Source organism: Perca flavescens, chromosome 1 (assembly GCF_004354835.1).
Source record: "Perca flavescens isolate YP-PL-M2 chromosome 1, PFLA_1.0, whole genome shotgun sequence".
Lineage (NCBI taxonomy): Eukaryota > Metazoa > Chordata > Actinopteri > Perciformes > Percidae > Perca > Perca flavescens.
This window is the reverse complement of record NC_041331.1, coordinates 26676266-26820444: the sequence shown is the minus strand read 5'-3', so window position 1 is coordinate 26820444 and position 144179 is coordinate 26676266. Positions and strand designations below refer to the sequence as shown.

Sequence of the window (144179 nt, the reverse complement as noted above, 5' to 3'; positions counted from 1 at the left end):
CCACCGAACTAAATATATTACATATTCCAAAGTGTGGAAAATACACATATGGCGTGGTCTTTGAAACAGTGTTTTATTTGAAGCATAAGCGGAAAAGAAAAAAGGAGGCTGAATGGAGTGTGACTTCCAATGTACAGGTGCAGCTAACGAAGTTGTAGAAAAGGAAAGGGGAAATGTACAGTAGCAGGTCAACAGTTTTCACTTTTTTAACAAGCGTGAGAAAGAAAAAAAAAACTTCCTTGCCAAAGCTGTGCGTATTTGCCATTAAATTGGAAATGGCTGGGAAATATCTTGGTTGCATTCAACCAATGGTTTTTCGTAGTCCAGTATTTCTTGGTGGTCTAGTGGGAACCTCCATCCTGTCTGTGTCCCAGAGACTAAAATGCATGTGCAATGGGCTCCTGAATCCATCCATGAATCCATGAACTGGTAGCGGTCAGAGGTGGTAGGTGATGTGGTGGTTGGGTTAAACCAGATTTGCACATGTTGCAATGATCAGGTTTCCATCCAAAATGTAATCCAAAACAAAAAAAGTTCCATCCACTACCATTAAGTGAAAACAGTTGAGCGCATGAAGATGAACAGCTAGTGGTGGTAAGTCTCTAGCCATTTAAAAACGTACAATATGTAGGCTAACTTTCTGCTGCTAGGGGTCTCTCAACCAAAACAATGGATTGTAGCTGCACCTGTACATTGTTACTTTTGTATGCATCCTGTCCCAGAAATGCTTGTTACTAATCTAGCTCTGGGGAGTTTACTCCCCAGAGTCCTTATGTTTCTTCTTCGCAGAGCTATGCTCTGCGATTCTCTGCATTTCCCGGCCGCATCCGCAGCATCCACCCGTGCTCTGCAGCGCCACGTTACAACCCGCAACGCCCTGCTGTGATGTTCCTATGCACAGAGTAGTCAGGATCCGGTATAGGAGACTGCACTACTCAGTATGACACGATGTGCCCTGCTATGACATGAACTTCCACGATAACCTTCGAAGTCACTGTGACTTCTAATGTGACTGTTATCACCACTGTTCATCACGCCCCCAACCGGCCCGTCAGACACCGCCTACCAAGAGTCTGGGTCTGCCGAGGTTTCTTCCTAAAAGGGAGTTTTTTCTTGCCACTGTCGCAATAGCCACTGCTAATGCTTGCTCTTGAGGGAATTACTGTAATTGTTGGGGTTTTGGAATTTATAGAGTGTGGTCTAGACCTACTCTATCTGTAAAGTGTCTCGAGATAACTTTTGTTATGATTTGATACTATAAATAATATTGAATTAAATTGAATAGAGAGAGATGCACCGATTGACCGGCTGGTGACTGGAATTGGCCGATTTTCATGTGATCGGCCATGACTGGTGACCGGACGGTCAGTCTGAGATATGCCGATTTTATGCCGTTCAAATGCTGTGAATAAATAACATTGTTAAGGCTACCATACACAATGCATAGAAATGATATATAGGCTTGCAAATAATAACAATAAACCCACTATTAATTACATTATCTTAATGCAGTGCAACTACTGTAGCATGTAAATAATGCACATAAAATACAAACGTGAGCAAGGGCGTTCAACAATCGCCAATTTACCAAATCAACAGCCACGTGCAAACTAGCTACCAGGTGAAGAACACAACGAGATCACCAGCTAACAATGAACTGACAACATAAGTTATACGACTTACATTTGTCAAGGACGCACACACACAATCTCCAGTGGCTAGTTATCCACAGCGAGTCGCTTTTTCCTTTCTCTACCTTTTCCGCCGGGTGGCGCGCGTTCCCCCTCGCGGTGTGAAGCACGTGTCCGCGCTATTCTCAGACATGCACTCTATCACAGAAGTTTAGTTTGCTAATTATATCAAATTGTTTTGGTTGGATATTGGATGTGAAAAGAAGGAAATGGTTGTTACATAACATTGTACTTTAAATGTGTGTGAATTTCCCCCACCAGGAGTAATTTATATAGTTCCATTTTATAGCGATCGATTATCTGTTCAAAAAATGTTTCTATGCAAAATGTCAAATGTTCTATTAAAAGAAAACATAGAAAATTAATATTTGTGTATGCTGTAAGGCGGGTTGAAAAAATTAAATCGGAATCGGCTAAAATCGGTGTCGGTAGGTCAAACTCAATGAGAAATCAGCCTAGAAAATTGTAATCTGTGCATCTCTAATGGATTGGAAACAGACTTTTGATGACGTTAGGAAGTTGCTTGGAATTATGGGAGTTGTAGTTTTTATTGTTAAACACCATCGCTGGTTAGAATGCATTCAAGTTTATTCACATTACGTTTAGTAACGTTTATTCATGTCATTAAAAGAAAAGCTGCAGTTTCCCCCAACATAATTACGTTTTCTTGATTCAATCTGTATTGGTAGTTGACCGGTTAGCTAGTGAGCCAGCAAGCTAACATTAGCCAACAGCTAAAACCACACTATCACAATATACTATTTCACGTCAATTTCACCTTATGGATGGATTCAACACCAGGCAGACGGGGTTTGTTGTAACGCTAGTTAGCTACTCAACAAGGCTGAGAGACGGGTGTGGGTGGGGATTGCCGGGGGGAACCTCCGGGACGGCGAGGGCGTTCGATGGCCGTTGTGCAGCAGCAGAACATCTCCAACCTGAATGATCTCCCCCTTCACTTTTCTGTAATCTTCTTCTGTAAAGTTTTTGGTGCTTAACCCACCTTTTGTTAGGTTGATTTAGCTAAATGCGAAGGGGGGAGAAATTAGGCAGGGAGGAGATTTTCGGCGCGAACACCTGTAGCGCTAATGGAGCCATAACTAACATTATGGATGGCCGCTGTTCCCGATGCTTCATTAAACTGCCGTTAGAGTCATTAGCACCCGGCACTGGTGCTGGCCGGGTAGGATTGCTGTAATGGTAGTGGCTGACTGCTAGCTGGCTGGGGGCTAACGGTAACTAGGTATTGCTACATGCCCCGGGGGCTGTTGTCAGCTCTCATCCCGAATGAAGTCTCTTTGCGCCGAGGGAGTAAGGCAGACAGAATCATTTGTGGGTTAGACCAGTGCTGCTTTTATCCGTGGTCAAAACAATCATACTACTACTACTAACTTTATGAGCGTGTTGAACGATGATGTTACCCTATGTTATCCACCAAGCATTAGCATTAACATTAGCTACTTGTCAACCAGCATATTATAGTAACGTAAAGCTGGATCAATATTGATATGTATCAATAAATAAAATATCTGCTGTATTACTGTGTTGCAAAGTGGCATGTAATTAATCACAAAATGATGCCTTGTGGCAGAAAAAGCAGTATTATGGTTACAAGTATTTTTTTCAGTGACATTGTATGATTTACAATTATTCGAATTTGCCACTTTTCTTGATTCTATGTTATATTATATTGAATATTTATGTGTTTTGGAATGATGTCAAACAAAACAAGACATTTTCTGATGTGCCCTTGTGCTCGAGGATATCGTGAGGGGAACTTTCCACAGTTTTCTGATGTTTTGTAGACCAAGCAATAAATCGATTTATCAAAACAATAATCGGCACATTAGGCTTATCGATGATACAGTAGGTAGTAGCAGCCATTTTGCCAAATTTACAAAAATGAATGTAGCTACTGTATCACTTAGTCGAATATCACCGTAGGTAGGATCAGTGTTTTGAAAAGTCCATCAGCCTATTATTACACATACACTGACAGTTGCACACACACTATAAACATTAACCTTTTGTGCGCATTGCATGAGTATGTTTACAGAGGACAGTAAATGTCATGAGATGAGAGGATGACACCAGAGGTTTACCATTAAACCTCGAGGGCTGGTTCCTTTCATAGGATAGTAACAGCTTCCACAGCAGATTGTATGACATGCACGCACAGGTGCAGACACATGGCTCCTTCTCAATGATACGCACATACTTTGCATATAAGTTCCTGTATCTAACAATACCACCATAATTCTTTTGTTTCAACGAGCATGCTTGTGGAGAAGAGTGGATCTAAATCAAGCTTCTAAAAGCTGCATACGAGTCTGAGATGTTTCCTGGGTTATCTGACAAAAACAGAGGACATAATGAGAGACAGATCGGTTTCCCTTTAATCTACTTCTCCTCTTCCTCCTCCCCTTGCTAAGTCTTCCCATCTCTCTGCTCTGCCATTCTGAGATACAGGACCTATTCCCAGACCTATCTTGGTGCACAACCGGATTGTACCAGGCCACTCCTCTCTTTCCCTCTAGAAATAGAGGAGCGCCGGAAAAAAGACTCCCGTTTGCGGACGTCATCCTATCAACAGCAGGGGACACAAGGGAGAGGTAGCGCGTAGATTACAGGTCTCTAAAAATAAAATTGAAATATGGCTTCTGTTCTGCAACCTCTCTCTCTCTCTCTCTCTCTCTCTCTCTCTCTGTATGTTTTCTTGTAGACTGTTTATCTTCATAGTGTGATATACAGTATACACACTGTTAAATGTGTGTTGACTTTATGATAAAGTCTAGAAGTGTTGACCATGATCCTTGTTTAATAATATACTTACATACGCACATTATATAGGTGTGGCCTGGTTGCACATTATTGTTTTAAGCCTCGGCCTCTTGCTCCGTTTTACTGGTCTCAGAGGACAGCAGGCATTGAGTACTAATTGGTTCCAGAGCGAACCATAACACAGATTTCACCAACGACCGTCCGCCTTCATCACCACAGGACCGTAACGAGTGTTTTGCAAACAACACAGTGGGGCTGATAAGAGGCCAGGTGGGTAATTGATGTGGTTACTAAGTGGCTAATTTGCATTCTTTACGCATATAAACTAAGCAGAGGGAGAGATAGGGGTAAATTGGACAGGGTTGGGGGGGAATTACAGTCATAAATGGCAACATGAACTCAAAATGTAGTCTAAAGTGCCGCAAATTCTTGGAGAACGCTCAATAATAAGGTGCTTCAGGACTTTAATAGGTTAAGTGATAAGGCTGGGCAGTATGGCAAAAAAAAAAAACGTTTCCCCTGTCAAGAGATATTTCACAATATAAATTCTGTGCTGCACCGATTACAATTTTCTAGGCCAATTCCGATTTCTGATTTTGCATAGAGCACAGAATATTTTGAACAGATAATCAACCGCTATAAAATAGAACTATATAAATTACCCCTGGTGTGGGAAATTCACACACATCAAAAGTGCAATGTTATGGAAGAACCATTTCCTTCTTTTCACATCCAATATCCAACTAAAAAAAATCTGATATATTTAGCAAACTAAACTTCTTTGATTGTTAGAGTGCATGTTGGAGAATAGCGCGGACACGTGCTTCACACCGCAAGGGGGCACGCGTGCCAGCCGGGGGAAAAGGTAGATAAAGGAAAGAAGAAGAAGGAAAAAAAAAAAAAAAAAAAAAAAAAAAAGAGACTCGCAAGATTTTGAATATTAGCCATAATGTCTTAACCATCCAAAGGTAGACTTGCCAGAGCTACGAGATTGTAGAACAATGGTATATGCTCCTGTAGAAGCCACATATGAAATCAAACTTGATCTAAGAAAAACATGTTTTATTTGCGATGTCATGTAGAAGTTCTACACAACCCATAATTCTAAGCGCAACTGCAATGTTTTTGATTTGTGGAGCTCGCTGGTACCATGGAAATGTTAGCCAAACCCGTCAGCCGCTAGTGACTGAAGTCTATGATCGTTATACATACAGTTTTATACCTTTGCCTTGTTTTCTGTTTTCCAAGTTTTATGTTGTGCCAAACTAAAAGTTGTATGGTCACAATTCATCTTGTAGTTGGTTGGCTTGGTTCCAGGTGTGGAAATCTTTATATTAAAAGGGTTAGGTTGTTTTTTTTGTTTGTTTTTTAAACGTCAATGGAGTAAATTAATGAGAAAAAATCCCTTACGGAAACAGAGCCATTCAAAAAGTGGACAATCACTGTTTAGCTCTATTAGCCGATTATGTACTGTGAAGAAAGTTTTTTTTTTTCTTCATAATAACAATTAAAACTCAGACTGCCGTGGCCGGTTAGCACAGTTGGTAGAGCAGGTGCACATGTGCAGAGGTTTATTCCTCGACGCAGAAGGTCTAGGGTTCAAGTCCGACCTGTGACAGTTTTCCTGCATGTCTTCCCCCCTCTCTCTCCTCTTTTCATATCTCTCAGCTTTCCTAGTTAGTATTAGTTTTATAGGGATTATCCTATAAAACTAATTTACATGCTATTACTATTATCTCACACAGCTCAGTGTAAACTGTGAGCAAGAATAACTCAAGAATCCTGAAGCATCTTTCCTGACAGGCGGTAGGGGACCCCATTAATGGATTCTTAAATCTGTGGGTGATATAACAGGCATTTGGACACAGGATTGAATGGTCTATGATCCCTAAAGTAGTGTGTGGGAATTTTGTTTTAGGCACTAATAAACATGTTTATCATTCTGTTAAGGTTCTCTTGTTTCACGAAAGACAGCTAAATATATTGTGGCATCCTAATCTATCCAACTCTGACCTTCCCTGAGGAAAGGAGGGGTTAATTTGTGACTATTTGCAGACTGCACCACAATGGTATGCTACTGATACCCCAGCCGGTCCCACCTCTTATTATATTTTATTATATGTGCATTCTTGTCAACCTGTTCCCTGGCACGGCTCCGAGCTGCCTTGTTCTCCCTTAGGAGCACATCTGCTGCTTTAATGCTCCATCAGAGTTTATGGAGGTCTCAGTATAGGCCAAAGCTGCACCTGCAGACCCATCTGAACAAGTGGAACAGCACTTGTATTGTTAAGGAACTCATGACGTAAATATCTCCTCTGTTTTAACCCTAAAATCACATAATGTGGCTGGCAAAACTCAGCCATGTGTGTTAAAGTGGTGTTCAAGGTTAGCGACAGACAGTGAGGTGAAAACACATGGGGTAGGAAAGAAGGCACTGAGATGGGGGAGTGTGACAGATAGCAGGAAATGCAACAAAAAAAGCACAAAAACGTGACAGTGACCGTAAAAAAAAGGAGTAAAACAAAAAGGACATAAAAGCAGCAGTGTCTTGCTGTCAATTTCTCTTCCAGTATAAAAAATCACTGAGGCCACCTGCGCCAGATGCTGGCTAGGATCATTAGGCGTGTGGCTAAAGGAGAGGTGCTTACCCAAAGAGGAAAGCTGTGTACAAAGCCCACCTGCCCAGGGATAAGACTCTCCCTGGGACTCTTAAGCTAAAAGGATGAGAGTGCTGAGCCTCAAACATATGAAGCTAAATAAAACCAAGGCTATTTATCAGTGTAGCAGCCACTCGACTTTTACCTCCTTACCCTGCCTCCTCTCTATTCAACTATTCATTCACGCCAGCGCTATCAGACACAAAGCAAATCAGATGCATAAATCAGGACAGGCAGTATGGCTGAAATAAGACAATTACTTCTCCAGCTGGCCGAGAGGAAAAAATTAATATATAGAGTTGGGCACCACTTGAAAGTTGCCATTTGACTTTCATGCACTTTGGATTATGTTGCACCACATACAACTTTAAAAGCTATGCCTGGTTGTTGCTGTTTGGTAAAGGGCATTTCCATTGTGGAGAACATTTGTGTCATTGAAGGCCCACACCATTATCCAATCACTACCGCTTCCTAGGAAAGTCCCTTGGTTTTACTCCGGATTAAATGGACCATCAAAAATCACAAATACAATCTTAAAACCCATCATTCTTTGGTCAACGGTAACCACCGGTGGTTTCCCTGCCCCTGTCCATCTCCATGCCTCATCCTTCCAATAGTGAGGTGATTTCTACATACAGTGGGGGAAATAAGTATTTGACCCCTTGCTGATTTTGCAGGTTTGCCCACTTACAAAGAATGCAAAAATCTACAAGTGTAATCATATGTACATTCTAACAGGGAAAGACAGAATCCCAAAGAAAATTCCAGAAAATCACATCATATGAATTTATTAAAATTGATAACCATCTGATGAGGAAAAACAAGTATTTGACCCCCTGGACAAACAGCAAGTATTCTGGCTCCTACAAGCCAGTTAGTCTTTCTTTAAGACACAGCCCCAATCCGAACCAATTATCTACATCAAATACACCTGCCTCACCTCGTTACCTGTATAAAAGACACCTGTCAACACCCAAACAACCAGCATCCAACATCACCACCATGGGCAAGACCAAAGAGCTTTCTACGGACATCAGGGACAAGATTGTTGATCTGCACAAGGCTGGGATGGGCTACAAGAGAATCGGAAAACAACTTGAGAGAAAATCAACTGTCGGTGCAGTTATCAGGAAATGGAAGAAGCACCACACCACCGCCAACCTCCTCGGTCTGGGCCTCCACACAAGATCTTGCCTCGTGGGGTGTCCCTGATCATGCGAACGGTGAGGAATCATCCCAAAACCACAAGGGGGGAACTGATGAATCAACTGAAGGCAGCTGGGACCACAGTTACAAAAGAAACGGTTGGTAACACACTACGCCGTCATGGATTGAAATCCTGCAGCGCACGCAAGGTCCCCCTGCTCAAGAAGAAACATGTACAGGCCCGCATGAAGTTCGCCATTCACCACCTGGACGACTCAGAAGAGGCCTGGAAGAAGGTGATGTGGTCAGATGAGACCAAAATAGAACTTTCTGGCTTCAACTCAACTCGTCGTGTTTGGAGGGCAAAGAACACAGAGTACAACCCAAAGAACACCATCCCCACCGTCAAGCATGGTGGTGGCAACATCATGCTTTGGGGGTGCTTTTCAGCCAAGGGGACGGGACAACTCCATCGTATTGAGGGGAGGATGGACGGGGCCATGTATTGTGGAATTCTGGACCGACATCTCCTTCCCTCAGTGAGAGAGCTGAAGATGGGTCGAGGATGGGTGTTTCAGCACGACAACGACCCTAAGCACACCGCCAAAGCAACAAAAGAGTGGCTGAAGAAGAAGCACATCAAGGTTCTGGAGTGGCCTAGCCAGTCTTCAGACCTGAATCCGATTGAAAATCTTTGGAGGGAGCTTAAAATTCGAGTTGCCAGGCGACAACCTCGGAACCTGAATGATTTGGAGGCTGTCTGCAAGGAGGAGTGGGCCAACATCCCTGCCGAAATGTGCACAAACCTTGTCACCAACTATAAAAACCGTTTGACATCTGTGCTGGCCAATAATGGCTTTTCTACAAAATATTAACATGCTGTTTGTCCAGGGGGTCAAATACTTGTTTTTCCTCATCAGATGGTTATCAATTTTAATAAATTCATATGATGTGATTTTCTGGAATTTTCTTTGGGATTCTGTCTTTCACTGTTAGAATGTACATATGATTAAAATTGTAGATTTTTGCATTCTTTGTAAGTGGGCAAACCTGCAAAATCAGCAAGGGGTCAAATACTTATTTCCCCCACTGTACTATTCATCATGTTAGGAGCCAACAGCTAAATCCTTGTCAGAGCTGAAAGAGTGATTCCTGCTGCTACTGTGTATCATTGACGCTGCTCCCCTGTGGCAGATTTTCACACACACACACACACACACAAAGTGGGAGACAGATTTTTTTTCACCAGACTTAGCCTCTCCTGGGGGCAATCTGTCTGTGTTATAGTGGTGTTAGTCACAGGGATAAAGGTACTGTGCTCCACCACAGTCTGCAGAATTTCTCCACTTTTCCAAAGTGGTATTAAAACAAAAGTAATTGTGCATGATATGTTAAAAGTAAATGAATGATTGCGATGTGTACAAGTAATTGCCTCCCTTCTTTACCATTACCACCGTATCTTAATGAAAAGAGAATATAGGGAAAAGTTACAAACCAGCATAATGGGACATTTTGAAACAGAAAAATGGTCTCATTATGATACATGATACAGACTCCTCACAGCTGCAGCCTCAGAGGTTTAGTAATTTTGGACCCACGTGTGTATTGTTTAATCAGCATTGTTATCATTACCACTCTTCCACCTCCACTTCTCTACACTAAAGTGCTGAAGCAGGTGAATTACACCGTGGAACTTCACGATACTCAAGTGCATTTGTCCATTGTGCTAGTAGGCTGTATCTAAAGCACTAACCCCTCACAAACCTTTAATGATCAGGTAATGCACTTAAAAATAGATGTACCTTGCAATGCCAGCTCTACTGTACGTTTTTGTTTTTTGAGGCATAATATAATGAGCTCTAATCCTAGAAATTGACACTTCTCCTTGCTTTTGCACAGCCTTAATAAGAAACGGCATCAGTGGTAGGCAAACCATTCAGTGTGCTAGCCGTGTCTAATGGGGCTATAATGCAGGGTTGAATAGCTCTATCTGCTGGGGGGAGGCAGCCCTCTCAGCAGCCCCTCAGGCCATCGCCTCAGGTCCATTTCAGAGGAAATTCTCAAGTGTTTCATAATTTCCACTCATAAATGGCTTGCTTTGATCACCGAGCTATATCATCATGTCTTTTTAGCAGTTATGTGGCTGTTTGACAACTTAGACCATCAGCTTTGTTCATCTTTAAAATTACTCCTGCTTATAATCAGTTATCATGCAATTTATATAATTGTGTCACTTCTACAGTACATAACTAAGCAAAGATAGTGTAGGCAGACAAGATCAGGGTAAGAGATAGAAAAACTCCCTGTAAAGTGATGTGACAGTGGACTTCAAACCCAAACACTCTAGATAAACATGGGAAATGGCTACTTTATTTAATTTTATTTTATTCTTTTATTCCTGTGCGCTGGTCTCAGGAGTGCTGGCATTGATTGCTAATTTAATGAAAGCGTCTGTTCCTCTCCCCCATTCCTCACTCCTCCTCTAGGTCACTCTGGTTAAAATGCCTCCGTTAATCAGATTTTAGTTAAAAGCCGTAAATAGAATCAGAGGTCCGGTGCCAAGACAATCTGCTTTACTCTAGTCTTCACTTTGTCTCTCCCTTTGACAATTTTCCCAACTAGTGTAGTGAATTCAGTGGGCATCCCTTCTATGATACAAGTTACGTACAAGGAACAGCTCCTCATATTCACAACATCAACTTCTTTCACAACAAAACAGGTTAACTAAAAGGGCACTCGGAGAGCCAATGCCCTTTCTCACAATGTTAATGCAATGTGAATTCTCCCAGTCAGGAACACATTTTTACAAATATGCCAACACCACATAAATGCAGCATAAACGCCCTATGTCGCCCATGCTACACCCTTCCACAAAGTTTCATGAAAATCGGGCCAGTAGTTTTTCTGTAATCCTGCTGACAGACAAACAAACGAAAACATTTCCTCCTTGGCTGAGGTTATAACCGAACACAGAGACTTAATAAGTAGCCTCTTCTGTAACTTAGGCTAACACATTGTTGGTATTAGAAACAATTAAATGATTTAAAGCAACTCTTTTGACAACCAATTTATCATTTGAGTAACCTTACGAGCACAAATGGCAAACAATTTAAAGTTCCAGCTTCTAAAATGTGAGGATTTGCTGCTTTTCGTCTTTGTCATATAATTAGGGATGGGTATCGTTAGGATTTTATCGATACTGATATCGATACTGCTTATTAATAACTGATACTATCTTTAATTTGGTGCAAAAAATAAAGACTAGAAAAGATTCAACAGTTATTTTATTTTTATATATATTTGTTTCCTGAGTTTCCTGTATATTGAGGGAGGAGTAATTGCTACAAATATCTGGTCTAACAACTATAAGCAATACAAAATGAGTTTAGTTTAGCAAAACTTGGAGAAAAAGCTTGTCACTAAAATGAGAACCGCTTTAGCTTGTTGCTAACATTGGTACTAACCCTCTTCACTTAAGGCAGCAGGTGGAAATTAGCTTGGGTCTTAAGGAGTTGTTGCATTTATTCACTGACAAATGGCCTAAACTGTACAAACGCTGCACTGCTACATTTAGGGCTGTCCCAAACAATTATTTTTTAAACGATTTTTTCGATTAGTCGATTAATCTAACGATTAATTTTTCAATTAGCGATTATTTTCCCATTGCTCAATTATTAACAATTTACACAAAACAAATTTCCTTAAGGTTCAAATCTCTATTTATTAAAATTGTTTAACACTGCACTGTTTAAGTAAAATGAATTTGTAGTGCAAGCTGAAGCCAGATGTAGGCTATCAATCCAACCACAAAATAAAGTCACTTTCAGGAGGAATACAAAAATACAAGCTTTAAGTAAACAGAGCAAGTGCAAAAAGTAGCCTGTATTTGCTTTAACAGTAGTTGTTTAACATCCATGCTCTTATTCCTTTAATTTAACTTTAATTATTTGTATCTAAAGGCTGGGTAAGCACTGTAGGGAGGAGAAGTTGGACGTTTTTTTTATGTCTCATTCCAGTGATTGGCACATCTGGGTGATGGCGTCGGATATGCGTTAGCATGTTAGACGTATTTCCACTCACACACCCAACAACTGCTGAACAACGCCGACACACAGTCCTCGTATTATCCACCACTCTCTCGCCTTTAGCCTACTACTGTAACTGACCAGAAGACCGAAGTTTTCGAGGCGAGGACGGCGTGAGACGAGAAGGCATGACACGGGAGGCTCCAGGCTACAGACGTACAGTCTCGAAGTTTTGCCAAACTTGCGATCTTAAAGAGGCCGGCGGGGAACTTTTGTGGGTCGCCATACTCGTCCTTTCGTGCTGCTATCTCTGACTCACTCACTGGACCGACCGTCGACTGGACAAAAAACTGCATGTCGGCGGAGGAGCTCGGCTAGCTTCAGAGCTAAGGCGGGGCTACAGTTTAGGTGTCCCTAGAACCCGCGTATCAATCAGTAGTTCCGCATTACATTAGTATACTGCACTGTAACTTTTATTCTTATACTGCACTATCAATTTTATTCTTGTCTTTTAATGTTTTTAATTTGTTTATTATTGTTTTTTAATTGTTTTCTAAATGCTCTTTAATGTTTTATGTAAAGCACTTTGAATTGCCCTGTTGCTGAAATGTGCTATATAAATAAAGCTGCCTTGCCTAGTTCCGCATTACATTAATTAATTTGCAAGCAAGTTTTATTTATTTATTTTATTTAGCGATGCGTCAACGCAAATTATATTATATAAAATTTGTCTTCTTTTTTCCTCTTTCATGACAATAACCACTGTGTTGGGGACCAAGAAGCTGGTTAAACAGTGATTTGGCTCAGATTGAGCTGACGGCAGAGACACAGGGAAGGCAAGACAAAGGATCTTGGTGTGAATGTGAATCCCAAAGCCAGTTTCACCAAACTCCTACAGGCAGAGTCGCCAAGATGGAGAACCTACCTTCACCACATGCTAGGCAAGGCAGACTGGTGGTGAGACAAAGAACTGCTTCACACCTGTGACAAAGTTGCAGTTTTCCCATTGGCTGTCGGGCCTTTGAATGCACCACCCCGCCACTAGGAGGCGGAGGAAGGATAAAAGCTGTCCGCGTTTGTGTTTCTTTGCTTTCACAGTAAACCAGTTTACTGACAGGAAGGACTAGTCCGGACTAGCTAGCCAGCATCACCTCGCTGGGATAATTTTATATCTGTCTGATAAACAAAGGGGATCCGAGGAAATACTGGCCAAGTATTCCCTCATCTGCAGCGGGTTTAATCAGCCTGGATTCTAGAAAAGGACGGCGTTCTGTTTCTTGCTTGTCGACCTGGATCACGTCTCGTCCCCTGCTCTGGACGAAACGGATCGTTAACCTCTGGCGAGGGATTAACTGACAAACAACGCACACAGTAAGGCTGTACACCGTTCTGGGCAGACGTTAGAACTAGTGCGTTTTGGTTTGTTTATTAATGAGCAAAGGGTTCGCTACCGCTTGTACCATTAATGTGATCGGATTGTAATCATGTAATGGTCCATATATGATTATTAATCTGTTTTCTGTGAATGTATAATCGATCATTATACCGTTGGTTATGTTGTGTTAAGTAGCTGGTTAAAACCATAAGCGCTACCTGCTAAACCACTCCTTTAACAGAGTTTAGTTACTGTCCGCGAGATAATCGCGGTGAATCAGCTGTTAGCCACTGGAGTGGTTATAATGACCAAAGTTTCCCTCGGTAAATCAAAAGTCTCAGTCTGTCCTAACTACACGTGGGGTCCAGACCTGGGTGGCTGAGGGAGCTGGCCATTATCAATAACTAAGATCAGAGTGTTTTCCTCCTTTATTCTGTTCCTTTTACTAACACACACACACACACACGGACACAAGCTAGCCACGTAGCTCCTGAGCTAACGCTGCTAGTTTAACCCCCCCTTGACCTGTTCAACCCCTCCTCGTGCACCCAGCACCACTATCTCCCTCTGGAGGCTAAGTAGTTTTGTGCAGCTCACAGGTGTAGCCATTTTTGGAGTTGTTTTTGTGTTAGAACTACACTTCGACACCGCCCCTCCTCTTTCTCACTCACACACACACACACAAACACACACACACACATCCATGCAGCTTTGTTTTTGGTTGTGATATTGTAAAAAGGTATAGAAGATTATTATTGAAGGATTATTGATTAGCTACTGATAATTGTGATGTTAATAAATCTTATTATACTTAATTAGCAGTTGCTTGTGATTATTTGTGTACTTGTTGTAATAATTGCTGGCTAAAAAGGTCCGTGCTCGAAATCACCCCTTCCTTTGTTTCCTTTTAAAGGATTTTCACAGAAATGAGACCGTTCCACAGTTTGATTTGCTCCTGAGTTGCAGGGTGGTGCCCCGTTTTGATTGTTTGTCGATTTGATAAAGTTATTAATAACCATATTCCTAACTTTATATACCTCTATAATTTGCCAATGTTCAAATCTGTACCCTATGGGAATCCAACAACTGTTAACCTGTAAGTTGTCTCTTTTCAACTCAAAATAAAAACATATATAGCTTATTTTATCACTTACAAATAAAACATAGCTTATGTCATCACTTACATATGGTTCCTAAAAGCATTTTCCATTTCCAGTTAAAGTAATTTACTCTTCCCAAAATGCATGAGCTGACAGATTTTTTTTTTTTTTTTTTAACCATTACATAAACCCAGTTTTTAACATTAGCTTTATATTTCAAAACGATAAACTTTACAAAAATGTTCAGCGAGCCAAAAACAAAACTCTGTCCGACGTGACCCTGATATCAACCCGTGACGTCACCAGGCGCGAAAACGCGACCACTGCATACATGTACATACATATATTATGCCCATATATTCATAAAACAGCCTTATTAACGGACATCAAAACATTCAATGACATAACAAATTACACTTCAGGTATTTAGCTCAATTTACTTTTCCACCAACCTGCAAACAGTAGAAACAAATGAGACAGGGCAAACTCTGCGTCCGTTTCTGATCTCGCTCAGCAGAAAGAGGAAAACCGCAAAGTGGACAAGACTGACGTAAAGCCCCCCGGAGCACAACAAACGCCACGCTGCCTCCTACTGGCGAACCCCACAATTACTTCTGACCTCTATATAAAATATTTTAGTGTAAGGATGGTGGAACCAGGTTCATTACTCTAGGGCTGTCCTCGACTAAAGAAATTCTTAGTCGACTAACACTTATAGGATTTTGTCGACTAATCGATTAGTTGATTTAATTGACAGAGCTGTGCGCTTTGAGAAGTGGTTAAGACTAGAAAAGCACAATATAAATGTAGTTAATTAACCATCTGTAAAACTGAGTTTCTCCACAATTAATCCTGCAAAAGCACCACTTTAAATCTTGTGTTTACCATAAATGTGCTCAGAAGTTTCTTGGAAATAAGTAATTAAGCATGAATAAGCATAAAAAATGACTAATCGACTAAAGAAATCTTAGTCGACTAAGACCAAAACGACCGATTAGTCGACTAATCGACTAAGAGGTGGCAGCCCTACATTACTCCTAAACAAATATTCACAAACATTAATTATAAAATTACAAAAACTACCACAACTGTGATAACACTCCAGTGGGCATCACAGATACAACACAGCCGTTACGAGAGCCTTCCAGGCGGCTCCTAACATCCCGGAGGAAATAGCCAGACCAGGCGCTCCGTGGATTGTTTTCGGCAGCTAGCAGGCCGAGCTAGCTACCGGCAGGATCGAGACAAGAACTCCGGCAAGACCAGAGACGGAGGACTGCATTTTTGTGCATAATGAATGGAGTACCAACCGCAGGATAGTTGCCCAGCACTGCTCACCTGAGTTTGGCTCTCTGCTAACCATAGTGAACAAACTGTAGCGCAATCACCTGGAGGGGATACATATTGTAGCAGGGGACTTTAACAAGGCGTCCTTAAAGTCTGTACTCCCCAGCATTTTCCAGCATGTAGATTGTGCTACTAGAGGGAAGAACACACTAGACCATGTATACTCTAACATCAAGAAAGCATACAGAACTGCTCCTCTCCCTCACCTGGGCCAGTCAGATCACATCCAACTACTCCTGATCCCAGCATGCATCCCGGTCAGAAGGACTATCAAAACCTGGCCTGACACTACCCTATCCCAGCTGCAGGACTGCTTTCAATAAGGATATGGTTGTGTAATATGTTACAGAACAGAGCCCTTTGTTTATTGTTATGATTTCCTCTTGCTTGTATGCTGCACAATTTACATTACAGCGGAGGCGTACAACTGAATGTTTACTCAGAGTACAATGTTCCTACTAGGGGTGGTACGGTTCATGAAAAAACACCCGAACTGCTCGGTTCGCTAGTCTCGGTTCGGAGCATGTGTGTACCGCACGGTTCGTCAGTACACTGTTAATGTGCACTAACCTCTTACTGCCGTAGTGCCCACTTTAGACACCTATGTTAAAACACTTACTGGAAATGACGAGCGGGATGGGCGTGACAAACGCAATCCATGGCAGCTGATTGGACGATTGTGTCACATGGGTCTGGCTGGTCCCTAATTTCAAAACAGACTGTCATGGCGGCTCGTTCAGAATACGATCTCATATTGTACTAAAATAGTTCACCGAAACGTGTTTCTGAAAACATTTTAAGAGAGAAATAGGCCGTGCAGTTGCTGAATCTGTTTTCATTTCAGATCAACAAAGGTCAGTTTAAAAGATTTTGTCAGATTTTGAGAGACACCGAGCCGACCGCTGCAGGTCACGTCACGTCACCTGCAGAAATGTAAAGTGGGAGAGAGGCTGCCCGGAGCTGGAGGATGCGCCAGCGTTGTTTATAGTCTGGTGTGTGGGAACATTTTGGATTTCATGTTACCTATGATGAAATAAAACAATATAGAACTGCCACTGTGTGCATGTTTTGTGCAACATGCATATTCAATATGCTAATTTTAGCTATATGGTGAAGTATATTCTGGAGTGTTAAAGATTAAAAGAAAAAATAACAAGAACCGTACACAACCGAAAACAGTGACCCTAAAACCGTGATACAAACCGAACCGTGGGTTTTGTGAACCGTTCCACCCCTATTTCCTACATTAGTAAAATTAGTATTTTGTATGTCTTTGAATTGTTTTTACTTGAATACTTACATTTTAAAGAAAATAAATAAGAACTAACCCTAACCCATTGTGCCCATTATTATCATCAGTGATTAAGTAACTCTGACTTTTAAAAACACATTTTTAAAGGATATCATCTAATTATCGTTATCGTCAAAATCGCCAAAAATAGATAAATAAATAGATAGAGATAGAGAATAGAGATATTTTTTGTCCATATCACCCACCCTTATTTCTCCATGCCCCGCACTATGTTATGTTTATTTTCTCTTCAGGTTGCTGCCTACACAATGAAACTATCCCCACCTTTTTCTGTTTAGTTTTCACCCCGGGACAGCCCCCAACATCAAGAAAGCGCTCCCATTTTGGAGCGTCAATACGCTGCGTCATCTCTCTGAGCAGCTATCTTAGAAAAAGCTGTCACTGGCTATTAACATGTCAATCATGGCAATTCTAGCCAATCACATTCCCTTTCTAATGATATATAGCATGACTGGAACATCCAATGGGAGCCAGTCCAAATGAATATGCAACATGGATGTATTAAGAGAACTGGATACAGTGTTTGGCGGGAAGCCCCGTACCTTCCAATAAAGCCCGTTTTACAGTAACTGCAGCCGATGTATATGTGACGTCATGAAATCTCCGTGACTATTTATACCTGCGCGTGGTGGTCGTGACAGTAGTCTTCTACTGAACAGCGGTGGCGCTCATGAGCAAAGGCTACCGACGCTGCCCTTTCTACGGACTAGAAGAAGAAGAAAAAAGTAAACAACGGCAGAACTGGCAGCAGCATTGCCGTCAATGCTTTGATTTGATTCACTGACCTACTTCGTCGGATCGAGCCTTTCATTCACCATAAAAGAACTCATCTTAACCCAGTAAGTTTACCAGAGAGACTTGCAGTCACTCTGAGGGTCCTGGCATCCGGTTGTCGGCGAACTCATTCGGGCCTCCTGTTTCCACTTTGTCGCGCACCACTGAAAAGAAAAAAGAAAAGCCGTGCGCAACCTCGGCTCGCGCACCATAAATTGGACGCGCCGGCCGGATATTACAACATTTTGACGTCACGATGTCGCGCGCCACCTTGGTCTAGTATATAACGGCTTTGAGTGAACGTTAAACATTGTGTTTTAGAGGTTCCTGATCGTTTACATGCTTATCTAAATAAACGATTGATGTATTTAGACAACCAAGGAGATGTAATCATTATGTCGTGCTACTAGCTAGCTACTAGCTAGCGCTAGCTACTAAGGTTAGCCTGCAGATTTGAGAACAGAGCTTCCCTTGGATAAGTGTTAAAGGAACACGCCGACTTATTGGGAATTTAGCTTATTCACCGTAACCCCCAGAGTTAGACAAGTCCATACATACCCTTCTCATCTCCATGCGTGCTGTAATGCTGTCTGACGGCTCCAGCGGCATCAGGCCAGCACAGAACATGCAGGTGAATGGTTCCAGTAATCCTACTGCTCCGAATAAGTGACAAAATAACGCCAACATGTTCCTATTTACATGTTGTGATTTATAGAGTCACAGGGTGTACAAAAAACAACGTAACATGAGACACAGCCGTCTTCTAACTGTAAACAAACCGGGAACTATATTCTCAGGCGGAAGAATATAGTACTTGGGCGGAGTGATATGCTCGCAGCAAGCCCATCTGAGAATATAGTTCCCGGTTTGTTTACGGTTAGAAGATGGCTGTGTCTCATGTTACGTTGTTTTTTGTACACGCTGTGACTCTACAAATCACAACATGTAAATAGGAACATGTTGGCGTTATTTTGTCACTGTTTTGTCGGAGCAGTAGGCTAGTTGGAACCAGTTACCTGCAGGATCTGTGCTGGGCTAAGCTAATGCTGGAGCCGTCAGGCAGCGTTACAGCACGCACAGAGATGAGAAGGGTATGTATCGACTTGTCTTACTCTGGGGGTTACAGTGAATAAGCTAAATTCCCAATAAGTCGGTGTGTTCCTTTAAACCCTAAACCCACATCGGCTCTTAGGGACACATAAGATAACGTTAGCTACCTAACTAGCTCCATTGTTTAGCTTGAACAGTCATATGAGCATGCGCAGTGCAGGGCAACATGTGCGGGGGCACAGTCCCACGGGTCTGCTCGCGTCCATTATACGCGTTCATCATGCCTAGTTTAATAACACTGGATTTGGCTACTCGTAAATGTTAAAAACATGACCCTTTTTAAACAAGGACCCTTGATGGACCCAAAAAAAATGATCAGCTGAAATATAGAAGTTTCTTTCGCCATGCAAAGTCTATGGGAAAAGTCTTTCTGGGCCAGAGGGGTGCAGTTCCACCGTTATCCGCTAAGCCCATGGTTGCTTTAAGACATGGCACTGTTCCTAGGGGCTTGATGCGCAACCGAGCTAAGTCCCGCCTCCCAGAGCCAGCAGGCACATGTATGGGATTTCTGAGAAAAAAATATGTTCAACAGTGTTTGAATGAATGTAAAAAGGTTTTGTAAGTCATTTTAAGTCTTTATTATGTTTTGTCTAATAGCAAAACACAAATGTGTTGTGTTCTGCATAGTGTGGTACAAAGTATGTTTGTATGTTGTAAAAAAAAATCCTAAAAGGAAAAACTGAACTAGAAGAATTTAGGTTTCAAATGAAGCCTCATACATGCATTTTGGCCTTGCAGTTCTTATGTTATAAGCTTTTCCCTTTGGGAAAGGTAAATAGACGAAAATCAAGCAACAGAGGTGGATTTGAACAGGTTAACCGACTGACAGGCTGGTGATTGTAGGCCCAACAGTGTACTCTATGCCCTTTTGACAACTGACAGGCTGGAGTTTGTAAGGCAAGACAACTTCATTTGTATAGCACATTTCAGCAACAAGGCAATTCAAAGTAAAAATAAATAAAACAAAAAAGAGCCGTTTAAAAAAAAAGATAGAAAATAAAAACAGGCTAACAGGATACAAATACAAGAATAAAAGTAATCAGTGCAGTGTGAGAAATTAATAATTATTTGATTTGATAGGTTGTAGGAGGGGAGAAGGAGGGGTTATATTTTGTGTGTTGTGCAAAATGTTCTAAATAAATAACAAGATGGTCTAAGTAAATAGGATAAATAAGTTTGGAATTATTTTTTTCAACTGAAATTAATTTTTGTTATTGCAAAGGGAAAAAAAGTACCGTTGGGTACTGGAACAGAATTTGAGGTACCGTATCAGTACCAAATAAAAAAGTGAACGGGACCCAACCCTAGCTACATTCACAGCTAACTGCTAACTTCATACTCACCGTCAAACGCGCTCTCTCTTTCCCACTCTATACCGCTCACTGGCTTACATTATACACACATATGCACTTTTAGTTTTGAGTTCTTCCTCAAAAGGATTTTGCTACTTGTTGTACGGCAAAACAAATTCCAAAATGCTAAGACTTAGGTGTAAAGCCCAATTTATGGTCCTGCGTTAAATTCACGCCGTAGGTACGTATGTAGGTATGTGTAGATGCAGACCCTCCGCCTAAAATATAGCATGACTTGCACCTCAAAACATTTAACTACACGTTGCGGCAACACAGACCACAACCACTGTGATTGGTCTGCTTGGTCGTGGCTTGGTAGCGTTGCATTTCTCATTCTCTGGTTAACTTTTCCTTGTACAGATTTCCCACCATGGTCAGAAAGCACAGGGGAGACACTGTTTCTCCCTCTATGCCTCCAGAGTCTGTACTCTCCAAAGCTATTTCCGTCACTCTCTCACTCACTCTACCATACAATCCCCAGCACACAAACATGCCAGCTCTGCGATTCTCTTAAAGAAATACGCTAGAATGACGCAGACACCAGCACACAAGTATAAACCTCACGCCACTTATGTAGGCTACAGCGTAAGCTCTGCGTAGAGCACCCGCAGGACCATAAATCCCGCTTTACATAAAAAACGATTTGTCCATATCACAATTTGTTTTGGGCCTATCCAAAATAGAGGAACTACCGTGAAATTAAAACACAAACTGACAAAGTGAAAAACAACCTATATTGTCCCAACTTATATCACTGTGAGCCCTGAACTCTGTTGATTCTTTAAATATTTACCTATGAAAGGCAATATGAGAGGGGATCAGAGTCCTGGTTGGATAAGGATTCAGGGTGGTGGGTCCTGGGGCCTCCCTCACTAATCTGCCTTGCAGATATTTAAAGGGTAAATCTACATTGAATCACATAGGGAGGAAAACTTCTGCTGCACTCTTTGGTTAGAACATAGACATGTTGCAGTGAACATAAAAATTGGCCACGCTAGCTAGTTAGAGTATTAAATAACTTGATCCCTGAGGGTCTTATTACGAGAGTGTGGGAGTTTACGTCTAAGTTAAGTTGCCCATTTCCATAATGTCTAGTACTAACCTTTCTAAACCACCTGAAGGCCCTTATAGAATTAAACACTTTATACACAACACTACATGAAAAATAAATCAGTTACCATGACTGAAATTATGTAGTACCTAATGCAATTGTCTGTTGCAGCTCGTATCCAGGTTAAGACTCTGGTGGTGGTCTACAGGGTAGTGAAAATAATCACTTCTTCCTACCTCCAAGCAATGGCCAAACCCTACATGCTGGTCCAACCACTGCGCTCCGGAACACTGGGGCTACCCACTGAATAAATCTCTCTCTCTCTCTCTCTCTCTCTCTCTCTCTCTCTCTCTCTCTCTCTCTCTCTCTCTCTCTCTCTCTCTCTCTCTCTCTCTCTCTCTCTCTCTCTCTCTCTCTCTCTCCACAGTTTCGTCCATGGCTATGTTTTTCAGCTGTGTTTTGTTTGACTTAATAATCTGCGTTGTATATGTTACAAAATTCACCAGTTTCTCAGTGAAGTGCTTGGCGTCTTTCTGGGCTACAGTTGTGCGTCTTCTGACTGAAAAGTCGTTGCGCTTCAGGAATTTGTCCAGCCAGCCAGCGCTCGCAGTAAATCTCTCCTCATCCCTGCAGTCACTCACTGTTGCATACACTTCTTTTGCCTTGGCCCTGATCATTTTACGTGAGACTCTGAGATGCTTTGCCTGCATGCTGTGGATCCACTCACACACGCTCACCTCCAGCTCTTCACTGACATTCTTCCTCCCTCCACCTCGCAGTCTGGCCCTTTTGTCGTCTTCCTCTGACAGACGTTGCAGTTCTGCTTCATGTTTACGCCATTCTCGCACTCTTAGGATCAATCGAGAAATGTCTTGCCGCTGCTTTTCCCAAATTTTGTTCGGCAAATTTGACAACTGTCAGCTTAAATGTCAAATCATACTTTTTTCTTTTTGTCTCCATGGTGGTATTGAGAGAATTAAGAAAAACTGACGACTAAAAGAAAGTTTGTTAACCTGTTTGTTATGTTGCCATAGTGATGAGTCGTTTATGAACGGTTGCATCTGTCACGTGAAATCAAATCAGAACATAGAACCAACGATCTGACGGGTTTTAAAAGATCAAATACAACGAGACACGGGAAAAAAAAAAAAAAAAAGACCAGGCCTCTATTTGAGACCGGCCTTTATTGACCCAAATCTGTTGTCACACCAGGCGTTTAAAAGAGACAGGGATCTATTTGGGACTCGGCTATTATTTGAAGTTTTACGGTAGTTGTCTACCATGCTTTTAGCTATTTAATTGGGAGGGTTGAACTTCTTGACATCTCTCTCTTGAGATTGAATGGACTTATTCTACAAAAGCATCTGCCAAATGAATACATACCTCAGTGCTCACTTCAGAGAATTTGAGGCAAGTGGGCTGAGCATGCACCACCTCTTCAAATGACAAGGTCTACATGGTATTCACCATAATATTATTGCAAGTCCCCACTCTGGCTTTACAGAGATTATAAAAGTACAGTCGCCATATCACATTCAGCTCACTCTAGAACATGCTTATGCATATGTACGTACAGTAACACCAATGCATGTGTGGGCATGGTGTATGCATGGTTTTTGTGCAAATAAATCATTTATACATCTGGTCCTTGGTGTTTGGAAGAGCCATATGTTCAATTAAATGTACTGTGTAAGTTATGTTTTTGATACGATTTGATTATACAGCTCGCCTAAAAAAAAAGCCCGCTCCTTGGGCTTACAAACCCCGATTAGTTATTGTATATGCTAAAGGATCACTTAAGATGAGACTTTACTTTTCTTTCCAGCAGATAAGCAGCACTTAAGACTGCCACAAGGGCTAATCATCACATTGTTCCTGATGAATAGCCAGCCAAAATGATTATGCACTCTACAAAAACTCTTAATTAGCAAAATCTCTTCCTCAATCAAGTATCTAAATTACATTTGTACAGTTCAGTGATTACTGACCAAAAGGAGGATTCTTGAGCTGTGAAGAATACACTGGCCCATAAATGGTCCCATCGAATGGGTGGCCACTCACTGAATGAATCACGTCCTAATAATTAAATTGTATGGCATACCGAGAGTGTTAACTTTAGTGGATGCACATTGAGCGGTTCTGACTTTTCAATAGGCTTTTAAAGAAATTAAGTGATGGGCTTGGACAATAATTTCTCTTTTCTGGGTCATTGATTGTTCTCTTTTTTGGCTCCTCCAGACACATCTCGCTCCTCTACTTAAGATTTGCAATCAAAGTCTCTTGCCTTTTCCCTATAACCTCAAGACAAGTCAAGGCAGTAAAGAGAATCATGAGACTGAGCTGTCACAGTTTTTACTTTTGAAATGTGGTAGTTCAAATATTTACCTTGAACTTTAACCTCTTAATATCTTTGAAAGTTACTCACTCAACCACTATAATTGTTCAAGAAAAACAATAGATAACTGTAAAAAGACATTTCTTTGGGGACATTTGGCCATTTAGCATTATTTATATGCCAAAGAGATAGTCGCTAAACAAAAGGGCGATCAACACCATCTAGAGCACAGGTGTAGATGTGTATTCGCTATGTCCCGTTGCTCACTAAATAACAAATATTAAGTGTATTAAGTATCTCTGTGCAATGTACAGAGATATAACAAAACTTAATATCAGACAATTCTATTAAAGGTCCCATGGCATGAAAATTTCACTTTGAGGTTTTTTAACATTATTATGCATTCCCCAAGCCTGCCTATGGTCCCCCAGTGGCTAGAAATGGTGATAGGTGTAAACCGAGCCCTGGGTATCCTGCTCTGCCTTTGAGAAAATGAAAGCTCAGTAGGGCCGATCTGGAATCTTCTCCTTATGAGGTCATAAGGAGCAAGGTTACCTCCCCTTTCTCTGCTTTGCCCGCCCAGAGAATTGGCCCACCTATGAGAGAGAGACATCATGGCTTTCAAACGAGCAAAGTGGCAGTTGGTCAAGGCCACACCCCCACCCTCCAGCTTACCCCCCTCTTTCTCCTCCTCAATAGCTAAAGACACACAAATGGCACATCCTAAGGAAAGCCCATTGTGGGACTGGCTCTAGTGGCTGTAATTCTGCACCAAGGCTGAATTTCAAGAAAGAGACTTCAGATACAGTATTAGGGGACCACTAAGGCCTATATAAAAGCACCCAAAGAGCACCATGTCATGGGACCTTTAAATAACAGTTAAAAGCATTTTATGCATGTTATAAATGTTCAATAATATGCACTGTCCCTATTTTAAATTAATTAAATGTCTGAATACATTTACGGTCACACCTATCAGGATAACAATGTTTAACACCAATCACATTAAATCACAATCTTAATGGATATATCCAGTCATCAAATTCTGGAGGTTTTTACTCAATGTCAATAATATATATTGGTCATGAGTAGCACTTGAATCTAGACTATGCCTAAGTCTAATCTTTAAAGTGATCACTTCACGCTTCCACAGGAATATACAAACCTTAACACCCTCTTCATAAAAGCAGAAAACAGAAACAATCAGCTGTTAAGGTATCTAAATGTTTGATTATTTAAGCCAGTCAAAATAGCTCAGCTAAATTTGAGAACATTTGTTTAATACATGGAGACTGTCAAAACAGGAAAATTAGTTACATTACAGAAAGCCTTTTTCTTTTTATTACGTGTTGATTTTTGACCTCAGAGAGCTAACACTTTACTGCAATCTGTTGGCATCTAGCTATTAATCTAGTGGTTGCTGAACAGCCTGCAGGTTTGTTTTGATTTAGGGGCCATAACCGCGTCTTCTCTGTTCAAGCACCTGCATTCCATTTGTTTTAGTTTTTCTGAGCCGTATAAGCAACCTGTCAGCATGTCATTATACTAGGCCAATAATCAACGTCCATTAGTGTCCGCCTTCCCTCTTTTTTTGCACCTAGTTCTTCTTATGCCTTCCCACTGCCATGCCTCTGGAACTAACAGCCCTTTCTAAGACATATTTTTTAGCTATCCAAAGAGGTTTTACTGATATCAAGCTTCTTCCTGATCAATAAATAGAACTGTAGGCTAGTGCCATTTATCACCTCCAAAACAGCCTACCTGCCTTCTGATGAGTGATAGCTCTCCCATGCAGTCTGTAATCTAAAATTACTCATAAAGACTGATTAAGGCCAAATCAGGACCTTCCTCTTCTAAATCCTGTACATATCATCAAAAAAAGGCTTCCTAGCGTCAAGCAGCCATATGATAGACGAGCATTTCCAAGCACGAGGCCAGGGTATTGTGTGTGCCATGAAGCTTATTTTATAGGGTCCATGATGGATGTTGTTTAGAGCGATTTAAGCGACCCTTATGCTGGTGTCAGCATCTGACCCCTCCGCAGTGATAAAGCTATCAGAAAGAGAGAGTAGAACCAGAAGTGAAATATGGAGGGAGGAACATGTGTGCCAGATAAACTTCTGCATACTGGGCACCCACCCAGCCCTGGGAGGGGAAAGCCTTCAGTCTTATCTGCATAAAACTTGAGTGGGGGATGAGGGGGCGCAGAAAGAGGCTTTTCAGTGAAATTGCCTGTGAAGTAGGCGTGTGCAATCATATCGCTCATGATAATACAATAATAAACAAAATTATGATATGAAGAAAATTCATATTGTGATGATGGCAATATTCCGACTTGTTGATGTAATGACGTCATACCATTACGCACAGCAACAAGCAGGGCTAAAAGCGAAATTAGTACCGGCTCCACGGTGGAGGAGTTAGTTCCAAAAAAGGGAGCGACTTCAGTAGTGTGGACGAGCGGTTGTTGTTGGCCTGCATTCATACAGAGACAAACCGAAGAGACAAAAACGCAGGTTTCCCATTGATTTTGAGTGGGGGTAGTGGGTTTAGGCTGTGGCGGTGGTGGCCGCAGGGTGCAGCCGAAAAGGGAGACCGATTCAACTTTTGGAAAAACGCAACCCGACGTCACGCTGCAGTGGCCCAACATGTAAGCGGCGATCAGACTTGGCAGACCGTTTTGAGGCGGTGTGAGAGTCCCGTACAATAAACAGGAAACATCTCTGGCTCTATTGCTGCCAAAATAAAAAAATAAAAAAAATAAAAATAAAAAGCATTTAACTGGCCAGTTTGTGTACGGTATTTGTTTGTTCAATATTTAAATATAAAATCTTAAGGGGTAAAACACTGGTATGGTAACAGCATGGCAGCTATTACTGTGGTCTACTCTTAACTGTATCACAGAGACATATTTCAGATAGTACAGAGTAGAGCCAGACCCGAATATTGTTCATTGAGGTATTCAGTGTTTAGGATTTGGATCCTTTTTTTTTTTTCTTCTTTTTCTTTAATACTGTAGAACAGAATCCTTCAAATGAAAACTTTTATTAAACCGAAAGACACCTGTTGCAGCGCAGTGTTTGTATTTCAGCTCAGTGTGAGAGTCTCAATGAGTTTCTCTCCACACACTAGTCTGGATCAACAGAAGTACATTTTCAGGCTAATTGCCTGACAGGAAGTCCCTCACCTTCTGCTCTTTGTGTGTTGCCATTCTCAAACTCTGTTTGCGAATTGCGATTTTTCTACCAGATATTGCAATTACAATTCGATTTGCGCTAATTTTTTTTTTCAAGTTTAGCTAAAGTTCAATATTCACTATGTAACAGATTAAACATGTCATAGAGCATTATAACATGAGACACCATCAAAACTTCTCTATATTCCTATGCAAGGATAGGAACATAAATATGAATTGCCAGAAATAAGTGTTTTTCTTTTAATAAGCATGGAACATTGAACAGCCAAACACAGACAATTTATCACAAAAGCTAAATTTATAATAAACAATTTATTTTTTTAAATCAGTACTTTTGTCACGGCCCACCGGCCGTGACCCTGGCCTCCTTCATGGTATGTGTGTGAATGTAGTTTTGTGTTCTTTTTCTATTTTGTGTGCCTGCTGTGTGCTTGGTGTGTTTTTGTTTCGTCTCCGTGTTTTTGCTCTTTCCCACATGCTCTGAAGACAGATGGTGGGAGTGGCCACTCAGCTCAGGCCTACACACCTGTGGCTCATCAGTCCACTCAGCACTCCTGTTCCTCATCTGCCATTTACTCCTTTCATAAGCCAGGCCAACCCTCCAGTCCCCGCCTGATCGTTTGCCTTACTTGTACGTCAGTCAGTGTGGAAGGTTTACGCCGCTTCTTAGTGTTTTTTGCCTTTTTGCTAACCTGCCTCCTGTTCATCTGTCTGTAGTTTCTGGACTCCTGGAATATTTGCTGCACCTCCGCCTAGCCGACTACTACACCAGTATACTGGATCTTCACAACCCTTCAACCGGCTCGCTTACACCCACTGCTCCACCAACTGCACTCGCCTGTTCATTTTTCCCTCGTACAATATCCAAATAAAACCTCACCTTGTTCAATCTTCTCACCTTGTCTGGGTCTGCAATTGGGTTCAGTTCATGTGAAACCTGACCGAACAATCCGGCCAGAATGGACCCAGCGGACTTGGAGCCTGTTCGTCATGCTGTCTCAACTCAGGGAGCAATCCTGGATCAGCACAGCACCGCGCTGCAGGAGATAATGGGAGGTCTCCAAAACCTATCGACCCGAATGGCGGATATCCAGGCCGCACTGCACAACGCACCTCCAGTACCAGCAGCAGCTGCACCCGTGGCAGCCAACCCCGCCAGGGAACCATGGGTCTCCCCACCAGAGAGGTATGATGGAGACCTAGGTCAGTGCAAAACGTTCCACATGCAGTGTGGTCTTGTCTTTGATCTCCAGCCCCTTACATACGCTACGGAAAAAGCCAAAATCGCCTACCTGATTGGTTTGCTTCGGGGAGCGGCCTTGGAGTGGGCTTCGGTTAACTGGAGGAAGCTGGATCAGGCCACCACCACCTATGCTGCCTTCACTACTGAGATGACCAAGGTGTTTGACCACCCGGTTCAAGGTAAAGACTCTTCCATTAGGCTGTTCTCTCTCCGCCAAGGGCTTTGGAGTGTGGCTGAATACGCCATAGAGTTCCGGACATTGGCAGCTGATAGTGGGTGGAACGAGGCGTCCCTGCAGGCAGTGTTTGTCAATGGATTAAGTGAAATACTGAATGATGAATTGGTATCACATCCTGTGCCAAAAGACTTGGATGAATTAATTTCTCTGACTATCCGCATAGACAATCGATGCCGTGAGCGGCGAAGGGAGAAGCGGCGTAATGTTGGCTGTGACGTCACGCCTCGTCGGAAGGAGCATTCCCCGGCCCTGGTTAGATCGCAACCTGTCGCCAGCTATGTACAGCCACGGGAACCGGTGCTGCGAGAGGATAACCCCGAGGGCGAACCTATGCAGCTGGGACGGAGCCAACTCAGCGCGGAGGAACGAGAACGACGAAGGGCTAACAACATGTGCCTCTATTGTGGACAACCTGGTCACTACCTCGCCGCCTGCCCTAGCCGACCGTTAAACCGGAAGGCTCGCTAGCCAGGGGGAGTATCCTAGCGAGCCGAGCAACTGTACCCCTGTCTTCCCAACCTCGTACCCAGTTACGTGCCACCATCTGCTGGAGGGACCAGACGCTGGAGCTCTTAGCACTCATTGATTCAGGAGCTAACGAGAGTTTTTTGGACACCACGTTAGTGAAACAGCTGGGATTGCCTACGAAGCTACTGGAAGAGCCGCTGGAGGCTAGCACACTCGACGGGAGACTGCTGGCTCGAGTCACCACCTGCCCAGTCCAGCTCCAGCTGTCAGGTAACCATTTTGAGAGTATTCCTTTTTTGTCATTGACTCACCGTTCATTCCTCTGGTTTTGGGGCACTCCTGGCTAACCACACATAACCCTAACATTGACTGGACAACAGCTAAAATAAGTAACTGGAACTCTGCCTGTCATGCCAAGTGTCTGCGATCTGCTCAGCCTCCCTCCGTTACCCACCAGGAACCCGAACCAGAACTGCCGGACCTGTCACAAATCCCCACAGAGTACCATGGGATTCCCGAAGTGTTTTGTAAACAGCAGGCTCTCTCACTGCCCTCGCACCGACCATACGACTGCGCCATCGACCTGCTGTCTGGTTCCACGTTTCCTCGTAGCAGTCTGTATAACATCTCCAGACCAGAGCGGGCAGCTATGGAGGAGTACATAAACAACTCGCTGGCGGCAGGAATTATCCATCCTTCTTCATGACCTCTGGGAGCTGGATTTTTCTTTGTGGGAAAGAAAGATGGAACACTCAGGCCCTGCATCGACTTCAGAGGTTTGAATGACATTACAGTAAAAAACAAATACCCACTTCCCCTCATGAACTCTGCCTTTGAAGCCCTCCAGGGGGCGACAGTCTTCACCAAGCTAGACCTACGCAATGCCTACCACCTAGTCAGAGTCCGTGAAGGGGATGAATGGAAAACTGCCTTTAACACCCCCCTTGGGCGCTTTGAGTACTTAGTTATGCCCTTCGGCCTCACCAACGCACCTGCAGTTTTTCAATGTTTGGTTAATGATGTGCTGAGGGATATGCTGGGAAGATTTGGGTTTGTTTTCCTTGACGATATACTCATTTTTTCCCAGAACCAAGCAGAGCACGTCCAGCATGTACACAAAGTTCTCCAACGGCTGCTAGAGAACCGGCTATTTGTCAAGGCGGAGAAGTGTGAATTCCACGCCTCCACTGTCACGTTTCTTGGCCACATCATCTCAGAGGGTCAGGTGAGGATGGACCCCGAGAAGATGAGAGCGGTCTTGGATTGGCCCAAGCCACAGAGTAGGAAGCAGTTTCAGAGATTCTTGGGTTTTGCTAATTTCTATAGACTCTTCATTAGAAATTACAGCTGCATTGCTGCACCATAACCGCACTTACCTCCCCTGCTAGGCCGTTTCACTGGACCTCTGAGACGGATGGGGCCATTTCGGAACTTAAGAAAAGGTTCACTTCAGCCCCTATTCTCACTCAGCCGGACTCATCCCGACAGTTTGTGGTTGAAGTAGACGCCTCGGACATGGGTGTCGGAGCCGTTCTGTCCCAGCGTTCCCCCGAGAACAACAAACTTCACCCCTGTGCTTTTTTGTCTCACCATTTATCCCCCACAGAGAGGAATTACGATGTCGGGAACCGTGAACTGCTGGCGGTCAAACTGGCTCTCGAAGAGTGGAGACACTGGCTTGAGGGAGCAGATCAGCCGTTCGTGGTTTGTACCGACCATAAGAACCTGGAATACATCTGCACAGCGAAACGCCTCCCGGATCAAGGAATGTGAAGCCAGACGCTCTAGCCCAACTGTTCGAGAGAGAGGAGACCACTGCCGGGCCGGACACCATAGTACCCAGAACCTGTATAATTTTGGCGCAGCAACCTGGGAGATTGAGAAGGAGGTGAAGACGGCTCTGCAGCATCAACCTGACCCTGGTAATGGCCTCTGCCCATACCGCGTCGCCCTTGGTCCCACCTTTCTCTGGATTTCGTCTCTGGATTGCCACCATCTAAAAAGGTATGACTGTTGTACTCGCTGTGGTGGACCGTTTTAGCAAGTTTGCCCGTTACCTGCCTTTGCCTAAACTGCCCACAGCCAAGGAAACAGCTGAGCTCCCGGTATCTGTGATATTCACGGTCCATGGTCTGCCCTTGGACATAGTCTCTGACAGGGGTCCGCAATTCACCTTGGCGGTTTGGAAGTCATTCTGTCGTGCCATCGGCGCCACTGTAAGCCTGACCTCAGGGTTCCATCCTCAAGCCAACGGTCAAGCTGAAAGAGCAAACCAGAAACTGGAGACCACCCTGTGCTGTTTGGCATCCTCCAACCCCACTTCCTGGTCATCCCAGCTTCCATGGGTGTAGTATGCCCACAACACTCTGCCCACATCAGCCACAGGTCTGTCTCCATTCCAATGTGTTTATGGTTTTCAACCCCCGCTGTTTCCCGCTCAGGAGAGGGAGTTGGCAGTTCCCTCAGTCCAGGCGTACATCTGGAGTTGTCATCGCACCTGGCACCGTGCCCGAGCCGCTTTGCTGAGGACCTCAGCCTAGTATCAGCGCCACGCAAACCATCGCCGCACCCCTGCGCCCACCTATGCTGTTGGCAACAAGGTATGGCTCTCTACAAAAGACCTCCCATTGAAAGCTGTCTCAAAGAAACTGTCACCCAAATACATTGGCCCCTTTGTTGTCAAGAAGGTCATCACTCCTGTGACTGTCCGTCTCCAGCTGCCCCGCACTCTCAGGGTTCACCCGGCTTTTCATGTTTACCAGCTCAAACCCGTCCTCATCAGCCCGTTGCTCCCTCCTCCCCCGGCCCCTCCGCCCCCCCGGCTCATTGATGGCCGGCCGGCATTTCCTGTGAGCCGGGTTTTGGACTCCCGTCGCCGGGGCCGCGGCCTGCAGTACCTTATCGACTGGGAGGGCTATGGGCCCGAGGAGCGGTGCAGGGTACCCCGGCAGCAGATTTTGGATGCCTCTCTCATCCGGGACTTTCACCGCTCCCATCCTGGCAAGCCTGGTGGACCGCTCGGGGGCGCTTGTCGGGGTGGGGGTACTGCCGGCCGTGACCCTGGCCTCTTTCACGGTATGTGTGTGAATGTAGTTTTGTGTTCTTTTTCTTCTTTTTTGTGTGCCTGCTGTGTGCTTGGTGTGTTTTTGTTCCGTCTCCGTGTTTTTGCTCTCTCCCACATGCTCTGAAGACAGATGGTGGGCGTGGCCACTCAGCTCAGGCCTACACACCTGTGGCTCATCAGTCCACTCAGCACTCCTGTTCCTCATCTGCCATTTACTCCTTTCATAAGCCTGGCCAACCCTCCAGTCCCCGCCTGATCGTTTGCCTTACTTGTACGTCAGTCAGTGTGGAAGGTTTGCGCTGCTTCTTAGTGTTTTTTGCCTTTTTGCTAACCTGCCTCCTGTTCATCTGTCTGTAGTTTTGTGGACTCCTGGAATATTTGCTGCACCTCCGCCTAGCCGACTACTACACCAGTATACTGGATCTTCACAACCCTTCAACCGGCTCGCTTACACCCACTGCTCCACCAACTGCATTCGCCTGTTCATTTTTCCCTCATACAATATCCAAATAAAACCTCACCTTGTTCAATCTTCTCACCTTGTCTGGGTCTGCAATTGGGTTCAGTTCATGTGAAACCTGACAACTTTCCTGTAAATTGAAATTTCTGATATGCCTCAGTTCAATAGCAGCATCTACATATTACACCTCCTACGATCATGTCAAATAGTCATAAAAAATAAATGAAACATCCACTGAAAATAGGACATTTCAACAATCTGTGACATGTAACATTATTCCAGCATTTATCTTATGAAAAAAAACAGTAAATTTAATAAAAAGGAGGAATAAAAAATAAATGTTAAACCAAATGTTACACCAAACATTCAACTAAATATTGCACTGACTTGCCATATAGGTAATGTGTTTTTATTTCATGTATTTCAAAGCTGCAATGGCCACAGGTGATTGCTCATCAAGTCATTTTATATGCTAGAAAGCACATCTGAAATATCATTGTTTAGCTGTGATATACCTATCCATATCTAATATAGCCTGAAGCTGGTGCACCGACAACCTATTGTAGCTAATTACTTTTAATCAGGTCCACCTTTATAGTCCATTAGCAGCAGCTAGAGCGTTATGTCCGCTTTCTCAAACTTGCAGACCTTGTGTGTTGCTGATAAACTCGACTGTTTACCACCTTCAAACCACAAACCATGTTGTCATATTGCATCAAAAGCTCTGCCAGTCAAAATGAGTCAACATTTATGTTAATTCCAGCGTATGAACTCAACTTAAATTTAGTCACCACTAGGGCTGAGCGATATAGCTGAAAACTGTATCGCGATATAAGTGTTTCATATCGGTCGATATCGATAATTATTGATATTTTTTATGACCTATTTAAAATAAGGACCAGGAGAAAAATATATATTAAATTTAAACATTTTTATTTTAAACTTAACCTTCCTCTGATTATAATCCCCTCAGTTATAAAGCAGGAATGTCAACACAACCATGGAAAACACTCAAATAATTAAAATGTAAACATAGGTCTAAAATCACAATGAACACTTAATTATCTCTTAACATTAAGGTGCAAACTTAAAGAATAAGTAAGAAATGCTTCATAAAGTGTAATAAAATAGTGCAAAATGTTAAATATAAGAAACCTGAGAAACTATTTTCTGCAGGTTTAGTGCTAGGTTGGTAACCTGGCTTCTGAACAGACATGTCTGCCTCAGTTATTTCTTTGTAGCGTTTAGTAAGGCGCTGATGCAGAGTACCTCTCCATGGCGGTCTGCTGTTGTTGTTGTTGCTGCCGTGTAGCAGCTGCAGATGTTGTTGGACGTTGCTGCCGAATACGGCTGTGCTCCAAAGTGTGAGCGCGGCTAAAGTGGTAAAACTAGTTGGTGGTAGTACCAGTGTTGGTGGGGACGACGGTCTGACGACATTGGTCTGTCTACGGTCAGACTTATAAAATCCCCAAAAACTGCCATACTGACTTTTGTTTTATCAACAATTTCCTCGCTCGCTGTGGCACTCACTTTCCACTTATCACTCCACGCCGGTTCTGTTATTGAAGAACACGAGACAGTGATGTGGCGCAACCAAACTTGATACTGTTACATGATTGGCTGTTAGAGTGTCACTCCCTACGTTGCTAGGTTATCAGAGAGCGAGTGCCTTTGTTCATGCAACCAAACTTGCTTCACAATCTCTGGTTTTTTCTGATGAAGAAAAACAAGTTATCGAACATTTTATCGACCGCATTTTCTATTGATATTGATTACGTGTCTATCGCGAGACATATCGTTATCGTTTTATCGCCCAGCCCTAGTCACCACACAATCTCATAATTAAAATAATGATTAATAATTTGCAATAGAAAAAATATATTAAAAATACTAAAATTAACCAAATCCATATGCATTCTAACCAGCTTGAAATGAGCTAAAAGACTGAGAACATAAAACAAGTAATGGATTCGGGGTTTACTGCATGTAAGGGTAGGGATGTCCTGATCGCAAGTAGAGGTTGACCGATTTTTGGCATTTTTTTTACATAATCGGCATTGGCCAATATCCCAGTATATCAAGCCGATTAATAGGCAGGCGCATCTGCAGGCAGCCTAGTGTTAAAAACATGAATAGGCGACATTTTTTACAGCGCACTCAGACCACCTGCCTCCAGCCCCTCCCCTCGTGAATTCTTGCGCTGTGTGTCTCGCACAGTCACTTCAGGCTCCGACGCTACCGTTAGTAGTAGCTAGCATATTGCTGGTGTTCTTGCCTTGGGTTTAACTGTACTAATAAAACCGTACAAAACACCACGGCCACACCGCTGTGGAAGCTGCCCGAATGTCATTTATCAAAGCCTGGTTGTTACCCCTGTGCGTGGCAGTCTCATCCACTCCTATAACGGAGCTAACTGGAGCTAACCACTAACGGAGCTAATCGTTGCTAACAGAGCCTTCAGTTCTCCGTGCCTGTATCCATTAACTGCATCTATGGACTCGAGCATGAATAAAACCCTTAATTTTATTAAATTGGCTGGACGAGTTTTAAATTACAACTCAGAGTTTTGATCCTAATGAGTGCAACAGGACATGTAACAGTAGGATCCCCAAAACACAGATACAACACTTCAACAAATGAACAATGATCTAACAAACAAGGTGAACAAGAATTGACTTTAGATAACCCTAGTCTGATTTGATTCAACAGGAGTTAGGAGGAAATAGTGTTGAGATTAATAATAACATGTCACTTTCTGTGAAGATGTGCAGATTTGTATTCTCAGAATTTAATAAATGCTGTTAAGTGCACTAAACTTTATTTTTTTATTTACAAGTTTATTTGACAGTTTATTTTCTTCTTACCTGTTTCGTTTATTTAATATATTTTTCATATATTATTTATACAATATACAGTATGTTTTTAAATTATACATTTTTAATTGAAGTATACAAGTGTAGATTGGTGAAATGTTCAATAAATGTTTTTGTTGAGAAATTCTGTGTATATTAGAGTTACATTTTATCTTATAGGTTTAAAAACAAGCACATATCAGCCAAATATCGGGCAAAAAAAAATCGGCAGCATTTATCGGCCATCGGCTGACCTTGATTTATAAAGATCGGCATCGGCCAGAGAAAACCCATATCGGTCGACCTCTAATTGCAAGTATCGGAGCTGACATGGGCATTTTCAACTGATTGGGGAACGGCATTCACCCAGATTACCTTACTCCGATAATTTACATCAGCTTGTAGTGATCGCCGCCATTAATCACACACGCCCTGCGCCACAGACACACCGCCAGACTGCCTCGATGCCAGCACTTTCAAACCAAGATGGCGGATTACTTAAATTCTCCACACTTCTTCCAGGATTCCACCAGGAAACCACACTTACAGGCAGTTATTCCCTGGAGCGGACATTGGAGGTAAACTAGAGAAGAAAATCAAAGAGGCGTCACTAAGTTTAATTGTCATTGTCCAGCTGCGAACTGGAGACTGTTTATTTTTTGGTTGGGGGTTTCCTGGGATACTAATGAGAACTGTTTTGGTGATGAGAGAAAAGACTCATTTGCTGTACCAAGTTAAATGTATTAAACTTAAGACATATTTTAGTTACTTTGTTTAGTTAGTTATTTTTGTAAACAAAAAACGGTGTGCATCACTATTATCTGAGCAAATACAAATATCGAATCGGGACTCGGTAACGGCAGATATTCAATATTTATCACTCGTGTTGTCCTTTGGATCCCGGTGACCCGAAGGACAAAACAAGGGTTGATACAGCACCTTAGTGCTTTTTTGTACAGCATTTTGGTCAGCTTAAACTGTGTTTAAATGTGCTCTAGCAATTCTCAAATTAAACTGAAGTACATAATGCATAATTCTTTTAATGAAACCAAAACTATTCAAGAAGTGGGCGGTCACTGTTGAGCTCTATAGGACATTAACCCCACCTCCTTTCTCTCCGCCATGCTCTATTATACAGACACTGCCCCAAATGAGTAGTTGGTGTTGTCATGGGAAACTGAGACGCATTGGTTGTAATCAGGAAATGCAACAGGCCTGTCGCCTCTAAAAGCAGGGCACCTCTATTCCTCCACCCTCTTCCTGTTCTGGTCTGCTCATCTTTCATGAGCCCAATGTTTTATTCCCCATCTCTGTCCACACACACTGGCCCTGTCCTTTTTCACCCCGCTGACTGATTACCCGTTACACTCTTCAGCCAAACCTCCACTTACAGCTCCTTGTCTTTTCTGGCTTTATGACATTATTACATGTCTTTATCACTACCATCAATACTCCTGGGGTCATAGTGAGATGTTTCAAAACCCAGTCCAGACGAGGCAAAAACACTATAAGCTTAGCCCACATGTTTTTAACACACACACACACACACACACACACACACAGTTAGTTGGACAGAGACCTAAATAGGGTTGGGCACCAAATCCCCGTTATCTACGGTACCGAATAGCAACGCGGTGCTTCCTTTTGGTGCCACTTAAATGCCTGCGCTGCTCTCTGGTGCTCCGAAACGGACGTTAGTGGCTTCAGAAGCATTGCTGTATGTGACGCTAACCATTACACTTGGCAGCAGGTAACGTTAGCCCATTAGCACCATTTGAAAGGTATCATTTTAGCACCGGTATCAGAAAAAAACCCAAACGGTGCCCAACCCTAAACCTAAAGCGATAGGCATTTAACTTAGTTAATTTATTATGAATTCAACATTATTACACCTCATTTATAAAGTAGTAGTTACTTATCTAGACCTACGCTGCTCTGCTTGGGATTCATTTTTTTCTGTCTGGCAGCACAAACTTGACAGTGATAACAGAAGTTCAATAGTTTGACTAACCAAGCATGTGTGAAATTTGTAATGAGATTGCTAATCCTCTAACTCAAAATGTAGTTCAGTTTTAAATCAATGAAAACAAGGCACTAGTTCCTATATCACCTAATAGACACTATATAGGAGTGGGGAAATTAAGTCACATGGGAGGGACAATGAAAAAGACGGTTATATAATATAAAATAGCAGGGAATGAGACATCTCTATACTGTACTAGGTTGTACATTATTGTACTGTGTGTATGCTTTATTAGTTTGCCCGCTTTCTCCTTTTTGTCTTCATACGCTCTTCACATTAAGACCTTAAAATGTTTTTTCTAAATCAAGACAGTTATACTAAACTTCTACTCAGCAATTACACTCACTTACATTTCAGAGCATTAAATATACTGTAGAGATGGAACACATTCAAGTGATGGAAAGGGAGAGGCTAGAGAGAGTTGAAATTAAGGGAAGAGATCTCCCAGCCAAAACTCTACTCACATCCTAAATGAATCAAACAAGTCAAACAACTTGCAATTATAAAAAGAGTAAGAGACATAAGAAAGTGGACAATCAATACGGTTTATCAATAGCATTCGTCAATAATACAGACAACTGTAGCCTATTTTGTAACCCCAAAGTCAGAGTTTACATTCAATGTATGTACATACAGAGGTGCATGTTTCAAAGCAAATTAAAATGTGACATTTTGTGGTTGCGGATTCCTGACCAGAGGTGGTAGTCACAAAGGTGTATAGTGGCAGTTTATTTCGGTTGATTTTGCTTGAACAATGGCAAACGTTAAAAGGACAACATTAATGGCCAAAAATAAAGATACCACCATATAGGTGCTGACACACATAACAGACGCTCGACCATCGGCAGAAAAGCCAGTCGAGATGATCAGTCGCATCCCCGAGGTCCAAAAAACTGATTGGACGAATGCGTCACATGGGTTTGTTTTCTCCGGAAATTCAAAGCCAGACTGTCATGGCGGCCGTTCAGAATACGATCTCATATTGTACTAAAATAGTTTCTGAAAACATTTTAAGCGAGAAATAGGTCGTGCAGTTGCTGAATCTGTCTTCACACTAGTGTGTGGATTTTGTCTGTACCTATGTATGTGTGCATTAGTGTTGGTTATTTGTGCAGTCATGCATGCCTGCCCCTGGGTAGGTGTGGGGATGTGCGTCTGTGTGCGTGTGTCTGAGTGTGTTTGCGGACAAGAGCTTACACATACAGTAACTTAATTGAAATAGGGAATTTTAACATGAGAAGCGTCATCTCAGTCTCACAACAGGGCCCCTCAATGTCAGAGGAGCACTGCACTGGTGGCAATTACTATTGACATCACGCTAATTGTAGCTGAATAATTAATCCTTCCTGTTCTGGGGTACAGGGACCTGAAAAGGTGAGCTGGATGTGGCAGAATTGAACTCTTGCACAGTAGAATGGTGACTAATTGGATTAAGGATCACTGTTTATTGGACAATCACAATATTATCTATTCCAGTTTGGGTCATGTTTAAGGAGACACAGTAGCCATAATTAGTCTCTCATGACCATAGCATACTAATTAATAACAATTAGACTACAGTATGAATTCAAATATCCACACTCTGTGTTCTTGAAGCTAAACATATATACCCAATTATTGGATACGCAAAGCTGATTTCACATCATGAAAACAATGTAGTCTGTGTCTGTATTAGTGGATGAGCCAAGTGAAGTGATTCAATTTGTGGCACTTGTCTGCCCTCTACTGGACACTATGTTTAAATATATCTTTCCTCTTTCAAGGATGCAGCGCAACGTGTTATCAGTTATATTTTAATTTGGGTAATCTTATTGAATTTAATGATTTTACAGAGAATAAAATCATGGTAGCCCCACCGATTTAGGCCAAACAAGACAATCTGCATTAGGTTTAATGAAGCCTATGTTTGTAAAATCCCTTTGTATTGTTAAACTGCGGTGATGACAACAGACATCAGGATGAGTGTGGAATGTGCAGCCCAACAAGAAAAAGGTTTTCTGTAAATCAACTAGAGCAATAAAATAATCCCTTTACACTCCAGTGTAGCGCCCCTAACCTCTGACCTGCCTGAAGGCACAAAGAACAGTTTCTCAAGAATGTCCACCAAGATCTCAGACTTTTTATATTTGTTGCAATAAAAAGTAGCTTTGATCGCAGAGGTCCAGGGTTTGAGCTCTCTCTCTCTCTCTCTCTCTCTCTCTCTCTCTCTCTCTCTCTCTCTCTCTCTCTCTCTCTCTCTCTCTCTCTCTCTCTCTCTCTCTCTCTCTCTCTCTCTCTCTCTCTCTCTCTCTCTCTCTCTCTCTCTCTCTCTCTCAAAACAGAACTAAATGTGAATACAAAATAATCACGATATGGTATATTCTCATGGACTTCTATCAGAAACTTCGGTCAATGTATGGTGACCTACATGAAGAACATGTAATCAAAGTCATCGTATACAGTTGAAAATGTTAGTGTTACATTCATAACTATTTAAGACATGTTGCAATTGCCTCATTCTTACATTAGAAAAGAAAATGACAGATTTTGAGATCAATAAAGTAAAATGTGTCGACGAACACTAATTTTCCTGCACCCTGACACAGGACATGAAGGGAGGTAAAGTGTAATGTGGTTTGAAATGACATGACACCTCTGATCATTTACCAGGGTGTAGCAGAACAAAATGTACCAGTGAAAATTATGTTTGACGTACGACAGCGGCAGGAGGTGATTCATCTTAACACAGATGTGTGATACAGATCTGAGCTCTGTTAATCTATGTACTTAATTATCTTCCATTACTAAACCAATATGGTACAACGTAAAAGTCTCACGTTTCATGGAAAGTTGACTCATCACAGCATTTCCTAATGAGTCACTATTGTAGAAGACTAACATTGTATGAAAGTGACAAGTACAAATCCATATCCTCTTTAAAGAAACAGTGAGATCTAACATTCTGAGGGGTTTTACATTCTTTCAAATGTAACACAAATGGGAGACTCATGGCTTCACCGTATAGTAAAACAATGTTGCCATCTAGTGAGTAACACGACAAAATCCTTTTTGACCCATTCGTTCATATTGTTAAAGGGCCATTTTCCAGCCCTACATAGTTTTCACCACCTCACCTTTAGTTTAACAGATTTTCCATTTCAATTTCCATTTTTGTTTTCTAAATAGTTGGTTGTAGTGCTGTGTTTTGTACTGCCTATATTAGAATCAATGCGAATAAAATAATCTAACAAGCGACTTCCCGACATTCTGTACAGAGAAACAATCAAGAGTACTAGGGGTGTGACGAGACACTCCGCTCACGAGACGATGCACAACATTGGGTTCACGAGAATGAGACGAGCCAAGATTGTAACACTATTTTAAAGAAAACGTCAATGACAAAATATTGCTGGTAAAAAAAAAAAAAAAAAAAAAAAAAAAAAAGTCTTTTATTCAATCTAGAGCCGCAAAAGATTAATCGATTGGTTGTCAACTCTTAGATTAAACGCCAACTATTTTGATAAATCGATTAGTCAAAGAATGTTGTCCAGGAATCATTGCGATAAACGATAATATTGTTGAGAGGCCATTTTCATCTAATATAATAATAATAATAGCATAATAATTCAGGTACACCTTTTCAAAGATCAATAAACTTTTATCTCTAAAAGAACATTTAACACTGGAACTGGAAGACATTTGAAATATCCACAATAAATGTACAAAACAACCTGTCACGTCCAGTTCCGCTCGTGTGTTTTCTGTTTGTTTCTTGGACTTCCTGTTTTTTTTTTACATTTACTGTTTTGTCTTCATTCCCTTCACTTGTCTTCCTGCCTTTGTTTGTTTCCCACCGTTTGTGATTACCTGTCCACACCCTAATGTGATTCACCTGTGTGTAGTTGATTTCCCATCCCCTGTGTATATATACCCCCTTGTTTCACTTGTTCCCTGCCAGACTGTTGTTACTCCTCGTGCGTCTCACTCTCCAGCGTTTCCTAGTGTTTGTTTTCCAGTGTTTCCAGATCATTTGTTTGTATTTTCGACCACGTCTTCAGCCTACTGGATTTGTACCGTTGCCTGGATTGTTTATTGATTAATAAAACAGATTTACCTGCTACTCCGAGTTGAGTCGAGCATTTGAGTCCGACATTGTACCTGTGACACAACCAAAAACAAGTAAAATGGACTCTCATTCTCTGTTAACAAAAAATGCACTGGAATAAAAAGCATCTCACATCACACTTTCAGTCACTATGACCACTACTACGGTAACGTCGCTGTCAACAGGCTTATCAGCTAATAGGGGTGTTAACGATATATCGTGGTACGATTTATCGCAATGCAAAAATGTTACGATATGTATCGTAGAGGTATGGCGATATTATTATATTTTAATTTTTTACTACCACCATATAGGTGCTGACACACATAACAGACGGTCGACCATCGGCAGAAAAGCCTGTCGAGATGATCAGTCGCGTCCCCGAGGTCCAAAAAACCATAGATATAGAACAATATGCAAAAAACTGCCTCGGGACACATCAAAAAGACAAGAGGAGACGAGACGTAATACGCCTCCATAACAGCAGGCGGCGCTAATCTGTATTGTTGCCCAAGAAATGACAACCGGCAGCTGATTGGACGAATGCGTCACATGGGTTTGTTTTCTCCGGAAATTCAAAGCCAGACTGTCATGGCGGCCGTTCAGAATACGATCTCATATTGTACTAAAATTGTTTCTGAAAACATTTTAAGCGAGAAATAGGCCGTGCAGTTGCTGAATCTGTCTTCATTTCAGCTCAACAAAGGTCAGTTTAAAAGATTTTCATCAGATTTTGAGAGACTGGCCCTGCCACCAACCGAACAGGTCAGGTCGGCGAAAATGAACGCCGACAGCCCCCCAGACCGACGACGGCACGGGACACAATGAACAGATTTGTGTCACTGACCTCGCCAGACTGTCCAACGGCCGAAAATCAGCCCCGTGTGTCCCGGCCTATGACGTCCGTTTAATCCTATTGGTTGAGCTACCGTACCCGCGTCATGTTTACATTCACTGCATTCATGCTCCAATGAATAGGATATGACGTCTGACTTTACATACAGAAGGTTAAACTAAATCTTGATTTATATTGAAGTATTGTAGCCTACATTCTTTAAGTTGTATGCATAACAAGACAGTTATTGAACACTGTTAATGTTAAATAAATCTGTTATTTGATTTTCAGTTGAATTTTAGCATTTTTTCAAAAAAAATTATGACTTTTTATAAAACAGCTGAAGGAGCAGCAGTGCGCCCTACATGTACATAGCGAAAACCCTGTTGTAAAGTTGTTCGGTCTGATACCGTAACTACTGAGGTGGTTTTAAACCCGGAGTGACCTGGCTGACGCGCTGATATTAACATGCTGTGTAGCGTTCAAGAATCGTCCGACGATGTTGTATTGCAGATTAACAATATGTTTATTTGGTAAATCGTGCAGCATGAAATGTCCATTATTTCATGTTTTCAGCGATAAATCCATAAACAATTAGACAACCTTAGAACAAAGGCTTTGGCGCCAATGCACTTCAGCATCACAGCATTCGGTGTCACAGCGTTAGCGGTCAAAAACCATTTGCCCTTTCCGGGCCAAACACCTGCCGGCAACAATTTGGAGCTCACCTTTATAACCTTGCCCCAGGTAATACCACAGCGCCACCCAATGTACATACAAAAAACACCCAAAATCTAAACACTTGAAACAACATATTTGGCTCCTACACCTGTTGTGCGTCTGCCCTATTTCGGATACCGTGGCGGCAGAGGAAAACAAACAAGCATGCAAAAGGAAATTATTGCGGCCAGAAAAATTATCAAGCTCATTTTTATTCATCATGCGATTAATTGATTTATCGACTATCGCGACAGACCTAGTGACAGTAAACTGAATATCTTTGAGTTGTGGACAAAACAAGACATTTGAGAACATCATCCTGGGCTTTTGGGGAACACTGATCCACATTTTTCACCATTTTATAGACCAAACAACTAATCTACTTGTCTAGTCTAGAGTCATAATCGAGAAAATAGATTAATCAACTATGAAAATAATAGTTAGTTGCAGCCCTAATTCAATCGAAAGTCACAAAATGAAAAAAGGAGCACTGTGAAAGGTGTTGCCACAACTCAAATGTCTGGCTTCTCTCCTGTAAAACTAACCGCGTCAGACCTAATAACTGCGGCGTCAGCTTCTAACTTCTAATTGAAGCGGTGTGTGACCTTCTAACTGAACTACTTTAGTTTCTTCACATTAAAAATAAAAACTAACTAAGAAAGATTATTGACTAAATTTTTGTATTGTTATTTTATTAAGTGTAAACCTTAATCAAAGTAGTACTCTCTCAATAATCAAAGTGCAAACAGACAATTTTTTTCTTACACTGCACAGCCTAAGATATGGTCACATTTCACAGTGATTACGTTTTTAAGCACAAATAAATAACCATCAAACACTCAGATGATTTTGTGGAGACAGGTGCGCTTTTCTCCTTCTCTGCATTTCATTTATTGCAGCAGTAAACAAGGAAGTAGCTCTTTTCATATCATTAAAAGTAAAGTTAGGCTTTGCTGTCTGCTTCCCGACTTATTTTAGAAAAAGGGGGGGGGGGACAACCAGCATTTTGTCCCCCAGTGGCTAGAAATGGCAATAGGTGTAAACCGAGCCCTGGGTATCCTGCTCTGCCTTTGAGAAAATGAAAGCTCAGATGGGCCGATCTGGAATCTTGCTCCTCCCCTTTCTCTGCTTTGCCCGCCCAGAGAATTTGGCCCACCTATGAGAGAGAGACATCATGGCTTTCAAACGGGCAAAGTGGCAGTTGGTCAAGGCCACACTCCCACCCTCCACCTTACCCCCCCCTCTCTCCTCCTCAACAGCTACAGACAGAAATGGCACATACTAGGGCTGGGCGATATGGACCGAAAGTCATATCCCGATATATTTTGGCTTAATATTGATATAAGATATATATCCCGATATGTTTTCCGCAAAGTGAGAGCAAATGTTCAGTCAAAGTCAAAGCCAAATATGACATGTCACAAGTAGTTTCATAGAAACTGGCTATTTCAGTGAACAGTTGCAAAATCAAATGAATAAATAACAGGTTTCTTCACCTGGTTCAATGCTCAGCTATTCAAATAACAATAAAATGTAAACATAAATTCTGATTAACCCTTGTGTTGTCTTCCAGTCAATATTTTTGATGCCTTTTTTTCAGTTTGTTTTAGTTTTTTCCAACGTTTTAAATTGTAAAATTTTTCTTCTACACATTTTCAGCGCTTATTTCTACGTCCCATATTTTCTAATATAGGGCTGGGCAATATAGAGAAAATCAGATAATATGATCTTCTTGACCAAATACCTCTATTGATATTGCGACGATATATTCTAGAGTTGACAGTTGGTGCTCTCGCAAAATATTTTCACACTTAGATTTTAGATAAATAATCATTAATAATAGAACAGCTAGAACATCTGGTAAGTTCAGAAAGGTACATCACTTCACTGTAATGCAGCCTTTAAAACCAGGAAAGAAGACACTTATGTCCTATCACGATATTACGATATTCAAAATCTAAGACGATATCTAGTCTCATATCACGATATCGATATTAATATCGATATATCGCCCAGCCCTAGCACATACTAAGGAAAGCTCATTGTGGGACTGGCTCTAGTGGCTGTAATTCTGCAACAAGGCTGAATTTCGGGAAAGAGACTTCAGATACAGTATTAGGGGACCACTAAGGTCTATACAAAAGCATCCAAAGAGCACCATGTCATGGGACCTTTAACTGAGTCAATTTTGGAGATATTCATATTTTTGGACCACATTTCACATTCAGTCAGCTTGAAGTTACAATATATAAATGCAAAGTCAACATGTTTTGATATACAAAGCAAGAACAATGACATTTAGTTACAGAACTGAATGCATAGCTTGTTCTGGGCTGCATTTTCTCTGGTTCCCCACTCTTAATATGAACCATAATTGAGACCAAAATTTTATGTAGGCTTAGGGCACCTTCTAGAGGCCAATCTGTGTTATGACGTACAAATCACAAAATTAGAAGGGATGAATTCAGTAACTGAAAAATGCATGTTTTAACCTAAGTTCTAATCTTATACATAAACATAATGTAAACTGAATTAAAATATAAAAAAAATAGAACCCACCCTGTAATCATTTCAGGTGGCATTGTGCTCTGAGGGGGCATTTTCCCAAACAAAAGGATGCTATTTCTGTCCAGAGAGGACACTTGTGTAGTCAGTATAGGGGATGTGTTGATAAAAGCAATTTTTTCTTCATCAGCAACAGAGATGATTGGGACTTGCAAGGAGTAAACACTACAAAATATATTAATAAATACCAGCATTTCTTTTAAGTTAATTATACACTTAGTTTTGGCTGACCTGCACCTTAGCCAGGCATCCAGTGACACTTGCACTGTCCTTGCCTGGTTTAAAGGCTTCTGACAGCAATTTAAGGCATTTGTTCTCGTTTCATTTAGTAGGCTACGATGCAGCGATTTGCCTACACCACACGTGTCAAACTGAAGGCCCGCGGGACAAATCCAGCACTTGCAGATTCAGCATATCAATTTAGGTTCACAATACATTTTGGCCCAACTACTTTTTGAAACTTTTGCCGACATTTATATTATTTTTTGACGTTTTTGTCACTTTTGCTGACATTTTTGTAATTTTTTCCAACATTTTTGTCACTTTTGCCAAACTAAACATTTCAGGCCCTTGATGCGATTCTTATTTTGCAGTGTGGCCCTCTGGGAAGTTGAGTTTGACACCCCTGGCCTACACCAAATCATTCAGTCATTTGAAGATCTGACTAAATAGACACATTCAGAAAATGTTACTCAAACAGCTGATTTCTAAAGATCTCACTTTAGAGATTAACCATATACAGCAGCAGAAACAAACCCGCATAATTCCATCACGTAAATTTGAGAAAACTGCTTTCACAAACACAATAGATTAGTGAAGATCATGCACACATGGGAAAGACACAAACTCCAGCTTCTCTAATATATGGCCACTTCAACAACAGAGTAAGAATATGGAGGCCTGTGGGCCAACACACAGACCCCCAAAACCTGTAACACTGGTAGCCAATACAGTTTGCCAAAAAGACACAAATCTCTGGTGCAGAAATAAATGTGGCAATATTACATTGCGGCATAAATAAGGCATATAAAGACAAGGCATAATCCAAGCACCAGTATGTCAATGCATGCTTTGTAAAAAAATAGATTAGCAGCAGGTGAACATCAAATGAGACACAACAACTTCCTATAATTGTGAATAACTCACAAAACATCAGCTGGAGAAATACATGAAAATGCCCTTCTCTCCATACAAATCCCTCGGTCTGCCACTCCATCAAACCTGAATTACAATAACAGACACCTTCAACTTCAACACACAGCACATATAGCCTACCTACAAGTTAGCTATAAGCATGGAGCCAAAACCTTCACTGCTCATTTAAACCAGCAATAAAAGTATCAAAGCCAGCGGTCGTACCTTACACCAGGTTTTGTTGTTCTTTGCCTTGCATCCCCCGTCATATTTGTAACGTCAATACAATACCGTCATGTAACGTTAATTCAGTTCAGTCTTTAAAACACATGTCCAAACTTGAAAAGGTAGGCTGACAGGGTGCACTTGTTAGCTAGCTAGCGAGCTTGTTGCACGTGCTCGGTGACTCTTGACCGCTGTTACTAGCAGTGCTAACTTTAGCAAACAACTTTTCTCCCACTGCCTCGCTGTTGTCATCTTCCGAGTTGTCCTCAAAATCTGTGATTTTACCATCCTCCTCAGGGCCACTGTGTTCCTTCATTTGCTTTCTTTTTCTTTCTTTTTTACGATAGGGCCTACAATGTATAAATTCTGTAGCTGGTGTGGTCCTGAGGTGTAGAAATATGTTACCCTCGAGCGGGGCCATCTGAAATCCTGTCTTGTGCGATCGTCCGTTCATTACTACGCTTGCGTGCTGCAGTGCCATCCGGTGGTGGTGAGGGTAAAAATATGCGCAAGTAGGCTAGTTGTCACACACAGTTGGACTTATCTTTTTTTTCCAGCAAACATTTAGACATATCATATAGCAGGACAATAACTGTTAGTAATTATGAACGTTTTCAAACTTGCATTGCTTACTGGGACTCTTACAAAGGGTGGGGCCCTTAATTAGTCTTTTTGCCAGACTGCGCCACATTATAGCATTCTAGATGGGAGGAAAACGTGCTCTGGTTTAATGACATTTTGTTAAACCAATCAGAATCATCATGGGTAGTGCTAAACTCCACACAGAGCCCCTGCAAAATAGTCTTGGAGAGAAATCTCAGATTGGACAGATAGTCTAGCTAGCTGTCTCAATTTACCAGAGATCTGAGGAGCAGTTAACTATAGTCCTCATCAATCCAACACAAAGAAAGTGGAAGGAAAGGGAAAATACATGCATCTGGTGGAATTTCCTGCAGCAATCCCGGAAGTGGAACCCAAAGGATATGGACTAGCCCTTAATTAACTTACATGTGCTTTTTCCAGGTATGACAAGTCAAAATGGCTGCCATGAAAAAGCTCAATTGAAACGCTATATAGCCTATAAGAAAACAAAAGCACACTATTTGGGCTTTGTGTTATTTCCCAATATTTATTGTGTAGTGAAGTAGCGTGCCGTGTAGCCTGCGAGATAGACCCTTTTCTTTTTTTTATTATTTTTTGGGTCTTTTCTGCCTTCAATTTTGACAGGACAGCTAGGTGAGAAAGGGGAGAGAGAGGGGGAAGACATGCAGGAAATCGTCACAGGTAGACTTCGAACCCTGGACCTCTGCGTCGAGGAATAAACCTCTCAGTATATGTGCGCCCGTTCTACCCACCGATACAACCCGGCCACAGATAGACCCTTCTCTGTCAGTGAACATGATATAAGCCAGAAGCTGTGAAGCCTGTCGGTCACTCCATCTACCTATGACAGTGATCAGCGGGAGGGGGGGTTCTTTCTAGTTTGGGCAGCTGGAGCCTTTCTTATAATACATTCATCATGATCCATGGAGCCTTTAAGCGAGGGTGAAAGCGAGATGCTAGGACAGGGAGCGCACAGTAAAGTTGGCAGCAGTTGCCGTTCTCAAAATCCCTTAGCTACAGGAAACAACAAACTTCAAGCTAGCAAGCTACTAGCTGAAAATGGTAACTTTTGAAGAAAATTTGAATCGTGCAATAAGGCAGGCCTGCGTTGTTTCTTTCAGTGAAGGATTTTAAAGATTTACAAAGACTGTTTATGGCATTTACTCTAACTGGGACATTTCAGGACCGATTGGCAAGATTGCTGTAGAAAAAGTAAACACAGCGAAACACTGGTAAGCACAACAAAAGCATACAGTACAGTTGTTGTTCATGCTATTTGACATCCATGGGACGGCACTGGTTCAGTTCATGTTTCTGAGTGGAAATGTTTAGTATAACATTCTCACTGTCACTGGCCTTACATGATTGTAGGTCGGTGATGATAAAATCAACATTGCATGCAAACATTTAAGCGGGCACGCCCAAGAATGAGTGTTAGGTAACTGAACAGTGTGCACAGAAAACACAGAGAACCTCTTACACCACCTAAAGAGAATGGTTAGCAACATGGGAGGTAAACCACATGAGTCCAGATGTCCTCCTTGCCAGCTATAGTGGCAAGAGAATTTAAAGAAGATAACATAAGAGACAAGCAGCTGTAGCAGTGTGAAGCACTACAGTGACAGCTAAGAGCACAGAGCTTGCAGTGTGGATTGTTTGAGTGGTGGTAGTCCATTTGGATGGAGTTATTTAAAAGGAGGATGTCAAAATAGCAATATTAGCTCTTAAATGCACTGTTTCTTTCTCATGCTTTATGGTTCTGCGGAGGCTCCACGCAGAGCTTTGTCCGTTGCCTGAAGTTTATACTTTTGCGTTGGTGTGTGCATCGATCTAATAGCAGGGCCAGCATGTGTGTGTGTGGTAGAGCGAGTGAGACAGTGACAGTGATTAGCTTCGGTGCAAGTACTGACTCTAAATCTGTAGCAGGAAAACTTAGGGGGGGGAATTGCACAAAAGTAGAATTTTATAAATCAAGCAAGGCTTGACCTAGTCTAATCTGTGCATCCTGGCTTGGTGTGTTTCACGAAGGCCAAGCCAGGCTGAGGAGGAGCGACTCGGTCGAGCCAGGCTGAAGTAATTCGGATAGATGCACGTTCACGGCTTTCTTTAACAGAACCCAGATTTACTTATGCTAAAATGGAGAATACGCATTGTGTATTCTTTACACAGAGTGAGCAGAAGCTTCATATGGAATTATGACAATGTGAAACACATTATTTGTAAAAAACGAAACACGGCCGCTGTAATAAAACAACGAGAGAAAGCGAGGCAGACGATCACGGACCGACTGAATGCGTAAGTAGCATAAAAATATACATTTACTGACCACTGCTCAAAATTGAAACCGCCATACCATTCAAGGAGTTTGGCTTATTATTTGCACAACTGAGCAGTTGTACTCTTTGCCTTAAAAGTGAGCAGAAGACCTAATGTTACGCAGGAAATTTACTATGAAGATCAACTACCACTAATCTACAATGCTAGAATGTGATGCGTAAATATCTCTCTCTCACTCTGTCTCTCCCTCTCTCTCGTATGGGCTAAAATATAAATGACCTAAGTAACATATTTACTCCCACTGCTGACTTTTCAGGCAAAGTGTACAAGAGTTTGTTTGTGGAAATAATTAGCCAAACTCCTTGAATGGTTTCATTTAAATGCAGTAGTTTGTAAATGTATATTTTTAGATATATATCATCGGTCCGCTTCTGCCACACTTTTTCCCCACTGTTTTTTTTTTTTTTTTTTACAGAGGCAGAGTTTCCTTCTTTACATATTATATGCTATATTTGGACATAGAAAAGAAAGACAGAAAGAAATTGGACTCTGTAATCTAGAAACTCTATAATTGTGCAAAACAAAGTCTGATTGATTTGTGATGCTGAAATAGTCATTAGATAGTTGCATGCAGTACGGACGACACTGTAAAGCTACTCAAGATGGGCTTCTCTCATTGGTCAATCCGTGGTTGATCACATGATGAATAAGTGTGGCCCTGATCTCGTCAGAGATGGCTCTCCTTCTTCCTCTCCTCCTGCTCCTCCTCCATGACATGAAAAGATTTTGTGTGTAAGCAGTTGGAAAAAACTGTAACTTCTACCGGAAAAGGTATGGCCTATCTAGCAGAGGACGGACCCTCCTGATTGGACAGACGATCTGTCTGTCTGTTAAAAGTAGGCGCTTTTTCGTGTTTTTCACCTCTCCTTTCTGTTAAAAGACAGTCCGTCTGTCCAATCAGGAGGGTCCGTCCTCTGCTAGATAGGCCCTACCTTTTCCAGTAGAAGTTAATGCCGTTGTGTTTTATGATTTGTTGAAGTGTTTTCAGATTTGCTGTCGTGTTTTCCTATTTGCCGTTGTGCTTTATGATTTGTTGAAGTGTTTTCCTATTTGCTGTGGTGTTTTCCTATTTGTCGTTTTGTTTTCCTATTTGCCATTGTGTTTTATGATTTGCCGTTTTGTTTTCCTATTTGCCGTTTTGTTTTCCTATTTCCCGTTGTGTTTTATGATTTGCTGTTGCGTTTTTCTATTTGCTGTTGTGATTTGCACTTCAGGGCCACTGTAGTATCAGCCTTTTCTAATTATCTCAACAACTGCCATAATATATTCACCAAACTTCTAACAACAAGCAGTTTTCATACAGCAATATAACAGTAACAATGACTGTCACATGAATAATTATAAAAATAATGGTCACAACTTTAAATAATAACATTGCTTTACTGAACAGCAACATGCACCTGTTGTATCTTATTGTAGGCTAATAAAAATAAGGTAAAACCACTGCTGATTGAACAGAATAGGCTCCAGGATTAATAAATCCTGGTCAAGAGCAGGCTAGCTGCAAAGAATAAATCCCCATGGTAACTTAGGTGTGTCTGCTTTTGTGCAACCAAGTCAAGGCTAAATTTATCCAGAATAACTGGAATATCCCGGCTTAATCCCTTAACCTGGTTTTGTACAATAGCCCTCGGGAAATGAATAGGGGGAAATGCAGCGCTTCCAAGCTACGGCCGAGCAACGTGCGTCGCCGCGACGTCTAGTTAAATTTCTTGGGAGGTGCACTTCAGACTACGGCGTAGGGTCCGGCATAGGGTCCGGCATAGGGTCCGGCATACAGTCTGTGTATCCACGTACCTACATACGTAGCCACGCCGTAGATTTAACTCAGAAGCATAAATCACGCTTAAGTGTGAGATATGCAATGATGAGCAATATTACTAAATTAAATTATTAATGCAAAATTAATCCACTCAGGGCAACATGATCCAACCTGTCAAAATAGTAATACAAAATAATAAAATTTACTGTATATTATTCCTTACGTACCACCAAGTCTACCAATGAGCTTATATTTTAATGCTAGTATGTTTGTTCATTTTTTTATTAGTTAGCAGGATAAAACTCCTTAACAGGTTTCAATTAGAATTGCCATTTTGGCTCACAACTGCTTAACCATGAAGTTATAAACACTAGTTGTGAAATTCTGTACATTTGCCATAACATTTTGCAATTTAAGACATTTAAATGAGTGATTGTACAACAGTCAACGTTGATTTCTGCTAATATAATCATGATTTCTTAACCAAGTGTTTATTATTGTAACCATGATGGTGGTCCTGTTACATGCATGTGCCGGGGCATCTTTGTCCACAAGATACAAACAAAACAGGGGACACGCTCATAAAAACTTTGCTCCATAGCGCTACCATTGGTCAAAAACTTTACAGGGTACCTTTAAATGTCTTATGTCTTGAGAAAAGGTCCTTGTAAATCAATGCAGAGGGGATAAATCAGTGCAGGAATTGACTTTTTTCTTTGAAATTGGATCTTCAGGAGAATAAACTCCCTGCACCACAACTCAAATGTTGTATAACTCACTTGAAAATTATGATACAAACAAGTGTTCTCTTGTTTCATTATCATAAAGTTCAATTTATATATATATATATAGGTGTTGACTAGAAACAAAATATGGCAAAATGCAGCATTTCAATCCAACTGTTCTTATTTTTCCCAATGGAGAAAGTCTATAAGTAACTGTCTCCTGATGTACAGCTAACTGAAATGTATCCAGCCAACACTTTCTGTTTTGCCATTTCCTCGGAAGCTCGTTCATAAACTGGATTACCATCATCTACTGTGAACCTCAAGCCTCCATTATCTGGGAAATATCGCAGCCGTTTAATTTACAAAGGGGTGTCAGGCAAGGCTCTTCTTGCTCTCAACACCTATTCAATCTGGGCATTGAAGTGCTTGCCTGTCTAATCAGGCGAAACCCAAATTATAAACCTATTCAACTTTATGGCAAAGACCACCACCTGTCACTTTTTTGCGGAGGACATAACATTATATACATATTGCACCCCAGAACAACGCTACCCACCCTCCTGCATATAATTAAAGAATTTGGTAGCTTGGAAGCGAACTGCTTCCAATATCAGATGAGACAGATTTCGAATTCCTACGTACAATGCCCTTTAAGATTGTGGATGATCAAATGAAATGCTTGGTATTATTGCGACACGAAAATATTGCAATCTGTTAAAGTCCAACTGGGATACTAAGACTCAGCAGTTGCGACATAACATTGACTTCTGGAATACTTTACCAATTTCTTTAATAGGTCGTGTTAATGCGATTAAAAATGGTGACGTTCCCCAGATTCCTCTACATTTTTCAGTGCTTACCGGTTTATATGCCAATATCAAGAAACTGGACTCCATCATCTCATAATTTGTCTGGAGCAATAAAAGGGCTAGAATATCCAAAAAACACTTATGTAAGGATAAGGTTAAGCCTGATTTGGGTCTCCCTCAATTTAGCCTTTATTACTGGGCTGCAAATTTGAGAGTGTTCTCCCTCTGGCGCCAAAGCCTATCACCAGACTCCACCTTAATAATTACAGCCTCTTCCAGATTGAACGGGAAGCATGTGGACCTACATCCCTCTTAGCGCTTTTGAATAATCCCGACAAAGTTAAAATCCCGACTAACATAACTAGCCCTGTTGTTCTGAACTCTCTTTGAATGTGGAGGCAAATCCAAACCTTTTCTCAAATTGCCCAAAGTCTACCTAGATAGCCCTATTGGCAAAAGCCATGCCTTTTCTCCGGGATTAAGTGATCCAACTTTTTCTGCCTAGAAAGATAAAAATATAGTCACAACTGGGGACCTATATATTGGAGGAAAATGAGCATCTATTTACCAACTGCGACAGCCTCATTCCCTACCAGCATCACATTTTTTCAGATACCTCCAAATAAGAAATTATATTAGAGCTCATATCCCGGGCTACGAAAACAAACCTATAAACACCATACTCTCGTGCGTTATTCGTCACAACGCTAACAGTAAGGGGTAAATCTCGTTTCTATACTCACTTTTGCTAAACCATGTAACCCTATCTGATACTAAAATAAAGAAGGCTTGGAAAGAAGAAATGGGAGCCGAAATCACTGATGATACCTGGAGTGCAATTCTTGCAATGATATCCAAAGTTCTATAAACGCCAGACATCGGCTTATACAATTCAAGATTGTGCACAGGCTCCACTTCTTCAAAATCAACACTCCATACTATATACCCTAACGTCTCCCCCCTGTGCAATAAGTGTAAACAGGACACAGGTACGCTACTCCACCAGATGTGGCTTTGCCCTAAGCTCCACGCCTTCTGGTCACTAATATTTGACTACATCTCAGAGGCTTATGACAAACCTATTTGACCAGATCAATTTCTCGCCTTGTTCGGCCTATCGGTTACTTCCACACTGGATAACCACATTGTCCAAGCCATCTCACTTTGTACATTGCTAGCGAAACGCCTCATTTTACAACAATGGAAATCTGAATTTATCACCACATTCCACCAATGGTTGAGAGAACTGGGCAATGTAATCAACATGGAAGGCCTTCGATATAAGCTTGCCAATCAAGAGAGGGGTTTTCTGTGGTCGATAACCCAGCAGTCGTGAGTTGATTTACACACCTCATGTGCCTGACATTAAGTTGTTGCCATGGTGTATCGCCACTTTTTCTCTTTTTCCTGAATCACTGTTGTTGCCATGTTAGTTCAGTTTTTTTTTTTTTTTTTCCTTTTCTGCCCTTCTCTCTCAGGCCCAGTATAACATCCATCAGATTTAAGTGTATGTGCATTTCTTGTATTGCCACCTCGTAGTCCATGGGGTGCTGCTATAATTTATATTGTGCTTGTCCTGGAAAAATTCAATAAAAAAATAAATAAAAAAATTAAAAGTCCTGTGTTTCTTTTTCCTCCCATTCAAGAATATTTCCGTCCTCAGCTTAAGAAAACACAAGGGAAAGTCTACAATAGCTTTCAAAAAGAGATTTATAAGGGGCACGCCACCTGTTGTGCACTGTAAAAGATGCTTCACTAGCCACAATGAATGGTGTCACAGGATCACAGGAAATCTGTTGATGTTTACACACAGAATTTATTTACTTGTGAAGACCTAATTGACATAATACATTCCCTAGCTTTTAACCATTTTATCTAAATGCCTAACCCCAGCCTTTTCTCTAACCTAACCCTGCTCTAGCCTTAACCTTTAAACTGAACCAAACAGCAAGCAGTTATTTCCAACACCACAGACAAGACCACTCAATTCCTGTTGGTAATTTTAATATATTCTAAAGCACATCTTTAGGTTTAACAACTCCAGCAACTTATTTAGGCCCATGACATGCCCTTGAACTTCCAACATTTTCATATTATGCTAAAAGTCATTTTGGGCAGTATTTCAAATCCTTTCAACCAAGCACAATTTACATGAATATTGAAAGAAGGCCTTGCCTGGTTCTTTTTTTCCAACAAACAATATGTGCTCATTTTCTTCACCATTAGTTTTTACAGTGGCATTTCCTTCGATTGAAACAGCACAGTGCAATGTTTTTACTTTGTAGCACACTCACAGGAACAGTTATGCTCTAAATCTAGTGTGGCTTGGAGAACAGTTGCACATCATCTGCACTGAGCTCCTTTCCCCAGACATCAGTATCAATAATGTGAAGCAGGCAGAATTTGTTTTCATATTCATGCTCCGCCTCCTAGAGCACCTAGAGCTAATTTGATAGCAGAATACCTTACAGTGATGTCTTAGAAATGAAAGTGATTTTCGCCAGTCTGTTGATTTTGTGGTTGATCAATTGCGCAGAGGCATGTGTGGTCATCATTTCAAATTTTAAAAGGAAGAAAGTCAATGAAAAAAAAAGACTTGTTAATGGATTTTCACACTGCATAATTCAATTGATCATTTTAAATTATTAATATAATTTTAATAATATTGTTATATTGTGTGTGGCATAAAAAATCTGAATATTCCAGATATTAAAAAAATATTTCTTACAAGGGGAATTTAATACAAGGGAAAAGACATAGCTACAGTAAGTTAACTCATAATTATCTATAGTTTATCACTCTTTATTTCTCAACATTTCAGTTTGAACCACAACATTCCAAAGTCACACAGCAAAATCACCAGTGTTAAATTAAATCTGAGTGTTAAATTTAACACTAGGAAAGTATCTATATGCGTCCACTCTTTTCAGTGTTAAATTAACACTTTAAAAGTGTTATTATTTTTACACTCACCTGGAGTTGATTCAACCCTGTAACGAGTTGAAAATCAACACTGGTCAACACCGAGTAGTGTTATTACTCTATACTAGTGTCAGTGTTACAAATTCTAAACTACCAGGCTACACTGGACTCCAGTTTAGTAACACTAATAGGTTTAACAAAATGTACACTAAGAGTGTAAAATGTTGTGGACAACCTTCTTTTTACAGTCACTGTGGACAACAAGGAACCCAGGGAGTTGTGCAACAACAGAAGACAAATCAAAAGTTTCATTCAGCGACTCAAAGCCCTCCAAACTGCTGACCAAGACTTCAGTAATGGGGCCAAATTGAAATCTTTTAAAATAAAAGTTCTCAAAATGACAAGCCAACTGATTCTGATATCTCTTTCATGTGTTTTTGTGATGTTTTTAAAGTTTTTTTTACAGACTCTGAAAGCTCATGCACCAGATGTATATTAGTGGCCCAATCTTCCTAAGAAACTTCATCAGGCGGCCAGCAGCAACCGTTGCGCTAATCTTTGCAGACTTCTCGCCCTTGGATGTTGGAGGCAACAGGTAAAGCAAAAAAAAAAAAAATGGTGGCCACCTCACAGTCACATTCTACAGAAAAATAAACATAATTGCAATTTTCTGAAATATGTGTTTAAATATGCAAACAAGGCATTATCTAATGCCAACGTTGGTGAATTTAGGAGAAATTTACAGGCACAAATGGACTAAGTGTGGGTAAAATAAAAATCTAAATGTGTATTTCTGATTTGTGTTTTTTTACCACCAACAGTCTGAAAGAAAACATGCTATGAATGCAAAATAATCCCAAAACTCAAAATGATGATTTTGCCTGTACTGTCTCCCCTTAAGTACCACGTACATAAAACGTTGAGTAAAGCAGCCAAAACATTAAAATCACAGGTGTGGTTCAATGATACGTTATATTGGGTTAGCAGGGAATACAGTGAATGACCTTATGGCATGTGCAATCTACAATCTCCAATTAACACTTACTTATCACTATTTTCTTACCAAGACTGACGTGTCCAGAAATCTTGGAAAAAGTTCTAGGACAGTGGAAGCTGTGGCTGGGTCTTAAACAACATTTTGTCTTTTCTGAATTGTTGCCTTCATTCTGTCCTTGACAAGGGTTGTGTCAACTGAGTGCCTCATCACCGACATAGCTTCACTGCATTAATCACTTGACAACTGCCTCACAGCTGTGATGAGTCTTAGGGCTATCTTGAAAAGTGAACTTGGATTTCTTGATCTCTAGAGCACAGTTTCGCCACACACACAAACACACAAACACACACACACACACACACACACACACACACACACACACTCTTAAATGTGTACAAGTTTGTTGCAACAATATCTAGCATTTTGTCAAGCATGAAAAGGTTTGAGGATTTGTACATGTGTCATGATGACATGCTAATTGACTTGGTGCCTTACTTAGCACATTGACCTTTACCATATAGCCTAGGCTACCATAAAGCTGTGGATTACAACACTGAACACTGAACACTATTATGTTGTGATGATAAGCAGCCCAACCCCTTGTTGGATGAGGTCACTGTATTAGGTGCAACAGGGTGATATAAAATGGAAAATAATTTAGCCTATATATATTAGCCTACTTCTTTTTTTCAATCATACTTTTGCATGCCAGCACACTGTTTATTTCAATGATTAATACATTTTATCCATGCCTATATAAACAGGATATTGTCAAAAATGATGGCAATTTTTTGGTGACACACAGGTCAGTATGCATGAACATCAAGTTTTGCAGCTTCAAGCAAGTCATCATTCATTAGGCTATACATAGTTCCAATAAATTAGTTCTGGATGTTTACTCTAAATTAAGGGTGAATCAGGTCTTCCGTTGGCAGTAAAGTGAACAGGTAGAGAGTGGGTCATAGAAAGGGAACTGTCTCAGCTGGTGTCTCTGAACACAAGGCATCTAGCATAATATCTCCCGTTGAGTAGTTGGATTGCAACAGAGGGCGCATGCAGACCATCAGGCTGTGCATTCTTAGCTGGGGACTAACATTTCCAGTCCTCCACTTGGGTCTTGGTAAACAGCACCGCCCCGATGGTTGTTTGTTTTAAGTGTTGAACGATCCATCGCAGAGCGCCGTGCTCGATTGACACTGTCTGCTGATCTGCTACTGCGGATAGCTCAGAATAACACGGCTGCTCGCTAATTCCCGTCTATCGGGGCTTTCGCCGAAACACCGAGAGAGTATAGGGTCCAGAAAAAGCCAACAAGGCAGGCAAGAACACCGCGCCGCCGGAGTCCGCACCCCAGAATGGCTTCAGGAGACCTTTACGAGGTAGTATAACACCATGCGCATGGAAAATGCTCTGTAATATTGACGAATAATGGAATTAGGAAGTAAAGGGGAGGGCGTCGCGTATGTAAAAAGCGGTGTACTAAGCCCTTTAACAGGCGAAACTAACCCTTCTCATGCTTTGCGAAGACAAGGTTGGTTAATTTATGCTTATACTTTGTGTCGCTTCTGATGTAGCCTACTTTAAAATAATTCTTCACTGCTGCGCTGTTGTAAATAGATAAGATGTCATTTACGGGCTGAACTCTTCAGTCTGTCGCCGAGTTGAAAGTCGTGGTAAAGTGACAGCAGCGCTGAGCGGACCAACATGGTGAATAGCTACAGACGGAGTGATGGTTCTGAAGGTGCGCATACATTGCCAAAATATATTTTGTCATCACAGCTTTTACAGCGGCGTGACTGTTTCGAAGGCTGTTTGGCACTTAAGATGAGACACCCAGTTTATTTTTATCGAGCCGAGCGGTGTAAACAAGTCTGTGTGAGCTTCTTTCACGGTTGATGGTGCGATTTAGTGAAATTAGGACTCAGACAGTTTGGGGCGTAAAAGTTGCCCAAAAGGGTGGCAGGAAGGTCATGCTGCCCTCGTGCGCAACATCACTCTGGAACCGGCGCCAGAATTTGCATGAAGCCTGGTTTCTACATCAGCTTCACTGAATCAGAGCACTTATGGCTGCTGTCATTATAGCCTTTGTTATGCTGACATGGTGTCATATGTTTCAGTTCATGGTGGTGACCGAGAGAGATGGAGTGGCTGCGAATGTCTGCTGACTTCCAAGGACAAACAAATTTAGTTAGACTAAACAATGCCCCCCCATTTTTAAAGTAGCTTACACATTTCAAACATGCTACAAAACATGTCTATCTAAAGAAAAACGTGGGGGTCCTCTCTTGAGTGTTAAAGTAGATAACATTATCTGCCCACAGCACTGACAATGTATTATCATTCAAGCATCTGTTAGAAAACAATATAGTAAATAAGTGAGAAGGAGTTGGTAATTGCCTTTTCCACAAACTGTTATATTTAACAGTGAGCCCTAGCTATTCTTTTTTTTATTATTGCCCTTTATCCAGGAAACATATTGAATCTGGAAAGTGATAACATGTTAGGTGCTGCCAAAAAGAATATCTATATTTGACATATTAATAAGTCCCTGTTAAGACATTCCCACCCCCTTGTGTTCATATGTTTTTGGCTATTGACAGTTTTATTTACTTTTATTGTTTTTCGTTTTCAATTTAGCACAACATAGACTTTAACTACATATTTTCAGCTTTATTTATTATTTTTCTTTCAGTTGGGTAAAGCTTCATTATACATACTTAGCTTAGTTTGTTTTATGCCACATTCATATTCGCCACAGTCATATTGTTCAGTAATTACAAGCAGCTAATTAAGAGTTGTTGGCAATATTGTACTAGATTGAAAAATGCTGTTTATTCCACGTGAGCCGTTGGTTTGATGTGTAACCTGCCTGCACATTTACCCTGTTGTCGCTGGAAGTTGATTAATTTTCAGGTTACTGGTTTATCGCTCACAAAATATGAATTATTTTGGTTTGTAACAATGTGTTGCAACGGCCCATCAACAGTCGATTGAGTCTTTTCCTACTACCAGCTGGATGACAGTTCTGTTTAGAGTGACCAAAATTGAGTAGCTGACCAGAGTTTGTTGGTGCTGTACAGCTTTTATTAAAAAAACAACATTTGAAATATGGAGAACAATGTCTCCTATGTTGGAGTTTATGTAGTAATCATTTTGAGAAGTTTGTGCATGCTGGGAGTGCCAGCATAAATGAACTAGCTAATGTTATGTAGAAGTGGTTTGCTTGATGGATCTGTAAGAGAATACAGGAGTGTAAAAGTTAAAATATAGCTGTTACAAGTTTGAAAAGTGGAAGTTTAGAAGATACATATTTTGGAAAGAAGTTAGGTAGTCAAGGAGGTGCTTCATAGGATGATTTATAGACCTATCTTTAAAACTAGGCCATTGTTCTTTTTCTTAGTGGAAAAAGGGGTAAACTAGCAAGTTGTGTTGAGCATACATCATGACATCAAACCATCTGAGAAGGAATGTGTGAAACATTTTTGCAAAAGCGTGGATAAAGGCCAGGCGTTCTGCCGACTTTGTAAAATGCATTGAGGCAGCTGAAGCATCGTGAACGAACGTAACAATGCCAATTCTACAATGTAGTTAAGAAAACAACAGTTGCTGGGGTCAGGTGCTGTTCAGAGATCCTCACTGCTCACACTTTATTTAGCATAGCATAAAAGAACAACATTATCTATAGACTTCCTGTTAAAGAAATGTAGAAGTTAAGGTTTTCCCATTGTCTTTAATACCTTTTTTTGTTTATTTGTTTACAGTCAACATCTGACATCTAATAATCTCCACCCAAAATTTAAGCATCAAATACTCGCCTCCTGTAGGCTTGAAATGTGTCCGTCAAAAGTTTGTATATTCATTTATGAAGAACAAAAGATTGCATTTATGGCTGCACAATTAATCGAATTTTAATCACGATCCATTTTGGCTTCCCACGATCAAATTTGCGTGATCGAGCGATATTTAAAATGCGTCATTCCGTTCATAGAACGCTCCTTATCAAAGTTTTTGCAAAGCCAATCTAGCGCTCCATAAACCACTGTCTGATCACGTGCCTCCGTGAGCCAATCAGAGTTGTTCCCTCCACCGCGCAGCTTAGTTTTTAGATGTAGACAGTCACAGAGGACAGAGTAACGTGAGGAAAATTCCACAACAGGTAGCAGTCGGTCATCATAAGCCGGTCACAATGTTTACCAGTTTACCAGTAAACGCAACATTTTGTCCTGTCCGTTTTGTTTCAGACAACAGCAGTGACCAGTGCTAGTTTGTGTCTTTTAGCTCATAGCTTTAGCAGCAGACTGTTTGACGTCCCACTGTTGGAATCCTGTCACACCAATCCAGTTATTACTGTGGCTAATGGTAGGCTAACGTTACCTGCAGTGTAACGTGTTATTAGTGTTTATTAGCATGACATGCAGCAATATTTATGTTGCTTCTAACGTGGGTTTCGGAACATCAGAGTGCAACGCAGACATTTAAGTAGCAGTGTAATGAGCCACCAAAATCCACGTTGCTATTTCGTCAGGTAGATAGATACCTTACGGCAAACGTGCATGTATGGAAAGCGGTCGCACAACCGCTGAAATGGCATACTCCTTCACAGTATCCTTCAATAAAGGAGGAATGTAGCACAATATGGATGTATTAGCAGGAATGTAGCACAATATGGATGTAAAAGCAGTTATAATTAGCCTATGTGACAATAAAATTTGTTTTGGTTAAATCAACAAATAATCGTCATAATTAATCGTGATCTCAATATTGATAAAAATAATCGTGATTATCATTTTGTCCATAATCATGCAGCCCTAATTGCAATAGAAGGTGACACATTTTAATTCAATTTCTTCACAGTCATTGTCAATGATGGTTAAAAACAGTCATGGATTTACAACTAAAGGCACTGATTCATAGGGGTGGGAATCACCAGAGGCCTCATGATACGATATCATCACGATACTTATGTCACAATACAATTATTGTGAGTTTAAACATATTGCAATATTCTGCGATATATTGAAATTATTACCTTTTTTCCTTCTTCAACATTTTTCCCAATTTCAAATGATGTCCCAAAAAGGAAACTTTGTCAACATCTGTCTTATCTAAAAAGATACATTGCTCTGTTTGTTTATCTCACTTCAGTTGTATTGCTCCAAAATGGGACTGTCAAGCAGATAAACTGACCAAGACATATATAGCCTAATAAAAGATCAATACTTGGCGTCTGTGTATTGATACAGTATTGCCACGGAAAATATCGCGATACTATGCTGTATCGATTTCTTTCCCCTACCCCTACTGCTTCAGTTTTTCTTTATTGCAGAAACTCTGAAGCTCTGCTTGAAGTTGCATCTTATTTCGCCACACTGAAATTTGGGACAAATATCCATGATGCCTAGAGGATAAATCCAAATGACTGTAATGATCCCCTGACTTTTCCTTCTTTCGAGCAGGCTTTAGCTACTTTTCATTGAAAATAGTTAGCAACACTGGGTGATCCCCTGACTTTTACGCCACACACGGTTGACATTTTTAGTGCAGAGTGAAATGTCTCAAGACTGGATGGATTGCCATGATACATTAGGGGGCAATACAGACACGTTCATGGGAAATGAAAATGAGATGAAGTGATAAGACAAATTAAAGAAGCACAAAATAATCACAAGCCACCGCAAGTTGATTGTCAAGTTTAAATTCAAGTTTGATAAACAGAAACCAAAAGTCCCTGTCCACTGTGACTCTAACATGGTGCTTTATTTTAATAAATACAGCACATGTGTTGGTAATTATTTCATTTTGTCATTAATTTTTACACTGCGTTGAAGCATATGCATACAGTATTTTCTTTTGATATTATTGGATAATACAACATTAATGTCAACTGTCATTGCATTGGCTGGATGTATTCAGGAAATATGGTTGTTGGTTGTGCATGTAGCTTGGGTGTTACTTCCTGGTATGGTGAGTTTTACTGTTGCACCTGTAACCACTCCCAAAAGTGATGTCAGTGTATACATCACACTCCTGTCTTGACAGACCACTGTAGGTTCTTCCTATGCTTTAGGTTGGATGATGGGGGGGAGAATGCCCACCTCCAGTCTTCCAACTCATACTGAAGTGCCAAGTGTCACTAAACCTCTTTGGTCTGTGTATGCAACTTTGCCCTTTTATCTGCCTCCTCCACATTCCTTCTCCTTTTCTTTGCACGTATCTCTGCTATGCTGTTATATGGTTAAGTGTGACATTGTCTGGGACTGTAAACATTCAAATCTCCAGTTCATTTCAGTGACACGCCTGCCGCTCACCCATCAAAGGCTGGTTACTCCTGTTACTGTTTTCAAACACTTCCTTGAGCTGGATTTATAGTAGACGCAAAGGTTTGGGGAATCTCTCTGTAGCGTAGGTTTTGATTCATTCAGTGTTGAATCGATGTTAGCTGAAGGTCTGCAGTGAGCAGGTCTTTTCTAGCTGTGCGTCACTGAATTAGGGATGCACCGAATTTTGTTTGGCTGAATACCGAATCCACTGGTTAAGATTCTGCCGAATCCGAAACCGAATACCGAATCCTACTCCCATCCTCAGTCTATTAACACAGTAAACACATTAATGAAGCGAACAACGTCCACAGGCTCTAAAATAGTTAAATGTAGCAACTTAATGTTGAATTCAAATGCTTTTTTCACATCGAAGGTGATGAGTGACAATTTTGTTTGGCAAATTTTCGCTAACCAGTGTATGATGAAGGCATGTTGGGTGGGTGAAATTAGATAGCTAACGGCCGGCCATTCGGTCGCTCCGCTCCCACTGTAGGGAGACTCATTTTTCGAGAGTCTGGTTAACACAAGTTTTTAGCTGTGGCAGTCCTTCCTTTGCCATACCTGAAGTTGCTGCATATTGGCTGGTGTCTGTAGATTCCTTCATGCACACTCGCATATGTTTTAACAGCGGCAATGTTGTGTATTGTTTAGGACCCTTGCCACCACGAGACAAATCGGCATTGCAAATTGAACATGTAACTTGACTTGAATCGCCTTCTTTTGAATGAAAGTACTGCCAAACAAGTTCTGCTCACAAGTTCCATTTTCACTTTCTCACAGCCTACTGCAGTGAACGGTCCACCTACACCTTCCTGTAATCAACGGCGGCGTCATTACGTCGACCGTAGCGTAGGGTTCGGTGGAAAAGAATTCTAAGGTTTGGCAGAAACCGAACCTCATCAAAAAAAACTATATTTGGCCGAATCCGAACCCGAATCCTGGATTCGATGCATCCCTACACTGAATATAAATAATTTCTTTAACATCCTTCATTTTGTAATTACTCTGATCACTCTCTACCGGCATCAGAAACTTGCAGGAGAAATCACAAGCAGCCCATGCTGACCAATCTTAGTCATCTTAAGGGGCGCCAAAAATTCCTCTATGCAGGAAAGACCCTGCTATATTAAAGTTTAGAATGGATATTGAATATTCCTGTGACATCTGTGGATTAGGAAAATAAAGTATGATATAGCCTCCACACTAGGGTTGGGCGATGTCCCCTAAATTGGCAGTTGACGATGTTTGCAGTAAAACATGGCGATGGATATCGTCGGGGGGGTGTTTGGGGTTAAGCACTTTTTATTTTACTATATCTCTTTACATAAATATTTTTTTCTACTACTATGGGCTAACAGTTAACATAGAAACGATCAGACATACATTTAAAATGCCCTCTGTAAATAGACCGTATTACATGGCTATGCCGCCCTGCTGGTAGGGGCAGTTTTTTAAAACTTGACCTACTTTCAGTTAACTACGGTGCAGTAAAGTCAATCAGATGTCCGTGATCTGCGTAACGACAGTGGGATGTTTGCCTTCAACAGAGCGACAGTAATAACCTAATATACCTTCATTACTTAGATTAAACTACATTCTCGGTTATGTTTGCATTGAATAACGCATTCAATAAACAGAAACATAACTCTTGCAGCACACATGAACAGATGCGCAATATTGGCTCACACATACAGTGGGGAGAACAAGTATTTGATACACTGCCGATTTTGCAGGTTTTCCTACTTACAAAGCATTTAGAGGTCTGTAATTTTTAGCATAGGTACACTTCAACTGTGAGAGACGGAATCTAAAACAGAAATCCAGAAAATCACATTGTATGATTTTTAAATAATTAATTTGCATTTTATTGCATGACATAAGTGTTTGATCACCTACCAACCAGTAAGAATTCCGGCTCTCACAGACCTGTTAGATTTTCTTTAAGAAGCCCTCCTGTTCGCCACTCATTACCTGTATTAACTGCACCTGTTTGAACTTGTTACCTGTTTTAAAAGACACCTGTCCACACATTCAATCAAACAGACTCCAACCTCTCCAACCTCTCCACAATGGCCAAGATCAGAGAGCTGTGTAAGGACATCGGGGATTAAATTGTAGACCTGCACAAGGCTGGGATGGGCTACAGGACAATAGGCAAGCAGCTTGGTGAGAAGGCAACAACTGTTGGAGCAATTATTAGAAAATGGAAGAAGTTCAAGATGATGGTCAATCTCCCTCGGTCTGAGGCTCCATGCAAGATCTCACCTCATGGGGCATCAATGATCATGAGGAAGGTGAGGGATCAGCCCAGAGCTACACAGCAGGACCTGGTCAATGACCTGAAGAGAGCTGGGACCACAGTCTCAAAGAAAACCATTAGTAACACACTACGCCGTCATGGATTAAAATCCTGCAGCGCACACAAAGTCCCCCTGCTCAAGCCAGCGCATGTCCAGGCCCGTCTGAAGTTTGCCAATGACCATCTGGATGATCCAGAGGAGGAATGGGAGAAGGTAATGTGGTCTGATGAGACAAGAATAGAGCTTTTTGGTCTAAACTCCACTCGCCGTGTTTGGAGGAAGAAGAAGGATGAGTACAACCCCAAGAACACCATCCCAACCGTGAAGCATGGAGGTGGAAACATCATTCTTTGGGGATGCTTTTCTGCAAAGGGGACAGGACAACTGCACCGTATTGAGGGGAGAATGGATGGGGCCATGTATCACGAGATCTTGGCCAACAACCTCCTTCCCTCAGTAAGAGCATTGAAGCTGGGTCTTCCAGCATGACAACGACCCGAAACACACAGTCAGAGCAACTAAGGAGTGGCTCCGTAAGAAGCATCTCAAGGTCCTGGACTGGCCTAGCCAGTCTCCAGACCTGAACCCAATAGAAAATCTTTGGAGGGAGCTGAAAGTCCGTATTGCCCAGCGACAGCCCCGAAACCTGAAGGATCTGGAGAAGGTCTGTATGGAGGAGTGGTCCAAAATCCCTGCTGCAGTGTGTGCAAACATGGTCAAGAACTACAGGAAACGTATGATCTCTGTAATTGCAAACAAAGGTTTCTGTATCAAATATTAAGTTCTGCTTTTCTGATGTATCAAATACTGATGTCATGCAATAAAATGCAAATGATTACTTAAAAATCATACAATGTGATTTTCTGGATTTTTGTTTTTGATTCCGTCACTCACAGTTGAAGAGTACCTATGATAAACATTACAGACTTCTACATGCTTTGTAAGTGGGAAAACCTGCAAAATCTGCAGTGTATTAAATACTTGTTCTCCCCACTGTAAAATAGCACCCTCGTGAATTAGCCTACTGTTGCTAACGTACATTCATAAATCCTGCATAACATCGTCCCGTACCTACAGGACATCAGACTTACTTATTGATGCACGTTAAAAAAAATTCTCTCTCGCTCGAGACCGCTGTGTCCGTTACTAGCAGGTAGAGCAAGCTACAACTCACAGGGAGAGAGAGAGAGAGAGAATGTATTCCTACAGCCAATCCAGTCTGCTCAAAGCGATGGTCTTTTTCACAAATAGGTTGCATATAAGGGGGAAAAAAGTAGCTTCCACTCAAGTGTCTTTGCTAGTTTAAGACACACTTGTCAATTTCCCGTCCAGTGCCCGCGACTAGGATTAGTGTGTGTCTGACAAGTTGGGGGGCGTGGCATCACGATGGTGGCTCTCCATCACGATGGACGATGATATCGTCCATCGGCACAACCCTACTCCACACTCATTATTTTCATTAATAAACATTAAGATTGATCTTTGTATTATTATTGCAAGGAAATTTGAACATACGTAAGAAGAAAAATAGTGGTGGCAGGGGCAAAATATATGAACAGTATATCCACACAAAGGTGGTTACAATTATAAATGGATCTTTTTCGCTCCATTTCAGCACCCCGTCCACTCTAAAACTGTGTTTATCTTATATAACCATTAGTGCTGTCAAACGATTAAAATATTTAATCGCGATTAATCCCATTAATGTCATAGTTAACTCGCAATTAATCGCACATTTTTATCTATTCTAAATGTCCCTTGATTTCATTTTGTCCCATTAATTTTTTTCTCATTTTAATGCTCTCATCAACATGGAAAAGTGGATTGGCTTGCTTTGTGCAAATGTTTTTTTATTGAAAACATCATTGGCATATACTGTAGTGTTCAATTTCACACTAACATTCTCACCTGAACCCATTTAGCTATGGCTGCAGTAAGTTTGTTCTTAGTTGTGGTATCCATGTGCTTCTATCTGAAGTCATCCATTGTTGCCCACTTACCATTCAGAATCTTATTGGCATCCATTTCGGCGTCTCGCGCTCGCCTCCACTCAAAACGTAACGTTAGCCTACTACTCTTTGGCCGGCTTGCAAGCCCAAACAAGTGTGTGCGGCGTGCCTGTTGTTTTGTTTCCTGTCTAATTAGATCAGGTGTGGTGTTGTAGTTTTTCTAACATAACTAGTTGTTGCAACAGCATGTGAAAAAAACTACAAAGTTTGTTAGGCCAAAAAGAACGTTAATCTCGCGATAAAAAATGTACGCCGTTAAAATGGGTTCGCGTTAACGCCATTAATAACGCGTTTAACTACCATACAACCATATGTTGGCTGTGATGCTCAGTTCTGTTGTTTGGCAATTGAAAAGTGGATAAAGATTTAAATGATTTCCTGTTGTTGATTGTTTAGGCATTGAAAATGAAAATAGTTGATATCGAGTGATGACTCCGAAATGATGTTGGGAGACCTCAAAGATGATGACCAGTCCGATGAGTACAAATCAAAACATCTGCATGCACACATACCAAACCTATCAATAGTGTTTTAAAATTTAGACAGCTCAATGTAGACAGAGCCAATCTGTTTGGTCCTCATGTCAACTTGCTGATGGTTTATCAGAATTTATACACACCATTTGATGAAAACAGTACCATATGGTTGGTGTTGAAGGATACTGATGCCCCACATTTACTCATTCTCTGCCAGCTCCTACAAGTTTCTGAACATTTCTGGTCTGCGTACAGAAGTTTACCACACGCTTTCTCCTTCCTTCTCTTGTTTTCTCTGCATGCATCTCTCTCTGCAATGCTGTTAAGTGTGACATTGTTTGGGACTGTATGCAACCTAATCGTCTGTTCATTTCTGTGGCATCCCTGCGGCTCGCGAATCAAAGGCTGTTAACTCCTGTTAATGTGCGCAGCACATCTGAGAACATGATGAGCAGTTATTACCACAGCTGCACTAAAGCCTCTGATGAAACCTTCCAACCATTTTTCCTTCATCAGTCTCGCGGCCCAACACCATGTCTAAATGTCCTATTGTTTAACATACACTTACCAAAACTTTATCTTTTCTTTACCTGTATGCTTAGAGTCTTAACGACCAAAGAGCTGGATTCAGCATTTATCTTCAGAGGAACTGTAAGAGACTGCTGCAAAATCAGAAGAGCCTTACATGATGCCTGAGGGTATTATTTTGTGGGATTTCCATAGTGCAAGTGATAAAGAAACCTATGTATTGATATCCAAGCAACTTGTGTGTTATACATCTGGGAAATGTCAACAACGGTGCAGGTTTTGATTTGTACATTTTGAGAATCAGTGATGCTGACAGTCTACTCAACTGTGATGTCTCATTGTGGTGTGTATGTAGAGTATGACTATTTGATGTGTCCTGTTATGTATTGTTTGTGATTTGTTGATGTGTGTGTGTGTGGCTGTTAGTGATGTTTGAATTGTCGTTTTTACGATGGACCAATGGTCTGAAACAAAGTACATTGATTGAGACCTTCAGTTTGTCCTGTTTTTTGCCCCTTTAACCTTTTTTTGTGGCTGCTTTCATTGCACATGCTATAGTTTTAAAAGAATCAAATTACCAAAAATTAGAATGTCCAGGTTAAATTTGTAAATTGAAAACCAGCAGAAGTTAGATTACATTATTGGAGTTAAGATACCTGGTCATAACATAGTTTGTCACAATTATCACTTAATTGAAACCAAACATTTGGAGTTGAATAAACAGTATTCAATGGCATTAAAGCCAAAGTTTGGTCTGCCAAAATCCTGTCTCTATAAAAGAGGGCTGTCCATACTTCATCAAATCTTGGAATATGAACAGCTTGCTGACCACAAATTTAACCTCAGTACCTTTCTGAATTGCAAATCAAGTTGAATGCAATCAAACTGAATCGCAAACTGATGATTCATTAATTATTTGAATGATTAGTCACACACATTGTGTGAAGCTTGTAGACAACACTATCTTATTTGCAAATGATGGAATATCATTGATCTATTGTTTATACCAGTTATTCTCAAAGTGGGTTCCGTGAGACTCTGCCAGGGGTTCGTGGAAAGTTTTCATGTTCATTGATTTAAAGTATTATGATATAAAGATTTTTTTTTTTTATAAAAGGCTTCACAATTTAACAAATAATATTTTAAAATTTCTAAAATATTTAATAGATTACAATCTAATCTTACAAATCTGCACATATGTTTAATATATTTATAATATATTTCTATGCATATATCTTTTGTCGTTCTTTCACATAACTAAGATGTGGAAAAAATGGGCTACGTCAAATTATTCCAAAGGACATACATGAGGGGTCCCCGGTTTATTCTCTATCTTGTAAGGGGTCCTTGGCTGAAGAATATTAAACTCTACTTTTAAAATGTAAACATATACAGTACAGGCCAAAAGTTTGGACACACCTTCTCATTCAATGTGTTTCTTTATTTTCATGACTATTTACATCGTAGATTCTCACTGAAGGCATCAAAACTATGAATGAACACATATGGAATTATGTACTTAACAAAAAAGTGTGAAATAACTGAAAACATGTCTTTTATTTTAGATTCTTCAAAGTAGCCACCCTTTGCTTTTTTGATAACTCTGCAAACCCTTGGTGTTCTCTCAATGAGAGGTAGTCACCTGAAATGGTTTTCACTTCACAGGTGTGCCTTGTCAGGGTTAATTAGTGGAATTTTTTCCCTTATTAATAAAAAAAAAGCAAAGGGTGGCTACTTTGAAGAATCTAAAATATAAGACATGTTTTCAGTTATTTCACACTTTTTTGTTAAGTACATCATTCAATATGTGTTCATTCATAGTTTTGATGCCTTCAGTAAGAATCTACAATGTAAATAGTCATGAAAATAAATTAAAAAACGCATTGAATGAGAAGGTGTGTCCAAACATTTGGCCTGTACTGTATTTTGGTGTTATATAGCCCATAATTTATCTGACTAAAGTAATTCCACTGTCCATGCTGACAGAGGAAGACACCTATACTATAGTCACTATTTTCTTCCACTGAACTGGAGATCTTAGGTTCCTGTTTTTTTTCTTCTATTGTTATTTCATGCTTTACATTTAGTTAAGAATTTGTATAGTTTCTGACGAGTGTCACTTTTTATGCTGCGTTTATTCGATTACTGCACATAATTTAGTGCCTGGGTCCAATAGTAATATTTGTTGATGGGTTGTGGTATCTATCTGTTGGCCTAATGTAAGTGTAAAATAAACAGGCTATTCTAGTTTCTAGAAAAGCTTTAAGGTTTCTAATGATGGCAGCCTGCAGCTCATCTCAGCTCCGCTCTGGTCTCTTATCTTTCTTCTGCTGCAGGGAATGAGCCCTTATCTTAAACTTGACGTATGTCACAAAATATACCTTTTTAAAGAATATTTTGTTCATGTTTCTACATTTAGAAATGGAGATGGCCCTATACCATTTTTTGCTTCCCGATACCGGTTCCGATACCTGAACTTGCGTATCGGCTGATACTGAGTACCGATCCGATACCAGTGTGTCATATATTTTATTATGTTTTAACAACTGTATACTACTATGCCTGTATGGATGTGATATGATTTCTATCTTTGTTATGTGTCTGGCTCAGGTTAAACTCTTTGTGAAACATGAACAAACACAAACAATGAATGCCGTAGAACTTTCTTTTATTAGCCTATCCAGTTTGACAGTCAGTTAAAACGGAAAAAGAACATAAATAAACTACTGTAACGTAGATTTTCTTTAGGGCTTTATTACGTGGTATCAGATCGGTGCATAAACTCCAGTACTTCCCGATACTGATACCAGCGTTTTAGGCAGTATCGGAGCATCTCTATTAGAAATATTGATATTGATAGATCAGTATCTTTTGTGTTAATTGAGTAAAATTTGATTAAAACACGTCAGATTCAGGGTGCGAACTACAGGGGAGCTAGGGGGAGCTCGGCTCGCCTTAATAAGACATGGGCTCCCCTGAAAACGTGATTTGTGAAATTTTGGGGGGGTCTCTAAAAATATTAAGTGTGTCATTTTAACTTGCAATTTCAGTTTTGTGTAATGTGATCATACTGGATTATTATGTGTAAAACTGCAAAAATATAATTCATTCATGCATGACGGCGATTTAAACCTAATTCACTTCAATAAAGATAACTATAGGCCTACATGCTGTTATTGCCATGAGCATCAAGGCGTGGCGGCGCTGCGGTGCAAATTCAACTCATGTTTAGTAGGCTTAACTCAAAACATATAAACGTTGGAGGCCATTAATCGGCGTACAAAGTCCTTGAAATCGATTCTGCAGTAAGCATATAGCCATGGCAAAAAGAAAACAAGGCAGTTTAATTGATTTTGGTTTTACTAAGAAATGGTGTAGCGATGATGTTAATAGCACGACCAATTCACCTGCTGCAAGCCCTGTTAGACACGCAAGAAGAAGCTGAAGAAATAATGTCCTCTCTGGCTGCTGATGGTGATGGCAAAGGCGTCGGACTCGGGGGAGGAAAAAGGGGACTGAGTACCAGGGCCCTTGTGAGGAGGGCCCAAAAAGATGCTAGAATGAATAGCTGTGGATGCGGGGAGGGGCCCATAGAAAATGCCTTTCTACAGGGCCCAGAATTTTGTGCTACGCCCTTGGGTGGTGGTAACAGCTCATCAGAGGCCAGTCACCATCCTAACCACTCTTGCTCCTCTCTCCAATTAAATTGGAACAGCCAGCAGTGGAGAGACTGGAAGAGCCCATACATGGCTGTTTGTTATGGATGAAAGCTTGGCGTCGCCTAGGTCTAATTGAACGGAGGAATTATGGTATTCTTCGGTAGCCTGAGTAACTTTAACCGTTGTTCATGTGAAATCTCAAAGACAGCCTGATGTTTTGTTTATAGACTATTTGTGGGTGGCTGTATGCTGTTTGACCTATCAATTCCTGTCAATAAAGTATAATAGGGTAAATTCTGTGTAGTGCATACACTTGTAGCTGTTATGTATCTTTGTAAGTCGCAAGCGCACTTCCCCCCCCCTCCTCCCCCTACACAGAATTTACCCTATTATACTTTATTGACAGGAATTGATAGGTCAAACAGCATACAGCCACCCACAAATAGTCTATAAACAAAGCATCAGGCTGTCTTTGAGATTTCACATGAACAACGGTTAAAGTTACTCAGGCTACCGAAGAATACCATAAAGGTGATATATATATATTTTATTTTTTATTTTTTTATTAATAAGGGAAAAAATTCCACTAATTAACCCTGACAAGGCACACCTGTGAAGTGAAAACCATTTCAGGTGACTACCTCAAGAAGCTCATTGAGAGAACACCAAGGGTTTGCAGAGTTATCAAAAAAGCAAAGGGGGGCTACTTTGAGGAATCTAAAATATAAGACATGTTTTCAGTTATTTCACACTTTTTTGTTAAGTACATAATTCCATATGTGTTCATTCATAGTTTTGTTCCCTTCAGTGAGAATCTACGATGTAAATAGTCATGAAAATAAATTAAAAAACGCATTGAATGAGAAGGTGTGTCCAAACTTTTGGCCTGATGTATATATATGTATGTGTGTGTATATATATATATATATATATATATATATATATATATATATATATATATATAATGCTCTAGTCTAGCTGTTATGGTTTTTATTCATGATCATTTTATAAAGTATCATGTAAACAACCTCCTGCGGCCATAACGGGATAATATACTGTCGCCACCTTAAATTATCAGCCAATTTTGGACCGGACGTATTGACATCATCGTGAGCGTCCAACATAATGGCGCGAAAGTCCTTAGCTTTCTTTGGCAAAAAAAAATAAAGCTGTAACTGTTATAGTTATATACTTTAGACCGATATAAACAGGATCATGTAAACCATTAATTCCCGGGGACCTCTAGCGGCTGTCCGACCTGCAGCAAAGGGCCCAGGTCGGAACCGAACCTGCGGCTGCTGCGACAAGGACTGAACCTCTGTACAGGGGGCGCACGCTCAACCAGGTGAGCCAATCAGGCGCCCCGACAAAGTACAAGTTTTGACCCAATGATGCCTTTAAACCAAAAAACAAGAGGTTTCATCCTCGGGTTCATAAATATTCACAGCAAGTTTTAGACCCACAATGCAGCTATGGTGTTTGGCAATGAAGTACACCCACAATTCTGCAACATAAAATCGTCTTATGAACTGTTCTTATTTTTATATTCCGTTTGAGACTGTATTCATTTAATTTTTCCTTTTTAAGAATGATTTAACATGTAACATCTCTTTGTCTAATGCACTGTGTGAACCCTTGTGCTGATCAGTTTATCAGTACATACGGTTTATTTTTCTTCATTTCTTCATATTTTGGGAGTAAAAAAAACTAGTAAATCAGTATTTCAAAAATGGTTAAGGTCATTAAAATACTATCTGCCTACCTTTCTGTATGCTGCTTTCAGGTGGAGCGGATCGTGGACAAGAGGCGGAACAAGAAGGGTAAGTGGGAGTACCTGATAAGGTGGAAAGGTTATGGAAGTAAGGAGGACACATGGGAGCCAGAGCATCACCTACTGCACTGCGAGGAATTCATTGACCAGTTCAACAGCTTGAGACTGCACTCACACAAACGGCCCAAAGTTCCAAAAAATCGTCCAGAGCCCCTCATCACCAGCCAGCCATCTGCTACAGAAAACTCCCGAGCTCGGTCTGAGGCCCGAAAGAAGAAAAGGACTTTAGGCCCAGCTGTTGGGGTTAGAGTAGGAGCTGTTCTAGGGATTGGAAGTGGAGGGTCAGGACCCACTCAGAAGCAGAGGAAGGTGGGTCTTGGACCTGGGAAACCTGCTTTAGGGGACAGAATAAGCAAAGCCATGACATACAAGGCTCCTCCCTCCGGAGGGCCACACTTTGTTCACCCAGTGAGGATTCCTCCTAATGGACTCCAGAATGGAGACATGGATCCTCTCATGTACAGGACAGCAGCAAGGTCACATAGACTGCCCTCGGACAGAGTGGATGGGGAACTAGGAGACATGGATACCACTAGACAGCAGTTCACCACTGAGTCAGGTAAGATACTAAGAAGCTGAATAAAATGAAAAACAGAGCTCAGCTGATGCTGGATATTTTTCCAATTGATATTGATATCGTCATGTGGTAGTTATAAAAAAAAAAAGGATTAGAATATAGGGAGCCAAAGTAGTTTACTCCACATGTTGCCTAATTGCTGTCATACATGTATAGGCCCATACTAATTTATCTGTAATATGCTAATGGCTAATATCAGCCATGCAGATGTATCTGCTCGTTTCTGATGGAAAATGTGGTGGAGGGTGGACTTTTCTACATAAATAATACAAGATATGAGTAATACAGGTACTGAAAAGTTCCTCACATCTAGGCTGCTACATACATGATGAGTATTTCCTGTTTCATTCCTGTTTTATACTGCAGAGACGTGCTAACACGCATCTCTTAAAGGTCCTATCATGGTTCTTTACTACAGGAACAGCTGATAACACCTTTGAATTTCACTTCTGGGTCACAGTCCAGGACCTGCACCACCATAGTTAATCATTACATACGTTTTCAAAAAGTCATCATGACTTGTTTAACAGAAAATCCAGATCAGAATCGTTGAGTTTTCTACTTTATTTAAATAACAATACACACATGAAAGCGGTAGAATTAATATCAAGTGTTTCCATTCTCGCTGTCCATAATACATGTTAAAGGAATGTTTTGTCCTGTTATGAGACCCGGGTACTTTTACTGTTTTGTACTTGAGATACACAGAATAGGGCTGTGCAATGAACCAAATTTTTAATCGTGATTATGATTTCGGCCCCTAACGATCACAAAAAAGTGATTATTTTGCACACTACGCAGTGCTATAAAATTATTGTCTTACACTGCTCCACTGAACTCAAGCCAACAGTCATCCGCTCTCTCTCCCCTTTGAGGGTGTGCAATTGGAACAGTGACAGGACGTCATCTCTCACGAAGTCATGACAACCAAATAAACAACAGCGCGAGCACAGCGGTTAACGAAAGCCTCAACTGCTAATTTATCATCCAAACAGTGTGAAATATGACAGCTACGGTAGCTTGGAAAATAGCGTTATGGGCACTGAAATTGATTATTTTACTGTTTATCATACCCCAGATGAGACAAGAAGCTAACAGTAGCCTTTGAATCTATTCCCCCGACATGCTGTATTCACTTACTGCTTAAAATGTTTTACAGGTTAGTGGGGATGCATACCGCTCAAAACCAACATAAAAAAAACGTAACTGGTAATGTTCCCTCAGCATTTGTTTTGTTGCTATACTGTGTGTAAAATGAGCGGTGACTTTAAATCACCTGTTTCAGCAAATAAGCCCACTGACGGCAACATCATTGTTTATATTTTGGCACAATGTTTAGTAATGACCGTAGTAGTGGTCATAGTCAGTAAAAATGTGAGCATAGATTGCAAAATGTGTTAAGTGTCTGGAATTGTTCATTAGCTATGACTATCACAGTGCCTGTTCAAAATGTAAATGTTGAAGTATGGATTTAATTGCGGCGATATTTTGCCGATGGTAATGTTATTAGTTAGCAGCACACTTAATTTCTTTTTCTATAGTTTGCTTGGTATATCCAGCAATCATGTAACATTGGAAGCAGCAAAAAGTGAACCGCAGTCAGCATTTTTTCCTCAACCTTTATTGTTCGGACGTTTAGTTTTATTCACAGTTTTGTAATCTCCAATATCCAGTGCTGTCAAAACTGCTCCAAATGCTCCAAAGTCTAAACCCCAAGTTCATTCGGTACCCAGGAAACAAAGTTTGAAGTAGATTGGATGAACGGTTCATATGATATTTCAAAGACAGACCACACACACATACACACCCACACACACACACACACACACACACACACACAGAGGCTTCCCGATGTATTAATGTATTAGACAACTAAACAGTATTTAAACAGATTTTATTCTTATCCAAAGACTCTTTCTGTGAGAAATCCCCCCCTCCCTCTCCCCCCCAAAGGTCAATGAGTAATCATGTTAAATAATCGTGATTATGATTGTTTCCATAATCGAGCAGCCCTATTGTTATGTACATTATGTGCTAGTTGTGCTCTCTTGATTATTATTGTTTTTGCTGATTGTTATCGCCCAGCTCCCATCAACTTAAGCCATGTTATCATGTATTCAGCTGATGGCTATTGTTCTTCTGGTGCTACATCACCATCAATAACTACAGTTTTTGGATTCATGTCCCCTAGAGATTTCAGTGCTCCGATAAGTCATGGTTTCTTTGTGTGAAAAGGCCTGAAAACGATGAAAAGTAATGAAGACTACTTATTAAATGTAAAAGTTTCGCAAAGCAGCAAAAGAAATGTAGCTCTGTGTACGGTATTCAAGCTAGAAATATTCATGCAAACAACAAAAGTTTCAATTCAATGAATCCTGCAGTGACAGACAACTAACAGAAATGACTCACAACAACATTCCTACAAACAGTCTACACTTGCATGTACTTATATCTGACTCCATTCAAAGTTTATTTTAATGATAAAGAATTTTATTTTTAAACGAAAGATCCAAACCTTATGTTTTCCTAATAAGTTCAGAAGATCTGATTATGTTTTTGTATATATGTTGCATATGTTTACTGCTGCAATAACATCACAAATGCTGAAAATGCTATCTAGGAAATATCTTCTAAAGTATTAATTGCAAATACTGTATGCAGTAGTTTTTTTACTTTCCAACTCCCTGTTTTTATAATACACAGACACTGTCTCTGTCTCTTCTGTAAGACATAAGTAAAGATGAAGGAATGTCAGATTTAGTACAAAGAAATTTCTCTTTTTAGGAACCCTTATAGGAACCCTATAATTGAAGGCTTCGTCCTCTGGGAAAACATGATGTTCTTAGTCACTTTCGTGGAAATCGGACCATATATTTTAATACAGTAATTCCTGAATACAAAGTAGAAATGTTGGCCTTTACATTTTCAAATCAACCTCCTGGTTCAACTTTGACGTGCATGTCAACCAAAACCCAGGTTGAAAAATACAAAACATGTTACACCTACTTTTTTAACGTAATATATCATAAGTGTCTAATAGCTACTTAAGTCTGAGAAGACACATTTAACAGATTTGTCATCCCTCCTCTGTGTCAGGCTCCCCTCTGGCCAATGGCAAGATGCACCTACACAGCTCAGTAAAGCGGAAGTTGGCTGAGGAGAGAGGCTACGTGTTCGACAAGCGGCTCAGGTACAATGTGCGACAGAACGAGAGCAACTGTCGATTCCGAGACATCGTGGTCAGGAAGGAGGAAGGCTTCACGCATGTGCTGCTCTCCAGCCAAACAACAGACAACAACGCTCTGACACCAGAGGTGAGACAGGGGATGTACATTTGTCCCATATTGTTTGTGTGTTTCTCTCCATGTATCAATGTATTGTAGGTGCATCAGCTTAAAATGCATTAAAAATGGCGAAGTAATTAATAATGATCAAAAACAAATGATTAAGTAAATTACAAAATAATATGATTTAATTTACACTGACCTGAAAACAGGGAAAAGATAATGAATTGGCAATTAATTAATGTCTCATAAAATATACCTAACTATTAATTTGGAACTCTGATTAATCATTCAATTAATAACTACAACCAAAATGACTATCAATCTATCTAGCTATCGTCATTGTATAAAGCCCGCCTCAACGGTTGTGATTGGTGCCTCGATTTGGAGAAATTGGAAATGGGCTTGAATGGGCTCTTAGCCAGACTGACTTGCACAGCAAATCTCAAATTTGCCGTAAGTTCGTCAGGGTTTTCCCAGGCTGGGTACCTAACCTATAACCTGACTACCAAAAGATCACAACATTACAGTTCAGTGAATAATGTTAAACCAAATCAATAACAAACGTGTACATTTGGACAAACGTTAACAGTCCTGTGCTTAGCCGTGTCCCATAAACTATGCTATATGCTATTCCCAGTACGTTACCAGTCCATGCTTTGTTAGCTGGCTGGCCAGGCTGGAAAGAGTTGTCGGTTCCAAATGTTGAGTGATGCAGTCTTTTGTACTGTGTCCTATTGTGCAGGTCAGAGGCTAAGCACCTTGGTGCTAGCTCGCTTCGTGGTTTGCTGTTGCTTTAGCCGGCAGACTTTGTGTCATAGCGGCTGGTGCTACATTTGTTTACTCGAGGCAGGCTCTCGCGTTGCTAACGTAGGAAGAGTCTAGTGTGGGACTGCATGGTGGAGGTCAAAGAGCCATCCAGTGAGCCGAGAGAGGAGGTGAGTAAGAGAAAGAAGATGCAGCGGGGGTGGGGTTTTGTTCGATAAGATGACATCCGAGTTCAGAGGTCCGGCTCAGGTGCAACTCAGGTAAACTCTGGTAATTGAGTTCATTCATTGAAGTTTACAGGACGACCAGTTTAATAAGTAACACAAATGAACGCATCATCTGTGTCCCAGTGGTCCCTGCAGTATCAAGACCTACGTTTAATAATATAACTTTTTGATTGTATCCCAGTTGCCATGGATCTCTGTTTGTAAAATATAAATGAGCAAAGTTTCCTCATTAATTGCTGTAGAGATGGCCTGGAGCTATGCAGATACTCCTTAACTACTCCAGAGGGGGGGTCCAACTTTAGAAAACAGTTGTTTTATTTGACAGCTGCCAGGTGTGAATATGTTTAGCTGCATGAATCTGACACAGGGCATTGTTGAAAAAGAGCATGTATGCTCAGCAAAAAAGGTTAGGAAATAGCTCCTGGGCTCTGTCCTTAGTACTGATACAGAAAGTTCCTGTCGAACAAGATTTCTACAAGTAGAGTAATTAGGGGTGCATATAATCCAGCGTTATACCATCTGTTGTTATTGCAGCAAAATGTCAGTTGAACTATATAGTGCCACTGCTTTTTACGTAGAAATAACACTGACTAAAGATTGACGCTAACTTTTCTGTTTTGTCCAATTAGCTTCAGATCGTTTGGTTCAAACAGGCTGTTTGCAAGAAGGCTAACATCTGGAGAATCCTCAAAATATGATATTCGGCCTGCTAAAAAAAAAGCCCAAACCATTTGACAACTTGTTTGCTCCACTTTTACAATGTTACCCAGATCCTTTGATACAAAAGCAGCTGTTAAGATAAAAGGGTTAATTTTGCTTTTGCAATGACCGAATGTAATGATGACTGAAAACAAGTGTTTGTGCTTGATAAAATTAATAACAATAAGTTTTTAGGAAATTATTAATAGATTGCTGATGTACAATTGCATTGAACATCTTTGAAAACATGGTCTTTCTATTTTTAGGAGCACTTTTGATCAGGTCTGATTATATACCAGCTGAGTCTTCTCTACAGGCATTTAGGGTTTATAATTTACACGCTTTTGTGTTCACTGGTTTTCTCACAGTCTCCTCAGCAATTTGTCGATCACCTGCTAACTCCGTGTCAATCAAACATCTAGTGGCAGAACAAACTATAAATTCTTAATTCGAGAGTTGTGCTGTGACTTATTATAATCTGTCAGAGTGATGGACAGGTATGTACGAGTTCTATCAGAGCCTATAATTCTAACGTTGTATCTAACACTATACTGTACCTGTTTCGGAGTGTTTATGTGTAGACTTATGATTGCCACTGTCACAATGTGGGGCTTTACAAGAGGTTTGAAAATGACATCTTAATAATGCTGGGACGTCTACAACACTGAATGCGGTTTAATGGCTCTCTGCTCTGATGCTGTAGCTGCTTGCGTTGTGAGGATCCACTTGCAGAATTGGCTGCCTGCAGGAAAGCACCAGCCTGTGATTGGTTGCTCATTTGCACATTCCAATCAACAACAAGCTGCTCAATTAAAAAAATGTCCCCTGGAACTATTCAGTAATTTGCTTTTACAGTTCAGTAGATGCTTTCCCCGGTCTTTTTCGCTTTTGGAACTCTGTGTACCGACTATTGTGACATTTTCTTAGCTTCAGTTTCATTTTATAAAGGTATAATTGATGAAGTATCATGTGGTAACCAGCAGTTATTTTTTAATGTGTCAATATGACAAATAGTTTTTGGAATTATGCATAAATGGTTTTAAAATTGTCACAATTAACATGCCATTTTCTTACATTTACTCAGCATTAACTGATATTGATCCTTCAGTGTTAGCCTGCACAATGTCATTCCGGTGTATATTTACAATTTACTTTGCTGATATACTAATTAAGCAAACCATAAAGAAAATTCTAGTTTGTTAATTTATGAAACATTTAAAAAAAACTAATCTATTGTGAGGTGACACTTAGAAAACATTTTAAGGAAACAGATAACAGCTTCTTTTGAGGTCCATTAATATAATAGTGGGTTTAGTCCTAGATAATGGCATGTGTCACAACTATCCAGCTCTGGATCATAAATCATCATAAGTAAACAGGATTTCCCACCCCTCAGATTGTAGGATGCGTCTTATATCTTACACAGAGGGGGGGGGGGGTTCTGGCTTTGATACAGCACCGTGTGCACGGCAGCCTGTACTTCACAGGCACTGAAGTGGCCTAAACTGGGTGTGTACATGTGTGTGTGTGTGTGTGTACTTTCATGTGTGACAGTAAGCCCGTAAGCTGTGGGCTTATCAAACCGCTCTGATAGCTCCCTCACTGTCGCTCAGTCTTTGAAGCTACAGAAACAAGAGAGTCTGCGGATTTGCCTACTGAATGGCTTTTGAAAATCTTCAAAAATATCCCTGAATTTTTTTTTATCTAAACACTCAATGCTTGCTTTAAATGAGAAAGTTCCCCAAGTTGTTAACTGGTACTCTTTCCGTCACCTTTTTGACTTTTTGACACAGTAGCTGCGTCTGTGCTACTGATATTCAAATGTTTTAAGCTTCCTGTGTTTTATGACCATAATTGTACCAATAATAACACACTGACTACAAGACCCTGACATTATATTTTGACATATGAGCATATGTAGCATTTGACCTAGAACTGCAGTGGGATCCACAAAAACGCCTCTGAGACACCTTGTCCTAAATCATTCCCCATTCACTGTTTAGTGCATCATATTCACTGTCCACAATTTTATTTGAGTTTAAGTTTTGGCAATATCACCAGATCACTTGAGAATTGGGGGATTACATATCACACAAAAATCCATCTTGTCCATCATGCTATAAGTAATGCGTTTGTGTCTGAACTACCAGCTTACCGAACCAATCAGTGTCCGGCAAAGGAGCTAGTAGCAGCTACGGTATTGTTTTAGGTGTGCGTGGCAGCCGCGATTATTCGTTTAAAACCCTTCTCAGATGTTTCTGTGTAACAAACTATCTGGTGTGTCAGGTTAGCACTCGCTGCTTCTACAGTAAACGACTGTCTGTTCTATATGGAGCAGTGAATAAGTGAACAAGGTAGTGGTTTTGGATATAGCCCCAGATAAAGGCAAGTGTTTTCTGCTTTGAGAAATCAGAAACGGTCCTACAGAAAATAAGCACAAAAAAACATGTGATTGATTTACTTATACCCACTCCTACAGGTGGTGATTTCATTTCTAGATGCTTGCTGTTGCAAATTTTTGTTGTGGATACCACCTTTGTTTGTCTACGAATGTCCTTGAGGTATCCGCTCACTGCAAACAAATGTCTCTTCTTTCTCTCTGTTTCACTGACTGGAACCAGCATCTGCCCATCTCCTCTTCCTTTTTTGTATCTGAGCAGGACTTTTAATTCAATTTGCTAGAATAACGTCACTCGTAGTCACACACACACACACACACACACACACACACACACACACACACACACACACACACCACATTCTAGTTAATTCTGGGGACAGATTATGTGCTTGGTCATAGAGATTTAAATTAATTCGGAGGTTGAATGGTTAATATAGGTCAGGGGTGATAATCTAATTAAAATGCCGCAATAGAGTGGACTGCAGTGACATGGTGGTGTGGGTTTCCAGACGACTTCTTATCAGGTCGGCTGTCTGACAATGTAGGCTTTCTACCTTCTTCATCACATCAGACAAAGGCCAAACACATCTGCTGATATTAACTGGCAGAATGAAATGTGTCTCTCTGCACAGAATGCTATACTGGTCCCATTTGTTGAGGTATCATACTGCAAGTGTACTCAACTGAAGGCTGACCATTGACTTCTCTTACATCTCCTATTGATCCCACACTACAGCCAGCAGGAGTAGCTGCCGTCAACATACAGTCAAGTCAGTTGCTGCTGGCAGGCAGGCTGTCAAGGAAACCGGTTGCCCAGCAAGCGGTCATGTAAACATCTCACCTGCAGTCTGAGCTGCCCAGAATGTAATGTTAACTAGCTAGAAACAAGGTCACCACCAAAATCTTACTTTAATATTTGATATACTGTATATTTGATATACTTATACATATACTATACCAACATTGTTTTCCGGTGAGGGGATGACATTTGCTAAGGACATTTTCTAATTAAGGTTACTACATTATCAGGGTCTTAAATGTACTGCAAACTAATTATTCCGTCCACTTTGTTGAAAGAATGTGTTGCTTGTAGATGTTGTGGTAAAAAAGGATATATTGTCACTTTATTAATACATTTTGTATTGTTATTTGCAAGAAGATTAAAAGCACTAGGAGAAGAATTTAAACTATATTGGTTCTGAATATATAGGTACCTTTTACACCAGCACTTATACAACCTGATCCTGAAAATATGTGGCCCTTAAATTGCAAACATATTAATCCCATGGTGCCATATCTAGATGAATAGCGTTGTTGTGAATGCACTTTTTCATAAGCTGTGAGTATTGTAGGAAAGGAAATAAGCATTGTAGCATTCTCCGAGTTTGTCGTTATTTATTCTAGGCCTGTTGTTTTCGAGTAGATGTCAAGCCTTACTCTAGGGACTGGATATCTATAAATGTATCTTTTTTTTCTCAACCTTTCTTTATGTGTCAGGTGAGTTAAGAATGTAATACGCATCTCCTCCTATTTCTCTTCAGATCATGAAGGAAGTGTGTCGAGCTCTGGGTAATGCAGCTGCTGATGACAGTAAATTATTATTGCTCAGCTCCGTGGGGACTGTTTTCTGCAGTGGCCTGGAGCCGTCGTATCTGATAGGCCGTCTGTCCACTGACCGCAGAAAAGAGAGCAGCCGCATCACAGATGCCGTACGGTAAGAAGAAATCATTCATCAATCCATTAGACTTGACTGGTTTAGTACTGATCGTTCTGTGACCCCTTTAGGGAGTTTGTGTTGGCATTCATCCACTTCAAGAAACCCATTGTGGCAGCAGTAAACGGACCTGCTCTGGGCTTAGGGGCTTCCATCCTGCCCCTGTGTGATGTGGTGTGGGCCAGTGAGAGGGCCTGGTTCCAAACTCCATGTGCAGCCCTCCACCTCACTCCTTCTGGATGCTCTTCCTACACCTTCCCCCAGATCCTTGGCGTAGCACTGGTGGGTCCCAACAATGTCAAGGCTCTTGGCAAATTTCACTTGATCTAATTTGATTTCTCTGATAACCAACTGATTACCCTGTGTTTACCCAAATCAAACATGTTTAGAGTGCATGACATATTGAAAATGCTTTGTTATTCCCCCGCTTTCTGTCCCCAATGGTAGGCCAATGAGATGCTGTTCTGTGGAAGAAAACTTACAGCACAAGAAGCATGCAGTCGAGGTCTGGTGTCGCAGGTCTTCTGGCCAACCACATTTAACCAAGAAGTGATGCTGCGTGTGAAGGAAATGGCATCATGCAATGCAGTGGTAGGTCCTGATCTAGATGAGCCAGGGCAAAGCCTTTTTTTTTATGCCACCAAATAACCCTCCATCCTTTCCGTGTGTTTAAAAAGGTTTTAGAAGAATCCAAATGCCTGGTGAGGAGTATCCTCATGCCAGTCCTGGAGGAAGTGAATGACAAAGAGTGCCGGATGCTGAAGCAGCTGTGGTGTTCAACCAAAGGACTAGAGGCACTCTTCAGTTACCTGCACAACAAGGCGTATGAGAAGTGATCATCCACACCCAGAAAACCGATGGCTGTGGGTCAAAGGTTATCTACAGAAGGACATCCAGGATGATAACGGTGTGATCTCAAATTGAAGGAAAGGTTGCATTAAGGGTCTTGTTTCCATCCATCAGCAGAGGGGATTCTCTGGAGTTTCTGTTCACTTCCATGTCTACCAACAATAAGTGATCATCTTTTTCTTCTGTGAATCAACATATATTTATTGGACCCATAACTGTCCAGATGTTTTATTCTTCGAATGAGTCAAAGAGGAAAGGGCCAAATGTGCATTGCTTAAATACACACTGAAGGTGGTTCCTCAGGGAGATACAGAGTGTCTCTGTACATATGTATGTGTTTATGAAATGATCAGGACGTCTGAAATCAGTGTATGTCTGATAGCACATGATAAATATGCGATAATATATATATTGATTATATATTTATTTCAAGAGTGTAAAACAGTTTCTTTCTGAATATAAGGATTTCCTTTGGCTTATCGTATTGAGCTGAAATGTAAATCATTGTTTGCATGAGGACAGTTTCTTGCTCCTTACATGCACATTCCATCCCCTCTGTATGGACAGAAGAAAACTGGCCACAAATGTTCATACATGCTCATACCTGTCAGTGGATCACATTCAGTGACTGCTTTAAACTTCATGAAACACTTAAAAGAAATCTAAGCTTTTGTTCTTTGTTTTTCATCACGCTATTCATTGTTCATACTGTAAAGTCTTGATTACACCAAACTGACATCTTGTTTGCCACTAAATTCATTATCATTATCACAAACACAATAAATTTGCTTCCGTTACATGAAATCAAGATTAATACCCATGTACTAACGAGACCGTCTGGTGATTAGTGCATAAGTAAATACAATATAATCCTCATATTGTCAACATCCATCTGCTTTTCGTTTTTTTTTTTCACCTGCAACAAAAATGTCAAGAGAATGATTAAACTTTTTATGAATACAAATAAAATCATTAAATGCTAATCAGAAAGATAAGTGGAAATGGAGAACACTGGAAGCCTCATGGAAATGCTAGCACTAAATATACAAATGTGTCCGTTCTTAATCAAATGGCACTTTGGGTTTGAGTACAAAATTACTTTATATGATTAAAGTAAGCTGGTTAATGTGGCTCGGGAAAGGGAAGTTTGGGGTCCCCTGCTGGAGCTGCTCCCCCCGTGACCCGACACCGGATAAGCGGACGAAGATGGATGGATTAAATGAAGGGGTGGCACATATCACATGGAATGATTCAGTAATAGATTTTATCCCATTTAGTTTGAGCTACATGTAGTAGCCGTGCATGCTGTACCGTGGTGGTTCATATGTATAACCTGGCTTCCAGTTATCAGTGCAGAAAGTCATTGTGTGAAATGCGTGATCATCATGCTGACATTACCTGACAGTTATATAGTTGTGTATTTCTTTTTAGAGCACACAAAAGAGATGATAATCACTTGGTCCTCGTGTCAATCACATTGTGACTACACTAATTGTCAGTGATCTATATTGTGGAAACGCAAACAGTCGTGTAGCTGGAGTCAACGTTGTCCTTAACTGCATGTGATGATCCAAGATTTTAAGAAATTTTATATTACGATGTGTATTATACTTAGGAATCTATTTTCTTTTACCAAAAAAATGTAGGTCTGTGAAAATTGTTTTGTAAATCTCGGAAGATATTTGTCAATTTTTGCAGTGGTACACATGCAGTACAGAATGGTATATAATGTGGACTGTTTTGTGTAACTAATGGCATGTAATATACTGTACATATACATGTGTTGCTTGTCTGAATACCTTGTATTTCAGGGTATGTTTTGTATAAACATTGTAAGTATTGTTAGAAATGGTGCCGTTTATTTTTGTATTTATTTGAGATAACTGTTTGAATGTGCAGTGCCATGTGGTTTCCTTTGCTCCAGAAGAACCCCAACTCTCTTCATCATACTTTCTAAATAATCCCAAAAAAACTTTGAACAAAATGGGTCAGGTCATTTATACATGCATTATTTCAAAACCAAAATGTTTAAACACTATTCTCACTTGAATGTTAACATTTTCAGTTGACATGAAATTAGGTATTTTGTTGTAAATTATCAAAAGGCATCTCAGATAATTAGGGCTGGGTATCGTTCAAACATTTTTTGATACCGGTACCGATACCAATACCATGACTTCGATACCGGTTCCTGAACAATACTTTTTTCAATACCAATTTTATAAAATCCATTTTAACAAAAATAGATTACAACATTACACATTATGGCACAAATCTTTTTTTATTTATTTTTCAGCTCCTACTACGTACTGTGCGTAACATAGTTTTTCCTTGGGTGTAGGGTCCCAAGAAGAGATGAGACCGGCCTGTGTAACGTGGCTACTGAATGCAAATCATTCAGCTCTGCTGAGCTATAATCATACTGATCCTTCAAAACATGGGTCTTCTTTTCAGCATGTCACCTGGGATATAAAATGTTTTTCATTACTTGTTTTGAACTATTAGTTTCTCTTTTAGGCATTGAATCCAAATTCCCACCTCAGCATGAAGTTTGAAGTGGGCTTGATAATAAAAGTTGAAGTAAATAAGTTATAACATAAAAAGAACTACTCATAGTTGCTCCCTTATTTATTGCAAATGACTGTGTTTGTCTTTTATAACCACAATATCATGTATGGTCCCATGTATGTGTTTCCCTATGGTGTTTCCTTATTCATGTTTTTTTTTCTCCCCACATTGTCTCAAAGCACACCTTGGGGTGCCTTACAATTTAAATATCTGTCAAAGTCAAAGATTGATCCACACGTTGTGATGGGTAGAGTGAGCTGCTTCAAATAAAGAAACAGTGCTTTCACAATGTGTTTTTTGTTTTACATTTCCTCAAACCACTAGACGTTTGTCGGTGGTTTTCTATTAGATAGATAGATAGATAGATAGAGAGATAGATATGAATTCCCAGTCAGCTAACCTAACCTTACCTCAACACTGAGTGAACCTCATCACAACTTTGATTTGGTAGGTAAGGTCACATACCGAACGCCCATGATACCACCCAGTAGTAAATAAAAAGCAAATATTCACTAAAATAATTGTATCAATAAGAAAAAGCATGTCCACAGTCGATGTCTCTTTTGGCTGTCATATTGCAATATTTAACAAAAAAGTATTCAGAGCTTCATTTTGAAATGTTTTCTGGTCACATCTTTCAGTGCTGTTTTCTTTGAACTCAGTCCAGTTGTTGGACAGGCAGGCACTTGCTATTTCCTGTGATGTTTGTGAGGAAGTAAGAGTCCTTCAAAATAAGGTGAAGAAAATCTAAGCATAAAAGTCCACTTAATAATGATTCTGAGCCCTTTAACAGCATATAATGTTGATATATCTGAGTATTCACTCAGCAAACAGAGATGTCATGAACTAAATGTGAACTTTTAGTAACGTGAACACAAGGTCATCGACCAAGGGCTGTAGACAGCCAAAGAAAGATTGAGGAGACCATCCTTAGACAAAGAGAGGGGTTAGGTGACCACTAGTCTATATCTTTCGCGTTCCACTTCTGCGATTGTTCCGCCGGATGCATATGTATTTTCCGTTTCCTTCCACTTTCTTTGTGGATTGATGAGGACTATTGTTAACTGCACCTCAGATCTCTGCATGGTAAATCCAGACAGCTAGCTAGACTATCTGTCCAATCTGAGTTATCTCTCGCAAGACTATTTTACAGCGGTTCTGTGTGGAGCGTAGCACTGCCCAGGACGATTCTGATTGGTTTAAAGAAATGTCATTAAACCAGAGCACGTTTTCCTCCTATCCCCGAATGCTATGTGGAGTAGCCAGACCCTCCTTCAGCGCGCTTTGGAGGAGGTTCTGGCAAAGCAAGACTAGGTGACCACTAGTTAACATGTAACCGAAGATTCCCATTTAGGAGACATGACACCTTTACCAGCTCCAGTTGCTGAATAAAGACCATGAGATGCAGTTGAAATCTTTAAAATATTAATAACTGGACCTTAGATTCTCTTTTTAGATTTAGATTCTTGAATGCGTAAACGTCTCTTTTTAATACCACAGAATGTTATTCCCATTTAGCAGTCATTCCGGTCAAAGTGTTTTTTTTTTTTGCTAAAACAGACCCTTACACATTAAGAGACTTTAGCTTAGGGCTGGGCGATATGGAGAAAATCAAATATCACGATATTTTTGACCAAATACCTGGATATCGATACCGCAACGATATTGTAGTGTTGACTAATGGTGCTTTCACAAAATATTTACACAATGAGATTTTTGATAAATGATCATCAGTAATGTGGATATAATGACTAAGTGGGTAAAGGCAAATACCGGTAATAGGACAGTTACAACAGGCTAGTAAGTTCAGAAAATGACACAACTTTACTGTAATGCAGCCTTTAAAACCAGGAAAAGACAACACTTATGCCATATTACGATATCCAAAATCTAAGACGATATCTAGTCTCATATCACGATAGATATAATATCAATATATTGCCCAGCTCTACTTTAGCTTCATAGCTACTATTGCTAGCAGTAGTGACAGTGCTTGCTATAGTCTCCTGCGTGAACAATCCACCGTTGCAACAATCCCACTTGAGGTTTATAGATGTACAATATCTCCCAGCAGCCCGTGAACAGATACAAAAAATATTTTACAACTATTCTTATGTTATAAATGTAAATGCTTTTATGACTTTTCTGCAGATATTGACTGCTACTTGGGTTTACAATGATGACACACTATCAAAGCATGGATTCTTAAATGAACTGATAATTTCACTTTATTTGAAAGCAATCAAACTTGAACATGATTTCCCATTCAAATAAACGTTCAAACAAAGAGTGTGTTCAATATGTATGTTCATGGGTGGATGTTCAAATTGATAGTAAATCCCAGCGATTGGTCATCCTGTTATGGGTCTTTTTTTATTTTTTTTCCCCCTTTTACATGCATCTCCGATACCCCAAAATTGACTCTTCCTGTTTTCATGAATAAAACAGATACCAGAATATTCCTGAGGTGTTCTGCCAACTTAAATAATGGTTTGATGAAAGGGTTCTGCCCCCAGCTACACTAATCTCTTTGATGGAGCTGTAGAGTACTGCTACTACAGAGGGGGGAAATAAATGATGATCTCCAACAGCAATCTTTAATCCAAAGTACTAGATGCTATTGTTTTATGCTGACCTAAAATGCAAGTTTAAGTCTGTACAGATAGTAAAAAGTCAAAAGTGTGTTAAAAGGGTTCACACCACAGCAAATATAGGAGAAAGCTGTGCATGTTAACCTATCATTGCTGGTATATGATCCCAATATTTAAATAATTTGCCTCTCAACTGAAACCAAATAATACATAGTAATAACAGCACATGACACTTCGGTCAATGCTAATAGAATACACACTCCGCTGAATGTACAAAGAGACTTCCTCTGTCTTGAAATAAGAACAGCAGGGGAGGCCTGTTACACAGTGTCATGCTTAATTGAATTTCCTTTTATCTCAATACTTTTAACTTGCAGTGGCAAAGTTGCAGTAAAATGTCCTTCAGAGATGCTCTTTGGGCCCTTCTTTCAGCCTCTTCTTCATCTCTTGTGCATGCTGCTTGCTGCGCTCCCGCTTTTCCAGTCTCTGTTGAATGGTAAGGAAACAAAGAAAGCATTAATAATTATAAAAAAAGGTTTTAATACCAAAAAGTTGTCAGAGCGCTTGTTGCGTCTCATTCACAAGTGCATTAAAATAACTGACGGACCTCTTGCTTCAGGCAGCGACGCATAGCGCGGTCCACATCGTTACACGTGCCAAAGAACTTCAAGACATTGTGCTGAGGGTAACATGAAACAAGATTTACATGGTGGGTTTTCTGTGTATATGAAGCACACAGCAATAAAAAAATTAAATTGAGAGAGTGATGTACCTCAGTGTGGCACTGCCTCAGAAGAGTTATCAGTTCATTACACTCATCTGTGTGCAGGTGAGGTGAAAGGTCAGGGTGCATGTTGAGTTAAGGGCTTACTGTACCTCCGCGGCCATACTGAAAATTCACAAACAAGAGGAGCATTGATCGAGGAGCACTGAGTTGACGATTACTGTGGAATATTACTGTAAGAGATGTCATTTAGTGGCAACACATTTGCCTTTAAACGTAGTTTTGCTTTCTGCACTGCAGTACTGCACTTTTCCATTACATAGGAACATGCTAAACATACTAAGGCTGCAACCAATGGTTCTTTTTATTATCGATTTGTGCATTTAGTTTATTAATTAATCCAGTCTAGAAAATGTCCAAAAAATAGAGTCAAAATGTCACATGTTCCCAGAGCCAAATGTGACATCTTCAAATTGCTTTTTTTGACTAAAATCTGGAATGGGTGGATGTTTTGCATTTTTGCTTGATAAATGGCTTAAATAATTAATCGACTGAGCAATTGTTTCATCGCTACTTTATACACACCAGGTCAACTCAGCATTGCTACGCTTATGCAGAGGACATGATGTTTAAAGGATACTAATGCCTCCCCATCCCTCTCCTTCCTGAGCTGTCATTGTAATGATGGGGATTGTTTTTCCAGTGGACACTTACCTGCACACACACACACACACACACACACACACACACACACACACACACACACACACACACACACACACACACACACAGAGAGGGAGAGTATACATAAATGTGACAATGTGACTCTACCTGCATTCACCCTGAATGCTCTGGTCAAGATGTCTCTAGATCATGCTCGCTTAGATATTAGGTGTTTTGACATTGGATTGTAATATAATAACTTCTTACACATACTGTTTATCTACTGGTTTATTACGTGCTATTTAATAACACTTGCAACACACTGCAACTATGATACCCTTACCAGTGGGAAGGATATGTCATCTGAATAGTGTCCCAGGAAACCTCGGTGAAATGTCACGTTAGCTAACTGCTAATGTTAGGCCTCAGCTGTAACACAGCATAGATCCACGCAAGAACTACGTATGGTTTCGTCTTTCTCCCCGTAGAATAACGACGCAGGTTACTACTCTACAGTTTTGACTACATATGCTGGTCTTGGTACTAACGCGAATGTAACCTACAAAAACTGCAAGGACCTGTAGGACACGCTGCCTGATACGACCATGGCTGTATTATGACAACACTTGAAGCTTTTTGTAACTGCTTGGCGAATTGAGTGACAATGGTGAACCAGCGAATCGGCATTCGCTTTTTTTCTCAACACACCAATGGCATGCGTTCTTATCATAAAAGGCGGGACATTTCATGACGGATGTTTACAGGAGATACAAGATGTTTCTTCTTAACGTACTTCCGTTTTAGCTTATGGATGCATTTCACATTTGTTTTGTTTTACGCTTGGCCTGTTGTCCTTTTTAACGATCAATGCCAGTGATGGACATAAATGCTTGATTTGCATGATTCCACTTGATAATGTTTTGCATCTCAAAAGCATTTGAGATGATGGCACTTCTGCTGCACTGTTCCATACTGGTGGACAAAGGGCCCACTGTGACCTTAACTTACTTTTTTTTTTTTTTTTTATAGTGACTGGACTGAAGTGGGATCTTAAACGATAGCAATTTTCTTTGAGCACCAGAGAAATGCTCATAGGAAATTGTTAACAATGGAAAACAGATTTGTGTATGTATCAGAACTTTGTTTTTTCTACTTTCCCTCACACTTATTCTCACAATCCCTCACATGTGTCTCGTGACGCTTGGGACCTGACCCTAAGTTTGTTTGGAAACAGTTTCAGTTTGTTCACAAAACAGTTAAAAAATACAAGTACGACCAAGAAATAATGAACATATGTTAAATGGGACAACCTGGTAAGCTCCATTTAACTTAACTACCTAACTCTATATGAAGTAGTTCAAACTAGCTCCACCTCACATTGATGCATCGGTGTGAACAATATTTTGTCACAGAGAATATTTTACTACATTTTATTGTTGATGCTTTAAGTTCATATACGGACTTCTGTACTTTTACTTGAGAATTTGGAATGTCTTTTACTTGCAATGTATGATCCTTTATCGAATACCACTGTGCAGATGTTACTAATTGTAGATCATAATAGGAGAGAGTAGCATCTGGAGCATAGACTGTGCTATTAACAACTAATTAAATACAGTCTATGATCTGGAGCGACGGTACTGGAGTTACTACCACTCCAACACAACAGAGGGCGCTAAAGGAAACGCGTAACATTTCCTGGCGATATCTGATTGGTTGAATTGTTTGGTCTTTTGAAGGCGGTTTGTTTGGAATTGTGCTACTGCCAGAGACGGTTTAGAACAGAGGATCTTTACTACTGCCATCGTACAAACCAATACAACTATATAATACAGCTAGCTACATATCATTAAAACTAGCTACTGTCCGAAGAAGAATGGATGAATCTACGAAACGCTTACTGCAGCGACTCATTAGACGGATACCGACTCAAATGCTAAGAACAACGCTGGACAAGTGGGGCCGTTTGACTGGGGGACAGCTGCACTCCATGGATTTTACTCAGTCAAAATGGGCGTTAACGGAAAAACTACTCGCCATTTGCGAGGTAGCTAAGCGACTCTTTTTTTTTTTTTTTTTTTTTTTTTTTCCTGAAATAGAAGTTGTTGTGTTAAATTTACAGTGAAAAAAAAATAAACGGACAGCCTGACTAGCGTTGGTGTGTATTTCCTGTCTTTTTAAACCTCGCTTCTTACCTTTACAGGAAAATGAGTTGGCAGTTAAACACATCACAGAACTCGAGATGATATGTAAGTCAAGTGGAATTATTTTCTCATTTGACAACCTACCGTAACATCCCAATCCAATAACGCCTCTTGTCTCTCAGATATCATTGACAATCCAAACCAAGGAATGTGGTATGCCTTCCAGCTCATGGACCCTGAAGGTATGTCAAAGCACTTTTACCATGGAGGACTGAAAGCCTGCAGCTTTTCATTCTAACAATTCACTACAGCTGCTTTTGGGATCAGGGCTTTCTTTCTGGTTGAACATGTTGGTAACTTTCAGTCCTGCGGGAGTCTCACCATGAGTTTTACAGTTATAAAGCAAAAATGTTTCTCTTTGTATGGTCGTGTGACATATTCTTTATCGGTTTATGATTGTATCTGTATATGCTTATGGGGAAGTTGAGTTTACTAATCAAGCCCGTATTGTTTCTTTAATGTTTGGTTATCATTTTCTCTGTTTTCTAGATGATGCTCACTCTGTAGAGCTGACACAGTTCAAGGAACAATTTAAATCTCACCTCAGAGAGCTCATAAGACATGTAAGCCAGATTTTCCTCCTCACACAAGTTACAAATATTGTTCATTTTATAGTTGTATCTTTTGAAAGACATTGTATGGGCTTCTTTGTGTTTTAACATAGAGAATATTAAAAGTCTGCTTTTCACATTGCATTCAAGGTGTCTGTCAAAATTAAGAAGCACACAGATGAAGCTGTATGGATTCGGATTGCATGGGGAGACACCTTCTCTCGGCCCAACCACATGAAACCAACATATGTTGTTCACTCTCTTCAAACCCCTTATGTCTTTGTGACCAGCCTGACTTCGAAGCAAAAGCCCCTGTTATCCCAGGTGAGGATTGAGTTTCATATTCAATCCATGACATTGTTTGTGTTGCCAGGTTGCAGTGTTTTTTTTTCTGTCTTTCCATCCCCCTTTTTAAGAGAGTGATGTACTTTGCAGGCCTTGGTTCTGTCCACCAGATATCAAGCTATCAAGGATGCTAACCTCAGTGGGCGGAAACTCACTGCCATTAGAGACCTGCTGATGAGGCAATATCACCAGGTGAGTCATTTCTAACTACCACCATACATTGCTCTGTATGCCCTGTCTTCTCCACTTAAAGCTTGTTTTATGGTTTTGCCGAGGCTCCACGCAGAGCTTTCGCCGGAGCCTACGTAAGTGGCCTGAAGTTTATACTTGTGCGTCGATCTCTTTAAGACAGGGGTGTCAAACTCAACTTCACTAAGGGCCACACTGGAAAATAAGAATCACATCAAGGGCCAGACATGTTTACTTTATTGATATGCTTTTATTGAATCAAAAAAGTCAAGTATCTTTGACTTATTGCATGTGTCATATAGTCTTCTCACTTACAGTTTTTAAAGTCAGGAAAAAGTTCCTCAGCCATCATAGAAAAAAAAGACGAAAAACTAGGTGGGCCAATATGTATTGTGAACCTAAATTGATATGCAGGCCGGATCATAATCTGCAAGGGGCCGGATTTGGCCTGCGGGCCTTGAATTTGACAAATGTGCGTTAAGAGAATAGCAGGACTGGTATGTGTGTATGCTCGTGGGGAGTGTTTGGCAGAGCTAGTGAGAGAGTGATGGTGATTAGTCTGTGTCGAGGGAGCCACTGAACAAAGGGGAACCCATAGCTTAGTGTTAACCTATTATAACACTTGATTAGGGTTTTCTTATGAAAAGCACAACTGTGGTATATAGTTCACAGAAGGATTGAACTGATGTTGTGAATTATGTTTTTGGTGGATTTTGATTTTTGTTTTGTTTGTTTCTAGGTGTTTCCCACCAGGTATCCCACCCCTCTTGCAGAAAATAATCCAGCTGTCTCAAGTATGTTTATCAAATCATTTGATCGAACCACACATACTCACACATACTTAATTTGCTTTGCTGAATTTATTTGGTCTTTATGTGCACTTCTGGTAGAGTTCTGTATTGTGATGTATGTATTTGGCTTGCTATCTATTTACAGACCAACACATAGAAAAAGAACAAGCTGAGTCTGCAGCAAACAGACTTCAGGCAGCCTGTGAGGCCTTTGGTGGTGGGATGTTACCTCAGCTACAGTCTGCAGTTTACAAGGTATCCTGAGGCATGCTTGTGTTTTAAAACGCTGAGTTTCAGTTTTGATAGTTGGGTATCAAAGTAAAAAAAAAGGTGCATAACTTGTTGTCTCACTATATCAGTTTAAAAAAAGAAAAAATCAAAAAAGGTCAGTATCCGTTTGTCCTGCAATCATCAGAATTATGTTTTGTGTTCTTTCCTCAGCTGGAGACAAAATTCCGAGACCACAGCAACAAGACCATGACAGAGCGGGAGGAGCCCTTCAGATGTGTTGTCAAATTTGCAAGCACCAACCTCCTGGAGTCACTCAGACACTGTGCATCTTCAGGTACAAAGAATTTGTAAGCCACAGCCATGCTTTTTTATTTTTTTAAAGAAAGAAATGAGACTGACTTGTAACAGTCTGGTATTTTGAATGTTTCATAATCCTAATGGCGATTCCATAAATGACCACAAGAGGGCATATATATATAGATATAGATATATATAGATATATAGATCGATCTATCTATCTATCACTAGAGGAATATGCCCACTCACTGTAATGCTTTTAAAACATTATATATTGTTAATATGTCATGGTCAGTGCATTTAAAGTGTGTTTTTTTTTTTTTTTTTTTTTTTTTTTTAACTACGTAAGTCAGTTCAACTAATTTTAATGTATTTTTATATCTTACAGGAATTGCCTCCACCCCTGTCACACCTCTGCTCTCCTCTATCCCCCTAAAAGGAAAGAATTATTTTGTTATCACAGACAATGGCCCAGGTCCCTCCTCACAAATGCGCCAACCACAGAAATGATGGGTGACAAGCACTTGATTTAAAGGTCCAGTGTGTAACCTGTTTAGTTATTCATTAGCAAAAATCTGTGTTGCCCGTTCACAAACTTTTCATTTTTCATGGATATTTACCACCACCATCATTTCCAAGTATTCCTTTTGGCGTGAAAGTTTACATTTGCATTCGCATGAACTGGGGTAGACACTCCATATTACGATACGATAAACTAACAGGTGCTGCTAATGGGTATTGTAGCTTCCCGTCCCCGGCAAGTTTGAAGAAGGAAACATGGAGGACCACATGTATTCAAAATCCAAATTTCAGGAAATTTTGCCCAGAAAAAGGATATTGAAAAGAGCAAGAGACCGGCTTTTTGAAGCGTGAAGGCTACCTTAGCTGTAATACGTACTTTGAACTGCGTGGTGCGAGAGTTGATTGCGATATATGATCTCAACGCTAGATGGGAGAAATTCCTACATATTGGACCTTTTTTAAAGGATTCACAGTGTGGCCTGCCATGTCTAGTCCACCCATGGTTTGCCTTTACATTCTATCATCGATCTGATGTGTCTTCATGTGCTTACATTTTCAAATATGTCAGTTGGCAGTAGATAATTGTGATTTTATTATCTTTTGTTGGTGTTTAACCCATTCAGACCTGATCACGCATCTGTGTGTGTTTACCTTTAAGACCTGATCACGCATCTGCGTCATTTTGAGCGGTGTCATCTTTTTCAAGGCACATGGCCAATTATATGTTCTGTGATTGGCTGAAATATTCTTGGGGTGAGTGACAGAGATGCATAGGGATTTTGTTATGATTTCTTAGACGCTTTTATCCAAAGTTCGATCCAAATAATACAAGAAACAAAATTAACATAAATTAATATGTAATTGTTATGTAAAGAAGAAGTAACCCTCTGTTTTGTTTTGGGGTTTTTTCTATAACTTTTTATCAGTGATGTTCACTTGTCACTTTGGTACCTCAAAAGTATGAAATAATGAAATAAAAAAGGATCTGTACTGATTTTCAAAATTTTCTTGATATTTTTTTTTCAAATGCATTTGAAGATTATGGACAAGCAAGTCAGTCGCAGCAAGTTGAAAGCCAAAGAAGTAAGCTCTCAAATGCTTTTTATTCCATGTTTTTATCTGCTATAGAGCCTGAGAAATTAAGATTTTAGTAGGCTTTGACAAATTTTGACAAATATTTCTGGAAACCCTTAGGTTTTGGGAGGGGGTTACAGAAAAGTACTTAGGCAAAAAAGGCCTTTTTTAGCAGGCGTTTTAGGCCTAAATGGGTTAAGTGGCAGAATGTTACTACGGTGACATGTTTTGTATGTCCAAATGAAATATAAAAGCAGGATTTTTAATATTCTTGAAGGTTGTAACTTATTTTATCACACACACTAGTCATCATTACATATTTTTTCTGTATTTTTCATCAGCTGTAGTGTTCCAAAAATGTGTTATGGAGTATTTGCTTGTGAAAGGTATGCTGGAAGTTAGAGATGGCCCGATACCACTTTTTTGCTTCCCGATACCGATTCCGATACTGGAACTTGCGTATCGGCCGATACGAGTACCGATCCAATACCAGTACTCCAGTACTTCCCGATACCAATACCAGCGTTTTAGGCAGTATCGGTATCGGAACATCTCTACTGGAAGTAAACTAGCTCATAAGTGGGTATGTGCTGTCATTGTTCCATGGTTCATTTAAACTCTATGGTCGTTTCACAAACCATTTAGGATAGGTTCACATTTTATCAAATCACAATTAAAACAACACTCACATGCCCACACATACATTTAAAGCATTTCTCTAGGCTTCTCTTCAGACAGACGGACGGACGGACGGACGGACGGACGGACTGTATATTGCCTCCGGCAATACCAAAGTAACCGAGCGTTTCTTATATTGTCTAGACTCACTGTTTGACTTTACAATAAAGACACGGGCTTCCAATGCCGGAACCAAGACGGCACTGCACGTCTCACTTTATTTCTTCCCAACACAGTCAACCATCAGAAAATCATAGACAGTATATATAATGGACCAACAGAAAATACAACCCTTTCTCCACTTCTGTTTTCCCTTCAAAATAAAAGCTCCATGTTTACTACAACTTCCTCCTAAGCTTTAACTGAGAGGTTACACAATAAAATACCTTACACCAATATATGTGTATGTGGTCGAGGTAGGCATATGCGCCGGCTTAGAAGCCTTATAACTGGTGTGCTGACTTCCCCCACACTCTTGTTTGGTGGAGGAGTCAGAAGTGTTGGCCAATTAACAGCAACGTGTTTGTAAACTGTCGTATTAAAAACACATTGCGCACAATTGATCTAACTAAATGTATTTACAAGAAAGAATGTAATTGGAGAACATCCAACCGTATTTGCATTTCAGACTTTGTTCTCAGATTCGTTGGCAGTCTTATAATTTACTGTCCTTGAGTTAGCAGATTCCCAGTCTGGAATCCAGTTTCCTTTCTATATCTAAATATTAATCCATTACATGAAAATTACTTTCATCTCCTTACTTTTTTCACGAGAGGATACATTTTAATCAATGTATTAAATATATACATTATTAATAAGAATGGCCTTTTCAGTTGCCGTAGTTGCAATACACTATATGGATGTAAATTGGGAGGCACTACAGGGGGTTGGTGTTGATGACCATCATCCATGGTGTTTTAAAAAAAAAAAACGCACCACCGTTTTATTAAACGTTTTGCTGTCCACCGGAAGGGGAGGGACTTCGCCTCAGTCTCAGTGAAAAGGCATAGAAAGGTGGCGAAGCAGCCTTTCAGGCAAAGCTGAGGGAAGGAATGCCACAGTTTATTCAACGCTGCTGCTGGGGCTCTCTGCTGAACGCAGGACTGTCAACATAGAAACATGGCTGCCTCTGCGACGAGCAAGGCGAATAACAGAGATAACGCTACTACAGACAGTCCGAAATGTCATGAAGAGTCTCTGTCGCAGTCACGTGAAATAATAAAACCCAGCATCACGGAGCTGACTAAAGAAGTGAGGACCAACATCCTCTGCACCGTGGAAGGATGTGGGAAGATTCTCCCCAACACACCTGCATTGAACATGCATCTTGTTAAGTCACACAGAATAAAGGTAAACGTTTACTTAACCTGTTCGATGGGCATTTGTTTTATGCGTTGACAATGCTAACTTGGCTAGTTAACTCATTAAGGTGAAACCGCTGTCATGAAACTGGAAAACGCAAGTCCTCCATAACAACTTGGTTTTTAGCTAACGTAACACACAGTAACTGTTAGTGATGCTTCGCAAACACGACGTTAGGCAAAAGTTCACTTAGTTTTTGTGAGTAAACCTACGTGACGTAATTGACTTAGTAACAGAACGTTTGCTGTTAGCGAGCTAGCTAGCTACATTCTAACTAACGTTAGCTACAACGTTACTTGTTATTATGTTACCAGTTAACGTCAACGTTAATGATTTGGATCTAGCGTGATGTTCGCATTTTTCAATACAGCTTTACTAACACCCTAACTAACGTGAGTGGACTGTTTTGTAGTTGGGGAAAGGAATTTGTGAAGCATCTGATTTGACCGTGCTAGTGTGTGAATGGAATCTGTTTATTATTTTAAGGCCATATTAATGGTAAGGGTTTCTTTTACCTTTTTTGAACTACAACAAACATGATCTCTGACTGTCTGTCTGAGTCTAATCTACTAGCCTACTAATACTAAACAGTCAAAGTGGAGACAGCCATTAGCATTTGGACCAAAGTCGACTGTTGATCCTGGTTCTTATGTCCTCACTGGAGTGGCATGGGCTTTTCGTGGGAGGCAGTAATTCACTATTTCCCCTCCATGAATGAAGTCCTTTGCTGGGAAAGGCTGCCTTTTGTCCTGCAATAGACTAAGGACTTTGTTTAGAATAGGTGAATGTTGGAATTTGAATTAGGTTAGAAGTAGTTAATGTGGCCCAGTTTTTAGTTGTTTAAAGGCCCAATCAAATATACATTTGAGGTACAACCAGGTATATTTGAAAGTTTGAGTCTGTTATTTAGTCAGTCATAATTTAAATAGGCCTATTTTTTTACTCCAATGACTAAATATTACTGGTGTAAACAAACCCTTAAGAGCGACAGAAAACTTTGATAGTTGCTTTTCATGTTCATTAATCCTTGTACTTAAAGACTTGTCAGTGACGGCAGATTCCAATCCTGTTCTGATATTTTATTGCTCAGGCACACTTTCATATTGTTCCTTTTTATTGGGTGTAAAGAAAAGAGAGGGAGCAGCATGTTATTTTTAATCCACAGCTATGTATAACTGTCAACAGTGGTATTCTGTTTGAAATGATGACAGATCTTAAATACTGAAAAACTCACTCTGTATGCTTCCTCTGCATTATTCATGAAGTCCGACTACAAGAATAAGGCATGAAGTGGGGGCACCATACCTGTTTTTATTACGTCCTCTTTAACAGCGCTTTACCTCTACTGCATCATTGCACAGAAGTAATGTATTTGCTGATCACTCACTACCGGTTTCTTCTCGGTCGTTAAGACAGATACGTTTCATTTGAATTTGTTCACTCAACCCAGTTCAGACTCCTTTTCATAAGTTTAATGTGACTGTTTTTATCTTGACTTTTAGCGGTCTTTCTATCCATATCATTGACCTCTGCAACAAGGAGAATCCGATTTAAACTATTACTCCGGCTGTGGACTGACCCTGGTGTATCAAAGACGTGCTCCCTCATTTGGCCACAGCCAGCTACTGACTTATGACTAATAATGTATTGACATGACTCAGGTTTATCCCTAGGGACACATGATGTAGCTGAAGCCACTTGCAAAAACATTCATTGTTAGCAAAGTGTCTGTTAATGCTAACTCCTGATGATGAAGCCGAGGTAGCTGTTCTGCTCCCTCCAGTGTTGCAGCAGATGGAGGTGACCTTGACCACTGGAAGGCTGCAGTATTAGTGACTGTTATGGACTGTGATGGTTTTGTCTGTTTTCCCCCGGGCAACATACATTCAGTGTAGGTGCTGGTTTCAGTATTAATGATATCCATTGATTTTTTTTTTTTTATATACATTCAGCTGACAGCTGCTTTAGCAAGTCTGCCTAAAACAGGCTTATATCCCATGTACTGCCAAGCTCATTCGTTTCTTTTTTTCAGTTGAGTAAAGCAGAGCCTACTGTACATACATAAATGTGGTTTCTTGAATAAGGTTATGTTTTTAATGAACATATCATATTTACCTACACTGACTAAGGAAAGCAAGGCAATTTACAACCATCCCTTTTGTTTTCTGCAGTCGTAATGATGCCTTTGAAATATGAATAAAAATTGGTATAAAAAGACAACCTTTTTGTAGTTTACGGTGTAAAGTGTAGTAGACATTGAGTGCCTTTTACAGCAGTTACAGGTTGGTGAAGGTCAAGTAAAACCTCAGCTTATTAGCTATAATCTTAGTTGTCAATAAACCTGTTAGATTGCTAACTTAAAAATGACTTGAAAGCACTACAGGCCTTTCTGTTGGTTGCTTGTATTTATGGGGATCAAGGAATTCAAGGTATTCTTCACAACACTCACTGTAAGCCATGCTGAGTAAGGGTCTGATATAAACATCCAAAATGCAAATATTCCTCTGCTTTGTCCTCTCTTTGTCCTTTTGCTGGCATTGTGACCCTCAGGATGGTATTGTCAATCCTACGGTCAGAAAGGACATGAAGGGCCCTCAGAAGCTTTACTGCTGTCCAATTGAAGGATGTCCCAGAGGGCCTAACAGACCTTTTTCCCAGTTCTCCCTGGTTAAACAAGTAAGCCTTTCCTCCAATTATCTCTAACCCTATCCATGCCATCAATTGAGTAAAATTATGATTTTGCAGTTCTACGGAATTGCTCCTAATGTAATATGTTAAAAAAAAAAATTCTATACAAATGGTGTGATACTGGTAGAGTTTATCTATATATATAAATCCTGAATACTTTTCTACTGCAATGTGTTGATCAATACTAGATACTGTTTGTCTTATTTAAAAGCCTACTTGTATCTAATAAAATCCTTAGATCTTTAACCCCTCCTGCAATGCTGAGACCAATTGTTACATATATTATTTTCTGTTTGATCTGTTTCATCGTAGCACTTCATGAAGATGCACGCAGAGAAGAAACACAAGTGCTTCAAGTGCAACAATGGCTACAGCACCGAGTGGGACCTAAAGAGGCACATAGAGGATTGTGGGAAGACCTACCACTGTACATGTGGCTGCCCCTACGCTAGCAGGGCTGCTCTACTCTCGCATATCTACAGGACAGGTCACGAGATTCCTACAGAACACAGGCATGTACCGGCATAGCCCAGAGTAATTTGTATTGAAACTTTGCTTTAGGTTTGGCTAAAGATTAATTTGGCTTTCGCTGTATCTGTTTTTTGTTTCTTTTTTTGTTGTTTCTACAGAATTCCTCCGGTAAAAAAGCGAAAGATGGAGAAACTGAGTGGTTCTGAAAAGGTTAAGGCCAATGAGTCAACCTGTCAGATCATGCCTGCTAGTAAAGAGCTGACAGAGACTGCTCTCCCTTCTGATACACCTGTTCATATCCCAGACTCATTGAATCAGAAGTCCAACCCCCGTAAGATCCTCCAGAAGTTGCTTCTACCAAAGCCCAAGATGGCTTTGGTCAGCGTTCCTGTGATGCAGCTGGCCCACCTGCCAGTCCTTCTTCCCTCTACAGAAAGCGGGGCTCTGAGGTCTGTAGTGCTGGCAGTAGACGGTCAAGGCTCCGTCCGCACCCTGCACCTCCTGCCACAAGCCATGGGAGCTGTGGTACCCCAACTTGATGCTAAGAGTTTGTGTTTCAAGGATAGCATGCCTACTTCCCGCTCTAGCCTGGGGCCCATTAACATTGGGGTGCAGGTCAGTCTGGACACTGCAGGCACCGATGACTCGGCCAGCCTGGCAGGGCAACGGGGAAGAAGCACCTCCACCAACATTCAGACGGACAAATCATACTTGTCAGCAATGCTCACAGGAGTGGGGGTTGGGGAGGGGATGGGCTTGTGCTCTGTGGGTGAGTCCTCAGTGTCGTCCTGCTCCCAAACAGACATCAGCGTGAGTGCCCAAGTCCTCCTGCCAGTCAGTGTTGAAACCCAGACATTCTCCTCCCGGACCAAAGCCACATCCTCTATTGGTGCTCAGACAGACAGCCAGTGCATGAGTCAAATTCCTTGCTCCACCTCATCTGTGCCCCCATACAAAACCAGGCAGACACAGACCTATTTTGCCGTGCCACAATTGGAGGAGAAGGCTCAGGACCAGGCTATCCTGTGCTCTGACTTATTTGGCAGTGACTCCCTCAGTGTCTCCACTCAGACTGCTCTGGAGATAGATGATACCCTCACTGTGGCAGGAAGCAGTATGTATGAGGACTCCAAGTCAGCTGGTGGTATGTGTTTCGGGGTGCAGACAGATGAGTTCAATTCAAACAGCATGGCAGATAACCAGACCCAAACAATGACCTTGTTAAATGACCTAGAAAATATTCTGTCTGGCAGCATGTCAGGCCACCAGGGGCTCACAGAAGCGTCTGCAGGTTGCGGCTCAGGTCTGGGATCTGTTCAGGAGCAACACAATGGCATTGACTTTGACTTTGAAGAGTTTCTCAACGCCGTGCACATCCAGACGCAGACGGAGGAGAGTGAGCTGGGAGGGCTGGGTGGCGACACGCCGCTGGAGTCTCTGGACATCCAGACCCAGACGGACTTCCTCCTGATGGATGAACTGGACCAAAGCGAGGGACCAAGTCGAGTACAAGCCAGCGACCTGGAGCTATTTGATACTCAAACTCAGACTGACCTCAATTTTCTGCTGAATGCCGGAAGCCACATGCCCCTGAGCAGCATCCTACGACACTCAAGCTTTTCCATGAGCACAGAGTCTTCGGATACAGAAACGCAGACAGATCTCCCGTCGTTCGCCACCGGTCTCTCTGCTCAGACTCCTGTGAGTCAGGGTGAGCACGCAAGGCTGCTGAACAGCACAGAGACGCAGACTGTGACCAGCCAGGCAGAAGGCCTGGGACACCTCTTCCTAACGAGCAATGAAACACAAACTGTCATGGATGACTTCTTGTCGGCAGACATGGCGTGGAATATGGAGTCTCATTTCAGCTCTGTGGAAACTCAGACGTGTGAGGAGCTCTGTGCTCTCTTTCAGCACTCTGAGAAACCCAACAGCTGAAGCCCTCTTAGTGAAGCTGCCTAAGCTTTTGCAGTACAGGTTTTATAATGGTTGTCAGTTCCTGTAAAAGGAATCGGTCTACGCTGTCCTCCAGCGGACCACAGTCTTGGCAGTAAGAAGTCTGCGAAAATGTCTTTTGAACATTCCAGTGGAGACATCATGTCCAGAGCCTTTCCAGGTATACTGTATATCCTGACCATCTCTGTTGCACTTTATTAGCTCAATGGGCATGATTTATCAGCTCTTTACAGTTTACATATTTATTTGCACATAAAGTAACCTTGTTTGTGTCTTGTCTGAAATGCCAGTTTACTTTGTTGTTAAAACTTTTTTAGTGTATAACCACCGTGACTGGTTTTCACTGTTTGGTCTTACTATAAGTTTAAAAATGACTCAACGTTTCATTAATGTTAGATCTGCACTTAAAAGGGATGATGTTTAAATATGCGTAGCTGTTGAGAAAAAGCTTATAAAATTGTTATATGGCAGATATACTGCATGAAAACAATTTCATCTCCGCTGTACAGCAAGGACCATTGTGCATTTACAGTAGTTTACGTATATATGTTTGGAAAAGTGCATGAAGCCTTCACTTGGTCAGCAGCACAGAAACATAAAATATCTCTTTATGCGTCTAACGGCTGCCTTGTTGACGTTACCTTGTCAGCAGCAGCAAGACCATAAACTCTGAACGAAATCCTGCAAGCTTCATGTTACCCAAAAATAAAGCCTCAACAGTGAACAAGGCATTGCTCAAAGCCGTTACTACCGTTACTCTACAGATGTGGCACAAGTAAAAATGAATTGTCTGTCTTGTCAGATGTTGCACACCTTTCATTGAAATGTGATTATGAAGTTTGATGTTGTCTGGACACTTTTTTGTGTCTGGGATTCTATAGCTAAGCAGTGAGTTCAAGTGAGTAAGCAGACTAGGTCGTAATTGTCTTTGACTTATTCGTTAGCTGGGTGTAAGTGTATGCAGTAGCACTACTCTGTTGAAGTGATCCAGTCATTTTACTGTACAGCAACACAGTGGATTAGCACAGAGCTATTGTACATGTTCACCACCGATTTTGACTGAAAGGAGTCCTGAATTTCTTCCGATGTCACCGTTAACAATCAGACACAGTAGGTTTATTTTTGTATCTCTTCTCCAAGCATCTAAAGCTAATGTTTTGATTTCATTTTACTGGTGCACGGAGTTACCTCATAAAGCACAGGCACCACATGCAGACTGTGCTCCACTTAGGAACCCAGAGCTATTAGGCCTCGATTATTTGTTCATTTTGTTACGTTGGTGCCTTAACCCAAGTATTACCTTTTGTTAGTTATGTTACAATTTGCTGCTTTTAAAATAATTATTTATCAGAATTACACTGGAATTAGTTTTGGAAAATGAACAAGCACTGAAAATGTGTCCTAATCCTTTCAGTCTTTGCATGTTTAATCCATTCTGTATCGGTTTGCATGAAATAGTGGAATGTCCCTAATCGTTCTCCATAGTTTCTATGGAAAGATTTATGTTCTGTCACATGAAAAATAATGCTATGCAGCATTTTATTGAAGAGAATTTGTTTGATGCCCTCTCACTATTTTTATTGACAGGGTGGTTCATGCTGTTACAGTTTATAGATCTTTGTAGAAACGGAAGAATGTACAGAACATGACACTGTGCCCAACTATAACATGCTTTATTTTTTTGCACCATTTCCAAAATGTCCCTGTGTTTACAAGGATTTTGACTTTGAACTTCAAAATGTCTTATATTTAGATCAGTACTTTTAGTTTGTGGTTCTTGAATTCTTGAAGTGCAGCAGTATAGCTTCTCCCTGCTGGTTTAGTGGCACAGGGAAACGCCTTGCTTTAAAGAGAACTATGTGTTGAAGCCTTGTCAGTCCTAAGTGTCAGTTACAGTGCTTTATTTTCTCTCTGTAGGGAATGCATGCAGATAATTTCCCAGCACAGAATATTTTGTATTAGCAGAATTTGAGTTTCTGTTGCCTATATGTGTAGAGTTAATGGTTGCCTTGATTAATTGTTGAAGCTACACTACAAGATGTTCATAATAAACTGCTGGAATGTGTATATTGTGCTCCTTGTCACTTATTATAAAACAAAAGTGGAAAAAAAAAAAAAAACATTGCGCTCAACCAATACAAACTTAAACAAAGTGTGCGTAACCACAATCTGTGTCCAAAAAGTACAAATACTCAGTCGGCTTGCTCCTTTTAATACAGCTCTCTGTTCACCATAGCGGAATAAACGCCACCCATGTATTGGTTCTTCGATGTGCAATACATTTTGTTCCCCTGTACTTAACAGAGCTGAATTAAAGGAGATTTGGTTGTGAATACCCTTTTTTGTACTTTGTACATAGAACAACATAAAACTGTATGTGTCTTTCACCTTGATACTGTTACGTCTAACCCAATGTAGACATGCTGAATCCTGGCTTGTGCTGGATATAGCACCTCTTTACAAATTGGTTTTAATTAACCATTTAATTTGACACGCACATTTATGTACGACAAACGTTTTGTCTTGTGATTATACAAAAATCCCAGTAAGTGGATCATTTTTTATTTTACAGGGCAGCTAAACGACAAAGAGGTAGTATAATAAAGCAAAGTAACAAGATAATCCCAGTTGTAAATAACGTTGCAGTGATTGGCTGGCCTTTAGAGACCAACACGACATACAGAGTGATGAGGGATCTCAGCATAAGGCTGCACTGGTAACCCTTGCATAGTGCACTGACTGACATCACTGACTGATAGAAGACTAAAGTTGTATATAATTAAATTTGACAGAGCAGATGCAGTTTGGCAATGGTTTATATCATCACATATAGTCACAGGCTACAGTGCAACACTTGGGTTCTAACGGAGTTGTAGCTTGTGGCTGAGGTTTACATAGTAGAAAGTGTGAGGCAGGTGCACTGCTATGCTTCTTATGAGGTAGTTGCACTGTTGCTAGGTAACTAGAACAGCTGAAAAAGCACTTGTGGGAACTGGTTGGAACAAAATAAAGGCGCACGACATAAAGAGCCTCAATGCTCTGTTCCCCTGACTGCTATTTTAGGGCTAGCATGTTCTGAAGTGTTATGCCAGACTGAACTGAGTGAACACTAAACTAAATGAATTAACTCTGCAATGAGTTACTTTTGTCTCATACCTTGATTTGTTCTATAAACTAACTATTTTGATGGAAACATTGTATGATGTGGGAAGGCTAAGTCACACACAATACAAAATAAAATAAAGCATGTTTTTACTTGGTAGAAGAAGAAGAGAGTTTAAGATGACACTAGCATACTACATACACACAGTCTTGCTGGGGTGCGTATGGGCTTGTGCACCTGCTGCAGTGCTGGAGTGGAGGGCCTGTGTGAGGCTCTTGCCCGTTGAGTAGCTAGCGCGGTGCAATGTGTCAGGTTTGGAAGACATCGGTACTTGATACCTCTTGGGGATAGAAACATGCACAGCAGAGAACAAGTGGAGGTTATGCTGACATGCCCGGTACTTGGAGGTCAGGGCCGCAGAGTACGTGGGAAGCTCTGGGTTAGCAATAGGGTCCACTCTTGTTCCTCTCGTCCCGCTCTTCTTATCAAACATGAAACCATTTTCCTCTATGGGTTCTCCTCCTGGAGCCGTCTTGCCACTGCAGAGCTGGATGACTTTTTGAGGACTCCGGTGTGGTGATTTAATTGGTGGTAAAAATGTGAAGCTTTTAATGGGAACCACTGTATCATTAGGCCTATGCCTGTGTTTCTCGGGCTTAGTGGGCCTGTTCTCCAAGTATTTTGAAGGGAGATGGTGAGGCTGCAAAGAGGTCTCTCTGAGCATCCCTTCCTCCCCTATCTTTTCTTTGAGTATATTTGATGTGGTTTTCTGCATTGCATTGAGGACAGGCACATGAGACTCACAGCAGTGCTGTCCAATGCTGGCTGAGCTGTCTGCCTCAGGGATCGTTGGGTCAACAGACAAGGGGGTTGGGTTGTCAGCCTCCTTATGCATTGGTTTACTGTACCTCTTCTGAGTCAAAAGTATGCAGCTCAGTGGAGCAACTCTGGCCCAACCATGAACCTGTTTTTAAATTAAAAATAATGTTGCATGTTAAAAAAAAACTTAAATATAAATTGAAAGTTAGTAAAGTGGTGGAAATTATGATGATACTGGTATGTGAAGCTACATCCACACTAATACATTTCCTTTTTTTAACGGCCTTTTGAACCAAAAACAATCTTCGATCCACACAAGTGTTTAGGCTCTGTATCAGTAATGATATCCGTCAATATTGACCTAGTCTGGATCAATGGAAGTACATTTCCAAAATAACTTGCATGGACGCCTGGCTAATCGTAGCGTGCAAATGCAAATGAAGGGCGGGTTTTGCCTACAACTGCAGTTGGATCATAACGCCATAGTCCATATTAACTCGTGGTGTAACCATCCTTATTCCACAGCGCTGTGGGGATAGGTCTGGCAATGCGAGACTTATTAACCTAACTAGTCTGACAACGCATATCACATGACCATTCGCATACAGTGGGCATGCGCATGCCGGTGTAAACAGGAAGCAGATTGTCTAACTTTACAGAAAATACTTTGGAGAAAGAACAACAATGGCAAAAAGTAGGACCAGGGATTTATTTGCTTGGATCGAAGATGAGGTGGAACTGATACTGAAAGGTATGTAAGCCCACCTAACGATAAGATTGACTGATGTATGTCGTCGTTTCCAAAGATCTCAGTTTCTGCCAGTCTAGACTACAAAGCAACCCCGGAGTTTTCAAACTTTAACGGGTTTAGCAGTATTTCCAAATGTCTCCATTTTAGGAGGTCAGAAACGCCGGATTAGCATGGAAGCAAGGAGTAAACATAGCAATATATAATGTTTTAAACTAAATGTATTAGTGAGGATGCAGCCTGAGATGGAGTAATAATGATACCAATATCAGAAAAACATAGCTTACTATATACACAGTGTATGTATGTATGTATGTATGTATATATATATATATATATATATATATATATATATATATATATATATATATATACTGTATGTCTCAACACTAGTAATATAATCAATAAGAAATTGAAGCAGGTACTATTTTATACATTTGTTCTTCTCATTAGAAAATAATTTTGCCACTCACTAAAAACTGTGATAGAAGACAGAATCGACGTGTGCTATTGGTACAACAGTACAACAATCAGATAAAGGAAGGCAGTAAAAAAAAAAAAAAAAAAAAAGGTTTGCAGTAAGAAGATTTTCATTCACTTACAGCTTCTTCCCAACCAGGGTAACAATGATACTCATATGGCTCCTGTTCTTTCATGAAATCCTCCTCACTAATATCTAGAAGTGAATCGACATGTCTCCTTTCTTTTGTCTGATCCCCAGCTGCGTCCTCCTGTGTTGGAAGCTCCTCTGATCCCTCCACAGTTGTGTGATCCACTTCTTTTAAGGTCGCCATTATGTAGTTAACTCATGTGTTTCATGGTGATATCTAGAGGGAAAACAAACAGAACATACAAAAAAAAAAAATAGCATGTAAAAGATAGCCGGCCTGTTGTTGAGTTCTCTAAGTCAAGTTACACAAAACAGTTTGGTTTTGTTAGAAACCTTGAAAACTGACGTCACCAGACTTCACTCACTAAAAGGAAGAAGACATCTGGGATCCTGTAGCATTTTAAATGGGTTTGAAAAGCACAATTCACATACAACGGCTGCTATCTATCGTGATGAGTTGTCTTTGTTGTCGACAGAGTTCATTAGAGAATGCCTTTAGAGAGACGAGCTGCAACGCCGTCGTCATAGCAACTCGTAGAAGCTGCACAGGGAAGATGTGACGTAGAGAAAAGGGGAAGGAGTGAATGCGCTGCTGCTCCCAGATGAATTATTACATCTCTGTTATGCAATAGACACGGTAGGCTACCCCCGGTAATCCGGCGGTTCACGAAGCAGTAGAATAGAATACAGTAAAACAGAATAGAATAGTGACTTTTGATTGGAAATTGTTGGTATGAATATTAAGCCTAACTATCACAGAAAATTCAATTAAATGTGTTTATTTATTTTCTGTGGGTCTATCGGGGTCATCATTATGCGGCATTATGATGACCCCGATAGAAAATAAACAGAAAATAAATAAACAGTGGCAGTGTAAAAAGGGGAAGTTAACCGTGTTACCACTTGTGAAGCAGGAAACCATTTTGGTTAGTTGAGACGTTCACTTCTGCACGTATGCTACAGAAGTCAAACCCTGCTCCACGCAATTCCCGTCAGCTGTGAGAGGACATGTTCATCACACGGAAATGGAAACGAGCCATGGTCGCTGCTAAGAGAAAAGTCATATGCCTATTCTCTTTTTTATTATTATTTTTGTAGCAGACAATGGGATATATAATATTCACACGGCGGGATTTAAAGTGACTGATCTGCAGAAGGAAACGCTCACACCAACGGCTTGGTTTATTGGTCCAGAGCTGCGCAGTGTAAACCTCTGACGCAGCCGGAGCACCTATCCGCGGGGGGGACAGTGACAGCTGACTGCTCCATCTCTCGACACGCCGGTTTTTTCCCATCACGACCACTTCGGCTCTGCAGTGCAGGAACTGCTGCGTTTTATGGAAGCGGATCCCGTGCATCCTGTCGTGATCATGCTGCCCCCAAAGAGTTGCCTGCCGAGGAACTACAGCTGCATAGCCGGGCTGTTCGGAAGCCTGGCAGAGGCAAACCCGCGGCTTGAAGATGGGGATGATTTGGACATGATCAACGGTACCTGTGAAACCACCGAGAGCCCAGTTGTGGAAGAGAGACCACGGGGCAGAGAGGTCTCCCTGAAGCCTACACAAAGTCCAAATCTGCGTCGGAGGTGCAAGTCGCTGCCCACACCCACAGAGAGAGCAAAGTTAGAGATCGCCCGCAGAAGAAGCCCGACCAGTCAGAAAACGGTCCGGTTCGCCGACTCACTGGGCCTGGAGCTCATTTCAGTGAAGCACTTCGATGATACAGATGAGCCACAAGTGCCGGAGCGCATATTGGCCAAACTAGCCAAAGGACCCGTCCACCTTAATCATTTGAACACAAAGTTCCCCCGTGTTCCTGCGCAGTCTACGTTCATGGAGTTGCTGTTCACCAACCCAAGCACAGTACCCGGCTTTGAGCAGAAAGTGAGGGAGGTGAAAGTCATGTTAGAGTCCGTTGAGGTAGATGAATTCAGCCTCTCCGGGTTTGTGCGCGTGTTGAATCTGGCTTTCGAAAAGAGCGTCTCTTTGCGTTATTCTCTTAACAACTGGATTACATGCATGGACAGCCTGGCGTCCTATGTTCCCGACTCAAGCGACGGTGACACTGATAAGTTCTGTTTCAAGATAGTCATGCCTACTTACCTCGACAACGGAGGCACATTTCAGTTTGCAATTAAATACTGTGTTGGCGGGAAAGAGTTCTGGGACAATAATAATGGGAACAACTACAAAGTGCGGCGTAACCGGTTCAAGATGTCCCCACCCCGGGAATGGGAGAATGGATGGATTCACTTTATCTGAGCTTTGTCTGCAGTGACACACTGCGTGCGTAATTTGTGCGTAACTGATCCCCGGGTACTTTAGGTTTGACTGTTGCTTGTTAAGATTATTATTTTTTCTTTCCCCTGCCGTTGCCAGCTATACACACATGCTCTGACTCTGACAACAATTTCCAACAATGATTCAAACAGGCTATTCGCCCCGCTGTGGTAACAGATTGATTGGTGAAGACTCGGAAGGGATTCTGTTAGAACATTTGCCTTTAAGTCAGGGCTCTGTACAGCTTGGTACCCTTTGGGGGGCAATGTCACGTTATGTAATGTAGAAACACGTGCCACGGAAAACGTGCACATAATGCCGACTTGAGGCATCACGGCTCCTTTCAAGGGGTGCTGTAAAATGGTTTGGTGGCAGGAGATGTTTAAATTATCCGTTTGTTTTTCATGTGTGCAAAAATATCGGCTGGATGGGAAGCAGAAAGCATCACATCTTGGCTGATATGGATGCCAAGCGAACCTAGTAGCATACACTGGTTGTCTCCTGCAGGCTGGGAGAGACATACACACACTGACTTACTGAGTTGACAGACCAAAATATGTGGCAGGTTATTATGTTATAAAAAAGTTGTCTAATTTCCCACTGTCATGCCATTGAAAAATGCCTTATTTTAAGCCATTATGTTGGAATTAGACTAAATGCATTCAATGGTTATCATCAAGCTTTCAAGGCCTTCACTGGGAATTTGTGTCCATATACCTGTTGGCTTTCAATCCAGGGACATACTCATAAACTATTCAACATCCATTCTTTTGCTGAATTAATGTCAAAAATGTTATGGTTTTGCCCAAATAAAAAAAAAAATCAGGGGTCTAACCAAAGTTCAAAGACGATTAAAAAGTTTTCATTAGGAGAAAAAAATCACTTAAAGGTCCCATGACATGGTGCTCTTTGGATGCTTTTATATAGGCCTTAGTGGTCCCCTAATACTGTATCTGAAGTCTCTTTCCCAAAATTCAGCCTTGGTGCAGAATTACAGCCACTATAGCCAGTCCCACAATGAGCTTTCCTTAGTATGTGCCATTTCTCTGTCTGTAGCTATTGAGGAGGAGAGAGGGGGGGCAAGGTGGAGGGTGGGAGTGTGGCCTTGACCAACTGCCACGTTGCTTCTTTGAAAGCCATGATGTCTCTCTCTCATTGGTGGGCCAAATTCTCTGGGCGGGCAAAGCAGAGAAAGGGGAGGTAACCTTGCTCCTTATGACCTCATAAGGAGAAGATTCCAGATCGGCCCATCTGAGCTTTCATTTTCTCAAAGGTAAATAAAGTGAAATTTTCATGCCATGGGACCTTTAATTATAATGGCATCATGCATATTTCATCAAATCATAAAAGCTGTATTTATAAAGAATGGTAATACTGTACTAGGGATAACAATGAACCCCTTGAGCAGGTTTGCTGTCCCACCAAGGACAATACATTTAGTAGCAATGTTTGCCAAGTTAAATTTACCTCAAATTACTTGCAGACCTTTTCTCTTCTTCTTCAGGTTGATCGTTGTAAAACAGATCTTATTTTCACAGTAATTATTTTCTAACGGATACATTTAAACTGAAAAGTATTATTGTACATTTGCAAATTCAAAACACAATGCATATTCATTTCTAATGTTCTTGATTGCACTGTGTAACTCTGTTTTTCATAGAGCAGAGTTATAGATAAAGTAGCTATTACACAGACTACTGTGTTTAACCGGCTGTAAAGGTACTTGATAATATCCTCAGTCACCACTGTGCAAGAATAGTGCTGCTCCTGACCCCACATGATCTTAATGCTTTGAACCACCTGTCTGATATTTCCATCCGTAGATGGCAAACTGTTGTCTGATTACTTAATTTCCATACTATAAGCCTTGATTGATGTTATACCACCAGTCTGCCCTCTCCAGACAACAGCTATTCCATATACCGTTTTTTTTTATTAATTCACTGGCGGGTAGTCTTTCAAACCTGGTTCCGACCATTTGTGTTATCATGTACTTGGCTTGCATGTTGTAGTCTAATGAGTTTACTTAAAATGCAAATATTCATTAGTCTTTATTTATGTGTACAATATAATCACTGTTTCTGGCCATGTAGAAAGTTGAGACTCCAGTTTAGAGAGTAGAGGATCAACAGGCAGGATGCTTTTAATTCCAGTGCTCTGACTGAAATCTGTAAACATCACTTTGTCCTTTGTTTACATCATTACGGCATCAGAAGGAGGCTCTCCATTTAATGATGCCATCAGCTTGTAATGTGGATAAAGACTATTCCTGTAAGCACTTTGTTTTTGGAGCAGTTCCGCTGTGAATCCATCAGAAATGTTTGTCTTTAAATCTGACATGGTTTTTAAGGCTGTACCTGGTGGTGTTAGAATTGTTTTGCTAAAGTAAAAGATAGCCAGCTCTGAGTTGATATTTTCTTTCTCTACATTTATCACAAACATATCTGCATTTTCTCACCTGTTTGTTTTAAATACACTGTGGATATAAAAGGTCTTGCCACGGCAGAGCTTATTGTGTGTGATGTTGTTAAATCACTGGGCATTTGCATATTGTCTGCTTTGGTCCTTGTACACACTCAGAATTTATGCTGTGCAAAACCAGAAAGCATTAATTATCCAGGCTGAGACTTCTGATGTGGGTACTGAGAGATGCATCAATATAAATGTATCACTGCCAACACAGATTGTGTTTATTAGATTTGAACATCTTAGCAAGATCTGCTCTGTTAACAACAATGTATAGTTTGAGATTGCTTGACATAAATGAGTGTTTGAATATGATGCTTTCTCTATTTTTTCATCACATCTTTAGTTTAAGTTTCCAAAAAGTATGGAAACTGTAAGATACCAGTTTTAGCCCGGTATCTCCCACACTGCTGTTGTTATCGGTGCATCCCTACCATACAGAAAATGAAGGGCTTCTGGTCTGATTAGATTTTCACCTCAATGTATGCATAACATTTTTCATTAGAACTCACTGATATATAGATATGTATGTAAATGTGTTAATGTTTCATATTGAATGTCCTCCTGTAACCGTTCTATCCTGTGTGTACTTTTGAAGCATTTGAAAGGCAGAATTGAGAGATGTGAATTGTAAAAGTTTGTAATCTGACGATCCTGTGAAGTTGGAAAACAAAAACCCAAATTTAGTTGATTCTTTAAGCACACTCACTATTAGATTGAATTATTATTAAACCTTTCTTCAATATAATTTAATATAATGCTTGTTAAATAGGTAATACCCCTAACTGTGATCATTTGTCTCAATTGATGTTGCAGAAGATATTGTGGAAGTTTCCCTGAAATACGTACGTGAGCAGTACACCTGACTGAAATTAAATACATTGGAAACCCCATGTGCACAAATATACTGTAGGTGTACACTGCCTTTCTAAAATATGGGTTTACTTAGGGACAAGTTGCAGTGATGGAAGAATGCAAGTGCTTGTTTGTTAGGAAATAATGTGATGATGGATACAAATATGTGGACTCTGAACAATGACAAAAGGACATATATGGGCAAGATAGGTAACATGATACCTTTTTGCATGAGCGACTTATGATTGTAGCTGATACTGAGCAGACCAAGCAGGTCTAATGTACTTTGAGTGAGAACAAGGAAAGGGGCAAGGTTGCAAGTCACTATATATATATATATATATATATATATGAAAGCTTCTCCTGTAAATAGCTACTAACCAAGATGTTTTCCATTATTTGTCCCATTTTACTGCTTTTTTCCTCTGTGGAAAGCCTAAATCACCTCTGTCTTATTTATAACCATTGTATGGCACTTCATTTATTTCAGTGAGTTTTTGGTTTTTGTAAATCCTATGCAACCCCATATGTGTTCTAACATCTGCAGTCATCTTACTGTGTTATTCTGCATTGTGTGCTGTCTTTTATTTTCTCTTTCGCAGTGAACGTTAACCATTTGCATGTACAGCAGTAACATACCTTTATTTTTACGTTTAGTTTTTAATGTAACCTATATTTTGTTAAAACAATGGTTAATAAAGGAATTTGTGATGGAAACTAAATATTCTGCCAGTACTTCAAACTATCAACATGTTATTTTTATATTATAGCCTTTATTTAATTTCTCTCTTCTTACTACATGAACAGTGAGTGAATACAATCGGTTGCATAATACTGTAATCAGTTGTTTCAAAATCACATATCTTAGAATTGCAAAACTCCACATGTAAATAATATATTACTGTGATGCAGTGTGTGTTCCCAAGGTGTCTGACAATTCGATCAGCTGAGGATCTTATTTGCAAAGGGCTGTTGCTGGTCTCCAGTCATAAAGCAGCATACTGCAGTGGGCTGTAGCCATCGCCATTGTAGACATAGCTGCGGACATGTCCTTGAATTGATTACAGTCTGCAAACACGCCCCCTTCTGTTTATGGAAAGGGAGGGGTTGGAGCTTAAAGCAGGAAGAAGTGTGGGGGAGCTGAGCAAAGGTGCAATAAGCAGCATGTCAAAGATTTTATAAAAAGCTAATGATAACATTGTATTTTTGAGCTTTTTCACTTTTGGTTACATCCCTTTGGAGACATAAGTCCTCGAGGCACAAATAGTTAGTGCAGCTATTTAACTATAGTCAGACTTAATGCATAGCTTTCCTCTAATCAGCTGTTTAAAGCTTGGCAGAGACTTAAAGTGAAAACCATATATTAGATCTGAACATTATAAAACATCCCCACCGTCATGCAAACTCATGCATATCCCCATACCTAAGATTCATAGATTAGTGGTGGTATTGTTCTATTTCATTTCTTTTTCTGTGCTGTTTATGTACTAAAGTATTTTGGTTAACAAATACCAAAATACAATCAATCTACAATCTCTTTACTTCATACAAGCATCCCAGCCTTCTCTCTAAATAGCATATGTGATTCTAATAGGAGAAATAATAAGCCAACTGGCATGCAATTAAACAAAGCCACAGTCTCCAGAGTCCACTGACCAAGCCTGCGATTCTTTCATTAAAGGAATTAAATGGCCGATAAAGGCACTGTATAAGACTAGACTGATGGAAAGTAAAGTCTGATAATGGAGTCTTTTTTATTTGGAAAACTAACACAGTGAATGTGTGCTGCATTTAAAGCAGGTGTAGGTTGTGTATTTTGTGCGGGTGGTGTATTGGGAAGCCTCTGTGTCAGATTAGGAACACGATACTGCTTAATCTTCATGTACCGCTAAAACAGTGATGATGCTTACTTATGGTTGTGTTGACGGCGTCCCGACAATTTGTAGCTACTCTGCATGGCATCTTAATGCTTTCAGCAACCAGTCAGTGTGAATCCATATGGCCAGTAAAATAAAACCTGCTGTGAGAATCCAATGTAATTATATAATTAGAACTACTTATCAGTTGCTTTAAGTGGAAAATCACATAATTCCCCAGAATACAGATAAAGACAGATTAAAATATCAAATGTAAGTGAATGGTGAAGTAGGAAATTAAGACATTTAATTTGACTGCAGCATGGCACATTTGTCTTGTTTTTTTATATGACTATTTGTAAGATACACACAATATATATGAACATCAACTAATCAATTTACAGCAAAGTTGACTTTTGGCGTGACATCAGCAAAGTGCACGTATGCTTGTCTCTGTAATTACCCAGCTGTGGGAATCAGGAAACATTGTAATGCTGTGTAACAACAACTGCTTATATAACTGCTGTGTTCATGTGATGATGACTGTGTTCTGATTGTTCTCTCCCTCAGGCGTCTGGCTTTATTAGACTGCAACCACACAGCCATATTCATTCCACCTGCGTAGCTTCTCCCGCCTCATCCAAAGTGTGTCCTACGGTTTCAATCAGGGGCGTCGGACTGGGGTTAAAACCGATACTGATTACCAGGGCCCAAGGGGAGAGAGGGCCCTTGAAAAGTCTGTAATATATTTTTTTATCACCTGGATATTTTCATTTCCTAATTAAATTTCATAATGCATGTCAGATGAAATGTAAAGTTAGTGTATTGGCTGAATAACTTGGTTTATTGACCGACTACATTTTCTATACAGAAAAAGACTAAGGTCTCACCCACCCCTTGCTAATGCGCCAAATGGTTTAGTCCATCTGCACGCTTGAGCGTCTGGTGGAGCGCAAACTTCTGCTGTAGAAATGTCTTTCTCAAAGAAAGTCAAATCATGCTACCAAAAAAGAAAGGAAAGACAGGAGAAGGAGAGAAAACTAAATGAGGGGAAACAATTGGTAACTGACTTCTTTTCAAAGAAAGGTAAACTGCTTGAATATCTCCGTGACTGTTAGTGCTAAAAACAAACTGAGACCACCCATATAAAGAGCAGAACGTACACTTTCAAATGATAATTTGGTTATACATGTAATCTGAGGTAAAGGCTAAATAAATAAACTACACTAGCAATGCTGTTTGCATATAACACACCATTGTAATAGCCTAATTTAAAACATGTTTAATTTTAAATTAATAGGCTATAATGTCTATAATTAGCAATATGTTGAGGAACATCGGGGTCCATCAGGACTGCCTATGCATAGGGCCCAGGGTCTGGTGCTACGCCCCTGGTTTTAATATCATGGTTATGTCAACGCACACAAATAGGTTTAATGATTTCTAGGTTTAAAATATTAATGTGAGGCATTCAGAGAAATGCTGTGCCATGAGATTAATCCTGACTCAGCAGCATCCAGTGCGGCAGCGCATAGGTTACCGCCATAACCTCATCTCAGTGAACACTGGACCTGAATAATTAATTGGCTAAATGGTCTTTTACAACTTTGGAAAATGAATTCTGTTGTTTTGAAGTGTCTACTTGCACAGCTAACCAAGATGGCTCCCTATTTTCTTCGACCACAGCTGTTTCTTTTACTTTACTAAGGGTAAATCATCCATTGTGTTGCTTTCCCCAAAACCTCTTGTTAAAACTAAGCTTCTCCAATGTCTCAAAACAAATTCTTTTCCCATATACACGTATTTTCACTCTCTCACAAAGAGGTGAAAATCAGACGTGGCAGGAGTCATACTGAATCTTTGTCACAGTCTGCTTGCAGACCTTTCTCATCCTCTTTCCCTCTTCACAGCAAATTTCTTATCTCCTTTTCCTTGCTTATTAATAAGTTTTTTTGTAATCAATATACATTTTCTTATATATATTTTTGTAATTAATTTGATCCTCTGAGTGTGTATTGCTTTATTCAAGTTGGATGTTTTTTTTGTACTTAATCTATTGCATAATTTTAAAAAAACAAGTGGTGTATATCATGTGAACTTGTCTCATGAAAGGTCCAAAAACCACACCTACATGTTTTGTGGTTTTATAACAGTTGACAAAGACGAACAGTATACTGTACATGTGTGTTGTTTTGTGCTGAGTTCTGCTCTACTTGTGTTGCCTTTCTTTCTTGTTTATTTGTATTTTAAAAAGCCCTTTTTAACATTGAGGCCAGCGAACTACAGATGAAAAATCGCCTTTCGAGTAATTCTCGCATTTTTAACTACATATGATCATGTGTTTTATTAATTTGCACTGTCCCCTTCTTAAATAAACTCAATTGAATTGAATACATCATGAAATATTGATGGAGGGGGAGCCCAAATGTGCGTTTAGCTTTTGTCCCATTCACATGAAACCCTATTACTGTAGTAGGTCAACCGTAAACAGGCAGCTCCGCTACATCATACACTGTTTTGTTAGGTAAAGGTAGACAAACAAACTGACATAAGCACACACACGCACATGCACGCACGCACGCACGCGCGCACACACACACACACAGACATACACACACACACACACGCACACACACACACACACACACGCACACACACAGGAAGTTTCCACTATCTTGAAAAGGCTTGTTTTGTGAGGAACTAAGATGACTTGTTTGCCAACACACCATATTTCGACATGGAAAAGGAACTAGGTTAGAGCGGCTTCATAGGAAATGCTTTCCCAACAAAACAATGGCCATGTGCCAACGCTGCACACCACACATACAGTAAGTCAGATAAGCTTTTATGTGATTTATAACACAACAGCCTCCTGAAAAACAAAGAATTGACTCATGTTACTTCTGTACTTTGGAAATGGTGAACTTAAGTTATGTTGAGCAATGCTTGGAAACTTCACAGAATACTGCAATATCATTTCTGCTTATATAAGTGGCTATAATTGATACTTTTATAATAACAAAAATCAAATGACTGTAAAGACCATGTGTCAGTGTAAAAGGGGTTGTTAATAGTGATGAAGAACATTAAATATCTGTGCACTAACATGGCCAGGAGCGTTGGAATGTTGAGTAAAACTAGATACATCTTGAACCAGATATTACTACATACTCGCACTGCATGCTTATTTGGTCATATCTGTTCTATTGTGTGGGAGGTTGGGGAAATACCTACACCTTACAAAAGATTTGCACATTGCAAAAAGAGCAAACAGGTTAATAAATCACACGGGGTATCATGAGCACACCAATCATGTCTTTTTGAATTCACAATTATTGAAATTTTAGGACATTGCTAAATTGAATTTATGTTTAAAGTAAAACAACATGTTTTACCAGATGACATACAAACAAAGTTTAGTATAAAGTTTTAGGATAGATACGGGGGACATCATCTAAGGTACATTTTTGTATAAAGCTATAGTGCGTATAGTTTCTGTCGCCCCCATGAGGAATTCTAAGTAATTCAATCCAATTCAAATCACTTTATTCATCCCCAGGGGGCAATTAAATGACACAAAGATCAGCATATTCCACCACATACAGTACATCATCAATAAAATAAATAGATAATGACAACAAAACTGTCGGTGCGTTACATGATACAAGCTTTCCGTGATTGCGCACCCCCCACCCCTCCTCCACACAGTTAGTAGCCAAGGAGGACACGGAGGATTTTTGTGCGCGAAAGTCGCCGGACGACACAATCTTCTGAACATAGCAATACTGAGAAATACAGAGAGAGTTGTGTGGAGGTGATAGTCTTAATTAGCTTTGTAGCAACTCATTTGGCAATGGCTTGAATGTATGTATGTATGTATGTGTTTATTAAGATCAAAATGTTACGCACTATAGCTTTAAACACTGCCTACTCTTAAAAGCACGTGCATTTCCGTTTGTGGGTTGACATTGTCGAATGGACTGAACAATGAAATCAAACAGAGCCATAATATTATACAGTTCAAAAATAGTTTCAAGAAAACAATACTTGACTAATACAGAAAGGAGGAGACCTGAATATAGGAATTGAAATGTAATGTAAGTGTACAGTTGTATGTTGTTTTATTGTTGTATGACCGCAATTTTGTATGCTGTATATGCATATCTATTGTGAAGTATGTCTATAGGCATGATAAGCATCATGCTTCTGCCTGCTCCTTCTCAAACTTATCCTTTTCAAAGCTGAATTGTCTATGTTTGTGTTTTTATCTTTGTGTTTTTGTTTTTTTCTTTTACAACATACTGTTTGTCCAAGATAAATAAAAAATCAAATCAAATCAATTAAAGCTACAGAAAATGATCACCTGACTCTGCAGGTCCCCTCTGCTTTACAAAGCTTTAAGCCATGTTCAGCACAGTTGTTGTGGTGTCCGCCCCACAACTTTACTGTTTTGGTTAACTTTCACTGCTCTCAAACCGTCCTTTTTGCTAGCTCTGAAAACCCAGTGTACGCTACCTGCTCAGCACCAAACGACAGATCGGCGACTAGCAGCTGAGGCCTGTACTACAAAGCAGGATTTGGCGTTAACGAGCTAACTTAAGGCTCAACCCAGGATTTTCTGTACTACGAAGGTGGATCAGTTTTTATCGGGTTCAATCGCCGTGGTAACTCATGCTGAACACCTAACCTGGTCGGGAGCAGGTTAAGTAGGAGATCAGAGATCAAGCGGTGTAAAAGCACCGCCTACTGATCAATCAATAGGTCGATTGATAACGGCGTCACCATTCTTAAAGAAGATCAGGCGGAGCTCGGTGCAGAGAGAGAGAGAGAGAGAGGGGGAGAGAGGGGTGAGCTCATAAAAGTTAAAACATTGAGAGACCAACAACCCCGTTAACATGGGTATTTTTATGAAATATAGCCTATATATTTTAATGGGAGGGAATTACATATCCGCTTCTTGAGCCATGTGTCGCCAATGCGCACATCGGTTTGAATTATGTTTTTATATTTTTTATTTGCTCTCACGGTCGCTTCCCACTGCCAAGGTTGCAACTGAAATAATAGGCTAAAGCAACGACAGTTTATTGAAAGCACAAGTGTAATTATGGTCAGATCTTGGTCCTGACTGACTGACTATTTATTTATTTTTTTGCCAGCTTTCCTTCCTGTTTTAGGAGGCAGCGACTGTATTGCGTTTTCCCTGTAAAACCGTGTCTGTGTTCTTCATATTTATGGAGAATTATAATATGCTCTTTTTATATAACATGCGGCTCTGGTAGATGTTTGCGATTGGTCGTGGTGCGCAAACCCCGCCTCTTTTATGTGAACGCGCGCGCCGCTGGATTGGGAAACCCTGAGTTGACTGAACTAGTTGATAACCAGCGTCGTAGTACAGTTTATGCGGGACCGCGGTTGTTAGGTTAGGTGAAGCCGGATTACTGAAAGAAATCCAGGACAAGTTGATCTTGCTTTGTAGTACAAGCCTCTGGTGAACCTAGTGGAGCATTTAGCAGCTAAAGTAACAGATATTTCGAGTTTGTGGAGACCAATCACAGCACTAAAAGAGTTCATATTGGACAGACACATGACTCCAGGTGAATAATTATGTTCCCTAAAGGTTAGCTTTGTAAATAACTGTTTGTTTAAAACGTCCATATCAACTTAAAAGGATGATATGTCAGTGTTGTGTTCACAACTTGTTTCCATTGTTGTTTTGGTGCCCCAAGTGGCCAAAAAAAGAAAGCAGAGCATTTATTGACAGTGTCCGGAAAAGAAGTAGCCCCGTCCATTGTGTGTGACATGTGAATCTAAAGAGCTGTATAGGCGGTCCTCTCCCCCATTAATGACTGTTTAGTATGCTGCTGATCTCCCTCCAAACCTCCAGGTCTACCAGACCAGACCTCATATATTAAAACCAAAGTTCTGTTTTATATATCAGCACAGCAGGAGTTATTGCACCAGGGAATATTACTCTGAATAAAACAAAAGGATTACATTATTACATTTCCTGCCTCATTTTAACATTTCATCTCTTCATTTTTCTTCCATTCTCCACTATTTTCAATTTCAATTTGCTGATGCTCTAAATTGCTTTGTCCATTCTGTTCATTGCTCTCTTTTCCCTCTCTCCTTACATTTTCCACTATCCTTTCTCTCTCTCTCTCTCTCTCTCTCTCTCTCTCTCTCTCTCTCTTTCTCTCAATCTCTCTCTCTATTCCAATAATGCAATGAACATTCAGACCACTGCAGACACAGTAAATTTCTTGCACTGGCACCAGGGAAGAACTCCGGGCCAGAGGCCCACTCATGAATTAATCTACCTAAGATGGATAAACAGAAAGCATCTAGCTGACGAATAGGTGGAAAGACTTGGTGGGCATGTGTATAAAAGCACACACACGAGTGCGTGCACACACTGAAGGACCGTGTGGTGAGTGGAGATACAGCTGACAGGCCTGCTATTCTAAAAATGACCTGTATGTCATGCTGAGATAGGTAACTTATTGAGGACACTGGAAGGATTTCTGCTTCAGCCAATAGTGTTGCCAAATGCGGGTTTGACACAGTGCCTAAGAGATCCCATGGTGGTAAAATAGAGTAAATGTACCTATCCATTTACAGATTTAACTCATTATGACTATTATGATAAGACATAGAAGTATGTGGATATTGGAATGGAGTAGGTGGGCACAGAAATATTGCTCATATGTGAGTGTTGAACATTTCATTCCCAAGCCAAATAATATGCTGCTATAGCATATCTAATCTGGCTGCAGGAATTTTCTCCCATTCAGGCACAAGAGCTTTAGTGATGTTGAGCACTGAAGTTGAGCGATAAGGCCTGGCTTGCAGTCTGTGTTCCTGTTCCTTCCAAAGGTGTTGGATGGGGTTGAGGTCAGGTCTCTGCATTAACATTTCCCTCAGTTGGATCCACAGGGCCCAAACTATGGAAAACATCCACAGACCGAAAGTATGTGGAAAGAGAAAGGGGTGGAACGGGGTGGTTGAATGTTGGATATAAGTTAGAGGATCGGTAGCATTGGGCTTACTTGATTTGAAAATGTGAACCAAGAGGTGTGGCTGAGACATGTTGTGTCATGATTGAAGAGGAATGAAATAGTATTGACTGAACTTTTAGCTTTATAGAATATGAATATGTCAGAGTTGGTAGAGCTGTGCACAGATTTATCTGGCATGATGTTTTTCAGGTAGTGGTAGTTGCACCCAATGCATGCTGGGAGAGACTTTAGTCCCTGGGGACTTGGTGGGTAAAACCATTCAATGAGATTAGCTATTTGAGTTTGAGTTTAATTTATTTATGAAAGGGGACAGTGCAAATTAATAAAACACATGATTTCCAATGGGTTAAAAAAGCCAGAATTAGCCAAAAGGCTATTTTTCATCTGTAGTCCCCTGCCTTCGATGTTAAAAAAAGCCTTTTTTGGTTCACATGAATACACTGTGTGGTGTGCGTGTGTGTGTGTCTGTGTGTGTGTGTCTTGTGTGTGTCTTGTGTGTGTCTTGTTAGTGCATAGGGGTTCGCTAGAGAGAGAGAGAGAGAGAAAAAAAGAGAATACACTCAGCATCAAATGGAGAAGGTCACCCTTCACAATTCTCAACAGTGCAAAGAGAGGAAGTATCAGTCCAGTGTGTCTGTAACAGGAGCCAAAGATGCCAGCCTGTCTCTCACTGTGTCTCTTATTGTGTGTCCCTGGGGGACTTTGGCACCCCAATCCTCCCTCCTTATCATTGTCACCACTGCATGGATGCCCTGGGCACTTTGTCACCAGGAATGACGTCACTGACTCTCACCCCTGCTCTCATTTCTAAATAAAAATCCTGTGTGCTGTTTAGGAGCAGGGCCGGGCACATTAGTGATTCAGCAAAACGTGACTGCTGTCAGAACAAATATTTGTTAGCTTGTTTGGAGGCGTCTTTTCCTGAATATGGAGGCTGGAGATATATTGGGCATGAACACGCGGTAATGCATAAACATGAAAATACTACAAGTTTATTTATGCATACACATATGTGTTTGTGTGTGCGTGTGTGTGTGTGTGTGTGTGCATGTGTGTGTGTGTGTGTGTGTGTGTGTGTGTGTGTGTGTGTGTGTGTGTGTGTGTGTGTGTGAGAATGCTGTGTGTATATTTAGGTTGCCCTCACACTGTATGTTTGCCTTATGGTAACCTGAATCATATCATTTTCACCCTGGTGGTTACATCTCTATAAGCCTTGTTGCTTTTGGGTGCAGAGCACTCACAACAGGTCTCATTAAATAATAATGATGTTGCTGCACTCTCACACACCTCTCTGTGTGTCTGGCTTCTATCCCAAAGCACTCTCTTATGTCTCTCTGACTCTCCTACAGACAGTGGCAGGTCACATGGAGGGAACGTGTGACTGGACGTACCGTAGTCTTTCTTTCTGCCAATGACGCTTCGCTCAGCCGCTGATACCCAATCCACACTCATGAACACCCACCCACCCATGTACGTGCCTAGGTGTAGTTTGTGTGTAGGTGTATGCGTCTAGTGTCAGTGTAGTTCTATCTGATCTATTCGCTTAGACCAACTGAGTCAATGACATCCAATGAAATCACTTCTCATGACCCATTTCTATAGAAATTAATTTTAATCACTTTACCTAATTGTTTTACTGTACATTTATTTTTTTTATGCATTGAGAATGAACCATCAAGCTCAACATTTTAATTTAACATTTTACAGTTTTTTGAAATGTAATTCTCTCTTGTCATTGCAGTTTTTGCATAAACAGATACAGCCTCATTATATACTTGTATTTTAAAAATAGTTCTAGAAATGAAATTATTGGTATGTATGTATGTATGTATGTATGTATTCTCCAGATTTCTGAACTCTGTAGTTCTGCAGATGCTCCACAGTCCTGACATGTGCGTTGTGTTTATTTAAGCACATGCACACGTGTAGAAGAAAGTTTATCAAACCGATGCGCTTCATGCATGTGTGCACTGAGACTGCATATGGTGACTTTTACTCCTGAGGTTTGGAGCTCACTCTCTGCTGCCCTCTTTTGTGCTAACATGTTAAAACATTATAGTAACCTGCGTTACTTCAAGTGCTGCAGAGAAAACATCAAGGTTCAGAATTCATCAGCGTTAGGCTGTCAGTGGGGAGACAATTAATGATCTGCTCTTATGTAAATCCTTGCGTATTGACAATTGACTGCCTTATCATCAATGATAATTTACTTTAATCCTACAATGCTGTTGATATTGCAAAAGCCACATTTGCCGCTCAACACCCCGACTGTCACACACACACACACACACACACACACACACACATGCACGCACACATATGCACACACACGCACACACACAAATCCTTTTAAAATGGTGTAAATCCTCAGGCAAATCAGGTTAATGAAGGAGGCTTTGTTGGTGCTCGCTCTGAAGGCTTGTGTTCTTGCTCACAACCTTCTAAATGTGTCTCATCTGTCCGGATGCTCCACAGGTTAGCAGATTATAGAGAACAAAGCCCAGAATATGAGCCTGCTGGCAGCAGAGAGGCTGTCTCTTGGGCCCAGTCATCAGAATCAGCATCACTGCCTCCATCTGTCTGAAGGACAGCACTCTATCTCCCCTGTCACCCTCTCACACTCCATCTGGTCTCCTCTCTGCTGTTTGTGTGTGTGTGTGTGCGTGCGTGTGGGTATGTGTGCACGCGCGCGTGTGTGTGTGTTTGTGTGTGTGTGTGTGTGTGTGTGTGTGTGTGTGTGTGTCACCATGACCATCATCACACTCATACTGTCGGAACTTTGCTCTTGTGTATGTTTTTTAATTATTACATGTCTTCCTCATTTACATGTTACAGTAAATCAAACTACCCTCACACACATAAACACACAGGAAATGATCTCACATACTGTGAGTTACAGGTACGGTAACACAAACGTGGACATGTTCATGCGCCCATCAGCAACAGCAAGATCACTGCAATTAAAAAAAGAAAAAAATCTCTACCTCTTACTCATTTGCTTTCATTTCTCCAAAGACTTGACTGTTGCCATGGTGACCTCCTACTCCATCGTAGGTGAGACCCCAATCTTACCAATTATGTGTCAGGTGAATATATGTGGTCATACCAGAAGATTAACTACAATGATGGATCTCTCTTTCTTTAATTTCGAAAAGCGGTAGAGAGGTTAATACAAACAATGAAGTTGAAAAAAAAATCTCCGCTCATTCATCACAGCAGCTGTCAAACATATAGCTGACACTTCCATGCCATTAGGAAGAGGTTTTGGCAGGAAATGAGTGGAGGGCTTATGATTTTGGCGGCACCGTATAAGTGTGTGAGAAAGGATAAAGCAGCGCTCTTAAGTGTCCTCCACTCAGTGTTGTTTCAGCTGGGCAGCCTCGGGGACAACAGGAAGAGATCCAGAGGGAAGAATTTCAGCAGCACAGACAGACAGACTGACAGAGAGACAGATTGACTGACTGACTGACTGACTAGTCCATCCCTACTGACACAGACCCTTTGTATGAAAATCCAAAAGTGTGTTTGTGTTAAACCATTAATTAATGTAGGTTTTAAATGATAAGATATATCCCTTATTCATCACAATCATCATCAGGCACTTGTGTGTTGAAGCCATAATGACCTCATTTAAACTTGACAGACTGAAAAAAAAGGGTGAAATATGGCAGCAATGATGTCCTCCAGACGTAGCTTAATACTTACGTGTGTGTGTGTGTGTGTGTGTGTGTGTGTGTGTGTGTGTGTGTGTGTGTGTGTGTGTGTGTGTGTGTGTGTGCTTGAATGGATAACAATCACCAAAGGGATGTATGTGAGCTACATTGTATTTGGGGCCTTGGCATGTGATAACAGGTGCAACATTTTGCATTTATATTTTATTGTAACACATACGGATTAAATGAGAAAGAAACAGTTGTTGTGACTTGAAATTAGTGCAGTCTCAGGATGTGCAGTAGCAGCCTGCCAATAACAGCTGTTGTTGGTGTATTCATTCAGTGGGAACAAAATGTTACAGATGAGATTTTGTAGCATTCATTTCATGTCATTTTTTCTTTTGTAGACTGCCTAGCTCGAATGATGTGTTTCCAGTTTCCATTGCAGTAGAGTTTATTTAGTCATTTCAACATAACTAAATATTGTCATTGTTTTACCATATACCAGCTTTTACTGTAAAAGGTCACACTTTCTTGTTATGAAACATCAATTGAGTATACTGACGTGTTGTTTGTGTTTACTGAGGGTAAAAAAAATTTCCACAGTCATGAAAGATTGATTACAACACAGTGGAAACTATGTAATCATAATGTCTGCTTTAAAAAGGGACTACTTTACCTTTCTGCCCTCTGACCACAGTCTACACCATAGCCGTGTTCCTCTGACTGCAAGGACCTCATTTCATTTTGTGACATGTAAATTCATTTGTCATAGGCCATGTACAAAAAATGAATCTCAAGCAACAAGATTGTCTGCAGTCTCTGCAGTCTCGCTGCCCTTCTTTGTTGGGAGCCAAAAGAGATGCAGTTATTCTCAGCCGTATTGACTGTCTGCTGCTTGCTTCACACATGAACAGTCCTGATTAAACACATGGAGAGAAAGAATAAAAAGACCCAAATCAATAAAATCTTCTTTTGGCATGATTGTGACTTTTTGACAGTGTGTGTTTCTTAGCAACTGATGACGTGTTTGTCTCATTCCTTGCAAATGTTGACTATGTACCTTAAATATTAGGGTCAGAGATCCCTTGCAAAACGCACGGTTGTCTTTTGGATAGTATGCAGCACAAGTATAAAATTGTAACAATTACATTATTAATAAGACAATTTATTTTTAAAATCTGTATATTGAAAAGTGCAGTGTGCACCGTGGCATAAATCAAACTTTCATTTTCTTTGTAACAGTGATATTATCTACAATAATATGTACTTTATGATGTTTAGTTAAGTCATACCAGAAGTGTATTTTATTACTTTTGATATCAGAGCTGGTATGTAACTGTGATATCTATGGAAGACTAGTTGGTTATATAGTAAAAATAGTTCATTTTTACAGCCTCATGATGGCAGCAGAGTGACATGATTGGGTTCTTCTGACAGAGCAGGGGGAGACTTAACAAGAAAATAAATTGTAACCTCATCCTCTGTGCCTTTGAGGAGTCTGGTAAAATTGCTGTATAAAAATGCTCTCGTTGGCTTCCCCTACTGCCCTCCTCTCTGTCTCTCTCTGTCTTGAGGGGAGGGATTGTAAGGACTGCTGCCTATTAACAAGAGTCTGCGAGAGAGATGTGTTGACGCGAGGCCAGCTCAGCTCTCAATCTGAAGAATGTGTTGGCATATACAAGGGGCGCCACTCAAATGGAACTTTAATTCATTTACACAAAAACCAGAACAGTCGTAAAAGCAGACCTCACTGCCGAGAGCTAACAGCTTAGGTAATAAAGGCTGGAACATCACTTCCTTTAACCTGAGAATGAGCCTTTTATAGGGTTTTTATTTCAATATATGTTGCACATTGAATGGGATGATAGCACGTCCTCCTGTGAGTGTGTGTATGCCTGTATGCATGGTTGTGTGTGTGTGTGTGTGTGTGTGTGTGTGTGTCAGATGGTAGAGGTGGGCTGTGAATGAGCCTTTGATGTAGCCTGCCAAGTTTCCCCTGTGGACAGCAGCTGTTATGATAAACACGCTGTCTAGTAGCAACAGATCCTCCCAAGATGGTTCCCAACCCCTCCTCTCCACTCTCCACTCTCCTTTCCTACTTTCCCTCTCTTTTCTCCCAAGGCTGTGTTTAATGGAAGGGAAATGAAAACAATAGCGGCTGCCAGTCTGCAGGCCAGCAACAGCTCTGCCAACCTGACAGTAAGTCAGAGACAGATACTGTGAGAGAAAGACTGCGATATACCAAACACAGTCCAGACAGTGTTTTTTAAGGTGTTTTACATGGGGGGTGAATTGAGGGGATTGATTGTGCATGACCATCTATATTAAATATCCAGCCAACCCAGAGAGATGAGGCCTTATGGGCGTCTAACATGCTGGATGTGTCGTTGATGGACACCAACTTCTATCCTCTTATGTGAGCCTTCTTTTATGTGAGCCCACTTTTCACCCAGAATGGTAGCCGAGGTCGCAATACTTTCTGGAAATGATTAAATTTCCATTAGCTGGTCTATTTTTGTGTAATTTTCAAGTCTAAAATACAATTTTTTTTCTGGGCTCACTCTGACCTCTGAACAGAAATACTACAGTATATACAATACTGATCTCCAAAAAGATTTTGCTGAGATTTTACACGGACCAAATGAATAAAATCCAATAGGCACAACTTCCCCAAACATATGAGAGTTTCTACTCCGATACATGAGGAATTTTGGCACAAATAGCAGTCTGTAACTTAAAAAACCTGACCAGAGCCAGGTAAGAATGGTTCAAAATGTGACTGTTTTGCTGCTACATTTTTGTGTGTCACAGTATTTAGCATTCCACTCATTTCAAACAGTATTTATGCACATAATTATTATATTAAATAAATAAATAAAAGAATTACACAATTACTGTTCAAAAAACGAATCACCACTAAATCATTTAAAGTATTTATTTTCCCCTCCAAAGTGTATGGCTGATGACACAGGTTTGTCACAGGGTACCCACACAAGGAATGAAGAGATATCAAGTCAACTCTGTCTTTTACTCATTTTCAGCTGGCCAGGTTTACTCATCAGTCAGATCTTGTAAAACGATGTTGGTTTCCATGATCTTTGGCTCTCCACAGTCATACCCACGTTGTTGAGTGATGGTGGAGGATGAGGACACACACACACAAACACACACACGCACACACACGCACACACACACACACACACACACACACACACACACACGCACGCACACATGCACACACGCGCACACACACAAGCCCACACGCACACACACACGCACAGACACACACACACACACACACACACACACACACACACACACACACACACACACACACACACACACACACACACACACACACACACATGCACTGTGGTCATGGCAGGCCCACACCACAGGCACCCATGTGGAACGAGTCAGTGAACAGGCCTTTATTCCTGCACTGAGCTGCTCTATGAGTAAACTCACTCAAACTCTCAAACGTTGTGTGTCAATCCTCTTTACTTACTCATTTAGTTACGTGTGCGTTGCCAGCTCTATAACTACTAAAAGTCATTCAAGTCTCACTTAGTTCCTTTTGTCCGGTTTGCATGCTGACCCTCTTACCTGGAGGTTTTTGTTTGTCTTCTCTGTGACCTTACAGTGAACTCTCTGAAGTTGGCCTGTTGCCCAGTAAGGGATGGGCAGCCCATTTGGCCCCTCAGTACCTGTCCGACACACTGATTGGGTTACTGAGTGTGGCAGGCATGTGCAGAGGTATACAAAGCTCCTTTGCTCCTGGAAGTGCAAACCCCAGGCACCCTGTGTGTGCATTTATATGTGTGTTACTGTGTGCATGTTTGTGTACGTACAAAAACACTTGGAAACCTCTGGGTGTTTTCAGTAGGGGGAAAGGTGAAGAGGACTCTCCACTCAGAGCAACCATCTTTTTCCATGACAAACACCTCAAACCCAATCCCTCTGTGTGAGTGTATGTTTAGGAATGGAGGAGGTGTGATTGGAGTGGTTAATTCAATAAAGACTTATCTTTCCCCTGTGAGGGTATCCCACACAAGCTAAATGTATCTCAGTGGGATATCACTTTTCCTGCACACCCCGTCTCTCTCCTCGGCACATTTTGCACACACAACACCAAAAAAAAACCCTCAGGCATCAGTCAGTGAGCCAATCCATCATGGGGAGTTTGCACTGATGAGCAGAAAAGGGAAAAAAGAGAAGTAGTTGGCGAAAGAGAGGAACAGATGTGGGGTTAGAGAGGGAGAAGTGGAAAAGGGGAGAAGATCTAGAGCCCTGATTGTGGTGTTGGATGAGGGAGAGGATGCTGGTTGATAGCTGGTGTGAAGTGTGTGTGTGTGTGTGTGTGTGTGTGTGTGTGTGTGTGTGTGTGTGAGAGAGAGAGAGAGAGAGAGAACATGGGTGATGTGTGGTATCTGTTGCAGGTTTGACTTTTTCTTTTTTTTTCCTATAAATTAAGTCCTGTCTTTGTTAGCTCCAATATGCGTGAGAACTCCTCTACGGCGATAACTCACGTCACGTCAGATTTCTGCAGTGAAAACATCAGACAAAAGGCTGGTGGATTTATACTGGTCAGAAATCAGTCAAACTAAGGGAGAAACCACACTACTGTCACGATTAGAGTCCAATAATGAAAGATTGGATAAATGCAGATGTTGGACTGCTTGGAAATGCAACAATGTACGACAGGCCTTACCACAACTAGACTATTGTGTTACCAGAGGATGAATATCAGAGTTGGAGACAGAAAATAACTTATAATTCAGTTTATGTGTGCATGTAGGTGTGCGATGTAGGTACTGTGTGTGAGGGCTTGATTATAGGTGCTAATACTAGTCGCAATGATTGCATCCTTAAACAGTCAAAGAAACTGCTGAGTAAACAAACTAAGGAATCTCGTATTGATAACTATGATCAGCTTTGGACTTCTGGAACATCCTGGAATGTTGCATCTCACTGGAGGGTAATAAAAGTTGGAGAAGAAGGGCAAATGGTGGAGAGAAGCAAGAGAGGAGTTGGGGCCAAAGGAGTTTAAAGGAGTGGAAAAAAAGGAAGAGAGAGAGAGAGAGAGAGAGAGAGAGAGTGAGGAGAGGTTTCCAATGTAGGACTGTGTGGCTGGCTCTGTGCTCCTGTTCTGCTAGGCGGCCGTGGCTGGCTAAATAAACAATCCTAATTGGCTGTGGAGCCCCACTAGTCTGGGGTTTCACTCGCTTTCATCCTCGGGAAACTGCCGGGAAGCTGTGGGAGAACTGAGGTGAGGCATCATGATAAACACACATGTGCTTAATCACGCACTCTCAGACATGTATGCACAAACAGGGTAAAACTTGATTAAATGCACAGAGGCTGCTTTTCTGATTCTGTGCTCTTTCAGTCTTCAGGTAAATGGTGATACATGAGAATTAGTTTATAAACTGTGGCGAGCGGGCTCCCCTGCCTGCAGCATAGCTCAGAGGAGAGTAATGTGGCCACCTGCTCGGCACATCTGGGGATGAGCAATGTACCACACAAACACACACACACACACACACACACACACACACACACACACACACACACACACACACACACACACACACACACACACACACACACACAGACTTCTTATGCACTGAAATACTGTAGATGCAGACTCAGACACATGCACAATCACACATGATTCATACCACATAAATACACACTGACAGACAAACACAACAGCAAATTCTGGATGTGGCAGACACAGCCAAAGCCCCAATGCCTAAGCTACTCTAACAGTATTACGGCAATGACTATGGAACAATCACAACACAGCAGACCTTATCCATCATGGACCATTTAGATTCATCTGCTGAGGTTTGATGAAGAAATTAATTCTTCTTCTTTTACAGTAACAACACAAGCTCAGTCCAGCACACAGTTCAGTACTTCAATATGACAGACATCTAGGGGTGTGAAGGACAGCCGTGTCCAAATTTGTCAACTTTTTCTTGTCATCCAAACTAAACAATCATGCCTGTTTATATTTGCTAGTGTATGTATTATAAGAGAGAATATCACTGTTGTACGAAGAAGTGGGTATGACCAGGTCAGAAAAATGAGTGTGATGTATAAGGGGATTTAGTAGAGATGTCTAATGGAAAATCAACATTAAAGCTGGAATGATTTGGTTGGCTCTCATCTTTCTAAATAATGCTTTTGAATCAACAAGCTTTTATTTTTATGTTACTATCCTGCCACAGCTAACCTTTGATACATTGCCTAAAGCATATTGTATGATCTTGCCTGCAAAGAGTGCCTTAAGGAAAAAGAAGACTGAAGACTGTGGTTTCAATGTGATGGAATTGTGTTGTCTGTGAGAAAGAAAGAAGAAAGACAGGCTATTTTGCTCTCAGGGCTCTGGCCCTTAGCCCGACGTGGCTTGGGAAGGGGGATTGTGAAAGCGGTTGTCATGGAAGAGAGCAGTAGAATAGAGAGAGGGAGAGGAAAGGAAAAACCTTGCTCTCTTGAGATGCATAGTACTGGTCACTTGATGTCTCTACTTTAAATGTTCTGTTTCATAGGCTCGGCAACAAGAAAAAGAACATGGGGGAATGGGAAAAGTGACTGATTAGAAATGTAAAAGCATAACATGTCATTCTCAAACAAATGAATGTCATGTTTTGTACACCTGCAACAGAAATGATGCCTGCAAAAAAATGTCATTAAAAAATCTAAATGAATCAAGAAACATGAGTAAGAGTCTAGTTAGTTGCTCTGTGAGGTAATTAGGCAGTGTGCCTCTTTAAGCTAAATGCTAAAAATCAGCATGCTAGCATGTTCACAATGACAATACTAACTGATGTTTAGTAGTTATAATCTACCATGTTCACCATCTTAGTTTAGTGTGTTAGTATGCTAACATTTTGCTAATTAATAACACAGCTGAGGCTGATGGGAATGTCACTAGTTTTGCATGTATTGCAAGTATGTACCCATTTTCAAGGCAATTCATCCAATAGCTGTTTGGACATTTCACTCAAAACCACAAATGTCAACCTCATCGAGACAAAGGATCACCAAAATTAGGATTAATTGTCTAGGATGACTAAATGACTATTGATATATATTTTTTTTGTTTAGCAATTTTTTTATTGATTTTCCATTAAACCATGTAGCATTTTCTACAGCACATATTCATCCTCAGGGCACCATGAATGCCTATGCAAAATATCATGGCAATTCATCCAGTAATTAGTGACATATTTCAGTCTGTGGACTGGTCAGTTGACATTCCTGGAGCCACGCCACTAGAAATACAAAGTACATCACCAGATCTATGAATTAATCTCTGGGAGTTGTGACATTTATCACATTAAAGCGAAACACTGTTATATATGGAAAAGTCAGCACATCATCATCATATGTACAAACAAATGTTCAAAAATTAAATATCTTTTTTAATGGTTTAAACATAAACTGTTAGAAATATCTTTCCTCGTCTTCCAAGACATCCTCTGGAAATGCAGAGTTTATAGTGTTTAATGGCTCTAGCAATAGGGACCAAGTTGTGAGTCAAAGCAAAGGGTTGAATGTACAGATGGCTCCGACCCAAACGCAGCGGCGCAGCCGGCCTCCATCCTTCCTCCCTTCTTAACTTTTTCTCCTCACATGACTACTGGCTCACACTCAGCACTCACACTGCTCCTCGCGTGACCAACACACCCCAGGAATCCAGACAAGCCGTGAGAGGAGATTCAGTGCATGTGTGTGTGTGTGTGTGTGTGTGTGTGTGTGTGTGTGTGTGTGTGTGTGTGTGTGTGTGTGTGTGCGTGTGTGTGTGTGTGTGTGTGTGTGTGTGTGTGTGTGTGTGTGTGTGTGTGTGTGTGTGTGTGTGTGTGTGTGTGTGTGTGTGTGTGTGTATGTGCAGGGAATTAAAGACTCCCTCTGCAAATTGTGTGTATGTCAGGAACCTCATGTATCAGACAGCACCTCTGTTCACTGGAGCAAAATGAACAGGACACAAGGGGCTTTCCTACCTGGCTTGAATACTCCGCTCACTGACAAACACACACACACACACACACACACACACGGGTTAAAGGGCAGAACCTGAGAAGGAAATGACAGCTGCGACTGTATGTGCGTAAATGTGTTTGCCAGGGGTTGAGAACAAATGCATTTTCTCCTCTCTGGGACAAAGGACAAGTGACCTAGCTGCTCATACCAAGAAAAATATACAATCACACACCCATGCATCAACACATGCACAGCCACACACACACACACACACACACACACACACACACACACACACACACACACACACACACACACACACACACACACACACACACATACAAAGACAGAAAGGTGATAGAGGAAGATGAAGAGACAACAAGAGGGGGTAGATATTGACTGCTGAAAAGACTGAAAGGCGGGGTGGTAGAAAATGAATTGGATTATTTGATAGGGACGAGGGTGGGTGGTAATCACTTTTTCCAGGGACCTCTCCGAAGATGTCATGTCATCAGCATTTCCCTGGCAGCTCGCTTGCAGTGAGAGAGGGAGGGAAAGAGGGACTGAAGAGAGGGGAAGGAGGGAGAGCTCGGCTGAGGGCGCGCTTCTTCCGAAGGTGGCAGGCAGCCAACAATAACAGCCGACTCCAGTAGGTCGGCACAGGAAGGGGGGGTGGGGGTGAGTGTGTGTTTTTGTGGATCTATGTGTGTGTGTGTACGTGAATGGGGAGGGGGCTGTTAAAGCCCTTATGTGTGCACCCTGCGCACCTCAAGCGTTCCCGTTTGTTGTTCCCGAGCCAGAGGGCCTTCGGGGGAGTCGTTACACCACATTCCTTTCCCATTATTCCAGGCGTCTCTTTACGAGCAGCAACATCCCCGGTTTCGCCTGGCCTTTCCTCTCGCCTCTCTGATGTCCTGTGTTTTCATCCTCGTCATTACTTTTTGGTTATTAGCTGCCGCTGCTGAGGCGAAAGATGGTGATGTGTCAGAGAGCAGGGGCGGGGGGAGGGGGAGGGGCAGGAGATATAGGGGTTCTGCTACTACAAAGCGTGTGTGTGTGTGTGTGTGTGTGTGTGTGTGTGTGTGTGTGTGTGTGTGTGTGTGTGTGTGTGTGTGTGTGTGTATGTGTGTGTGCGTGTGTGTGCCTGTGCCTGTGCATTCTGCGGGACATCATACTGTAACCTAGAGAAGGATGTCAGAGTTAGAAATAGTTTGCCAACATCTGCTGCAGAAAACAGGTGTCCCAGGATCTCCAGTTCCATGTGGATCACTGATGACCCAGCAGGAAAACGCAACATCAGAGCCTCTTATCTCTCGCTGTCCTTTTCCACACACTCACTCTTTCTGTCTCTCTTCTGGTCTCCTGTTCTCTCCTCGTTGCCTGCCTCCTCTCCCCTCCCAAATGTAGTCTCTTCTTCTTCCCATCGGTGGAGCCTTCTTCCGTTGGGTCTCCATGACCGGAGAAGAGAGGAATGTTCATCAGAAGTATGTCAAGACTTTTCAAGGTCTCTGATGGGAGGCGCCGGGAGCCTTAGGCCTGGGAGGGACCTTGCGACTGACTGACAAGTACAGGTGAAAGCAGATTGGGTCAACCTTGTGTCAGTGAGAACACACACACACACAGGCTCCAGCAAGGCTATGCCTCTCTGGGAAAGAGTTTAGAGGTCAACTACAGCTGTGATGGGGTTAGCGGCAAGGGAAAGTAGAAGCTCCCTGACCCATCTCCTATGACTATATTTAATCTGTCTTAGGTCTACAGTTCACAGAGACTTGTAGTGTATAGTACACAGAAACTCAGTTTGATTTTACTGAAGATAGGGTCAAATAAAGAACATAAAAGCATGAATAATTATTTTCAGAAAGCATTTATGATTATGCCTTGAAATTGACCCAGTTGAGATCACAGATTGACCACATTGTAGAAAAACGGCATTTATTTTTGTTGAATGTCTATTTGAGCGGTGAAGTATGGTCCAGAAAACAGAATGAACTGTGTCCTAGTATACACTGTATGAGCTGGACGTGTTAGTTTTTCCTTGTTCGGAGGAAACACATTCCTTAGTTGCACCTCTGACCTTGGAGAGAGGGAAGAGATCCTGCAGAAATAAATGAATAAATAAACAACAAGGAGAAAGTCCAGGCTTCTCTCCAGAGGTTGCATTCTCTCTTTCTCTCTCTCTCTCTCTCTCTCTCTCTATCTCTCTCTCTCTCTGTAGATGTATGTGTGTGACATGTGTCACTGCTGTTGATAAAACTGGATAATCCCCTTTTTTCAACAAAGATTTTGAGATGCATTTTGTTACAGTTAACAAGTTCACAATTTCGAGAACTCATCCTTACAACCTTGAAAACATTTTGTATTGCTTTATTCAACAGTGTGAACAATTTGTAACCTGTGTCTCAGCCCTTGTGATGACGCTCCGTCAAGGAACTGAACTGTTGACACTTTGGCTAAGTTTACTTCCTATGTCACCTCCCTGAAATGACCATGAACACCCTCACTTCCTGCCTGGCAGGATGCAGCGCTGTATTGCCAGCTAAGCCTAGTTGTTATTTCTAGCATCAAAAGGTATCAGCCGCTTTTAAACCTTAATAAACACAATAGACATTAAAACGGGAACAGACACAAAGGGGACTCGTCAATGTCCCTGCTCTTCCATCTTTCCTGCCCTGCCTGTTGTTGGGGGATCTTATATTTCAGTTTCAGCATTAATTAATTAGTTAAATGTTTCTCATTAGTTTGTTTGACATCTGTTCTTGGCCACACCTAAAACGGTAATGTCTTTCCTGCTTACTGTAAGTGTCATGGGTAATAGGCCTTTTTACGACAGATAATTTGATATAATCGTTGTAGGAAAAACAAAAGAGTGACTTCAAAAAATAATAATGTAGTGGCTTTTCTTCAACAGGAATTTAACAATTCTTGTTTATAAATAAGACACTGAGTCTGTGTTCAACTCAACAATGGCTGCAGCTGAGACCACTTGATCATGTGTAGACCGTGTGTTAGTATTTATCCTTATCTATAACAATTTCCTAAACACCATGACCTCCTATTCCAAGCAGTTAAATATTTGTCATTGTGATTTGAGTCTTACATGATGATACTAAATACCTCCCTGTGTGTCCACAAATACAAGACAAAGTATACCCAATCACCAGCTTTACCGTGAAATATTTAAAATAAAGTCACGTTCTCTGGAAATTAGTCAACTAATCATGACTCTTACTCTGCCCACGAACAATTACTACAGCCATCAAATATTTAAAATAACGTACAAATATCAAAATGATGTTGAAATGTTTGACACACATGGAGAAAGAAAGGGAGGAAGGAAGGAAAAGATGTAAAAAGATGAAAGAAAAGGGAAGTAAAGCACTGAGTGACTAAAGAGTCAACCGAGCCATCAATCAACTTAGTCCTGGGGGAGAGGGCTAATCAGGCAAAATGAGAGATCTTATTTATTTATGCATGTTATAGCATTGATGATCCTGATTAATACAATACACGACACTGGCACAGCTAAAACAGACACTTAAATTAATTCATTTGTGGCCTACAAGCAGCTTGTTTTATCTGAGCTTTGTCGTGACACCATGTTTTGTAAATCATTTTCCAGTTTGAGCATGATTTTAATACCACATGTCCATGCATAGTGTTAGAAGATGTCTCTGCTATAACTCTCCTATGCTATGCGTCAAACATTATTTTACTTTGGTTAAAACTCTGGAACTGCTGTCACACTGCTTGAAAAAGGTAGTTATTGTAAGCATACCTATATTCTCTCTCACGCCTACTGACATATGCAGTTCCCAGGAGGTCTCCCTGGTGAAGTTCGGAGCCCAGTGGTCTAACTGTAAAATAATGCCTCCCAGATGGCCCTGAAAGCCCAGACCCATACAGGATGACATACTTTATGCTTGCACTGCACACATCCAGTGATTTTTGACTACAGAGAGACCTGCTGTAGGCCTACAGTATCTGTCACAAACCTATCAAGAACAAACAAGGAACACAGGCTAAACCTTTAAGCACATTTATACACACATATGTCCATTGTGTCTGTGTGTGAGTCGTGTGTGCGCTCAAGCATGCACGTTTTGTGTGTTTGAAAGTTTTACATGTCTCTTTAGGTGCTATTGTTACAAACTGGCTCATGGAACGTGACAAGGATTCTTATAAAGTTAACACAAATTAACATTGCGGTGTGGAAATCAGCAGTATCAGCAGTGCATGGATGTGCAGCATATGTGTGCTGTGGAAGTGTTGAAGATGCAAAAGCAAAAGAAGGTGATGCAGGGTGGATGCCACCAGCTGTAGGAAAGGAAAGGCAGCAGGAAGCTTATATGTATAGCCCAATTGTCCAGGTGAAGCTAAATCAGCTGAGGATCCTCCACTGTCATCCTAGTCTACTGAGGTTGGCCAGGACAGCCTCCAATACAGTGGGAGGGGAGTCACACTATTATACACCCACTCCCCAGACACACACACACACACACATAGCGCAGTGTAGTGCCCTCCTCCTGGCCCTGTTATCACCTCCTTCTGCCAAAAGTCCTGGAGGCCCTAAACTACTCAACAAGAGTATTTTATTCAGATCACTCTCCCACTGCACTCCCTTTCTCCCCTCGCTAACCCCACCTCAATACACACATCCCTCTCTGTCCCCCCTCATCCCGTCTCCCTTTCCACTCTCCTCAGCCCGGAGGGTCTGTCAGAGCAGAGCAATTTCCATACAGCATATGAAGAGCAATACGGCAGATATCTCATCTCACATTTCAGTCGCTGAGAATGTGCACACAGATCATTACACACACAGGAACTTTAAGTAATCTGGGAGGGTCTGAACATCAGCTACAGTTTTTGATATGTAGAGTATTTCAATCAGGAGAGACTTCGTTAAAATGAAATAATATATGTATTCTAGAAACTGGTGGCGGTGGTGAAGAGAGTAGGCTGAAGATCTGGATGATGGTATGTGGAGCAGGACCGGGCACTGGGTGTGATGGAGACTGGAGGCGAATGGGGTGAAGGAGGGTCACATCGGTTCATAACGAAATGACAACTGACAGCAGCAGAGAGAAGAACAGATTTGTGAACTGATAGAGTAGAAGCCAGACAGCGGGAGACAGAGAGCTTGTGAATGAATGAGACCATAAACTTAACTTTCGCTGAGCTTCATAAGCATGTTTGTGCTGCATTGTGTGTCTTAAATGTGTGTTTTAAAGTGTGTTTGTGTGTAGTTTTTCATCGACATGAAACAAAGATGCCTGCCTCTATAGGTTCTATAGGCAGGGAGTCTAATGATACTGATACTGAATGATAAGCTCATAAGAGAACAGAAACAATAATGCACACTGCAGGCATAGCGAATCCCAAACTTTTTCTTCAAGCGTCTTGACTTGTGACCCCTCATCACAGCTTATGACCGTAGTTTGGACATGGGTTTAAAAGCCAAAAGAGGTCAAAGTAGCCAGTATTTCACAAAAAGATGAAAAATAGGAAGAAATAAATACATTTTGTGTAACTGAAATATTATCTTTTTCATTTTTTTTAACTTGGTGCCCTGGTTTGGAACCAGCAAACCAAGAAAGAAAGAAAGGAAAAGATGATGGGTTACATTCTTCAAGCTCTATCTTTCTCTTATTTTCTTCCCTCTTATATACTCTGCTCATACTTGCTCTCTTTTAGTCCTTCTTCTGCTCAACTGTGATTTTGCCCGCATGAGCCTCAGTCTGACTGGCTGTGCAGGGGGATTTCCCAGATGATGCACTACCAAGATTTGACACTACAAGGCAGTGTTGTAAATCTGCTCTGACAATTAATTCCTTAATAGAATAACTCCTTTAAAACTCCTCCACTGATACACTCTAATGTTAGGCTATACTGTCTCTCTACTGTCTGTGCATATGTTCTCTCTCACCCCCTCCCACTTTCTTCTTGTTTCTGTGGGAATTGTCAGTAGAAACAGGTCAGCATCACTCAGGAATGCCTTTTTTCTGTGATCTTTCTTGGTTACCATGCAGAAGAGGAAAAAAAAACAGATCTTGGGTGGGCAAGGAGTTACTGTAGGGCTAGTATAATTTAAACTTTCCTAGAGTTCCAGGTTGGAAGGCTGAGCAGGAAGTGTAAATTTGTCTTCAGGGAACATGGTGATGATGAAGAGGGTCATGGATGAAGGGGAGGAGAAAATGGGGAAGTGCAGAGGTAGTAAGGTAGAAGGTAGTCTAGTCCATAACTCTCTGACATCAGTAAGTCACTAGACAGTAGACACGGGCAGGGGAAGCACATAGTGGAAACGGACAGACATAACTGTTTATGTTATTGTTAGATGACGTGACGTGTTTAAGGATTGATTACTCAACTTGCTGTCTTGTCTTTGTCTAAGATAGGAAGGAGACGACAGTAGGGGTTGTAAATATTGTGTATGTGTGTACATGTGCATGGACCAAGGAAGATATCCAGTGTGTTGTCGGGTCTTGAGCATCACTTTGTTTTTCTTTACATCCCTCTCTTTCTAACCTAAGGACCCATTCCTGCACATAGTAGCACACAATAACAGACTGATAGCTAGATAGCTAGATAGATACAAGTTGTTGCATTTATTGTTTCTGCTGACATTCAGCGTTTGGCTTCAACATGTATCATTTGGTTGCAAAAATGCCTATTTGGGTGTTATAAGAGAGAAGCTTATGGTCAGATTAGAGTTGTTTCAGACTCTCACGTGCCTTCTGACAAACACTAGCCCAGATGTCATGTGAGTTTTCTTAAAAAGTGGCTCTTTTTCGAGGCTGCAACTTGCGAAGCACCTGGACAACTGTTGCCACAGCCATATCAAGTCAAGTCAAGTGGGTTTTATTGTCATTTCAACCATATACACTGTATATAGTGAAACCATGGATCAAGTGGTGTTACACATTTAAAATATATGAAAAACGACATTATATAAAAAAACGACATTATATACAAGTGACCGTCGAGACAGGCTACATTTAGTGCACACACATTATATACTTTACATAAAGTGCAATTACTACTTAAAGTAGAGCATTTAAGACAGACAAGGGACAGGACAGACAACAGACAGGACAGACAACAATCATATTGATTGAACTTACAGCACTTAGTTTGATATCCAGTGCATTGTAAATGTTCTTGTTTACTTTCCCTGATTGATACTTTTTAGTTGACCTTTCATAGATTTGTTTGAAGTAGGCTATCTTTTGTCCTCGCAGCACAGTTTTTGGCAGGAAAAGTTTTGTATTTTACTTAATTTTCATATTTGTTCAAATTAATTAACTGTAAATTCAAAATGAATCTCTATAGGCTATTCTTTGGAGATGCATTGCCTGAGGCATGAATATTAACACATTATCAATATCATCTTGCCCGGACATCTTATGCAGTGTTGCTTACAGTTATGACTGTCTTAGTTGTCCAAACAAACAATCTTACCATAATATGAATACGAAAGAAAACCACTTTATGGTCAGTGTGTACGTTTTGGTACTGAGTAGCCTAAACATAACTATTGTATTGTCTTGTAACTATTGCACTATTGTATACTTAGAACAGATAAAACCCCCCAAAATGCTAGAAATCTACTGGAAGAAAAAAAAATCACAGTATGTCTTCCCGTCAGTTTTTTTGTTTGTTTTTTTAGAGAAAACTGATAATTCATTTGCACAGTTAATACCTTCTCACTCACAGGCAATCGACCTAACAGCGTCTGATACAAAGCAGTTCTGTTGCTTTCAGATGATTACCTACATGCCGTGGGTCTGTGTATTAAATACACGCCCCTGTGCATGTTAAACTGTGGATATGCTGTGCATGGTTAGTACTTTGACGCATGGGCAGCTACTGCAGGAGTGTGTGCTCATAATCTCTGCAAAAGTATTACTGGGG

The 144179-nt window shown here is 40.8% G+C and overlaps 6 protein-coding genes across 15 annotated transcripts; 4 read left to right on the top strand and 2 right to left on the bottom strand.

Annotated features, from left to right (window-relative positions):
- The first annotated feature begins 58425 nt into the window (after positions 1-58425).
- LOC114559672 (chromodomain Y-like protein 2) lies at positions 58426-87140 on the top strand. The gene is made up of 7 exons (XM_028584477.1): positions 58426-58700; positions 74397-75003; positions 78118-78335; positions 83942-84114; positions 84186-84396; positions 84562-84705; positions 84792-87140. The coding sequence occupies exons 1-7, from the start codon at positions 58677-58679 to the stop codon at positions 84948-84950; spliced, it is 1536 nt and encodes a 511-aa protein (XP_028440278.1). The 5' UTR covers positions 58426-58676; the 3' UTR covers positions 84951-87140.
- Positions 87141-89733: 2593 nt separating this feature from the next.
- On the bottom strand, positions 89734-92152 carry cmc2 (C-x(9)-C motif containing 2). Of its 2 annotated transcripts, XM_028580180.1 has the most exons (5): positions 91853-92152; positions 91487-91560; positions 90895-90965; positions 90730-90801; positions 89734-90608 (listed from the first exon to the last, which is right to left on the bottom strand). In XM_028580180.1, the coding sequence occupies exons 2-5, from the start codon at positions 91521-91523 to the stop codon at positions 90525-90527; spliced, it is 264 nt and encodes an 87-aa protein (XP_028435981.1). In that variant the 5' UTR covers positions 91524-91560; positions 91853-92152; the 3' UTR covers positions 89734-90524. The 2 variants fall into 2 exon arrangements, with proteins under 2 accessions (XP_028435981.1, XP_028435988.1); XM_028580187.1 differs by lacking the exon at positions 91487-91560 and having other exon boundaries at positions 90895-91011.
- Positions 92153-93179: 1027 nt separating this feature from the next.
- On the top strand, positions 93180-96909 carry cenpn (centromere protein N). Of its 2 annotated transcripts, none has more exons than XM_028581767.1 (10): positions 93180-93556; positions 93713-93758; positions 93836-93895; positions 94203-94276; positions 94415-94588; positions 94700-94801; positions 95538-95592; positions 95735-95844; positions 96031-96167; positions 96506-96909. In XM_028581767.1, the coding sequence occupies exons 1-10, from the start codon at positions 93386-93388 to the stop codon at positions 96648-96650; spliced, it is 1074 nt and encodes a 357-aa protein (XP_028437568.1). In that variant the 5' UTR covers positions 93180-93385; the 3' UTR covers positions 96651-96909. The 2 variants fall into 2 exon arrangements, with proteins under 2 accessions (XP_028437568.1, XP_028437576.1); XM_028581775.1 differs by having other exon boundaries at positions 93181-93556; positions 96031-96154.
- A 2491-nt stretch (positions 96910-99400) lies between these two features.
- On the top strand, positions 99401-105347 carry atmin (ATM interactor). 5 transcript variants are annotated; one of them, XM_028577426.1, is made up of 5 exons: positions 99658-99741; positions 101537-101644; positions 102304-102429; positions 102754-102953; positions 103071-105347. In XM_028577426.1, exons 3-5 carry the CDS (start codon positions 102337-102339, stop codon positions 104848-104850), a joined length of 2073 nt encoding a protein of 690 aa, XP_028433227.1. In that variant the 5' UTR covers positions 99658-99741; positions 101537-101644; positions 102304-102336; the 3' UTR covers positions 104851-105347. The 5 variants fall into 5 exon arrangements, with proteins under 5 accessions (XP_028433218.1, XP_028433227.1, XP_028433254.1 ...); XM_028577435.1 differs by lacking the exon at positions 99658-99741 and adding an exon at positions 100187-100251; XM_028577417.1 differs by lacking the exon at positions 101537-101644 and having other exon boundaries at positions 99401-99741.
- Positions 105348-108103: 2756 nt separating this feature from the next.
- On the bottom strand, positions 108104-112413 carry c1h16orf46 (chromosome 1 C16orf46 homolog). 4 transcript variants are annotated; one of them, XM_028577473.1, is made up of 3 exons: positions 112251-112413; positions 110141-110365; positions 108104-108935 (listed from the first exon to the last, which is right to left on the bottom strand). In XM_028577473.1, the coding sequence occupies exons 2-3, from the start codon at positions 110330-110332 to the stop codon at positions 108165-108167; spliced, it is 963 nt and encodes a 320-aa protein (XP_028433274.1). In that variant the 5' UTR covers positions 110333-110365; positions 112251-112413; the 3' UTR covers positions 108104-108164. The 4 variants fall into 4 exon arrangements, with proteins under 4 accessions (XP_028433274.1, XP_028433289.1, XP_028433282.1 ...); XM_028577488.1 differs by lacking the exon at positions 112251-112413 and adding an exon at positions 111641-111713; XM_028577481.1 differs by lacking the exon at positions 112251-112413 and adding an exon at positions 111049-111150.
- On the top strand, positions 111059-113355 carry LOC114555244 (protein phosphatase 1 regulatory subunit 3E). The gene has a single exon (XM_028577495.1). It carries the CDS (start codon positions 111486-111488, stop codon positions 112407-112409), a length of 924 nt encoding a protein of 307 aa, XP_028433296.1. The 5' UTR covers positions 111059-111485; the 3' UTR covers positions 112410-113355.
- The last annotated feature ends 30824 nt before the right edge of the window (positions 113356-144179 follow it).

Coding starts and splice junctions, on each gene's coding strand:
- LOC114559672 (XM_028584477.1), top strand. CDS start 58,677: ATGGCTTCAGGAGACCTTTACGAG. Junction 58,701..74,396: donor CTTCAGGAGACCTTTACGAG/GTAGTATAACAC, acceptor TGCTGCTTTCAG/GTGGAGCGGATCGTGGACAA. Junction 78,336..83,941: donor ACAACGCTCTGACACCAGAG/GTGAGACAGGGG, acceptor ATTTCTCTTCAG/ATCATGAAGGAAGTGTGTCG.
- cmc2 (XM_028580180.1), bottom strand. CDS start 91,523: ATGACAGCTCAGGAAGGAGAGGGATGGGGAGGCATTA. Junction 90,802..90,894: donor TGAGGCAGTGCCACACTGAG/GTACATCACTCT, acceptor TGTTACCCTCAG/CACAATGTCTTGAAGTTCTT. Junction 90,609..90,729: donor GTCGCTGCCTGAAGCAAGAG/GTCCGTCAGTTA, acceptor ACCATTCAACAG/AGACTGGAAAAGCGGGAGCG.
- cenpn (XM_028581767.1), top strand. CDS start 93,386: ATGGATGAATCTACGAAACGCTTACTGCAGCGACTCATTAGACGGATA. Junction 94,589..94,699: donor AAAAGCCCCTGTTATCCCAG/GTGAGGATTGAG, acceptor TGTACTTTGCAG/GCCTTGGTTCTGTCCACCAG. Junction 94,802..95,537: donor TGATGAGGCAATATCACCAG/GTGAGTCATTTC, acceptor GTTTGTTTCTAG/GTGTTTCCCACCAGGTATCC.
- atmin (XM_028577417.1), top strand. CDS start 99,511: ATGGCTGCCTCTGCGACGAGCAAGGCGAATAACAGAGATAACGCTACT. Junction 102,430..102,753: donor AGTTCTCCCTGGTTAAACAA/GTAAGCCTTTCC, acceptor GTTTCATCGTAG/CACTTCATGAAGATGCACGC. Junction 102,954..103,070: donor GAGATTCCTACAGAACACAG/GCATGTACCGGC, acceptor TTGTTTCTACAG/AATTCCTCCGGTAAAAAAGC.
- c1h16orf46 (XM_028577473.1), bottom strand. CDS start 110,332: ATGGCGACCTTAAAAGAAGTGGATCACACAACTGTGGAGGGATCAGAG. Junction 108,936..110,140: donor ACCCTGGTTGGGAAGAAGCT/GTAAGTGAATGA, acceptor ATTTAAAAACAG/GTTCATGGTTGGGCCAGAGT.
- LOC114555244 (XM_028577495.1), top strand. CDS start 111,486: ATGGAAGCGGATCCCGTGCATCCTGTCGTGATCATGCTGCCCCCAAAG.